The 144,179-nt window shown below is 44.8% G+C and overlaps 2 protein-coding genes across 7 annotated transcripts in view; both read left to right on the top strand.

Moving 5' to 3' along the window:
* Positions 1-28,295, top strand: part of GFM1 (G elongation factor mitochondrial 1) — a 94,766-nt gene extending 66,471 nt beyond the window's left edge. Inside the window, exons 10-18 of the mRNA XM_068131542.2 lie at positions 14,312-14,413; positions 14,638-14,694; positions 14,781-14,918; positions 15,146-15,228; positions 15,453-15,615; positions 16,775-16,919; positions 25,644-25,804; positions 25,889-25,942; positions 27,770-28,295. Coding sequence (XP_067987643.1) covers positions 14,312-14,413; positions 14,638-14,694; positions 14,781-14,918; positions 15,146-15,228; positions 15,453-15,615; positions 16,775-16,919; positions 25,644-25,804; positions 25,889-25,942; positions 27,770-27,898 — 1,032 coding nt within the window. The 3' untranslated portion in view covers positions 27,899-28,295. The remainder of the gene's footprint in view (positions 1-14,311; positions 14,414-14,637; positions 14,695-14,780; positions 14,919-15,145; positions 15,229-15,452; positions 15,616-16,774; positions 16,920-25,643; positions 25,805-25,888; positions 25,943-27,769) is intronic.
* A 3,749-nt stretch (positions 28,296-32,044) lies between these two features.
* Positions 32,045-140,909, top strand: LOC137437116 (YEATS domain-containing protein 2). 6 transcript variants are annotated; one of them, XM_068131515.2, is made up of 31 exons: positions 32,045-32,085; positions 33,846-33,926; positions 40,479-40,584; positions 57,849-57,946; positions 59,761-59,838; positions 60,459-60,677; positions 61,423-61,535; positions 62,185-62,346; positions 62,608-62,719; positions 71,230-71,274; positions 77,758-78,076; positions 78,242-78,631; positions 83,616-83,738; positions 83,848-83,909; positions 90,380-90,451; positions 95,155-95,373; positions 95,462-95,654; positions 96,662-96,948; positions 97,145-97,255; positions 97,465-97,545; positions 101,557-101,656; positions 104,877-104,966; positions 105,122-105,181; positions 115,550-115,685; positions 116,694-116,758; positions 117,923-118,011; positions 120,398-120,608; positions 128,874-129,124; positions 129,225-129,299; positions 140,487-140,560; positions 140,683-140,909. In XM_068131515.2, exons 3-31 carry the CDS (start codon positions 40,485-40,487, stop codon positions 140,795-140,797), a joined length of 4,050 nt encoding a protein of 1,349 aa, XP_067987616.2. In that variant the 5' UTR covers positions 32,045-32,085; positions 33,846-33,926; positions 40,479-40,484; the 3' UTR covers positions 140,798-140,909. The 6 variants fall into 6 exon arrangements, 5 of the variants coding, with proteins under 5 accessions (XP_067987616.2, XP_067987625.2, XP_067987632.2 ...); XR_013624984.1 differs by lacking the exon at positions 32,045-32,085 and adding an exon at positions 121,964-122,093 and having other exon boundaries at positions 33,789-33,926; XM_068131524.2 differs by lacking the exon at positions 32,045-32,085 and having other exon boundaries at positions 33,789-33,926; positions 83,851-83,909.
* The last annotated feature ends 3,270 nt before the right edge of the window (positions 140,910-144,179 follow it).

Raw genomic sequence — 144,179 nt, 5'->3', positions numbered from 1 at the left:
AGATGCGGCAGCTTCCACTTGCGCGTTACCCACGTAATGGGTAACTGTAATGCTCTTTCTGGCTGTGCAGTACATTCATCATCGTCATCACCTTCATCGTCATCAGTACTGCACAGCTAATTCATCATCATCTTCATCACGCAAGTTGTAGTATTGAAGAGCCGGGGCTCTTGCTTGATACGGACGAAATGACGGGCAAGACACAAACTCGTCTGAGAAGATATTTATTCTCAAAACCAACTCGGGAACACTGAAGTCTGAAAAGCCCGTTTATCGGGCTGCATTATAAAGCACAACCAGAAACCGAAAGCCACGCCTCTCAAGCGTGGCGTGCTTCGGTGGTCACGTGATCAACAGGTGTAGCTGATTATACCCGCACGCGCGGCGCATTGGCGGTCACGTGACCAGCCACTCTGGCGCCGGGGATCCCCGCCGGTGACGTCACCGGCTGGAGCAAGGAGATTCTAATGCTGGTCTTGCTTGGGGAACCCATGGGTCGCTACAGTATCTTCAATGGTGAGTACCCATTAGAATTTTATATGTTGTTAAAATTACGTATGTTTAAGAGTGTAAAAAGTGTTTAAGAGTATAGGAAGTGTTTATAAGAGTATGGGAAAGGTTAATAAGAGTGTGAGAAAGGTTAATAAGAGTGTGGGAAAGGTTAATAAGAGTGTGGGGAGGGTCATAAAGCTTTAAAATATATATAAATAATAAAATAAAAATATGGTCGCTACTTCGCGGATTTTCGTCTATCGCGGGGGGTTCTGGAACGTAACCCCCGCGATAAACGAGGGATCACTGTATATATATATATATATATATATATATATATATATATATATATATATTAGGGTGCATCAAACGCCCAACTATTTTTAAAAAGATGTTGGATTGATCTGTCCCAAATTTTATTTTGTTCCAATCATAAAATAAAGTTGCTATGCAAAATTTGGTAATATGGTTTGGACATCATCTTCTGGGTCCACCTCACCATTTCATATTTTGAGTTGGTGGTATCAGAGTTGGAAATTTGACACGCAGCTGTTTTGAGGCCCATAAATAAAAATGAAAGGATTGACTGATTGCTACATATAATAACTCTTTGTAAAGGTATTATTGTGCTCTGTAGCAATATATCATCATCATAGGGATAGGGATACAATTCATTTATATACAAATAGTCAAAATAATGATTTTTTTCAAAATATGGATATAAAGCTAAATGAAGAGTATTTTTAAAATATAATATATAAATTAAAGAATATCCTGAATGTTGTAGTCATCTTGTCTTTACAGAGATCTTTTAACTAGACAAGATGATTAAAACAATTATTAGGCTATACTCTAATAAAATTGGATAATTGATTTATTTGTTGTACATAATTATGAAATGACATTATTGTTACTAATACTACCTTTTTCTTTCAGATAAAACAATGGATGGCACAGTAAAGAAAGCATCTGTTGCAACAAGAGAGTCCACCAAGGTGTTTGGTCTTGGAAGTGCCATAACTGAACAAGATTCCCAGATCAATGGCACCAGACTTCCAACTTGTTTACAAGTACTACGTTGTTTCATGTGGCACACGGAAGATGGCAAACTTGAACGACGCTCTCGGTGGGAATCAGCAAAGCTTGTACTGCAGAAAGTGACACCATTTTATGGCAAGGCTAATATTCCTATCATCTCTGAACGCAAGGCTATTGAGAAAATTATCAAACTTGCAGATGATAATTCCAAGCTTAGATCAATCCCTATCAACTGAAGAACAACTCCAGCAAGCATCACAAAGGTGAATCAAATGGAGATGAAATTTATGGAGACATTTCCCTTGTGGCCCAATGATGCTAGTTCTCACATCAAGAATCCTGAAGACTTAGCATTCCTGGAATCTATGAAGACAGATCGCTGTGCAACATTTGGCTGCCAAGATAAACTGTTGGCAGATAAGATGCAGCGTAAAGTGAACCGCGAGGAAAAAGAATCAGAGAGGCGAGCAAGTATGGAGCTGGAGTTCAACATAAATACTACAACCACTGTGTATAATATTAGCGACAGTGATGAAAAAGTAACTCTTGGACCTTCAACAAGCACACCAACAACCTCAAGAAGTCATCATCGTTTAGTTAGACCTGGCACATCAGTTTTCATTCCACATGACATCCTGAAGAGGCCCAGTCTTGTTTCACTGGCAACAAGGATGAAGATGACACCAACCCAACAGGCTGCTTTCACAGAAGCTCTTATTGAAGAAACAGGAGGGGATGTAGCGAAGGTGTCAACATCATATGCTACAGCAGATAAATCAAGACGCAAAATTGGACAGCATATTGCTACTACCTGTAAGGACAAATGGATACCTCCGAAGCTTGCTACGTTGCACTGGGACTCAAAGCTGCTTCCTTGCTTAACTAACCAAAACATTTTTGAAGAACGCCTGGCTGTGCTTTTGGGTTCTCAAACTGATATGAAGCTGCTGGGTGTTCCATCCTACAAGCCTGGAACAGACCGTAAATCTGGAGATATAATTACTCAGCTGACTAATAACCTACTTGAATCATGGAACTGCCAAGAGAATGTTGTCAACTTGACATTTGACACAACTGCATCTGACACCGGCCACATCAGTGCAGCTTGTGTAACAATTCAACAACGGCTTAACAAAGCTCTTCTGTGGTCAGGCTGCAGACACCACATTGGTGAAGTCATTCTTACACACATTTTTACTGATCTTAAAGTTGAAGCATCTAAGTCACCAGATATCTTCCTCTTCTTAAGGTTTCGCAAGAACTTTGAAATGTTTCCACACACATTCAATGAACCACTTTCATGATTTGATCCATCTCAACTAAATGAAGCAGCAACAAGTTTGACAAGTGACTGGCAAAATAATGTTCTCAGACTCTGTCACACCGAGCAATCTCTAAGACGTGATGATTATTTGGAATTTGTTGATCTGTGTACTGTATTCCTTGATGGTGAAGTAGCTGAACATCAAATAACCTTCAGGCGTCCTGGTGCACTGCATAAAGCCAGATAGATGGCGAAGCTCCTCTACTCAATCAAATTATGTCTCTTCGAAAAACAAATCGCTGATCTTCCAGCAGGTACAATTACCACAGAAAAACAAGTGCCAAAGATCAGAGAATTTGTCACGTTTGTCACTCTAGTATACAGCTCCTGGTGGATGACATGTACCTCTGTCACCGATGCCCCATGGAATGACCTGCAGCTCATCTCCAAACTGAAACAGTATGAAGCTGTCAATGCTGGAATCTCAAGAAGTGCCCTGAAAGCCTTCAAACGACATCTCTGGTACCTCACAGAAGAGATGGTTCCACTTGCCCTCTTCAGCTCAGTTGTTCCTCATGACCATCGCCGTGCTCTGGCAGACAGACTTCTGGAGGTTCAGCCAGATTTTCCAGTAACCAACCCACAAGGACGGTTTGGTACTGGGTTTGGAAAGCCCAGATTTCCTGATGACTTGACTGAGAAGACCACTCTGGCTGATTTTGTTGGACCAGATTCATGGTACCTATTTCATCATCTGAAGCTTGACTGGGCATTTCTAGTTACCGATGTTCAAGAATGGACTAACTCTGCAGCCTACCAGACATCATGGACTAATGTTGAAGCCTTGAATGTGGTGAATGACTCTGCAGAAAGGGGAGTTAAGCTTAGCTCTGACTTCCTTTCAGCAGCCAGAAGTGAAGACCACTACCAAAATGTGCTACAAGTTGTTGAGCACAACCGCAAGGAGAAACCGAATCTTCAAAAGCGAGCAGCTCAAGACTAAACTGTCAGAAATATCCATGAAAACTACAGTATCTTTGTTTTGTTTCTATTTTCATGTTCATCCATAGTCAGATGTACTCGTATTAAGATGATAAATGCTAAGATTGTGTATATATGATTCTACTGTAATAAAAATTATATCATTCTGGTATCTATAATACATATGATTATACCAATAAAATCATGATTTTGACTATTTGTGTATAAGTGAATTATATCCCTATCCCTATGATGATTATATATTGCTACAGAGCACAATAATACCTTTCCAAAGAGCTATTGTATGTAGCAATCGGTCAATCCTTTCATTTTTATTTATGGGCCTCAAAACAGCTGCGTGTCAAATTTCTGACTCTGATACTACCGACTCAAAATCTAATTTGCTGAGGTGGACCCAGAAGATGATATCAAAACCTTACCAAATTTTGCATAGGAACTTTATTTTATGACTGGAACAAAATAAAATTGGGGACAGATTGTTTTCTTGACATAGGGGCGTTTGATGCACCCTAATATATATATATATATATATATATATATATATATATATATATATATATATATATATATATATATATATATATATATATATATATATATATATATATATATTTCTGTCAGTTGATTGTTTGTTTGACATTTGTATTACAGTGTTCAAGAAGGTATAAATAAATGAATGACATGTTTATCTTTATCAGCTTTCGATAGTTTATCAGCTTTCGGCTTGATGAAAACTTGCCCGGAAAGTGGATCGGCCGGCGCGGTCCGATCGAGTGGCCGGCACGCTCCCCAAACCTTACACCTCCAGATTTCTTTCTTTGGGGACTCATGGAAGACCTTGTTTATCGTGAAAAGCCTCATACCATTCAGGAATTGAAGGCTCAAATCACTGCAAAGTTTGAGGAAATTGATATTGAACTTTGCAAGGGTGTGTGCCACTCTGTGCCTGCTCGGCTGCAATTGTGCATCAATCACGAGGGAGTGCACTTTAAAAATTGCAAGTAAAACAGCTTGGTACACTTCCTTAATAATTTTCCAAAGAATAAATGGTTAGATAAACGTGTCATTCATTTATTTATACCTTCTTGTACACTGTAATACAAATGTCAAACAAACAATCAACTGACAGAAATATATATATATTGTTGTGGATCCCCCGAAGCCCGTTCCCGTTACGAAGGGGGGATTAAACCCCTTTTTCCCCCTGGGACTTCGGGTCTGTGAGACCGAGCCGCCACTTCCGGGCAAGTGTGAAAAAGGGTTTCGGGACAAATTCACACGTACCTTTGGTACCCACTACCCACGCTGCCACAGAAGCGGGGATCGAGCCTCGCATGAGGCACGCTTAATCGAGTACGCCCAAGCGGAATGCGTATCACGTGACTCGTGCTGTTACTTTTATTGGAACCTGATTAGAGCGGTTTTATTCGTACCATGCGAAGCCAATGATGGAAGAGACAGGACGGTCAAATCAGAAGGAAGAACATAATTTATTTACACTGTACAAGGATTTGTAGAAGGAAAGGGACACAGAGCAGAGCTTAGTCGGTCTTACTTATTCCCAGACAAATGGGCCCACTCACATACACGGGGAGATGGAGGTAGAGAAGTTCGCGCGCCCAGCGCGCTTCGCCGTCAGTCGCCCCAGGGCAGCTCGCCCGGCGTGGCTCTCCAATGTTCACGGCACATATCAGGCAGGCGAAGGCAGGCAGGAGGAAATCGCGCGTCTGTGGCCCGGCGCGGGTCGTTCTTTACAGCGCGCAATTAATACTGCGCAGAGCGCGGGGAACAGGGCACGGGGCAAGTTCGTGTACAACGGCAATTCAATTCCTTCTGCGTTCTTGTGCCGTCCATTCTCGTGCGATCCCCGTTCTGGTCTGCCGCGTTCTCTTATGTTCTGCCGTCACCCTCCAAATTGAACTCTCAGAACTCTCAACTCAGGACTCTCCACTCGACTGAACTGAACTGGGGAGCTCGGAGCAGGGTTATATGGCCCCGCCCGGCCCGACTCGAATGTTCCTAACCCCGCCTCCTGCCGCAGTGGTAAGCCACTCCCCTCGAGCCCTGATTGGCGGCTCATGCTTACCGGCCACTCCCTCTGCCCCGCCTTCCTTCGGCCTCGGTCGACTTGTTCAGACCTGCGGCGTGGTATTTCAGCGCTAAACCAAAACCAAAGCGCCAAAAGAACACCTAATCTCACTGGCCTACTCAACGCAAAACTAAACACAGGAAAGGACTATGCTTACATTTACTAAGAAATAACTGAACTATCGCGAGGCTACATGTTGTAGTGCAACTAACTAAGAGGGGAAATTAACCGTTATTTCAAAACCGCAACACCACACCCCTCCCTCGTCAGACTCGTCCCCGAGTTGAAACCATCAGTGGAACAACCGGTAGAGCCTGACATGCAAAATTAACCTTACTTTTAAATGTGACACATAGCTGTGGTTCCCCCTAGCATTTACTCTGAGCCGTGTGTGCGACAGTTTTAGCACTAGATATGTCCCTCCTATTGCGTTGAGCAGCTATCTAACAGTTCCACGCCCACAACTACCCGAGTATTTCCGGAATTTCAAACTAAACACATAGCCAGTGGGCAGCATTCTTATATTTACAAGCACGTATATTTACAATTCTATGACCCAGCACCTGTTCTTTTTGGAATAGAAGATTGGAGGGGAGAGAGAAAACAGCAAAAACACACTAAAAAAAAATGGCACTTGCTGCTTGCTTCTTGCTTCTTGCTTCTTCTGTGTGCATATATCAAACCGGCTGGCCCCCTGACTGGCATACAAGCCATTTGAAACTTCAAGGCCATCTAAACTTGCACATCTTCTTATGCCGAGCACACAATAATAAAATGCACAAAAATGCTTTTATTATTATTTTTTTCATTGGCCAGCAGGGCCGTTCTCACGTGGTCCGACTGCGTGGCATTAACGCCACTCAAACAAGTGGTCCGAAGTGCAAGATGATTTTGCAGCAAAATGCTGCACAGCAGAGATGCAAGGCCACAAGGCTTGTGGTCCATTGGTGTGATGAGGTGCAGCAAAGTGGGTTGGCAGCAAAGTGCTGCACATCTCGACTGCACAGGTGCAACAAAGGTGCAGCAAAAGGGTATGGCAGCAAGGTGCTGCACAGGTCAGCTGCACTGATGTAGCAAAGACAGGGCAGCAAGGTGCAGAAGGGATGCTGCACAGGTCGATGGTGCTGCACAGTTCGGCCTCCAAAATGGTCCTGGGGTGGGGGGAGAGACAAGGCACAACAAGTAAAGTGGAAAGCACACAGTGGCACATAGAAAAACAAGGCAACGCGGTGCGAGGGACGCGGAAGAGCGAGCAGAGCAAGCTCGTCCCTAACCGTCCATACCCCCCACCGTTGGCTACACTACCCTAGCCCCCCTTGTATTTAGAATCCGTCACTACGTCTTGTCTCCCATATCCCCCTGTATACCAAATTCGTCTCCCAATCCCTCCCAGGAAGGAAGAGATGGAACAAACACAATGTCTCCTTACGTCGTGATGCGTCTCACGCCCAAACAGTTCACAGAGCCCTGGTGTGGAGCTCTTCCTCCTCGGTGATTGGCTGTGGATGGTGCGAAGGGATTTCTCATCCTAACTACTCTAATAACATTAACCTTTTACACTACCCGGGGTCGTACCCTGCCAATCGGCCTCTTTAAACTATGTGGTTCTAAAAGCCCGAATTCCCATTGCCCACTCTGTGGTGTCCTCTGAATTTGGGTCTCACTCCCGCAAATTTTCACTCTGTGCCCTCGCACAATTTCGGGACTGGGTCGTGTGGCCCGACCAGCAGATCTATCTACCTACCTGCACACCTCCGCCACTGAAGCCACCACCCGAGCTTACCTGCTCCCGCGACTACCTAACTGGGGAAGGCCCTCCCTGGCGCTTACCCCCTGATGCCCACCTTGGCATCGGGCAACCCGGGTCCTCTCCTGGGATCCTCAGGCCCCACTCACAACTACCCTAACCGGCTCCCAGAGCCTACCTGCGGCCTCACCTTGCCGACAAACTACCAGTGGCGGAGTGCCCCAATAACCATAAGCACCAATTAAGCCACACGCCCAGCCATTCCACATACTACTGCACCCAACAAAACACTTTGTTCCACTACCTGCACCACAGGTGTCAATATCCATACAATTTACCTATGCCCGCTACCTGGCTTTACACTACCCCCCCCAAACCCCCGGGCTTTCGCGAATGGGTTCCACCTCCCCCCCATTCACTCCTTCGCACCATGCATTCCACACCTTTTATTCCCACACCAAGCATTTCACAGCTTTTATCTCGCACACCATCCATCTTCCACACTTTTTGTGCTCACACACCTCAAACACAATTCCACTTATCTCAACAACCCAATTCCTCAAACACACAGCATCATCTATCTATCTACTTCCCCTCAAACTCGTGCTTCCTTGTCGTCCCTTTACACTTTGCACTCCCTTTTCTTTATCAACCACCTAAGCTGCCTACGTCCCCTCTATAGTCCAGGTGTCACTACTTAAATCTTGTCCCTAAGGTCTTCTCATTCCCTAACAATTATCCTAGCCCTCCCTCGGCTGGCTTCGGTGCCCCATGGAGGCAACCATTGTTGGCACCCCCATGTGCCTATCACTGCCATCCCCCTAAACTAATGATCATGGGCCCCGTCCGTGTGAGGAATGGTGACACTACCATTCCCCCACGTGGGGGAAACTACTCTCACAGTCCGCTTCAGTAGGAGCCCCCATCTATGGAGGTGCATTGTCACGGCTCGGCCTCATAGGGCCGAGCGATACATTCGGGCGGTTGGTTGCCTGTATGTGGTGTCCGTCCGGCATTTATGATCCAAGGGGTGAGGTATGGATGGGCCGAGGTGCAGGGCTCCATCCCTTCGTGGTGCCTCGCGGTCCCACGCGCGATGACCCAACCGGCCACGGCCGGAGCACCGCGCCCGACAAGGTGCGCGGCTCCGAAAACTCCTACCTCCCCTTGAACCTCGCCGATTGCCTTTGCCGCCACGGCATGGCACCAACCATACAGTGCGGGGGCTGGTACGAATCGTGCATGCCGGTCCTTGTGAGACCGACACGGCACGGATTCTCTCTGGTGCCTGCTGCACACAACTCATCGGGGGATCCCGTCTGCTACCCGTCCCGCTAGGCGCTACCCCCCCCCCCCCCCCCGTCGGTGTTGATGCTCGAGCCGCGTCCTCACCACTCGCGACCCACTCCGCACTCACACACCCAGGTGCACACGCGCCTCCCATACACTCCGTTAATACACACTCTCCTTCCACATTCTCTGGTGTGCATTCTCCCTCACACTCCGTACTCGTACCTGCACACCTAGGCGCACTCACGCCTTTCACACACATCAGTACACACTTTTCTTCTACGCACTCGGCCCTCGCACACTCTTTTTCCACACCCCCAGGTGCGCAAACTGCTCATACTCCGGTGTGCATTCTCGCCCACACTCCGTAACACACTCTTTTCCTGCACACTCCGGCGCACACTTTTCCGGTACACACTCCGTAACACACTCTTTTGCTGCACACTCTGGTGCACACTTTTCTCTCACACACTCTTCTCGTACACATTCCGTAACACACTCGCGCTCCACGCACCTGGGTACGGACTCTCTCTCACACTCCGTACCAGTCGCCCTCGTACACCGCACAATGGGCCCTTCGCAAATTGTGCCACCCTCACTCGTACACCACACAATGGCCCAACCGCGAATGCCCGGGTCTCGCTTTTGTCCCAAGCACGCCGAAAACCCGTTCGCGCCAAACACATTCGCGCCATTTTTTCCACTCACCTCGGGGTCCTCCTTCCCCGGCAACACCTGTTAACTTTTATTGGAGTCGGCAAGCATGGCATCACGGTGTAAATACAGACTTTGTTCAGGCTCCATAACCTCCCGTGATTTATTTTCTGTTTCTTCCGTCTCTTCAATTTCAATTATTTATTTTTCTAGCTCGACGCTCGTCGGCGCCCTTAAAATTTTCTCGTCCAACTCAGCCTTCGCTGGTGCCCTCAAAATTTTATTTTCCAATGCGACGACCATCGGCTTTCCTACACCTCATGTCGCAACTTCCATAGCCCCGGTCAATTTGGCTGTCCTTTGCCCTAGCTCGCTCGCCACGCGTTCCTCACACCGTGTCACCTCGTTGTGTACCACCGCGACCTCCTCGCTCAACCTGCGTCCAATGTCCTCCCCCATTTTTTATATATCCCTCTTTGATGCTGCTTTCATTTTTTCCATATCACATCTGGATTCCTTTATTTCGTTTTCCAATTTTTCCATGTTACACCTTGCTTCGTCTCTCATTTCTTTCATGTCCCTGGTGTATTTGTCCCCCTGGGTACCCATTTTGTTTTCCAACCCATTCTTGTTACACCTTGCTTCTTCCCTCAGTCCTTTCATGTCTTCACCCGTCTGGACCATAAAGGCCCTCATTTGTGCCATAAATAATTGCATGTACCCTGGCATCGTGGGCTCGGCTTCCGCCGCCACGTGCGAGGCGCTGCCATTTTCTTCGCCAGCTGCCGCACCCTCATCAATTTTCCCTTCGTCTACCAACTCCTCCTGTGGGTCCTGGGTCATCAATTCTACCTCTACTTCATCTTCCATTACCCCCACCGGTATTTGACCGCCTTGGCCAGCCATGGTACGAATATAATTTGGATTTTAAAAGAACTAAATTTCGTCCACTCGTAATTTCGAGCCCGTGAAGCGCACTCTAAGTCCAATTATCTCACACTCCCAAACACCAATTTGCTGTGGCCAATTTGTCCAAAAAAAAATTTTAGGGTTCAAATCCCACTCCACTGACACCAAATTGTTGCGGATCCCCCGAATCCCGTTCCCGTTATGAAGGGGGGATGAAACCCCTTTTTCCCCCTGGGACTTCGGGTCCGCGTGACCGAGTCGCCACCTCCGGGCAAACGTGAAAAAGGGTTTCGGGACAAATTCACACGTACCTTTGGTACCCACGCTGCCACAGAAGCGGGGATCGAGCCTCGCACGAGCCACGCTTAATTGAGTACGCCCGAGCGGAATGCGTATCACGTGACTCATGCTGTTACTTTTATTGGAACCAGATTAGAGCGGTTTTATTCGTACCATGCGAAGCCAATGATGGAAGAGACAGGACGGTCAAATCAGAAGGAAGAACAGAATTTATTTACACTGTACAAGGATTTGTAGAAGGAAAGGGACACAGAGCAGAGCTTAGTCGGTCTTACTTATTCCCAGACAAATGGGCCCACTCACATACAAGGTGTGTTCAAAAAGTATGCGACCTTAATTTGTCGTGCGTAAACAAATGAAGCTAGGGAGGCGTTGATTGGTGCACGTATGTAGGCGATCCTAATGCGCACGCGTGAATTTTTTCCCACCTGCAGAAGCTGTCATTCGACGGCAGACCGCCGATGAGTGAGGAAGTGTAAGTGAGCGCCGTCGGATTTTCGTTTTTGACAAAATGACGGAAAAACCTGAACAACGCTACTGCATCAAATTTTGTGTAAAGCTTGGCGATTCCCAAGTGGAAACGATCCGCAAGATTCAACAGGCCTTCGGGGACGAAGCAATGAGCACCACACAGATAAAGGAGTGGTACAACCGCTTCAAAGATGGCCGCACATCAGTGGAGAGTGAAGCACGTTCGGGTAGGCCCTCAACATCCCAAAATGAGATCGTCATTGACCAATTGAGGACCCTGGTGATGCAGGATCGTCGAATCACAATCAGAGAACTTGCAGATGAGGTGGGCGTCAGCATTGGATCCGTTCATTCCATTATGAAGGAGGATTTGGGCTTCAGGAGAATCTCAGCGAAGTTCGTACCAAAGCTGCTAACGATTGAGCAGAAGCAACTCCGTTTGGAGATCGCACAGGACATGCTGGAGACTGTGAACAGCGATCCCAGCTTCCTCAACACAGTGATCACTGGCGATGAGTCCTGGGTTTATGGGTACGACCCAGAAACCAAGTTGCAGTCATCACAATGGAAGCATCCAACATCCCCGAGGCCAAAAAACAACGCTCAAGCTGCGGCGGTCAAAGCTGCGATGGTTCAAAGCTGCTGTGGTTCAAGCTGCTGTGGTTCAAGCTCCTGTGGTTCAAGCTCCTGTGGTTCAAACTGCTGCCGTGGGGACGTCGTGTGCTTTCTCAGGACTCCTTTTTTAATCAGTCTGGACTCTTCTGCCATCTCTGGCGCAACTCTCTGGGGGACTCAGAAACTCATCTCTCTCGCGCACTTCCCTCTTGGCCTCCTTCTCATCACTCCTATCAAAGGCTTCCGCGTGCGCTTTTTATAACGCCGCGGGCAAATCAAGCCGCGGGCCTCCACGACACGCCCATCGGTGAGCTCGCCTCGGCCCTGATTGGTCGGCACGGGCCCTCTGGCTCCACCCTTGATGACGATGGGCGGGCACGCCCAGGATTCGGCAGCTCCTCCCCCTTCCTCTCCGAGCCTACCTCGTGGCTAATGGAGTCGCGGTGAAAACAGCAACCCACAGCTGCAGCAAATGCGGTTGGTAGGAAAGGCTTTGGAAATGGGAATGAAAGGGGATCTATTTATTTGAATTCGGTGCAATGGAGTGTCAATTAATGGAAAACAAATCCTTAGCCTACTACACAGAATAAGGAAATAACTGTCAACAAGGAGGAAATCTATTATTGGCTACGTGGGTGCTTATGAAATAACTACGGAACGACCTTTGACCTTTATACACAACTGGAGGCAGGAGGGTCCACAATAAAGCAATAAAAAAACACAATCCTCATATCCACAACAATATATATATTGTTGCGGATCTCAACGTCGGCCTTTCCCCTTACAAAGGGGGGATTAGTCCCCTTGTCTTTTTTCTAGCCGACGCGATCCGGGGCTATGACGTTCCTTCCGGTCAGCGTTGGGTAGGGTCGTAGGCCGAATTCCTAATACCTAATTACCAACGCCTCCCAGGAAGCAAGGAAATAACCCAACCCGAATCACGGTTGTAGTGGAAACGCCGAGCAACAGCGAGCCGTGATCCGAGCTGTTAACAGGAACTAAACCCGATCTGAGCGGTTCCGAATCGTGCCACGCTTACCCAATGGAGGAAATGACTGATACGGTTGAATTAGGAAGAAACAAGGAATAACAATTGGTTTATTACAATTTGTACAGGAAGGAGAAGAAGAACACACAGTGAAGCTTATACAGTCTTATACTTATCCCCTGGACACGGGCCCGTTTCACTCTCAGACACACTCACACGGGGATGTAGAAGGTCAGGGTGATGGTCCAGGGATGTTGGCGTCCAGGCAGTCGCTCCTGTCCCCGACTCGTACAGTGAAGCAGATGGTCAGGGCAGCACAAGCTCCCCGCGGGTCGTTTACGCGGAGCGGACAATTACAGGGCGAAAGGCAAGTTTGGCTGGCGGTTACTTCGCGGCTCAGCCGTGTACGCAATAAATGCACTGGCGCTATACGCGCTCCCAATACCACTCAATAGGTGCTCCCCAATGCAAGTTCAATAGCATACGTGCTCTTTCAATCAAAGCGCGTATCCGCTGCAGTTCTCTTCCAATGCGCTTTCCTCACGAGGCCTTTATCATGCGCGCTGTGGCGTCAATCCTGGACAGTCCTTTACAAAGCCAACCTTCCCCAGCGAGTCCTTCTGGTAAAGCGCAATTCCTTCAAGTCCTCGTCGCATAAGTCCTCGTCGCATAAGTCCTCGTCGCATAAGTCCTCTCGAGGGCTTTGTGCACGCGTTTGTATAGCGCCGCCCAGCGAACCCTCTGTAATTTGCCAGCCGCGCCCTTACCACGCCATTTCACCCGAGCCCTGGTTGGTTGTTGGCTCTTACCGTCTCGCTGCCGCTCCCCGACCTCAACGCCGGCTCCACCCTCTCTCAGGCCTACCTCGTGTCCCTCGACTAGTGAGCATCCTAAGGTGAGGTGCCATAGCCAAAATGGGGCGCGGGATGGATGCTGCCCAACGAGGTAGATTTGGAGGGTGGAGGCAAAATGAACGGGACCTAAGCTTATTTATTTTACACAACGCAGGTATCACCAATGGAAATGGCCTTATCCTCACACATACGATGACATAACTAATGTTCTAAGGTGGCCTACGTGTTGCATGTGGACTAACTATGGGGGCAAACCTTTAACCTTTAATGATGGTATATGTACATTCTCAGAACCGCAACTATATATATATATATATATATACATATATATATATATATATATATATATATATATATATATATATATATATATATATATATATATATATATATATATATATATATATATATATACTGTATATATTGTTTGGTTCACAACTTTATATTGTACCAGTTTTGCCTGAAACATTGCAGTGAACTCTACATGTGATGTACCAAATTAACAAATTCAGGAAAATCACCTCGGTCCTTTTGTATTGGGAAGAAGAGCGATTAAAAATTTGTTTCTTTTCTTTATGTGAGACCCATTATTTGGTAGGATGTCAATGACGTGTTTGCTGGAGACATCTGTGCTGTCTTTGGCATTGACTGTGCCAGTGGGGATACCTTCTCCTCTGCAGATAACAAGCAACTGTCAATGGTATGAACCCTGTGTCAACACTTTTCCTTGTCTTTTTCACTGAGAAATATTTTCACTGAGCAAGAAGTATCTTGCAGGTGTTCTTTGGAATGACGACACGTATGTTCAGACCACCATATTTTTTTATGTGCAGCAAATGTGTGGTTCAAACATTGTTTCTACTGTACATGATGTCAACAAGAGTCTGGTAGTAATACTGATGGGATGAAAATTTGTTTTTGCAGGAATCCATCCATATCCCTGAACCAGTCATCTCTCTTTCAATGCGACCTGCAGATAAGGTATGTGTCACTATGTAGTTTGCACGATGGTCAACATAAGGATCTTGATTTGCTGATTACATCGTTTTCCCATTCTGGTGGTACAGGCAGATGTGGACAAATTTGCAAAGGGCATTGCACGATTCACACGCGAAGACCCTACATTCAAAGTGAATTTTGACACAGATAATCGAGAAACAATTGTATCTGGCATGGGTGAACTTCATCTTGAGATCTATGCACAGGTAACAGAGCAAGGTTTAATTGAGAAAGTTACATGTTGATGTGTGCTGTGTGATTTGGAGTATTGGCATTAGGTTCTGCACAGGAAATGTTGTGGTGTGGTTGGAAGTTAGATATAAAACAAATATGAGGATTGAGAGCTCTTCCAAGATTTCTACAATGCTGGGTCCTGTATGTGATCATCAAGTCCTGAATATTTCTCACTTTATCCTTTTTTTCGTTCCCTTAGCGCATGGAGCGTGAATATAATTGCAAGTGTATTCAAGGAAAACCAAAAGTTGCTTTCCGTGAGACTATTGCCGAGCCCATTCAGTAAGGAATTTTCTATCAGCACACACACACTGCGACCTAGTATTCTACACTTCTATCTGCCACATATTCTTCCAAAGCAGTCTGTCTCCTCAGCCTCTAAACTCACCATTAGCTCCAACACTACAATCCCCCAAATCATTGCCTTTTCTTCTCTAGTGCACCTCTTGCCCACCTTCTGACTTTCTCTATAACTATTTGACTGACTTGCCTCGTTTCTTTGTCAGCTTCTCATACACACACAAAAGGCAGAGCGGTGGAGCGGGGCAGTATGGGAAAGTTATTGGGGTGCTTGAACCTCTGCCTCCTGAAAAATACTTGAATGTTGAGTTCATAAACAACTCCTATGGTATGAACATCGCACGTCAGTTCCTGCCCGCAATTGAGAAGGTAACAACAAACACCAGTTCACCAATAAGGATCCTATTTTTCAGGACATGTATACAAAGGAGAGGATGCAGAGCAGTGAAGCATAGGAAAATTGAGAAAATTGAATTGAAAAGAGGTGGAAACTCTAATGAAATAATAAAGAAAAGGGAGAGAAGGGAAATTAAAGAAGAGAGGGTATAAAATGGAAAAGAGCTTTGGAGAAGATTGGAGCATGGGAACAGAATGGGGAAATTGGGCCGTAAAGGAGAATGGGGAAGTCAAAATACCACAATTTTACCGTTTTACATATTATATAATATCATATCGACATAACCGTGAATGGCGTGAAGCTGGAAGGTGTGAAAACATTGGTTACCTAGGAGACGTGCTGAATGGAGAAGGTGGATCAGACTTGGCAACGGTTGCTAGAGGGAGATGTGCATGGAAGAAGTTTCGGGAACTGAGTGGCGTGCTGACGAGGAGGGGAGTGTCGTTGAAGCTGAAGGGAAAGGTGTATGCTGCATGTGTGAGAAGTGTTATGATTTATGGGAGCGACACATGGGTAATGAACGTAGAGCAGCAACAAAGGCTGGAAAGGGTGGAAATGCGAATGGTTCGATGGATGTGTGGAGTATCGTTGAGAGAGAGGAAGACAAATGATGAATTGCGAAAGATGATGGGAATAGAGCCTGTGATGGATGCTGTGAAGAGAAACAGTTTGAGATGGTTTGGTCATGTGTTGAGGAAGGATGAAAGTGACTGGTTGAGAAGAGTGATGGAAATGAATGTAGAAGGAAGTAGAGGACGGGGAAGACCGAGAAAGACTTGGCTAAAGATGGTGGAAGAAGAAATGCGGGCAAGGGGGATAACAAGGGGAGATGCAGAAAATAGGGCAAAATGGAGAATATTGTCATGGGGACTGCAAGGCTAACCCCCACTCTTGCAGGGAAAATGGCCTTAAAATGCCTGTTGTTGTTGTTGTATATCTACATGACCCCTTATTAAAATTTCTCCTGAAAGCAAAACGTTTTCAAATTCCTGATTGTGTTAGCTTCAACATCTCTTGCTAATTTCTTCTCCATAAGTAGTTCTTCATCTATAGGCTCTTTTTAAATCACATCTCTCTTTAGCCAGTTATTTTTTTATTCACTTTTTCTTGTTCATTTGTTTATTTACTTAGGGCTTTCTGGCAGCTATTGAGTACGGTCCACTGGCAGGCTTACGTCTCTCCGGTGTACGCTTTGCATTGGAAGATGGTGCCAGCCACTCGGTCGACTCCAATGAACTGGCCTTTTTTCATGCTGGTGAAGGAGCAACACGCCAAGGTCTGAGTTCCATTTGGCTCCCACTACAGTAACAAAGAGTGCCATATTTTATAGGAAAATAAGTTATATTTGGCCCATGGCACCTATTAACATCCTGTTTTTAAAAATCTAACAAAACATCCACACATACATCACAGTTGAAACTGGGGAGACAGCAGTGTCTAGTGCAACAATGGATAGTACAACTTTTCTCCCCAGCACAGGCAACTCTTATCATTCAGTCCTAATTGTCTTCACTAACTTGTGATCGATCAATTTGCGTTTAAGTGTTTACATGTGTGGTAACTTTTACAAGTGACCATCTATTTATTACATTATTTATTGCTACTTATAAAAAGCCCGTCAAAAATGACGAGTTGGAACAGTTTCTTTGACGGTGCAGCCTCGTGAGTATGCCAAAGTCTGAAGCCTCGGCCTGGTGCTCGGTATAATTGTATCTTCTTTATTGATTAGATCAGACATAAATGTCATTCTACGGACATAAATGAACACTCGTTTTACTCTGCGCGCGTTTCACATCATGTGCAGCAAATTTCACCTCTTGCGCTTTGTATTTATTGTTATTTAAAAAAAACAACCTTTCTGTACACCACCCTTGAGGCTCAGTTTGCAAGCCACCATCTACAATTCCGATAGAAGAGACATAATTATTCTTTTATGGAAAATGTTTTTCGAGTTTGTTTTATCCTCAAAAATAGACCGTAGTGAACACACATTCATGTTAAAAGATTGGCCTCTAAAACCTACCCTTATGAAGGGGGACAGACATCTGTACAAATACACAAAGTGACATTGTGTATTATATGGTAGATGTACACAAGTATAGTGGAATTTTTGATCTCCCCCCTGCACTCCTCCCACACCCCTCAATAGGAACCAGTTCAAATCCTCACCCCAAACTTTTGAATGCACTCTTCTTTTTCTTCGTTGTTATGCAGCACTTGGCTGTGGGTATCATCATTTGCTGGGGGCATGGCTGTTCTGCTAATGCAATGACCCCTTTCGATAGGAGAATGAATTTGTAATTTGTCCATGTTGCCTCATTTTTTAAATTTGCTCGCCTATAGGCTCCGGGCCAGGTATGGTCCATCTGCACCCCCCCCCCCCCCCCCCACAACTCTCCGACCCTGGGTTTTTCTGAACCATTGGGGTGTCCTGGGGTGGAAATCAACTGGTAACAGTAAATAAACTTGGACTCACTACCCATTTGGTACCTATATTGGATGGTACCCTCAAAACAGCATATTTTTAAATCCGCGTTGCGCCATATTCGACACACGTGTTCTTTTGGTATTTGTGCCTGCTAATATTAACTCAGAATAAAAAGTTATATACCAAAAGAAAGCTGTTCATCTACTGATCATCATAGAATATTGACACATCTATCTATAATTCCAGTAATCTCTGTCTGTCTGTCTGTACGTCTGTACGTTTGTTTGTTTGTCTGTGACCGCTGTTTCTCGACAACTACCGGTCCGATATACTTGAAACTTGCCAGGTATATTGCTGGGGACCCGAGGATGTGCCTTTTCAAGGTTTCATATTAATCGGACAATTACTTACCGAGCTATGTCCAAAAAACGATTCAACCAATCAGAGAGCAGCGAACGATCGCGTGTGCCGAACGTGGCGGGCACACTCTGCCTCGGATGGCACATTTGAGAGCGTATTCATTTATTTCACGTTTGCAAACTATGTTGGCGTTAAACTATGTTTTACAACTAATAAAAACGAATTTGCGATTCATTCGCTTTCCTGCGCGTTTGTGCACGCGATGGCGATTTCTTTACCAAACTCCGGAAGCCGTTCGCTTTGGACCAAACCATTGCATGTAAATAGAGGGGGGGGTTCTGTGGTCGTTGCGAATGGACCAAACCATTCATGTAAATAGAGGGGGGGGATTGTCACTGTACTCGCAAGCCGTTCGCCGTTCGCTTTGGCGTTGCGAATGGACCAAACCATTTCATGTAAATAGAGGGGGGGGATATAATTTTAGATAGATATATAGTACGGGCATATATATAGTACGGGCATGCCCTAGTTACTTATAATGGTACCTTAATGGTCATAACTAGTGCTGAATAGCAGTACCCCACTTTAACGTAACATAATTCGGTATCGACCGTACTATTTCATCTTACACACATAATATGAACACATTACACCTGATATGCTTACATATATATTTTATTGGCTTTCTCCTGTATATCAGCTTTAATTTGATACCAGATACATCCCCATAGCTTCAATTCTCTTTTTTATACAGCGTGTCAAAGATACTACCTGTTTCGCGGGAACCATGAATCATATAATCTCGGTAACAGTCTTTGTCTATATTCAAAAGAACTGCCTATTACACTTATAAATGTCATTCATAATCGAATATCATAATCATACTGCCATCTTATTAACATATTAAACAAGAAAAACTTGTTTATTAATCACAGTAGTTTTTAATATCATCATATTAATATTCATACACTGGGTCAAACACCTTCCACAGAACAGTAACAATGTAATGCTCGAATATTTACTGTAAAAGTAAAAATATTTCTTATTTGAAACTAAATTTTAACATCCCATTGAAAAAAATTTTAGTATCGAATATTTTGATGATAAACCAAACATTATTGCTCAACAACAGATATCATAATAATATTAACAGTCAGTTTTATCCCTACAATTACATATGTATGTCGTACACTCAGTTAACCACATTATATCATATAATACAAGTATCCACTCTCAAAAGAACACAAACAAACAATTGCATTTTGTTAATTATCAACAAAAGTCAAACACTGCATGAGTGCAGTCAAGTTGGCTTGCTTGCACGAATGGCATATGTCCATCATGATCAGTCATCGTCACTGTCACTTTCATCGGTATCACTGTACAAAACACGATCCATATCATCAGGTGTTTCATCACCTGATTCATCATCACTCTCATCGTCGTCTGACATGACCTGAGCTATATCAGCCAGCTCACGCGGAAGCATGTCTCCATCATACCAGAGAGGATCCAGGCAGCCTTTCTCCTCTTCCCAGCCATGGCCTGGACTTGCTTTGGGAATCCTTGGTCGAGGAACGTGAGCTCTCTTCCAAATTCCCACTTGGTGGTTGACCCTTCGGATGTGCTGTGTGAGGCTCCTCATACATGGTGGAATATTGGCCATGTCTACATTGCCTGAGGGTAGGTGACGATTCTCCTTGGCACATAGCTCATTTATTCTCAGGAGTCGCAGATCATCAACGTGTGATACCTTTCCTCTTCCATACATGGCACATGTGAAGCTGTCTAGTTGATTGTTCAGCTCTTCTGGCACATCCCACGTATCTCCAAGCTTGTTGAGAATAGGGATGTATTGCGGCAGACGAAGCAGCGTTTTAACAGGTTTGATTTTTCCAATCCCTCGGAAAGCGCTAGTGCTGTCACAACCGCTGTAGGCGTGAAGTGCCATAAGAGCAGTACTCTTCTCTTGGCCGAAGTCTGCTGCGAGTTTACTGACGTTTATTAGCCTCTGCTTGTTTCCTGTGCCTGTGTCAAACAGTATCTTTATGTCGTTTATCGATGCGGCGTAGTGCAGTAAGATGAAGAATACATCCGAGTCTGGGCTCTTCACTCGAACAAACTCATATTTCTGGCTCCTGGCGTAGTTTACGTATAATATCACGCGCGAGTCTGTTTCTTCTTGAGACGATTCCAGCTGAGGCAACTCTTTGGCATTTGTTGTCTGACCATCTGTGGATGTGAGTTGGTATGCCTTCCCTTCACATATCAAGATCACTTTTCGACCATGGCACCGAGAAGCATACTGGTCACTGTTCCAGAGCCTGAGTAGCAGTCGGATGAACTGGATTTTATTCTCGTCGTTCGAGAGAAACATTTTCCAATCTTGCGGTTTCTTTGTAGCTTCTCCTTTTAGAATCAACTTTTCTCCACAGCCGCGACGTCGCCTCTCCATCGACTTCACTGATCCAGGTAGGTATTGATCTGTGCTGAACACCACATCTCCTGTCTTACTGATGATGTCAAAGACCTTGGAACAGATCTGGCTGAAGTTGTTAGGAATGTCTTTTAGATAGTAGAAGGTGGCATTTCCGTCATACACTGTCAGGGTGACCCTTGCCTGTGGTACAGTGATGTCAGTACAGTCCTTGGTCAGGAGCTGGAATGCCTTTGCCTTGTCTGTCTTTGCTAGGTACCCATCTCCGGTCGCCAAGCTGTATGGTACTGGAGTTAATGGGTATGACATCAGTTCCTTTAGGTCAAGTTGTAGCCCTTGATTTTGCGATTTCAGCAAAAGCTGAAATGCAACGTTTCCCTGGTGCTTGAACTGGGTGACTTTGTTCTTTGATGTCTTGGTCTTGGAACTTTTGTTCATGTTGTTCAGAGTTTTGAGATTGAGTCGTTTTACTGGTTCAAAAAAATCTTCGCCAGTTTTCAGTCGGACCTCAACAAATTTATCATGAGCTTGTTGACCGATGGCTTCAGCCTTCAGAACATCTGCAGCAACATCATCAGAGGCTGCACCGCCTGACGATAGAATCAACAGCTGGTCCTTTGTGTCTACCGTGAATGGATTCAGGAAACTGCATACCGCATCCATGGTCTTCTTCACCAACCTCTCTCCTTTTCTCACCTCTCTGGGACGTACATCACGATGCTTAGTGTCCTGTCCGCTGTCTGTCATGTGAGCCATACCAAGACATGCATCAACGTAGAGAGACCTTTCGTGAAGGGTGCGGACCCACCTCTGATATGCCTGGTAATTGGTGAGTAGTCCAGATATACCCGCACCAGCACCACCATGAGACTTTGCATGTCTCATGAAGGTTTCCTCCATTGTCTTGTCAACAGCACAGCGATTCCCAGGGATAAAGGAGCGAGCAACACTGATTGCTCCTCGTCGAATGAGGGTCAAAGCTCCCGGGTGCGAGCTATCTACGTTGGCTAAGAAGATGGAGAAATACGACAAATACCTGGCGTAGTTTTGGCCACCGAAGCTGAAGAAGAGGGGAGTCATACCGTTGATGGACGCAACATACAACATACAACTCCATATTAGCGTTGTTACTTCACCTGCAAAACACATCAAAATATTGGTAAGTACCAAGCTGAATAATTATTATAAATTGCATCTTAATTATAAAAAATATCTTATATTGCATACTTAACTATGTAAAAAAAGGTGTTTAACTTAACTAATTGACTCGTTCTGTCGCTGTAAGAGACACTTAAATAACATAATTGTACAATCTGATGATCTCAATTTACGCAGGATACAAACATGGAAGGATCTGCATGCCATTTTCGTCAAAATTCCTGCAATAAACTACAGTGATACATCAATACAACAATATATTAAGTAACACATATTAACAATACATAGATTTTGTCATGTGTCCAACATATATGTACATGATATACGTGGCAGCATTTGTAAATTGACAAATGCAGCATCGCCTACAATATCACCCCATACCGGTAGTATCTTTGACACGCTGTATAAAAAAGAGAATTGAAGCTATGGGGATGTATCTGGTATCAAATTAAAGCTGATATACAGGAGAAAGCCAATAAAATATATATGTAAGCATATCAGGTGTAATGTGTTCATATTATGTGTGTAAGATGAAATAGTACGGTCGATACCGAATTATGTTACGTTAAAGTGGGGTACTGCTATTCAGCACTAGTTATGACCATTAAGGTACCATTATAAGTAATGTGTCAATATTATATGATGATCAGTAGATGAACAGCTTTCTTTTGGTATATAACTTTTTATTCTGAGTTAATATTAGCAGGCACAAATACCAAAAGAACACGTGTGTCGAATATGGCGCAACGCGGATTTAAAAATATGCTGTTTTGAGGGTACCATCCAATATAGGTACCAAATGGGTAGTGAGTCCAAGTTTATTTACTGTTACCAGTTGATTTCCACCCCAGGACACCCCAATGGTTCAGAAAAACCCAGGGTCGGAGAGTTGTGGGGGGGGTGCAGATGGACCATACCTGGCCCGGAGCCTACTACTGTTTGTGAAGGACACAGTGAGATCTTTTACGCCCCCCAACTAATGCTGGCAGACTGGACTCCCAGTTTAACACCCATTCCAGGGATGGTACACACAATGATTCCTCAATATGCCTGTGAAACACCAGGATGACAATTTATAGCTCGCACAATATTCAAAGCCAGACGAGACAGCTCATTGGTATGTGCATACGTGTGGACTATCCTGCCAGCCTTGAATGTTATTCACATTTATATTTCTTCTAGGGAAGACAAAAAGTGTGATTCAGCTTCCCATTTTACAAGAATTCTGGATTATTGAAGATAAACTTTAAAAAGAGAATTTTTTAAAACAATATATGCTAATTTTGCATAACGATTGGGATTTGTGAATTCACTGCACCTGACTTCCCCGCCCACCACTTTTTCCTCATAAACCTGCAATAAAAAAATATTCCGCAAGCATTGAGAATCTGATTTTCCTGGATAAACTAAAAGGTTAGCTTCAATGCGTTCATGTATTTCGAATGTCACGACAATTTCAATGAGGATACTCATTTTACATTATTGTGCAAAAAAGGGTATGTTTCAATGACCAACAGATGGTATTTTTACCTCTGCCACCAAAGGTAAACGAAGGTTATGTTTTCACCCCTGTTTGTTTATATATCTGTCTGTCTGTGAGCAGGATATCTTAAAAGGTTATGGACGAATTGGGACGACAATTGGTGGACAGGTTGGGTGTTTGACGAGGACAAATTGATTCGATTTTGGTGACGATCTGGATATGAGAATTTTTTAAAAGTGATTCTTCATTGATAGATGGGCCCAAAAACGATATTTCAAATAGTTGTGGACAGGTTATGACAAAATGTTGTGGATGAGTTGGGTAGGTGACAAGAACATGCCGATTAGATTTTGGTTCAGGTCCAAATCCAAATCTGGCCGATCAGTGGGATATAAAACATAAACTGTTCAGCCTGGTGGAGGTATATGCTCTGCCGAGTGCCGTTCTCGTTCCAATTGCACTGGTCCATTGGCTGACACCAGAGGCCTAGGCCTGAAGCCTGATGCCCATGCGTATGTCGCCTTCCCAAAGCCCATGATGCCTATCGACTCCAATCTTTTGATATCTGATGATCTTTTCAACAATTGCTTTGGTTGTTTCACACTGAACAGAAAGGTTATTAGTGTAGCAGCATAGCAAACCTGTTGTGCATTTTGTGATACAAGCACCAAATTTGGCACAAATGTACATTAATATGTTGCGAACATTTTCAGATATTGGGCCACTTGAAATTCCGGAATTTTTTTTTTCAAATTTTTTCAAATTTCGTAATTTCAAATTTTTCGGGTGACACCGTCACAATTTCGGTCTTCGAGGCCGGCCGATATAGTGGGGCGGCTTAGCTCAAATATTCAAAAGAATTGTGCATTTTGTGATACAAGCACCAAATTTGGCACAAATGTACATTAATATGTTGCGAACATTGTGTGGTCAGCAATGAAGACGAGAGTCTGAATTACATGTATGCAAAAGACCTTGTGAACCAGTGAAGCAAATACACGGGTAAGCATGAATTAAATCTAGGGCATGATATAATTTCCATGATGTTTACCTCTACACTCAATGGTGGAAGGAGGTAATGTTTTGATCCCAGCTTGTCTGTATGTCTGTTTGTCTGTTAGTCCACAAAATTCCAGACAAAGCTTGTAGTAGTGGTAGTTGTAGTGGTAGTGGTGATAACAGAAATTGTTATATAGAACTGAACTTATATTATTATTATATGCAGAAAATAACTTCATTTCTATATGCCCTGCAGTGGACAGGTTAATTGGTTTATGCACTGAAGGGGTCACCCTGGTGTGCACTGCTGTGTTCTGCCTCACTGAGTTGTTCAGGTATGATGTACTCAGCACAAGCTTCCGGTCGGCCCGGAGGTGGGGGTGCGGGGCCTGTCACGGAACGTCAAAACAAACGGCCTGCCGGGGCCGCCCAAAAGTCGGGCGTGAGGGGCGCGTCCACTAATGGAACACCTCTCGCTTCCCAGATCGAGGGCCACGTGGTCAGGAGAACCTCGTCCCTTCCGGTCACACTTTGCCTATCAGCCGGCCTCGAAGACCGAAATTGTGACGGTGTCACCCGAAAAATTTGAAATTACGAAATTTGAAAAAATTTGAAAAAAAAAATTACGGAATTTCAAGTGGCCCAATATCTGAAAATGTTCGCAACATATTAATGTACATTTGTGCCAAATTTGGTGCTTGTTTCACAAAATGCACAATTCTTTTGAATATTTGGGCTAAGCCACCCCACTATATAGTGAGGAGGGGATGGCGATTGTCAATATGACTCTTCCGAAGACGTCTAAGATTTAGCATGGCACAAAAATGGTAGACTGTTTTTTCAGGTTACAATTGTGGGTGGAGTCAGACCAGCTTACATACACACGTGCATACACAGTTACACACACACATACATACATCCACACATACATACATACATACATACATACATACATACATACATACATACATACACACACACATGCATACATATACACACACACACACACACACACACATACACATACACATACATACATGCATGCACATTTTAATACAAATCAGTTGTTCTTTATCTTGATTACTAAACCTCTTGCTAATACATCCTGAAATGTTGTTAACTCTCCTCCCACCAGCTCTTGCTGAAGCCCAGTCTTTTGTTCTGGAGCCAGTTATGGCCGTTGAAGTTACAATGCCATTGGAATTCCAGGGGACTGTTACTGGTGGACTTCAGCGCCGCCATGGAATAATAACAGGACAGGAGGGATCGCTCGATATAGTCACCATCTTGGCTGAGGTAGTATGTCACTGTTCTGCCATTCCTTACATTCAGATGATTTCTTACTTTGTTTATAACAACATGCTACTGTCTTTTATTCAGGTTCCTCTCAACTGCATGTTTGGCTACTCGACAGAACTACGATCTTCTACAGAGGTATCCATATATTTTGCTTGCATTTTCACGTTTTATCACCGTATAGCTTATGTACTGTATTTATTGATCATAGTAAAATGCTCATTATACTGCTGAGTAGTACACTACTGGTCAAAAGTTTTAGAACACCTCAATCTTTCCAGTTTTTATTGAAATTTACGCAGTTTAATGTCCAGTGAATAACCTGAAATGGTACAAAGGTAAGCAGTAAACTGCTCGAGGTTTAAAAAAAAAAGTTTAGGTTAGCAAAAACGGGGAAATAATGTAAATTGCACAGTTATATTGTAAAACAAGGCCTTCTTCAGGGAACAAGTAATGGGTTAACAACTTACAGCTGTTCTGCAGCAATGTAAGTAAATTAAGCCTTGAAAGTTGATGCAAACAATTCATACAGGTGTCCCAACCTCTGCTGATTACTTGATTACAAACCCACAGTCTGTATAAAAGCAGTATTGGAACAAAGTGTTATTACACCCTCTGAAGCATTATTTGGACAATATTGCACTGCAGGAAGTAGTATATTGGAAAGTGGAGGAAACTCTGACAGGAAGAGGTCTGGCAGACTCAAAGCCACAACAGAATCAGAAGACAAGTTTCTGAGAGTCAACAGCTTGCGTGATAGGCGGCTCACAGGACAACAGCTTCAAGCACAGCTTAACACTGGTCGAAGTAAGCAAGTCTCCGTTTCAACTGTGAAGAGAAGACTTCGAGCTGCAGGTTTGACAGGTCGAGTGGCAGTAAGAAAGCCATTGCTAAGATGGCAAAATAAGAAAAAGAGGCTTGCCTGGGCCATGAAGCACCACCAGTGGACTAATGAAGACTGGAAGAAGGTCTTATGACCGATGAATCAAAATTTGAAATCTTTGGTTCATCACGCAGGGTTTTTGTACGCCGTCGAGTAGGGGAAAGGATGGTTCCTCAGTGTGTGACACCAACTGTCAAACATGGAGGAGGATGCGTGATGGTCTGGGGCTCTTTTGCTGGATCCAGAGTCGGTGACTTGCACAGAGTGACTGGCACCCTGAACCAAAAGGGCTACGACAGCATTTTGCAGCGCCATGCAATACCCTCTGGTGTATGCCTTGTTGGTCAGGGGTTCATCCTACAGCAAGATAATGACCCTAAACACACCTCCAGGCTATGTCAAAACTACCTTCGAGGAAAAGAGCAACAAGACGGTAGGCTCCAAATCATGGAATGACCAGCACAGTCTCTAGACTTAAACCCCATCGAGCTGGTTTGGGATGAACTGGACAGAAGGGTGAAAGCAAAGCAACCTACAAGTGCAACACATTTGTGGGAACTTCTGCAACAGTGTTGGGTAGAACTTCCCGAACAATATTTGATTTCCATTGTAGAAAGAATGCCACGAGTGTGTTCGGCGGTTATATCTGCAGAAGGTGACTACTTTGCTGAGTCAAAAATTTTAATTAAATTTTGTTAAACAAAATGATTCTATGATTTCTTTTTTTTATCTCCAATTGTTTATTTGTTCTATGCTTAATTTCAGAATACATTGAGACATTAAACTGCATACATTTCAATAAAAACTGGAAAATTGAGGTGTTCTAAAACTTTTAACCGGTAGTGTATGTAAAATGCACATTGTACTACCGACTATGATTGTTGGTTTGTGGTACTGCCCAGTGGAGGTCTCTCACTTAGTGCCGACTTACTCTTCCTTGAGCACTTTCTCACGTCAATTTTATGTATGGTTGATCAGTGAATATTTACCACAACATCAAGTGGTATAATTACAGCATTTGCCATTGAAAAATCAAACGAAGACCTCATCCCGTAACTGGAATCCCAAACCCAACCCCGTAGGGAAAAGGAGAATTCACGATGGAGTTGTATCGATATGCGCAATGCTCAACGGCCACTCAAGAGGAGCTGGTGGCCAAATACGAAAGTGCTACCACACAAGGTGGCCGCAAGACCAAAGCCAAGGCATAATGCGTAGCTTTACCCACACCTCTCTTTTTTTTTTTTCTTCCCCTTCATCTCCCTGTTTGCTCACATTCCCACTCCCTAACACTATTGAGTGAGAGTGATGAGTTGGCTTTGGCATGATGCAAAGTGTTTTACATGAGAAATACAGAAAACAATTTCACACATCCAACACTGTTTTTCTTTTCTTTAACGAAAACAGTTTAAGACTGAAATTTCAACATCCCTTATGACATGTATACCTGAGATTTGGTGAATAAGATTAATATTTTTTATGCAAATAAAAACAATAATCTGCTCTTCCATGAGCAGATTATTGATATCTGTTTATAAAAGAACCATTGCTCTATTGCGATTCTTTTCACTCCTTATGTAACTATTAAATCTCTCCAAGTGATGTGAACTGATTGTGTGGAAAGCATTTCTTGCATATAAAGCGTTTCGTGATGTTTGTCAGTCTTTTATGTTTACGTTTTGCCATAAAAAATATACATTTCCATGTTGTTTTCATCTAGTTGACAACGTTGAAGGTTTGAAAGGAAACTCTTTAAAGTCATCTTGTACCTCCATTACAGATATATATGCTGATGGTTTGCTCATTTATAAAAACCATTTGGAGTACTTCTCAGCAGTCAACTTTGGGTTGAGAGTTGGGATATGCCTGATATACTCTGGAGGAGTTTAAATGATTAGATCCATCTGTGGGTGGAGGCAGTACATTACATACTCTTCACCCATTGAGTAAAACACAAAAAGTTGGAGTAGTTCTTTTTCAATGTAGTGTTACGGTTGTGGAAAAGGACCCCGGGGTGCAACACTCAACACATAAAGGAACCCGTAGTTAGATATCTCATTCGTAATTGTGCTTAGCCAGGTAGCTTCCCCTCATATCAGGGATGGGGGAAAAGGCGTTGAGTGTTAGCAGTTTCCATCCCCGTTGTGATTCCCCACTTTCCATCCTTCCCCCATTTATCCATTAATTTCTCCCTCTCACCAAATCCATATCATTCCCTCACCCTCCCTCCTCTGGAATCTCTCACAAACCCTGTATAACCCCCTTTTCATTTATTTCATTCAGTCCTCGATCCCTTTGAATCATTTTTTCCATTTTTCCACCCTGCACCATCCCAGAGCGCAAACCACACTGACATTACTGCCACACAGATGCCACAATTATACCAGCACACATTCGGAGCCAGTTCTGTGCTGCCAGTAAGGGAAAGCTGCAGGGCCACGTGCAAGCCACATGGCAGACGCACGCTACCAGTGAGAGAAAACTGCAGGGCCATGTCAAAAACCTCGTTGCGGACGCCGCACGGTGGGTGGGGCTGCCCAGTCCACGACGTCACACTTTGACAAAGGAGGGCCAATGGGAGACGACACAGCAGGGTTCAAAACACGTTACGGTGACCTTTTCTCCCTGAAAGTTGTGCCCTGTCTGAGCACTGATATAAGTTGGTACTGCTGGAGTTCTGCGCCTGTCTAGCGCATTCATGGACCTGCAAGGAACGAGACTCCGAACCTGTCTTGCTGCCTGCCATTACAAGTTACTGCCAGACAAGTCTATGAGTCATTGCCCGGGACAAGCCACTGCCTGTTCGAGTTGCACACCCAAAAGGGTTTACGGGGTGTGCAGTGGGTGGCTTAGTTCCTGGGTGCACAACAGCACCAAACTTCCATACACAATCTTTTCTTTCTATCTCTAAATCCCCCTAATTCGTCTGCTTGAGACGCACGAAAAGATCATCAACAATAAACACCTTGACCCATCTGGGCAAGGTACTGACACGCACCTCACACCTTTTCCTCTCGAGGTTACTTTGCATACGCTGCACCTCTGCTAACATCACACCGACACATGCACTGCATTCCCTTCCTTCTCTTCCCTCCACTTTGGATCAAGGAAGCTTGCGTGGGGTGAGCGAGAGGCCACGCCCAGGCCTCAAACTGCTTTCTTTCTTTCTCTTTCTCTCTACTTTTCCCAGAGTGTGTGAGGCACGCCTCTCCTGTCTTTAGATAAGTAAGATTGTTTAAAGGGATCTTTCCGTGCTTATGGGATAATTACTTTTCTTTCTGATAATGTGCATGTAAATAATTGCCTGTAAATACCTACCTTTCTGTAATACCTACCTGTAAATACCTTGTAAATGCCTGTAAGTGTGTTGAAACCTGCTCGGTTGTCTTTTCCCTTCATTTCTTCGATATAGCGTATGAAATAATTAGACAGGAAGTTGTGCCCCATTCATTCGCTATACTAGATAGCAAACGCCCTCATTTACGTTTTCACTCAGCCGTACCTAATAAGTAGATGAAGTGGGATGTTGAGAGCACGGTTCCCCAATTGAGACAGCTAGGTCACCAGGTAAGGTAACGCAACGCTGGGTGCGAGGTCCCTGCTAAATCTAGCTGTCCCAACTGGCGTCCCGGTTGCTTAGCAACCGGTCTGGCAATGGAGTTATCCGTGGCTTGTGATTTCAGGGTCGGCGGTGAAGTAGCAGGTCCGAGCAACACTCTTGTGAACCCCGTGCTTACCCCGAAACCCGTAACAATATATTGTATTACGTGTATATGTAGCATACACATATGTATATCTCTCTCTTGCTCTTGGAAGTCCAAAGACGAAGATGACGGTGAACAACATAACAACATCGCAAATGAAAGCTTAATGAGTGTCACTGCCTGGGAGATCATAGGTGACTCTGAAGACCAATCCAGGCATTGCACAGTCTTCCACAGATGTTTACATATGAAGAGGTCATTGTCCATGGGTTGCAGGGCTCTTTCATGGCATGCTCTTCGTCATTCATCCCAGGCTTCACGACGATTCTCTTCTAACTGTTGGACTCGATGATGACGTATGGTGGTGAGCCGGCCGGAATTTTCAGCAGCGTACTCTTCCAGTTGTCCAGGATTGAGCTGCATTTTTTTTTTCCCAAAATGGTTTGACGTGGTCCTTGTCGCATTTACGTTGGCCTCCACCAGTGATTTTTCCCCTACTTAAGCTGTCCGTATATTGGGTGTGATCAGGTATGGTGCATGTACCATGTGCCTGATGTCTAAGGGCACATCTCTCCTGCTTGGCAATAAAAGTAGGCCGTTGCAGACTCGGTATGCTCACTGCAGTTCATGTGATCCAAGGTAATATTAATAGAGCTTACACGTGAACTGGTTGCTAGGCAACGCTAACATGAGCTTCTTCTGCCTCGTATTTTATAACTTTCGCCATATTTACATTTGAAATTACTGTAGTGTGTAAAGTTTAAAATAAAGAGCTCAGTCTAATCACTGTTTTGTTGATTTGCTTGAGTTATTTAGCTGCTTATACAGAATGCAACCAACAACGGACTTTTAAAAGAGTCGGAGACCGGACTTTATGCATTAGAAAGGAAGCAATCACAAGTGCTTCCTATGTCTATGGTGTGCTTATAATTATAAGTATCAATAATTATAAGTATTGAATTAGTAAATATTACTAATTACCGAGTAATTTTAGTAATTATTGCAATTTGTTAATTACTAAGTACCGTAATCATAGTAATGAAAGCGCACTACAAGTTTAAGTATTGCATATTTAATTATTTATTGCATTTTGGGTCACATGACTTCCCATGCTTTTGGTCATTGGTTGATTTATAAGTTAATTATGAATATACAACATTTTTAGTTTGTCCTTTGGCTTCTATATTATTGTAGCCACGTGCTCTTGAATATAAATCTCTTTCACGAACTTCTTCATCAAATATATATGGCTTACATCTATTTATTATGTATGCACCCTCTGGAATAACAATATAGTTATATACCATCTTATATTACCGGTGAATACATACACACCTGCAGACCTTGCTTTAGATAATTTGCTGAAGTATGACTACACGAGAACTGCACTAGTCACTCTTCCTTCGTTAACTGCTCCGTTATCTGCACATCCCGACACCACCGGTGCAGCCGAGACGGACCGACGCTAACACAAGAGGTGTGTCGTGCTACTTACATTCATGAGGCTGGTCTCCCATTGATTGAACCTCAATTGTATTGTTAACTCGCACAACCTGATCTAAAGGGAAAATTCAAATACATTGCAAATTTAAAAGGAACTTTACCGGCAATTAATATCTGCGTTTAATTACAATACATGCACGAAAGTACTGTACATGCATTTATATGATATCGAGCGTTGTTCGGAGGATCAGGTGGGTGGGAAGCAGTCTAGTTGGGGCCTTGTGGGTATTTACCATCATTTTCTTGTGGTGCGATCCTTCATAAACCGTCATTGTCATACATACACTATACAGCATCGTTTGTTATTTGTATTTGTAGAGAAATAACTTCATTTTGTCAATACTGATATCATTTTACCTCCATTCAAGCTGATGTTCGGAACGAACGTGCTCTGTTGGTACCTGAGCTACGTTTGTGAGAAAGACCAAAGACATCCTACGTAGTGTACAGGTGCACACGGTCACGGAGTAACGTTTAAGAGGATTTCGGAGGGGCGGGGGGAGGGAGCGACACGACCTCGGTTGGGCTTGCTTGCCCCGCCCCCTATTCCAGAGATTGCTATCGCTTGTACATCTGTCATGTTTTCCGACGTGACATGTGCGGCATAGGAACGGTGCAGGGTTACCGTGCGGACAGCTACCTCGTATGATGAGGATAACGATAAATTAATTGCTGTGTTTACTTGTACTGTGTAGATTAATTAATTTTTCATCTCCTGAATTCCACGAAGCGAAGTCCATTTATATCGGACTAGCAAAGGTACACGGCGTTGCCGAGGCAACGCAGGATTCCTTCTCCAACCACTTCCACAGTTCCGCTCCTTCACCCACACTCTCCCTGCAAACTCCAAACCCTTCCCCCTCCCTCCTTCCCCACACTCTCTGAACTCACTCCACGCCCTCCCCTCCTTCCACCCACCACATTCCATCCCCTCCTTCTGGACTCCTACCCCACTCATTCCCTTCCCTCCTCCCACCCCTTCCCCTCACACTCCTACCATCTCTCCAGACTCCCACTCCCACCCCCTACAGCCCCACACCCCTTCCCCTCCCTCCTCCCACTCCACCCCTTCCTCTCCCTCATCCTCCCACCCCTCTCCCTCCATCATCCCACCCCTCCCTCCACCTCCCTCCAGACTCTCACACCACAGACCTCAACTTCCCACACCTCCCATTCCCTCCACCCACCCCTTACTCCCCTCTCCCCCCACCCACCCCTTACTCCCCTTCTCCCTCCAGGCTCCCACCGTTTCCTCTCCCTCTTCTCCTCCTTCCTCCCTCTGGACTGACGGGAATACTAAGGGAGCGCATGGAGAGAGGGGGGAGGATTCAGTTTGGGTCTATACTCTATAGGGAGGGAGAGGAGAGAAAGAGAGAACGAGAACGAGAGAACGAGAGAAAGACATAAAGGAGAATAAAAGAAAGGAAAAAAAAGGAGAGAAAGAGTGCAGGAGAGCAGGGAAGGGTGGGAGAGCGATGCTTCAACACACATCACTATACTGTACACTCCAGAAAGTATGAGGTGAGAAAGAGAAAGAGAGAAGAGGAGGGGAATGGGAGAGAGGAGAGAGGGCGAGATAATGTGGTGAGAGAGTGTGTGAGGGTGTGTGGAGGGATGGGAATGGGGAAGGGGAGGAGTGGAGGGTGAGGGGAGAAATTCCGGCAGATGAGACACCCGGTTCAATGTCTATCTGAGGGATGGCATGCATATTGATGAATCGTACTGCCTGTGAAACATTGGGATGACAGTTTATAGTGGGTTAGGATTTGAACCCAGGCTAGATGGCTTAGAGCGATTGTGCATACCTCTCGGCCATCCTGTAGTGGTGTAGGGATTCATTGTTTTGTAACCACTGAAAACATTTTCCAATTCTCACTTGAACTTGCAGTTCACTTGTCTTGTTGCTTTACTAATTCTAATTCTCTAATTTATTTTGCCTTCCGAACTCCAGGGATGTCCCCACAGAGGACTGAGCCACGGTATCGCCATGGAAGCTTGTAGATGTCCAAGCTTGTAGAGCGCTCACCAAGTGGTAAGCGAGCACTCCAACAAAACAGTCCACCCATCGCTTCGCTGAATATGGAAGAGCGAACTTCTTCCTCTTCTTCTTCTTTTTATGTTTTTATTGCACTTTCAGAGCCACGAGGCTCTATATATGCCACGCGCCCAGACCTAATAGAGGTAAACGAAGGAGCCCTTATGTAATCCATATTACTTTATGGATTTCCCGCTCTCTTTTTAAAATCTCAAAACCATCTTGCAGAGTTGGGAATGCTTCTGGTTCAAATTGCTGAAAATGTTCGGCAGATCCGACACGCCAATCTCCACCTATTTAATACTTCAAAATAGATGCAATGTGGATCCGTCATATTGAGGGAATTTTAAAAACAGATTTTTTTTTTTTTTTTTTTTTTTTTTTTTTTTTTTTTTTTGTATACAATATCGAGGCTCGTGAAAGAGCGAACATTAATCACACAGAAAGACAAACCGACACATAAAACATATAACATAGGGAGCGGTAGACAAGATGGGGAGAGAGGGGGAAGGACACAAACATGACATTTGAGAGCAGGGACCGAGAGACATGGAGACATCGAGAGATCTGAGAGAGGGCGAGGGCTTTGGGGGGGGGGGGGCGTGGGAAGGGGGCAGTGGGAGAGGTATAAAACATATGGACACTGCCAGGACTTCCAGGAAAGAAGTTGGAATTTCAAACAAGGTGGATCTGGGGTGAATTAGCGGGGGTAGAAAAGATCAAGGTTTTGGATGGGGGAAGATAAGAGATGGTGGTGAACAGCTGTTTTAAAGACCTGGAGGGAGGAGTGGGATTGAAGGGAGTGAGGGAGTTTGTTCCAGAGGCGGGAGAAAAGAGGAATGAAAGAGTGAAGGTGAGCGGAGAGCCGAGATTTCGGCAGTTTAACCATCAGAGGGTTGCTGGCAGATCTTGTGCGACCTGTAGGAATATTTGGGGGACAGAGCACAGAGAGAGCTGGGGGTGCAAGGCCGGAGAGGAGTCGGTAGAAGACAGAAAGACCACCTACCTGCCTGCGGTGAGTGAGTGAAAGGCCCTCAGAGATAGCTTCATCACGGGAGATTTCAATAATTCTGAAAGCTTTGGTTTCAACAGCGTGAAGCCGAGCTAGGTGTGAGGCAGGAGCACCGGCCCATAGGGGAGAACAGTATTCCATTGAGCTGCGGATGAAAGCCTTGTATGTGGTGAGGAGCTCAGGTGTGCCGAGGAAGGACTTCGCACGACGGAGGATGCCCAGTCGGCGACTGGCTTTGGAGGCCAGCTTGGAAATGTGGTTTTCCCAAGAAAGATCATGGCAGATAGTGAGACCCAAAATCTTGAGCGACAGAACTTCTTGGAGAGGATTGTTGAGAAAGTAGATGGGAGGGTTGTCCAGTCGATCTTTTCGGAGAGACATAGTAAGAGTGTGAGATTTGTCAGGATTGAAAGACATGTTCCACTTGTTTGACCAGTCTGTGATTTTGTCCAGGTCTTCAGAGAGTGAGGAGGCAGCAGACTGCCGATCTGAGGGAAGAGGAATGGAGCGGCAGAGAGTGGAGTCATCAGCAAAGAGATAGAGAGGATTTTCGAGAGAGTCAGAGAGATCATTGATGAAGACCAGAAAAAGCACGGGGCCCAGAACACTGCCTTGGGGAACTCCAGCCTGAACAGGAAGAGGAGATGAGAGAAACCAAGTATCACAGGTACCAGTAGAGCAGTGGCCCTTAGCCTTCTTGGTTCTCAATGAACCTCTTCGGTTCTCAATATTTTCTCGCACCCCTTCTCAAAAATTGATGACTTGACACAGGTCTTAGAATTAAAGACCTATAATTCGATTCTTTGCACTCCTTTATTGTCCCCCGTCGCACCGCGGAGCGAAAGGGGGACTATGGTTTTCCCCTCCGTCTGTGTGTGCGTGCGTGCGGACGTGCGTGTGTGTGAGTATGTGAGTGCGTGTGTGCGTAAGCGAAGGACCGAATTATAATTTGGTGTGTGGGTGCAACCCACGTCAAAATCCAAGATGGCCACCGCCATGTATGTCCTAACCTTGTGAGTGAAATATCTTGAAAAATAAACGAACTACTAACTTCTAATCTGGTGTGTGGGTGTATCTATGCATAAGGAAGAACGCTATTGAAAATTGGGTCACCACGTCAAAATCCAAGATGGCCGCCGCCATTTATGTCCTAACCTTGTGAGTGAAATATCTTGAAAAATAAACGAAGTACCAACTTCTAATCTGGGGTGTGGGTGTATCTACGCATAAGGAAGAACGCTATTGAAAATGTGGTCGCCACGTCAAAATCCAAGATGGCCGCCTTGCGTCTTCCACTTTGTCAACTCACATCACTTCACCGACGGGGGACCAAGGCGTAACGCTTGTTTTTGCTACAAAACCACGAATACAGCCGAAATGGCACAACAGAAATTACATTTTGCACCCCCATGGGGTGCGTCTACCCCAGGTTACAAACCACTGCAGTGGAGTGACACCCTATCCTATGCAGGTATGAATTAAGCTGACAGAGCAAGAAGGATGACACACTTTCTTAAAGGGACACAATCATTAATTTTTTTGAAGAGATAACTTTTAAAGGATTATATCCCTGACCCATTAACACAAAAATAAAAAAAATGGAGAATAATAAACCGGATAATCGTGTTTTAAAATCGGCTTGTTTTCACTTATGTTATTCAAATGAGCTACTTCCGTTGTTTTGGATGACGTCACAGGTGCACAGCTCATTGATGGACGTGTACATCTGCATTTCATCACAAGTTATCCTGGCATTCAAGATGCCAATTTGCCAAGCTTTTAACTGTTCAAATCATCGAGAAATTTGCCCTCATAACTCAGAAGTCGCTTTTTTTGCATGTCTGGCCCATGAAAAGATTGTCAACGATTGTGTGCTTTGTGATTTAAAAACCTAGGAACAACCAAATTCAACATCAAAATGTATGTTCATTCAAAATATCGTGTTGTTTGCGAAGACCACTTTGAGCCATCAGTGTTCGTATTTGATCAACAGGCTCACTACCTGGGAAACAAGCCTTGGAAATAGCTGAAACACGACGCTGTACTGACACTTACGGGCCGATAGTTATGTGTTGATTTGAAGCCACGACCAAGCCAGGCCCTTGTGATCTAAGCTCAGAGCTAGTCCTTAAGTAGTTATCGATATTACTAGAATACTAGCAGAGCCTACTTGTCGCTTCGCTGACAGACCACTTTGCCCAAAATTCCTATATTGGTTCACTACATCTGTATTGAGTCCGTACATCACGATAAACTCGATCAGCATATGGGAATATTTTATCAGTTTATGAAGTGCCCTCAGGTCTATTAATTGTTTGTGGCTCATTGGGGCTTCATTTGTCATATTCCCCGAGGGCAGTTTGCATTCTCGTAAGATTGCCGATCGATCCCCCAGGAATGAGCCAGAGATTCTTCACTGCAGTCTTCCATATAAATGTTATTGTTCTACACAAACTGGCCCGCATCACGGAAACAGCCAACGAGTCGTGCTCATTGCTTCGCTGACGGGTTTAATTAAAAAGCCTAAAACACAATTCCATACATCCACTAAGGATTGGGTTGGAGATCATTTAATATAACCTTTCACATAGCTACAAAGGCTTCGGCACTATAGAGCGATTTAGAAAATTAATATAAAAAAATCCAACTTTTTTAAACATGAATTCTCAAGAACCACTCTCCGGCACCCACTGATTGATTAGCCCCTGAGAGTTTGATGAAGATCCGCTTAGCCATCTCTGAGAAAAACGGCGATGCAGACAAACAGACAAATATTCATTTTGTAGTCTAGATAGTAGGATACATCTATTCCTGAATATGGAATAACCTGTTATCAAAAAAGATGTCGTGCGTATAGCTGGTGAGCAAGGGGGAAAAGGATTGGGCAAATCAGACAGATAAGTGACGACATATTTTTGGATTTTGGATGTTGGATCAAGTATAAGCCCACAACGGCCGACACTTTTAGAGAAGTGCCCTGGTAATTTTAAACACCAAACGTGAATACTACCAGATAAGACAGCGAGCTGCGCATCACCTCCAAAGAACAGCCTGATTATTGATGAAAAACATTGCTTGCAAAGCATCAGGATGACATTTTATAGTGGGGCTATGCATGAGACCTGGACTGAACAGTATGCTGCCTCTGTGCTATTCTGTCAACCCTTACCGTATTAACAGTCAGGTTTCCCTCACAGTTAGCCTGGTGTTGTCTTAACGGTTAAGGTAGGATCTTAGGGTCTTGAGTTTGAGCTTAAGATGGCTTAAGATCTTAGGGTCTTGAGTTTTAGCCCCTGTCGTGACATTGAAATAACACCAGGTGGATTGACTCAGCCTGTCATCCTTCTCAGGTCGGCAAAATGAGTACCAGCTTACTTGGGGTAATAAGCCATTCGAGTATCCTGCATTGGAGTGGTGACCTGTCTAGTATTGTACTCCTTAGCCAATGAAATTGCCTGAGCAGCCTGTTTCTTACCCTCACCAGAGGAGATCCGTTGCATTTGAGTCCGTTTGTTACTTGCAAAATCGAAGATTTTTCAAGTATATTGGTCGGTTGAGTTTGTGGTTCTGTCTGTCTGTTTGTTTGTTTGTCTGTTTGTCACTGGACTACAGGTCACAATTCTAAACTGATCATCACGAAACTTCACCAAGTTGTATAGGTCGTCCCAATTGAGAAGCCTATTGATTTTGAGGTCAAAGGTCATCCAGAGGTCAAATTTCTAAAATCGCCATTTTAAATCTGAATGACTTGAAAATTGAACAGCATTTGCATATTGCCTCAATGAATTCGGAAACCAACTATTTTTGAGGTCAAAAGGTCAAAGGCCAACCGAAAGGTCAAACTTCCAAAATCATAAATTTTCATCTGAAAAACCATCAATTTTCATCCGATTTACTTGGAAATTAAAAAGCATTTGCATATTGAGTCACTAAATTGGGAAACATACTATTTTTGAGGTCAAAAGGTCAAAGGTCAACTCAAGGTCAAACTTCCAAAATCATCAATTTTCATCTGAAAAACCATCAATTTTCATCCGATTTACTTGGAAATTGAACAGCATTTGCACATTGTGTCAATAAATAGGAAAACTAACAATTTTTGAGGTCAAAAAGTCAAAGGTCAACTCTCGGTCAAACTTCCAAAATCATCAATTTTCATCTGAAAAATCGTCACTTTTCTTCCTGTTGACCCGAGCTTTGATCAAGATTGTCAATTTTAATCTTGATGAAATGGACAATTTGCTGTATCAATGGAATTGTTTTTCTTGTGGGTGGGAGGCAGATTTTGCAAGTATCGTGCTCCACATGACGTCTTCTTGTTTGTTTTTCTGTTTGTCCGCACAGAATAAATATGATTTTCTCTGCAACCGTTGGTCCGATTGACAGGAAATTTTCACCATCGGTGCAACTCCACCTGTATAATTTTTTAATGATAATTATGACATCAAAGGTGAACCGCCATCATGGTCATCTGTGGTTTGGTCGCCATCATGGAAAAACCGAAAAACTTTGCATCTCTATATTTCCGAAAGCGCTGAATAGAAAAAATTGAGACATGGCTCATTGTAAAGAACTCTCCATGGGGAATACAATATGTTAATGATGATGTCATAGGTGCCTCCATTATGACGTCATAATTCGACAAGTACAAAACTTCATCCTATCAAGATGAAATTTCTTGAGCGTCATGTAGGCATAAATTGGTTGGGGGAAAAAATGATGATGACGTCATCGGTCACGTGGTTCGGCCGCCATCTTGGAAAAACCGAAAAACGTTGCACCTCTATATCTCCGAAAGTGCTGAATATAAAAAATTGAGACATGGCTCATTGTAAAGAACTCTCCATGGGGAATAAAATGTGTTAATGATGATGTCATACGTGCCTCCATTATGATGTCATAATTCGACAAGTACAAAATTTCATCGATCAAGATCATATTTCTTGAGCATAATCTAGGAATAAATTAGTTTTGAAAAAACAAAATGATGGCGTCATCGGTCACGTGGTTTGGCCGCCATATTTGTTTTAACACAATAGCCTTAAAAACCACTGAAATTACATCCTGGCGAGGGTTTGCAATCTCTGATTGCTCTTTTTCTTGTTTCTCTGGTGGTATGCACCTCACAGCCTGAAAGCAACGTTGTTGATTATTATTTCCCTCACAATGAGCAATACTGTCAGCTCAGTAGCTATGACAAAAGTTTACCAAAATGATCTTGTAAAGGCAACTATATTTTTATTTGTTTAATCCTCTCTAATGAATTCTTCTTTACTGAGTATTCATGTTGAGCTATAATACTCGCACGACATCATTCTCCATGAGCCTTTTTGAGCATGATTTCATGTTGAAATAGAATCTTAAACACAATACTTTTCAACATGACTCCTTTGGAAATAAAAACAATAGTGTGATACAAATGAACATTTAAAAGTTGCTTGTTATGTAGCGTATGACCGTTAATACTTCCTGCTGTTGGCCTTCTGTGTATTCCCAATGACTAATTATTTTCTGAACCTCTTCACTTTATATACAAGGGTGTTATGTCAGGATTGAAACGCAGTGTGGAGGAAAGAGACCCGGACTACGAGGATGTTACCATCAGTATCAAAAGCAAGAAACAAAAATATTTGGAAAATTCAGGTAAGAGTTTCTGTCCTCTTGTTTTAAATGTTTTGACAGTTGTGGTCGTTGTTGTTGTTGTTGTTGTTGTTGTTGATTAGCCCTGACCAGTTCTGCCCAAACAGGCCCGCTGCATGGAGACAGCCAATCGATCTCCTAGGGGCGACCCAAATATCCCTTACATCGAAGATTTTGTGCTCTTTCCTTTGTTAGCCAGGATTGCGCAGTCTTCTGTAATGTTTTATTTTGTGCGGGGCAGCTTGGCAGAGATTGCAGGTGGCGTCAGTCGTGCCGGCGAGTCTATGTTTGAACTGTAAAAGCTGTGGGTACTGGGTAGTATTGACAGATGAGGCATAAAAGGTGAACATGATTAGCTGTCGATGGGTGGGGTTTAGTGCCCAGGATACTGTTTGGGCCCAAGTTATTGATTGTTTTTATGGTGATATGCTTATGGGTGTGTTTTTTGTAGTTGTTGATCAGTGGAGGATATTTTGAAGGATGGTGTTGTGGTGTCTTTGTGGTGTAATCTTAATGTGTTTAGGGGTCTGTGGGTGGTTGAACATGTCGAAGTGGCACAGGTGATTAGGGTTGGCACTTGCAGCTGCAAGGAACTGCGCACCTTTCATGTCCACGTGGTCTTTGATTTTTAACATTTTTGCCTTTGTGTTTTAGGTGCTCGATGGGTGTTGTTAATGTGCTACCTGCGATGATGTAATGGGCTTTTTTGTGTCGTCTGTAGGGCGTCAAAATGTGTGTTTGATAGGCTGGACTCCCATGATGAGCTGGTGTAGACTGATCTGATATATTGGTTGTATATTAGTGATGTTTCTTTCTGGTGGCCGAATGTTGCCTGTGAGTGACGTACGTGTGTTCAGCCTGACCGTGCATGTTTTTAATGTTTGTGATGTCATCTGAGAATGGCATGGATCTGTTAAGAGTGGCATGTAGTATTTTTGTTTGGTGTGTGTGTGTGGAATAGGGATGTCGTACAGTGTGATGTGTGACACAGCATTATGTTCCTTGGTGTCATTTGTTAAAAGAGTGTCCGTTGATTTTCAGGGGGCTATTTTTAGTCTGATGGTGAGCCGGGTTTGTAGGGTGATGAGGAAGAGTTGAAGTTGTGCTCTGGTTGTGTTGATATTGCTATGGGTGGAGGTAATGTTAATGTCATCCGCACATGTGGCTATTTGTATGTTTATTGAGGGGGGGAGGTGGTGTTGGTGAATGTTTTGCATGAAAATATTAAAGAGTGTGTAGGAGAGGATTGAGCGTTGAAAGACTCCATTAGGAAAGTATCATGTGTGCGATGACTTGCCATTCAAAGTTACATATGACTGTCTGCATGATAGGAATTTGGAAAGTCATCGTTTAGTGTTGTGCATGTTTGTGTTGAGTATTTTGTTTGTGAGTAAGAGTTTGGGGAGGGCGTCAAATGCTTTGCTGATGTCTACTGTGGTGAGAATCGTGTGTTTTGGAGGTTTTCGACTGTTGAAGCCATTAAAGGTGTTTTGTGTGAGGGTTTGTGAGGACAATGGGAGTGAAGTGGGTTGATATGAATCCTTATTACCCTCGCCAGAGGAGAGGGTATTGCATTTGAGTCAGTTTGTCTGTTTATTTGTTTGTCCGCACAGAATAAATATGATTTTCTCTGCAACCGTTGGTCTGATTGACAGGAAACTTTCACCATAGGTGTAACTCCACCTGTAGAATTTTTTTAATGATAATTATGATGTCATAGGTCACGTGGTTCGGCCGCCATCTTGGAAAAAACGAAAAACTTTGCACCTCTATATCTTCGAAAGTGCTGAATAGAAAAAATTGAGACATGGCTCATTGTAAAGAACTCTCCATGGGGAATAAACTATGTTAACGATGATGTCATAGGTGCCTCCATTATGACGTCATATTTCGACAAGTACAAAACTTCATCCGTTCAAGATGAAATTTTATGTGCATAATCTAGGAATAAATTAGTTTTGAAAAAAAATTAATGATGACGTCATCTGTCACGTGGTTCGGCCGCCATATTTGTTTTAACACAAAAGCCTTAAAAACCACTGAAAATACATCCTGGCGAGGGTTTGCAATCTCTGATTGCTCTTTTTCTTGTTGGGTATGCGAAAGTGGGATGTGAGGGTTTGCGAGTGTAAGTATTAGAATTAGAGGGTGTGCAATGTATTGTTATAGTTCTGTAGGAGGCTACCTTGGTGGGTTCTTTATTTGGTTTAAAGAGGGTAGTGATTTGGCCTATTTTCAAAAATTTGGGGAATTACTCGGTGTTGGTAGGAGAAGGTTCTTGTATTTGTAAGGGCTGATATGCTGTGTGGTCCAAGATGTTTTGAATGTAAATTGGAGATATTGTCTTGGCTGGTAGCTGGCAAACTTTTGATGTTTTTCTTAATTTTTATCCCCACGGTTAAAAAAATAACGGGGGATATTATAATTGGCTCTGTCTGTCTGTCTGTTTGTCCATATATCCGTACACCACACTATCTCCTAAACAGTTGGGCACAAATTCACCAAAATTGGGAGTTATGATCATCACATGGCAAGAAGGTGCAAGAGCAGTATTATTTTTGGCTCCACCCCCTGGGTTGATGTCAAAAGAACAAATAGCAAATCAAATAGCAATTACAGACACATTTAAAAATATTTTTAAATGAAACTGTATATGCAATCAACATTAGGGGATGCATTAAATATGTAATGATTTTTGGGATTTAAACCCTGTTTCATGCCCCAAGGACTGGAGGTGTGGGGGGTCAAAACAGGGAAAGTTTAACTCAAAAATTGATATTAGGTCAATCCTGCTGGAACTTTTTGCCATCTTTCAACTTTACTTTAGGTGGGAAGCATGGGGATTTGCGCGAAGTTGGCGCGCCATCAACTTCGCTCTAGCTGTTTGTGTGGGAGTGAATGACATGATGGTTGTTGTAAAAATCAGATCTACAACATTGTCCCAATATATAAAAAATAACCACCTTTAGAGGCCATTTTTCCCCGCAAAGCGGGGGTTGGCCTTTTTCGGGGACCGTGGTTGTTGTTGTTTTTCGGTCCCCTTTTTGAAGCAATGTTTTACGGCCGGATGCCCTTCCTGACGCCAACCCTTTTTGCCGCCTTTAACGACAAGCAGGGAATTACCAGTGTACTGGTACTCAAGCAACACCTGTAGGTTTAATTCAGAATCGATCTCTAGCAACACCTGTAAGAAATCAACAAGAATAATATCAGTATACCGTAATCATAGAAGTAATAATGAATTAGCAATTGGTACAAGCAAGCCTGGAACATCTAGCAATACGCACCATTCAAATATGCACTACCACACAGCATAAATGTCACAGGAATGAATCGGAGCGATGTCCGTCCGAGTTCTTATGGAAGCCCCTCAGTGGTCGGAGACAGCATAGCACCTGGATTCAACTTAGACACAATTTCATTACATTCTCCCCTCCGTTGAAACTACACTACCGCTGGGGCTGAAATCAAGCTAGCAAAGCATAGTAGCAGAGTAATCAGTTAGCAACAGTCCATGTCAGTCCGTCCAACCATAGCGGTCGGGGCGCCGAATTTCTCTCCTGGCGCGGGTCCGGTAAACACCGGATACCACATCCCCAAGGCCGGAATCCCCCGCATCGGAATGTCCGCCTAAATCGGGTGACGGCGGTGGCCCCACAAAGCCATCCGGATCGGGTGCATGTGGCGATGGGGAAGCCGGTAGATTCTCCATTGTCGGATCAACTGTGCCGTAAGCCGGCTCGTCAATATCCCCGCATGGAGCCAGATGGCGCATCGAGACCGTAGACTCCCGTCCATTGGGCAACAGCACACGAGCGTGCTCGGGATTGGCTTGGAGAATGCGCACCTTGTCTACGAGCGGGTCATATTTACTCGTGCGAACCGCACCTTTGAGAAAAGCCATTCTGGGCTCAGCAAGCCAGCCTGGCAGAGGACGGGTACTGCCCGAATGCCGTGGGTAACGAAACATACGGTCGTGGGGAGTTTGATTTGTAGCGGTGCACAATAAATTCCTGATCGAGCTTAACGCCCCAGGTAGCGACCAAGCCCATCGGTCCAGTCCTAGTCCGTGGGACTTAAGGCTCAGAGTAACGGCTCTCCATATAATGCCATTAAAGCGTTCTACCTGCCCATTCGCCTGTGGCCTATACGGAGTAGTATAGCTAGAAGCGATGTTATGCTGGAGCAAGAAGTTCCTCACATCCTGGGACAAGAACACCGAGCCTCGATTGGTGTGCACATAGGCCGGATTCCCAAACATAGAAAACAAGTTCTGCAGACACCGGATAACCGTAGCAGCAGACATATCGCCACACGGGAAAGCAAAAGGGAATCTGGAGAACTCATCGACTATCGTGAGTAGATAACGAGAATTACTCGAAGCCGGTGAAGCCGGCAGGGGTCCTTTGAAGTCCATTGCTAATCTCTTCCACGGCCGAGTGGCCTGGACCAGCGTACCCATCGGAGGGTTGTAGAAGCGAGATTTGAGTTCAGCGCAAACGGAACAAGTGCGACAGAGCCGACGAACATCCTCAACGGAATAGGGCAAGTTATGACTGCGCACATAATGAGTGAAACGCGTCATGCCGGGATGGCACAAGGTGTCATGAAGAACGCGCAGATCCTCAAAGGAGGTGAGACCCGCACACACCGCAGGCCGTGATAAAGCATCGGCAACGAGGTTATCCCGCCCTGGGCGATGTTTGATTTTGTAACAGAAATCGGCCCGCTCAATCCGCCAGCGCGTGATTTTCTCATTCTTAATGCGTTGAGCATGTTACGTGTAGTACATAAAGGCAACACTCTGTTGATCTGTGATGATTTGAAAACATCGACCGAGCAAATATGGACGCCAACGTCTGATCGACTCGATGATGGCATACGCCTCCTTTTCGACAGATGAGTGGCTTCGTTCCGCGGAGGAGAGAGTCCTTGAAAAGAAGGCCACAGGTCGCCCCCTTGAGAGAGTGTAGTAGCTATCGCGTGGTCCGACGCATCGCTTTCCAAAACAAAGGACTTGTTTACGTCAATCGTCGACACAGCGGCGCCAGTGATGTCGGACTTCAGGTCATGGAAAGCGGTCTTAGCAGCGTGACTCATGGGGAACGCATCGCAATCCACAAGTGGACTAAGCTTCTCGGAAAAAATTTGAACCCACATAGAATAATGAGCAAACAGCCAGAGAGCGCGCTTCAAAGAAGCACGATCGTGGGGCGGGGCCATGTCGAGCAAGGGTCGCAGACGCTCCTTATCCGGAGTGAGAGAGCTGTTGGTCACGGTGTACCCCAGGAGATCTATCGTTCGAGCAGAATAGCGACATTTAGCCTCGTTCATAGTCAGTCGATACTTGTGCGCAACCTCTAGGCAGCGCTTCAGATTAGCATCATGATGTTCTTTGTCGTACCCGCAAACCGTGAGATTATCCAGATAAACAAAGACATCGGTTAAATTCTCCTTAGCAATGAGGTCGTCCATAGCCCTTTGGAAGCATGGAACCCCATTCGTGACCCCGAAAGGTAGCCAGGTGAACTGGTACAACCTCTGTCTGTATTCAAATCCAGTGTAGATGCGATCTGCCTCGGAGATGGGAATCTGATGATACGCGCTACGTAGATCGAGAGTGCTATATACCGAATACTGTGCCACCTGTCGTACCAGAGAATCCATTCCCGGGAGTGGGTAGGTGTCCAATTGGGTAAACCGATTAATCGTCTGCAAATAGTCGATTACCATGCGTTTGCGGTGCGATTCGGTTCGTACCACCAAAACTTGGGCCCGCCAAGGCGACCAACTAGGTTCTATAATACCTTCCTTTAAAAGCTGCACAGTCTCTTCAGCAATGAATTGCGTGTCAGCCCGAGAGTAGCGTCGCGATTTAACAGGAACCGGTGTACAGTCAGTAGTCATATTGGGAAACAGCGACAATGGCTCAATTTCCATCCCTGCAAGAGCACACACGGCAAGAGTATCAGCACCACCAAATTCCATTTCCAAACGGCCATGTCACTGGAGAAAATCGTGTCCTTGCAAAACTTCTGCACATAATGCTGGTAAGACCATTAAATGCACATCCGGAAATATTCGACCCTTAATCACAAGCTTTAGTCGACATTCCCCCCGAGTGCTGAGCCATAGCCCTTGAGAAGCCATGAAGATTCTGCGTTTTGTCCCGAGAATCGGCCAGCCATGCTTCTGAACATGTCGTAAATCGACATAACTATCAGTGGAGCAAATTTTCCTTCAATCATGAGTGGAATGGCAGCACTGGACAGGCCCGGTGGCCCTGCAGTAGTCGAGTCGTCGAGAGGTGGCGCTCGAGCCTCGCGTGTGGATCCGACGCCCGCTAATGTCTTCCGTGTAGTCAAAGTAGATCGTAGGTCAATCGTGCTGCCGCTAGAGGGCGCTCGTGCCACGCGCGGAGATTCGACGCCGGCGTACGCCGATCGGGAAGCCAAACCCGGAAGTGTGCTGGGCATCGAAAGAATTCCTGTCAAGGACGGTCGAGCCACGTACCGTTGTGATTGCACGACTTGTTTAGTCGGCGCAGTAAGCCTCATCAAGGTCGAGCACTCAGCGTGGGGCCCACAGCGAGGGGCGATTCCAATCAAGGCCGCGCGAGGCGCCTATTGTTTAGCGGGCGAAGAGAGAAGCACATTCAGTGTCGAGCGATTTCGCTGGCCCGAGACGATCGACAAACTTTTGCAAAGTGATCTTTCTTTGAACACAAATGACACGTCGCCTCCTTAGCCGGACAAACTGACCTGAGATGGTTCCGATTCCCGCAGAAATAGCACTTAGCGATACTTCCTGGCCTGGGTCCAGCAGCGACGGCCGCTGTCACGCTCGGGTCGAGATCCTCGAGCACATCGGGTGTCTCCGATTCCGGCGAAGATGCAGCATCCGCTTGCTCGGCGGTAGCTCTCTCTGGTCGTGTCGGGCGGGTAAATCCTGCAGTGATGTATGGACGGTCATACGCATCGGCTTGTTCCTGCGCTTCGTTGTATAGAAGAGATAGCCGAAGAGCCTTTTCCAGTGTCAGATCTTCTTCTTCAAGTAATCTTTGTCTGATGACCGGTGACCGGATGCCAGAAACAAAAGAATCCCGCACAAGATCATCACAAACTTGTGCATGAGTGCGTGTCTCGGTAGTACAGTCCTTCAGTAACCGGCGGAGGTCTTGAGCGAACTGGTTGATGATGTCCGTGGGTTCTTGTCGACGAGTCGCAAGCAGATATCGGGTGTAGACCACACTCCTAGTTTTGATGTAAATACGTTTCATTTCTTCCACAGCAGTATCGTACATTGCGCACTGAGAAATGGACGTGTACACACAGTATGATTAACTTTGGAGTGCAACACCGCCAGCTTCGTGACATCGCTGAGTGTGTCCTGCGCGTCCAGGTGACTCGTCAGTAGCTTTAACCAGTGTCGCAGTTGTGCAGACGCGTCCAGAGCTTGGGGGTCCGCGCCAAAGATTGGAACTTGTATCAGCTTATGAGCCATGTTGTTCTCGTTCAAGATGAAGAGAAGATTCTGAATTAATTGTGAAAATCAGATCAACAACATTGTCCCAATAGTAGGTTTAATTCAGAATCGATCTCAAGCAACACCTGTAAGAAATCAACAAGAATAATATCAGTATACCGTAATCATAGAAGTAATAATGAATTGGCAATTGGTACAAGCAAGCCTGGAACATCTAGAAATACGCACCATTCGAATATGCACTACCACACAGAATAAATGTCACAGGAATGAATCGGAGCGATGTCCGTCCGAGTTCTTATGGAAGCCCCTCAGTGGTCGGAGACAGCATAGCACCTGGGTTCAACTTAGACACAATTTCATTACAATGGTGTTGTCGAGTTAGTAGCTGAGTTTTTGTCTTGTAATACCGGTACTTCTTTCCTCTTTTCTGGGTCCTATGTGACATATGGTCAGGGTGGTCTCGGTGGTCCTTTTGTCCATCCACATACCTCACCAACGGCTCCCAACAGACTATCTTTCATTGACATCCAACCACTTTCAAGCTCAACCACATCATCCTCCACCATACTCAGCCTCTATTTTAATGCCTCCCTCTCTGTCACCTCTTTCAACCTCCACACCTTCATTCTCGGTTGGTACTTCACCCGCCGAGCTCTCCTCGCACCTTTCACCCTTATGTCGCAGACAACCAAGTGGTGCTGTGAAACAGCCTCCTCCCCCGGGATCACCTTTGTGTCCCGGAGGTGCCCCCTATCTCGCCTACGCACCATCAGGTAGTCAACGGTTGTCGTCGACCCACCTGACGTGTATGTAACAAGCTTATTATCCTCTTTCTGGAACTGAGTGTTACAAATCAACAAATCAGCTCCATCAGCAAACTCCAAAATCCTTTCACCTTCTCCATTTCTCACACCATATCCGTAACCCCCATGAACTCCCTCAAAACCGTCCATACTCCTTCCTACATGTCCATTTAGGTCTCCTCCTACCACTACACAACAACTTCCTCATCTTTCACGTTTTCCATCAGCTTCTCTATAGCACACCAGAACTTGTCCTTCTCTTCATCGCTCCGACCAACCTGCGGAGCATATCCCGAGATGATGTTCACCAAGAGCTTTCCAATCATCATTTTCACCATCATCAACCTTTCACTCACTCTAGTCACACTCACCACACTGTCTACAAACTCCTCAGAAAACAGGACACCAACACCATTCACGCCCTATGGGCACCCTTGCCACACAAACTTCTATTTCTGTCCCTACCCTTCACCATTCTCACACCACTTCCCTTCAATCTCGTCTCCTGCACACAACATATGTCCACTCTTCTTCTGACCAATACTTCCACCACTTCTCCTGATCTCCCTGTCATTGTCCCTACATTCCATGTCCCAAATCTCAGAAACCGATCTCCACGTCGGGCATCAGACGTTTCGTCGTCATAAATGGAATGATTTCCACCCTTGCTTCGATCCGGTTCCCCACCTTGAGTTTTGACGAGAGGGAGTGGGGTCCCCCACGGGGTACTTCGGGCTGTACCCTGCCCATATGTAGTCGTAATTGTCATGGTTCTGTTTTTGAGGCAATGTTTTTTTTTATGGCCGGATGCCCTTCCTGACGCCAACCCTTTTAGTCGCCTCTTACGACACGCAGGGATACGGTGTACCTATTCTAAACCGGGGTACCAAACAATGGAAATTGTTATTAACTTTTTTTGAATGCTAATTTACTTCAGACAACCTGGTGCCAGTCAGACAACCTGGTGCCAAATGAATTATTCTTTGCCTTGAAAACAATATCTTTCAAATTAATATCTTTCTAAAACCTATTTATTGAACTAGGTTGTAGAAAGATATTAATTTGAAAGATATTGTTTTCAAGGCAAAGAATAATTCATCTGGCACCAGGTTGAACTCTATGTTATTATACTCACATTATTATTACTAGGGCATGCCCGTACTATATATATATCTAAAATTATATCCCCCCCCTCTATTTACATGAAATGGTTTGGTCCAAAGCGAACGGCTTGCGAGTACGGTGACAATCCCCCCCCCTCTATTTACATGAAATGGTTTGGTCCAAAGCGAACGGCTTGCGAGTACGGTGACAATCCCCCCCCTCTATTTACATGAAATGGTTTGGTCCAAAGCGAACGGCTTGCGGAGTTTGATAAAGAAATCGCCATAGCGTGCACAAACGCGCAGGAAAGCGAAAGAATCGCAAATTAGTTTTAATTAGTTTTAAAACATAGTTTAACGCCAACATAGTTTGCCAACGTGAAATAAATGAATACGCTCTCAAATGTGCCGTCCGAGGCAGAGTCTGTTCGCCACGTTCGGCACACGTGATAGCTCGCTGCTCTCTGATTGGTTGAATCGTTTTTTGGACATAGCTCGCTAACTACTTGTCCGATTAATATGAAACCTTGAAAAGGCACATCCTCGGGTCCCCAGCAATATACCTGGCAAGTTTCAAGTATATCGGACCCGTGGTTGTCGAGAAACAGCGGTCACAGACAGACACACAGAGATTACTGGCATTATAGATAGATTATTATTATTATTATTATTATTATTATTACATTATTATTACTCACATTATTACTCTATTGTTACTCTATAATAACTCTATGTTATTATACAGTCCTCACAAGGAGGGAGTTGACTTGACTCAACTTCTCCACGTCTGGCACAGAACAGTTGGTATCGAAGCTTGTTGATTTCAGATGTGTGGCTAGAAGGCATGTACATATGGCAGGTGATCTCCTGTAGCTTCTGGAACAGTTCTGCAGATACTTCCCATGAACGACCAAGTTCCATGAAAGCTTCCTGGTCGGTCTTGTCAGACTTCACCTGCTTCAAGGTCGTCATCTTCCCACGGCCAGCGAATGCACTGACTGTATCACAGCCCGTGAAGGCATGCATACCAAACAAGGCATCACAGACAGTACCTCCCAGTGCATGGCTTAGCTTGGTGATGTCCAGGAACCTTGTCCGGTTCTTTGTTCCACATTTCTGGTACATGGGACATGGGATGTTGCTGCTGACCCCCAGGCAGATAACCAAGACGTCTGTATCCTCAGCAGTGATGACAACAGACTTGTAGCCAGATTCTGCTGCATGAAGAGCATGGAGTAGTAGGCGAGTATCAGCTTCTTCCTGTGAGGATTTTAGCTCTGTGGCCTCTTCCCATTGTTCTTTGGTGATCTTGAAGCAAAGCTGCTCACAGGTAACATAGAGTTCAACCTAGAGTTCAACATTCAACCTATTTATTGAACTAGCCCTGGTGTTGGGCTAGCGGCTAGGGTGCCAGCTTAGGATCCAAGGATCCTGGGTTCGAATCCCGGTCGATCGCTGAATTAACGCCAGGGGGGTTGACTCAGCCTGTCATCCTTCCGAGGTCGGCAAATTGAGTACCAGTTCACTGGTAATTCCCTGTGTGTCGTAAAAAGGCGACAAACAGGGTTGGCGGCAGGAAGGGCATCCGGCCGTAAAACATTGCTTCAAAAAGGGGACCAAAAAAACAACAACAACCACGGTCCCCGAAAAATGCCGACCCCCGCTTTGCGGGGAAAAATGGCCTCTAAACGGTGGGTTTTTTTTTTAACCTATTTATTGAACTCAGTACAAAAAAACATTTAAAAAATATATATTTGAGTATATTTTAAAGACATAATGTAATGAGATTTCCTGAATCATTATTCGACATTGTACAGAATAAATTTATCATGTGGGGAAGACCTAATCCATTACTATATTTCAGAGCACCATATATCACGCTTAGTCATAAAGAAATAATTAGAGCACCTTATTAAAACTATACAAAAAACTATTTACCATTCTGTACTTTTCTACAAAACTATGACAAGAAGTGGTCTAACATTGCCTCTGTTAAGAGTTATACTTTCCCCAGCAAATAAATTTGGTCAGGGTGCCAGTGATAATTTGCCTACTGGAGACAAATTTTAACTTCTTGATGGAAGTCATAAAAACTTGCACACGAGGTGAGTAGGTTCTAAACACATGATTTTGACAGGTTGTGGCTCATATAAATCACTCGGTTCAGAGATAAATTTACACTTCCACAGCACCCAGTCCCAGAGGCACCACAGCAACCCCCAAAAAAATCACTGGACCTCCTCCATGTTTGACTGTAGGGAAGGTGTTCTTTTCTCTGAAGGCTTCATTTTGTTTTCTGTAAACATAGAGATGATGTGCTTCACCAAACAGCTCTAATTTGGTGTTATCTGAACACAGGACATTCTCCCAGAAGGATTTTGGCTTGTTCAGGTGTGTTTTGGCAAACTCCTGTCAGGATTTCTTATGTCTCTCTCTCAGCAGTGGGGTCCTCCTGGGTATCCTACCTTAGAACCACTTTTCATTGAGATGGCGACGGATGGTGCGAGTTGAAACTGTCGTAACTTGTGTCTGAAGGTCAGCTTGAATCTGTTTGGCAGTTGATTGAGTTGCTTTCTCCACCATTCGAACAATCCTTTGCTGCAATCTATGATCAAGTTTTCTATTGTGGCCACGTCCAGGGAGGTTGGCTACAGTGCCACGAGCCTCAAACTTCCCGATAACATTGCATACGGTGGACACAGGAACATCAAGGTCTCTGGCGATGGACTTGTAGCCTTGAGATTGTCCATGCTTGGCTACAATCTTGTGTCTGACCTCCTCAGACAATTCTATGGTTTTTTTCCTTTTGTCCATGCTCATTGCGGTACACACAGTGACACAAAACAGCAGAATGACTCATTTTCTCTATTCAAACTGGTTGAATGAGTGATTGTTATATTGCAGGAACCTGCAACTCACCACAGGTGAGTTCAATTCCAAAGTAAAGGAGAATCACCTGCTTGAAATCAAATGATTTCTAACAACTTCTAAAAGGTGCCAATAATATTGTCCGGGCCATTTTTAGGATTTCTGTGTGGAATAAGGTAATACTTAGTATTTTTTTCAGCTTTTTTTGTTTTGTTCCACTGCAAACAAAATAAATACATATATGTGGATACCAAAATATTTTTTAATTTTAACAATTTTCTGAAAGAAATGGTGCATTATTTGAAAAAAGTGCAAGGGTGCCAATATTTTTGGCCATGACTGTCAGACCAAAAACGATATATAGCATGATATTTAAAAAAAGTTGTGGACGAATTATGACAAAAGTAGGTGGATGGATGAGTTGGTTTGATGACAAGAACAAGGTGATTCAATTTTGCTTCAGGTCCGAATCCAGATCCGGCCTGTCAGTGGGATACAAAACATGAACTGTTCAGCCCGGCAGAGGTATGCACTCTACCGAGTGCCATTCTAGTTGACTAGTAGATAAGACTGTTGCTTCTCTGATGGGAATAGCAATGTTATAGATAGAGATATATTTACCGACACTACCGGTCAAAAGTTTTAGAACACCTCAATTTTTCCAGTTTTTATTGAAATTTAAACAATTCAAGACCAGTGAATAACCTGAAATGGTACAAAGGTAAGCAGTAAACTGCTCGAGGTTAAAAATAAAAGTGTGTGTTAAAGTGTGTTAGCAAAAGTGTGTTAGCAAAAACGGGAAAATAATGTAAATTGTAAATTTAAAACAATGTTATATTGTAAAAAGCAGACCTTCTTCAGGGAACAAGTAATGGGTTAACAACTTACAGCTGTTCTGCAGCAATCTTACTATAATTCACCAAATGTCCATCCGTCCGTCTTGTCTGTCCGTTCGAGGGTACCGCAAAAATAGCTGAACCGATCACAATGATATTTTGGGTGGGTAATCCTAGGACTTTGCAAAGAAATTGCAAAGAAAGCCAAGGTGTCAGTGAGTACAGTTTCCTACACCATCAAAAGGCACTTGGAAACTGGAGGAAACTCTGACAGGAAGAGGTCTGGCAGACCCAAAGCCACAACAGAATGGTCATCACGTAGGGTTTTTGTGCGCTGTCGAGTAGGCGAAAGGATGATTCCTCAGTGTGTGACACCAACTGTCAAACATGGAGGAGGAAGCGTGATGGTCTGGGGCTCTTTTGCTGGATCCAGAGACGGCGACTTGCACAGTGTGACTGGCACCCTGAACCAAAAGGGCTACCACAGCATTTTACATCGCCATGCAATACCCTCTGGTATACGCCTAGTTGGTCAGGGGTTCATCCTACGGCAAGATAATGGCCCTAAACACACCTCCAGGCTATGTCAAAACTACCTTCGAGGAAAAGAACAAGACGGTTGGCTTCAAATCATGGAATGGCCAGCACAGTCTCCAGACTTAAACCCCATCGAGCTGGTTTGGGATGAACTGGATAGAAGGGTGAAAGCAAAGCAACCTACAAGTGCAACACATTTGTGGAAACTTCTGCAACAGTGTTGGGTAGAACTTCCCGAGCAATATTTGATTTCCATTGTAGAAAGAATGCCACGAGTGTGTTCAGCGGTTATATCTGCAAAAGGTGGCTGCTTAGCTGAGTCAAAAATTTAAATTAAATTTTGTTAAACAAAATGATTCTATGATTTCTTTTTTTATCTCCAATTGTTTATTTGTTCTATGCTTAATTTCAGAGTATATTGAGACATTAAACTGTGTAAATTTCAATAAAAACTGGAAAGATTGAGGTGTTCTAAAACTTTTGACCGGTAGTGTATGCTTCAAAGGTGATGTATACGGATCCGGATATCAAACAGTATCAGAAATACTGTTTGATAGGGTGATATATTACTGTTTATATATGAATGAAATGGAAATGTCGAAAGAAAAAGTATTGAATATAGCAAGCGTTTTAGTCTAATTGATATGAGAAATGGGATTGAATGAGACTCACCACTATTATAAGTGAAGACGAAGATGAAGGAAGAGTTTTTGTTTTAAACTGTAAATTGAAACTAACCCATCTATCTTAAGCTTACTCAACTATGTCATACTGTTTGCAGATTACCTAGCATCTGATTGTTAATGCTGCCGATTTTGTAGGGGGTACCGTTATTGCTTGATTCGGACAATTGTTGACGCACGGACACACGCTGAGACCGATCTCCTTTTATATTATGGATTTCTTTGTTTAGTTAGGCCTTGTGTTTGAATCCTTTCAACTATGTCTGGTGCTTTGGGTTTGGGTGTTGGTGTGTTATGTGTTAGGTTGTATCGTTGTCTGATGAGGTGTGCAGTTTATGCATGTACTTGGTGTTGTATTTTTTAATGAATGTTCTTTGGAATACATTTTGCAGCTGTGGTTGTGATGATTATATTGAACTTGCATCTGTGTGGGCTCCATCATACAGATACAATGACTGATTAATTAATTGTAAACACAGCACAATAAAACCTGTATATTGAAAGAGTTTGAGAATGAAGGCTTTACTGGGGAGGGGTAAATCAAATTTAGGCCGCCCTGCTATTGCAAATGTATACTGTAGTGGGCCCCGGGTTAGTTCCTATGTCTCCGGCTAGAAGGAGGAGAAAGTGGCAGACTGACAGAAGGAAGTCACTCAAAAAAGAGGAAAAAAAAGTTTGTTCTGGATATGAGATATATGTGAGTGTGTGACATGTGGTGATTCGAGTGTTTGTGTGTGAGTGGTCCGTGCGGATGATGAGAGGGAGTGGGTCGGTTCATGGGGACTGATCTGTGCTCTGCCCGTGACTGAGCTACCCTGACAAATCCGGGCAGCAGAGAAGATTAGGGAGGATTTGGTCCCTACTTGTGTTGGGGGATTGAAGAAAGAGGAGGAGAGGCATCCTTGCTATTTTCCGTTTTTTTACGGTTTCTCCATGCTGTGGGATTTTCTAAACACCGAAAACATATTCATGTCCTTGTGACTGGGTTGTGGGAGCTATTGTTGTCACAATTTAAAGATAATTGCTAACATGATTAATCTCCCTTCATGGTAAGTCTCAAGGTAGATGGGGGCTGTGACTGTGGAATGGATGTACCGATGCAGTGAATTTGATGGGATGCATCTTGTTGGGTTATTCAAAAACAAGAATAATACTCTGCTCATCGAGGAAGATGAATGACCAAGGTGTGGTGGTGTTGTTTTGAAAGAGTTGTTGTCTTCATGTAATATATTATACTGAAAGGAGAAGTCATGAGCGTGTGTGCACTGTGCATGTGTGTTCGTGTGTGTGGTTTGCAGCTCCTCCATAAGCTTTCAAAAAACAGCAATCCCCCTCTATCAAAAGGGCGTTTAATTCTAAAGGTTCCTGCTGTTGTGGAATTTAAAAAAATGGTACCACTGGAAAGCTAATAATTGATTTACTTGGAACAAAAATCAGTTTAATCAAAGGAATGCCTGTTTTAAAAACTCTTATTTCTGGAATTGAAGAAGAGGTGGAAATGGGAGCTTAACTTAGGGGTAACTATTTATATTCGTTTTGTTTGTGAACCTTGCATAACAGACCAGATGATAGCCATACGAAACGGCTGGGTCAAACGGAAGAGGTCCAGAGCTGATAACGTTCCACTGAGATGCGTTTTTCGGCACCATTGAGGTTTATCCATGCAGTTGTGCAATTACAAACCGTATGCCAACTCCTTTTGGAGAAAATTATAATTTTAGAACAATCTGCACTAAACAAAAAATTTGCACTCAATAAACAGTGCTTGGCGCCACCATATTTGTCTGAATGCAGAATCTCACACAGTTACTCTGCCATCAGTACATGGGACGACGTGAATATTTTTTCCAAGTACTGCTAAATGGAAGGTTTTTGAAAGTGCCAGAAAGGCAATTTGTGTTCTACAGTGTTCAAGTGTATAATTCAATTAAAATAAAATGAAGATTTTAAGGGTTATAGAAAAAAAGCTTTGTTGGACGTTTACTGCTGTTGATGTAGCGTCTTTTCCACCTCCTTATTTAACACATTACATTAGTTCTTCATGCCTGTTATTTGTGTCATTTATGACGTCCTTAAAAACTGTAAGTTTCATGTTTGGAATTATTTTCAATTTTGTTTGACTGCCAGACAGGTGGACAGACTACAGAAATTGCCTTACTCCTCTGTGCACATGCACGATTGGGATGAGGTTCCGTACAATTTGCCAAATTCAGAGTCAAAGTACTGCTAAACTGCAGGTTTTTGTTCCGATTCGTGTACCAGATATAACATTCAATTGAAATTAAGTTGTTCCTCGATCATGAACTGGCATTTGTAGACAGACAGACAGACATACAAAGTGAACCAATTTCTTGGCCCCTGCTTTACGCTTTGCGCATGCGGCGTAACAACAACCACGGCCACCACGACATCAGCCACAACAACAACTAGGTGTTGTAAATGATTCTTTTTTCACGTGTTTCACTTCATGTTACATCTTCATTGAGATTCACAGATAGACATGAAATATGTTTGTGAAGTACAACATCCTGTCTTTTGATTAAACTCGTCAGCGAAGCGATGGGAAGGCATGACTAGTGTACGTATGTAAAAATGTTACAGCTTTTGACCTCTGAACTACTTTCCCTTTATTTTGTATGTGCCTTGAATCTTTTTGCATACCCCATTGTCTTCCCAAACTTTTTTCCCCTGGTTCTTCATTGCAAACCCTCCTTTCCTTCCTTCTTTCTTATTTTAAAAAATCTTTATACCCCTAGCCACCTCCCCTGTGCACCACCATTCATACATTAAATGTCGATTGCTCAGTCATTTGGTTTCTCAGAATCGTCTGTTAATTTTGATAAGATTTGAAGAAGTGAAAGTTGCAGTTTGATTCACTTATTTGGTATTGTTTGAGTAAAGTGTTGCAAATAGTCCTTCAATAGAGTCTTACTGGCAGTGCTTCCACAGCTCGTGATGCCACAGTGCAACGCATTGAAATGATCATCCAGGAACAGTTCTCCTTGGAGATAAAGAACAAGGAGCATGAAGCCATGATCATCAACGAGGTGACGTGTTCGACAAAACCTGAGCCATACAGCCATATGAGATTTGATAGGGTATAGGGACAATCTAAGAAGTGGGCAACACGATCACATTATTCATTGTAATAATGTCCATAGAAATTCATCATGGATTTTGTTAATGGCTTCAGCTGGCTCACCAGTGATGTACGGTATCAGAAGGGTGTTTAATTATCATCAATGGTAATCAAGTTATCATGGGAAATGAAACTTTACCCTCTCACAAAGTGTAGGTGGCATAATGGGGAAATACAACTGAATCACAATTGTTGGAGCTTGGGAATACTGGTTTACCAGCTTGAATCTGAGAGGTTGGTATGGTGTCCATCATCTTGAGTATTGTGCCCTTGATCTTGAACATTTATTTATCCAAATCCGCTCTGAGTCTGGGAGGTCGACAGTAAAGTTACGATACTGGCCAAGTCATACCAAATGCTCTAAAATTGGTATGTGCTGCTTCCTTGCTTGCCACTTAGCATTTAAAGGTAGATCATTAACGAACCCCATTCATTGACATCTGTGGGTAGGTGGGAAGTTCTCCTAAATTGCTCACTAAGTGGGAGAGAAAAGTGGTTATAAAGATAGCGGTTCCGGTAGTGCCTGGGAAGTTGCATCCCTTCCCCCAAGCTCAGTGGTTTGTCTGAAGTCGAGTCTTGTGTTGTCGTGTGTGTGTGTTGTTGTGATTTGTTAACTCACCTGATCCGAAGAGAAAGGGCAGTGGACAGATAGCTCACAGAAGATAAAACATTTCTTCATCTCAATATTGCAGAAACTGTTTACCTCTGAAATATAAACCAATAACATGTCGATCAAGAACACTGGCAACATGCTAGATCTTACCATGAATCATTGCAGAAGAGTTGTACCACCACTTAACGGTATAAAAATGAAGCAAGAAAAACTGTTACAGCTTTTGACCTCTGAACTGAAAATATTTCATATTTGCGTATTTTTCCATTCGGTGCTCTCAGTCCACATATAAATAAACTGAAGTAACTAGAACGACACTTGGTAGAGTGCATACCACCCACCGCCAGGATGAACAGTTTATGGTTTCCATCCCACTGATAGGCCGGATCTGGATTCAGACCTGAACCGAAATCTAATCGGCTTGTTCTTGTCACCTGACCAACTCATCCACCAAGTTTAGTCATAACTCGTCCACAACTTTTTAAATATCATGTTAGATATCGCTTTATGCCCGATCTCTCAATGGTAAAGAATCACTTTAAAAAATTCTCTGATCTGGATTCAAATCTTTGCCATAATTGAATCAATTCTTCCTTGTCACACACCCAACATGTCCACTACGTTTTATCATAATCCATCCATAACATTTTGAGATATCCTGTTCACAGACAAACAAACAGTGGTGAAAACAGCAGAACACAAATACACAAAGGCATGATAATGTATGCAAAGTAATGCACTGGCACATTTGCAAAAACATCCAATTTCCCAGTTTCGAAAAAATCATAGAAGCACAACCAAGGGCAGTAATGTAAAACGAGGACATAGTGCTCACATATGAAAAGGAAAGTACGGCATTGTGAATTGTTGTGTCTGGCGTTGGCCTGAATAACACAGGAATTCAAAAACGGACCAAGTACCAGGATTTGAAAAATGAAGTTGAGAGAATTATTGTTATTATTGTCATCTAGTTACAATTACTTAAAATCTAAGCAGTTTTTTCATACAGAGGTGGAGGCTCATTGGTCAAAGGTATTTATGTGGTAGATTGTCATTGCTAAACAAATGTAATCCAAGTTGTATTCATGTCATTTTGATTGTTGTTTCAGAGGTTGGCAGAAGCGAGGCAGATGTTGGACAAGTTGCGGGCTTGCATCGTAGCTTCATACTATGCCAGTGCAGGACAGGTCTGGGCCAAACCTGACACCATAAATCACAGTCACACTGAATCTTGAACTGCATTCTTGACTATCTGTGTTCCTAACAGTTTTTGGATGGATACTCATCAGCCCTGGTGTTGGGCTAGCGGCTAGGGTGCCGGCTTAGGATCCTAGGATCCTGGGTTTGAATCCCGGTCGATCGCTGAATTAACGCCAGGGGGGTTGACTCAGCCTGTCATCCTTCCGAGGTCGGCTAATTGAGTACCAATTCACTGGTAATTCCCTGTTTGTCGTTAAAAGGCGGCAAAAAGGGTTGGCGTCAGGAAGGGCATCCGGCCGTAAAACATTGCTTCAAAAAGGGGACCAAAAAACAACAACAACCATGGTTCCCGAAAAAGGCCAACCCCCACTTTGCGGGGAAAAATGGCCTCTAAAGGTGGTTATTTACTCATCAGCCAGTGTTAAACCAGCTGACGTATTAGAGCAAGGCACAGATATATTTAGCACCAGACGCTGATAAGTTATAAAAATGTTAATCTGAACGTCAGCTTTTTCATTTAAATCCTTTATCTTGGTCAGGATATACTGCGTCAAGCTCAATTTACGATGTTAGGCTTCACTTCATCTCCTTCACCTTCTTCCCTTAGAATTCTGATCCATCGAAACGAAAACCAGACCCTGCTGCCCTTAATCATCCAGCTGTCCGCAAGTACCTGAAGCCTCCATCTTGTCCCAGCTCACGCCCAGCCTCACCCACTGTGGAGGCCGGACCAGAGAGGACAAAGGAGAAACATGCCAAGATAAGCAAGGGTGAAGAGAAGGATGAAGATGAAATGCAACCTTCTTCTGCGGAAAAGCTGTGCCTGGTGATTTTGTGTGCACCAGCCCATTAAAATAGATGATTGTCATAACTGGAAAATGGATATAAATTTCAACTATTTCGTGGAGTTACACCCGTTAAGGTAAGATATAAATGGAGAGAGCATCACTGGTGTATCTGTTGCACCAAGCTGAAATAGTGGAAGGCTCGGAAAAAGCAGTTCCTGGGCAAAGGTAATGCTAGGTGGTTTGCCATTGCCTTCCCAACGGGCATTCAGGGCAGAAATTTGGAACTTGGCCAATGAACCAGCAATAACTCGCTTATTCTTTGCGAAAGACACCGTGGAATCTTTAATGTCCACTAACGACAAGTACTGGTAAATGTATCCTTCACCTTAACGTCCCTCCGATGGACGGTGCACACATTGATGTATAACCCTACGTGCGAAACACCAGGTTCACCGTTTATAGCGGGGTCGTGATTCATGTACATTTACGGCTACAAGATCTGAAAGTAGTTTTACCAAAAAATTGCTACTTAGGATGTATTAATAAACTAAATGGAGTCAAAAACATGCTTTTCATTAACTTTACACTTATTTATGTGCAACCACAGAGGGTTTTGAAAGTGAAGATCTCATGTTGATCGATGAGACATAACAAGTCCACTGGAGGATGTGAGAACCTGAAGAGAAGCAAAGTGTCTTTGTGGTCGTGTGATCAAACGGGGTGGTTAGTTTCATTTAGTTACTTTAGTATTTCTGAGTCTGTGAAACTGGTTTTGTCCTGCAGGTCAATGTCACTGAACCCACTGGATCTGGTGTGGTTCCAGCTCCATTGCCCCCACCTGGGGAACCCAGCCGCCTTCACGTAAAGAAAACAATAGTCGTCGGCAACGTGTCCAAGTAGGTTATTTTCCCCTTGTTATAACTGTATTATACAAAGACCTTAGTTTGCTTAATGTCCCTTTTTTAGCTCACCTGGACTTTAGTCCGGCGAGCTTATGCGATCGAGCGGTGTCCGTAGGTAAGTTAGTGAGTAAGTGAGTGAGTGAGTCCATAAACACTTCAGTCATTATCGCTTGAACCAAACACGTGGTTTTGATGAAACTTGGCCACAAGCTTCATATCTGATGCCTAACGAAGGTTTATTGTCCGCATCAAAATCTGCGCTCAATAAGGGGGTATACGGTGGGGGGAGAAGGGTTGTCCCCCCAAAATAGGTATTTGCTCTCTTCTCAGAAACTGCACGCACAATTTCAATGAAACCTGACCACAACCATCATCACCCATGATGTACCAAAGTTTGTTCACGGCATGAAGAAAAACCGGGTCTCAAGGGATTCTGTGGGGGTGGAGGGAAGGGTGTTTGAGTCACTGTTGCTCCTGGTACAGGTGGGCTTCAGGACTCACCTTCCTATTTTTATTTTTATTTCCTGTTACTTTAATGTAGCCCAATTATTTTTGGTTTCATGAACTGAAACCTTTCTTTCTATCTCTTTGGCCTTTCGTTACTTGTACTTTCTCAACCACCACATAACTTGCATTTTCTCAGGTACTTGAACCTTCAGTATCATGAGCCTGGAGATGCCGCGACACACAAGTGGATGGTCTATGTCCGAGGCCCTCGTTCAGCTCCAAGCCTCGCTCCATTTGTGCGTTGTGTTTGGTTTTTCCTGCACCCCAGTTACCGACCTCATGACCTCGTAGAAATCAGGTGTGCTGCTAAATGAATCTGTTTTCCTGTTCTTATCATTATTATTCTGTAATTACAGGTTTTAATCCCATTCACCAGTTCCTCATTCGCCTTAGAAATGTTAAATACAATCACCCATTTTTGCACCCTCCCATGTATCTTCCTACCTTCCCATCACCTGCCATTATACGAATGACTGATCTTGCATCCCCTCTCCTACACACATTTTTTTTCCTTGTTTGTTTCCTTTCTTGATTATGTTTGTACATTTTTCCATGCCAGTGAGCCCCCATTCCACTTGACTCGTCGTGGCTGGGGTGAATTTCCCGTAAGAGTGCAGCTGCACTTCAAGGACCCTCGCAACAAACGTCTGGACATCATCCATCACTTAAAGGTGCCTTAACCAGCCTTTCCCAGCAATGCTTAAGGATTGATAAACTTGATGGGGCTGTTGTTGGATATCATTAGTCGGGATGTGACATGTCAGCAGAAACACGAAAAACCGCATTCCTTATTCATTTCATCGTATCCTTGTTATGTCCACATATGAAAGTTAGTTTCCTCAATTTAAGTACAGTATATCGTTACGTGTTTAATAATGGGAATCTCTTGTCAAGAGTTCATTCATACAGCGATAAGTGTTTTTGTGTCATGACATTTGTTGTCCAAGACGAGGGGTTTTAATTACGTGCCAATTGCTGTTAATAGTAAGCATTACAAAAATGGAACGGTGAGCACTGAAAACCGTCAAGATTTCCCTTTTCCCTACCTTTTGCTCCATTCCTCTTCCCCACTATAACCTTGGGGGTTTTCTTGCGTTCATGTAATTAAACTGCTTTACATGAACGCAAGAAATTGGCCCTGCTAATCGGATGGGCCGGTACGCATGCGCACTCAAGTCCTGGGTGTGGGTGCTGCGACAGGAGAAGATCTGCCAGGTCCTCAGCAAAATAGATAAGAACAATTGGAATGACGGCCGTGCCGGCAGTGGTATTTGGCAGCGGTAGCGGGAGAGTCAACCTTGTTGACAAAAATACCATATCAAGAAAGTTGACATGGAGATTAACAATAATCCATGGTGGTGGAAATGGCTTAACAAACAAAGAGACGAGACATATTTGGGTGGTGCGATCAACGAACTTCATTATCTTGCTTGGTTATTCCAAAGTTTGAATGAATGAATGAATGAATGAATGATCGTTTTAAGGCCAGTTATTCCAAAGTTTGTTCTAAATAAATAAACTACAGGAAGCATTTGAAGACCATGTGGTTTCAGCATAACGAGGAACTCTTGAGGATCAGGAAAACAGATTATGCACTGTCAGGTTGGCAATTACAGCTTTGTATAAACACTAATTTGGGAAGTTGTATGATCGAACCATTTATTCATTGAAAAAAACCCGACGATAAATTGTGAAACATTTCACAACTATTTGTATTGGGATTTCAGCTGTCGTAGCTTTAGGATATATTGTTGTGTTAGAGAGGTCCGTCCGTTAACACAGACCGCACTGAGCTGGAGGTCTAAGACCTCCATGGATGCTGAAACCATGCTAGCTAGCATTTACTGTGTTTTTCTATTTCCGATTCCCCAAGGATTGCCCAAATGAAAGCCAAAACTGGTGGTGTTCATGCGGAAAGGCAAAAAGCGGGAAGACACTTCTTATGATATTGGTCGTTTAAATTATATTAAATTATTATTAAATTATTATTGCTGGTGTTCGTCTTAAATGGGGTTTATTTACGATGAAATATGATATTCGGGTGATGAGGAAGAACAAGACAATTAATGAATAACAGAACAGATCTGACGGTCAACAGTCACAGATAGGAATGAAAGAAACATGATCTTGCAAAACAATGAGACTAAATACAGTGCATTCAGAAAGTATTCAGACCCCTACACTTTTTCACATTTTGTTATGTTGCAGCCTTATGCTGAAATCGTTTAAATTCATTTTTTCCCTCATCAATCTACACTTAATACCCCATAATGACAAAGAGAAAACAGGATTTTAGAAAGTTTTGCAAATTTATTAAAAAGAAAAAACTGAAATATCACATTGACATAAGTATTCAGACCCTTAACTCAGTACTTAGTTGAAGCACCTTTGGCAGCGATTACAGCCTCGAGTCTTCTTGGGTATGACGCGACAAGCTTTGCACACCTGGATTTGGGGATTTTCTGCCATTCTTCTCTGCAGATCCTCTCAAGCTCTGTCAGGTTGGATGGGGACCGTCGGTGGACAGCCATTTTCAGGTCTCTCCAGAGATGTTCGATTGGGTTCAAGTCAGATGAACCAGGCTCTGGCTGGGCCACTCAAGGACCTTCAGAGTTGTCCCTAAGCCACTCCTGCGTTGTCTTGGCTGTGTGCTTAGGGTCATTGTCCTGTTGGAAGGTGAACCTTTGGCCCAGTCTGAGGTCCTGAGCACTCTGTTTCAGGTTTTCATTGAGGATATCTCTGTACTTTGGTCCGTTCATTGTTCCCTCAACCCTGACCAGTCCCCCAGTTCCTGCTGCTGAAAAACACCCCCACAGCATTATGCTGCCACCACCATGCTTCACCTTTGGGATGGTATTGGGCAGTTGATGAGCGGTGCCTGGTTTCCTCCAGACATGACACTTAGAATTGAGGCCAAACAGTTCAATCTTGGTTTCATCAGACCACAGAATCTTGTTTCTCACAGTCTGAGAGTCCTTTAGGTGCTTTTTTGCAAACTCCAAGCAGGCTTTCATGTGTCTTTCACTGAGGAGAGGCTTCTGTCTGGCCACTCTGCCATAAAGCCCAGATCGCTGGAGTGTTGCAGTGATGGTTGTCCTTCGGGAGGTTTCTCCCATCTCCACACAGGATCTCTGGACCTCAGCCAGAGTGACCATCGGGTTCTTGGTCACCTCTCTTACCAAGGCCCTTCTCCCCCGATTGCTCAGATTGGCCGGGCGGCCAGCTCTCGGAAGAGTCCTGGTTGTTCCAAACTTCTTCCATTTACGAATTATGGAGGCCACTGTACTCTTGGGAACCTTCAATGCAGCAGAATTTTTTTTGTAGGCTTCCCCAGATCTGTGCCTCGACACAATCCTGTCTCTGAGCTCTGCAGGCAGTTCCTTCGACCTCATGGCTTGGTTTTTGCTCCGATATGCATTGTCAGCTGTGAGACCTTATATAGACAGGTGTGTGCCTTTCCAAGTCATGTCCAATCAATTGAATTTACCACAGGTGGACTCCAATCAAAGTGTAGAAACATCTCAAAGATGATCAAGAGAAATGGGAGGCACCTGAGCTAAATTTCAAGTGTTATAGCAAAGGGTCTCAATACTTATGTCAATGTGATATTTCAGTTTTTTCTTTTTAATAAACTTGCAAAACTTTCTAAAATCCTGTTTTCTCTCTGTCATTATGGGGTATTGAGTGTAGATTGATGAGGGAAAAAATGAATTTCAACGATTTCAGCATAAGGCTGCAACATAACAAAATGTGAAAAAGAGAAGGGGTCTGAATACTTTCTGAATGCACTGTATATCCCACTATGGCACCAAAATACGAGACTCAAACGACAAAGGGGAACAGAACAGGCGAGGACCCGTGCAGGCAAGAGCTAATTGTGGCTGCAGGATGATGATGGTACCAGGCTAGCGTGGGACGATGGTGATGTGTGGCTTGGGGCACGTTGCTGAAGACGAGGAATGGCGATGGCAAGCGAGGCGGCCAAGCTGGGAGAGAGATGCTGATGTCTGTCTCAAATGCCCAATTCCAACTGCTCTGGTAGTTTTCCACAGAGGCCCCGACCTTCTGCACGGCAGGTCCTTTCACCCTCCCTCAGTACACAGCTGGCCATTATTGGCTGCCACTTCTAGTGGGTGGTGCTATGTGCTCTCATGTCCCGGTCCTTTCCACGGCTTCACATTCGACTATACCGCCATGGCTTGCAGCTCGCGGGCCAAACAGTTTGTGATGGTGTCCATTATAAGCGTGAAGTGTTTTCTTTGTGCCTTTTTGCCCAAATCCTCCACCTGGCCTCGCATGTTACAGGAGGTTTTACACAGCAATGTTACCCAATTCAACTCGATAAAGGACAGTCACTGCCACGTTCGGTGCACGTTTTGCAATACTATTTACCTCTGGCAAATATCTAATACAAGGGTAAGTCTAACTTACTTGAACACACCTCGGCCAAGCTGAAGTCATAACCACTATCTATATGTGGATCAACACCCACCCCCCCCCCCCCCCTCGCCCCAAGCCCAACCCCCCTCACCCATCCCTACCCTTCGTCCATAAAACAATATATTAATTTCAATATACTCATTGATAGGAGAATATGAATTCTTAACCCCCTCAGTAGTTGGTATACCTGAGGTGCCTCACATCCAGTCATATTGTCAAGCCTACCCTATAACAACAAGACCAAAAGTCTAACAGCGGCGTAGCCGGGCTTGTAAAATATTATAAACCACAAACACATATTATTAGCTTTTCAAACAGTCGCTAATGCTGCTTATAACATTAAACAAAGAAATTTGGAGGAATCTTGACATCCATGAGGTAAGTCTTACTTACATAACTAAGCAAAGATCTACTGTAATCTATATACCCCACAAGGGTTGGAGGTGTGCTCATTTACCAAGCAACAGGCCAGTGCTTGCCAAGCCAGCCGTTCCTTAACGGTTTTGAATGGAGTGCTTGCTCGAATACTTAAACCAAATGGCGATCTCTCCACAAGAAACTTGGTCTCTTGATCTCTCCACAAAATTAACACACCCAATGTTCTTGAGAACCGACCATAGAATGAATGAATGAATGATCGTTTTAAGGCCATTTTCCCCGCTAGAGCGGGGGTTAGCCTTGCGGGCCCCATGACAATCATGGTTCCCTGTTTGAGGCAATGTTTTTTTTATGGCCGGATGCCCTTCCTGATGCCAACCCTTAGTCACTTCTTACGATGTGCAGGGATACAGTGTACCTATTCTAAACCGGGGTACACACCGGGATCATTCACCCCAGCAAGCTGGTACTCAAATTTGCCGACCTCGGAAGGATGACAGGCTGAGTCAACCCCCCTGGCGTTAATTCAGCGATCGGCCGGGATTCGAACCCAAGATCCTAGGATCCCAAGCCGGCACCCTAACCACTAAGCCAAACACCAGGGCAATGTTCTTGAGACCTGACCATAGATCGACTGTAATCTATATACATTATACCCCAAAGAGGAATGACCCTTTCTGCAGCTCCCGTAGTAAGCGGGTGTTGGCCAACTTGTAAATTCAAATGTCGGTCGGTGGAGCAGCCGTCGTAATGACATCATAAACGTAATGACGTAACAGACACAAAACTGCCGCTTCTTTAATATGTAAAACATGATATATTTTAACTTCCAGTACGTTTGCAGTCACTACGAAGGGATTAGTGTTATGATTAGTGTTACGGATTCGTCACTTCCGCCTTTGCTGTTGATTATTTACTTGTAGGAGTTTCAGGTAATATTGTTGAAAAGATTTTTGTGTGATATGAAGATGACTTTAGTAAAAGGTAAAAATAAATATTTATGGAGGAAAAGGAAAAACGCGGAAAAGAACTGGAAGGAGGAGGTGGAGTGGGTGAAGGAGGAGAAGGCAGAGGAGGAGGTGGAGGAGGTGGCCAGGAGAGAGATACAGCCGTGAATCACGTCGAGGCTGTGAGCGGACTTTTTTGATATTGGTTCGCGAATGAGTTGAGGTTTCCCATGAAAGGGATTGTCCGCGACATCATCATATTGTCGCGCGAATCCCTTGGTTAATACCAGGGCTTGCGGGTGACCGAACGGGCTTTAATGGAGGTGACGAACAATTCGGATTCGACTATAAAAGCACGGGAGGAAGAATGGAAGAGGAAGAAGCGGCAAGCGCGTACCTATAGATCCGACGGCAGCTCTTGATCCTGCAGGGAATTAACTCAAACGAACATAGGATTTTGGAATGGCAAATAAAATAATACAAGGGTTTATTTAAAATAAAGATCGGGACAGGGAAACGCGATGATAAATAAATGTCCTAAATCGGGACATCCTCACAACTCACTTCAGAAACGAGACAAAGGGAGAGTGAATAAAATAATAATTGTCCCGTCGTGTATTTGATATGGATGCGAGCTTATCTGGCTGTAGTGTCGGGTCAGTCAAGCTCAAAGCGCGTCATCTGACGCAGCTCCAGTGCTGGCGGGAACCGCCTTGTCCTCGGCGCGAACAACCTTCGCTCCGCGCTGCTAGGCCAGCGTACGCTGTCAGGTAGGCCACGCTCGCACGATCGCCCTCCACCGTCCTTCCAATGCCCAGCAAGCGAGAACAGGTTCAAAACGAAGGGACAGTCAAACGCACGATGCCAAGGGAAGAGAACGGGAAGTGAGAGAGAGCCAGGAACTAAAAGGGCCAGGGAAGCACGAGAAGGAGAAGGAGAAGGAGGGAAGAGAGAGAAAATGCCGCCAAGCTAGCAGTTTTATCACTCGTGGTGTGACGTCAGCTCTTTCTCTCTCCAACCAGCGCGGTGACCCTCGTCTTCCAGAATGTTCTCACCGCGCTGGTGTCCTCCCATTGGCCGAGTGCTTCCCGCCCCCCTTGTCATGCCATCCTCGTGGCCAACCACAAGTCCTTCTTTTCCCTCCAATCACGGGGCAGTTCTCTGTCCCTCCTATGGACCAATCACTCTTCCTCCCCTGCTCTGCCAATCGGCGCCCTGTGGTGTTGCTCGCCCCTATCCCTGGCCAATCAACAGTCCTCCTGGGCATGGCTCCCAGCCTTGCTCGATGTTCGTCGCCCATGGTGGTGTACTGCGCAGCCGCTTCCTGCTTGTCTTCCAAAGTCATTGTTGTAAGGGAGGGAATTTAATTACTGTTGTGCACTAAGGACCTATCTAAGTGTCTATGTGAGTGTGTTGCCATAATGGACACTGGGTTGGTGACAGAGGGAATGACAAACAAAGGAATTTTACCCATAATCCCTGCACTACTTAGCACACCCCGTCCCCTCATGGCAGGGACACCAATACAGCTTATACCGACATCCGGGCTAAACATAGAACTTATTACAGGTAGATTCCCTATCACGACAGTCGAGTACCTACCAATGCAGATCTATCTGGCTCTAGATATTCCTCTACCCAAATTCATAACAATATATTGCGAGTGCAATTACACCTGCATCAGGTTTTATCACCAAGTGTGAGTTATTGTTGGATGGAGCAAGCGCCTCCATTACAGGCCGATACGCCATTTTGTCCTCAAAGAAGAAGAGGCTGTCTGATTGGAGCATCTTGTTTTGTCGTTGGGATTTCTATATTGACCTCATCGTGTTGATTGCCGTTGGATTTTCTATAGGCTCAATTCCCATATCAACCTCTCACCTCATAACTCCTCATCCATAGTCGCGCCAATACCTGCCTATTGATTTGCCGTTCTGCATGACCTTAATCTACAACCAGCATGAGGATCCGTGCACAGACTTTGGGGAATGTTACATTCAACTCACGTTTGGCGTATCGTGAGTTCATTGCTTTGAGAGCATTGGGGAATGATGGTACCATCATATATATTGTTCATTTGATACAAGTGACATTTTCATTGTACCTTCTTTCATAGTGTTATTATTGTGTATGTGAGAGTTCTTTATACAATTACTTGTTTTGTTCTACAATTGCATTGGTGTGGTTTTACCATGGTTTATTAGAACACACAAAATAACAAATCTCTCTGCTGTGTTCCCGCTCCAGACTCTGAGGTGCACCGGAACCGGGGTTTGGGGAGATAATACGTAACAATTAGATTTACTATAATATTAACGTTACGTTATCATTATTTCGAAAATGATATTACTATAAAAAAAGCCGAGGCGAATTCCTTACTTCCTCGGTTATTAATATTAGTGCCGAACACCGCTCATTATTGATCATGATCCATACACCGCTTCAATCCATTAACTTTCCATTCACGACACTGGGATTAAAGTATTATGGTTATATTTACTATATTATTATTATTATTGTTACGAAAACGATACGACTGAAACGATACACTACTGTATTAAGAAACCTGGGCTTAATTTGCCCAAAGCGGTCCGAAGGTGAAGCATAACGCCGAAGGCCTATACGTACCGTACCTTATTGTTGGAAGAGACGTAATGACGATGCCTTCGATATTTCATGGTCATTTTAACAATTGGTTTATTTGTGTTTCACACTGAATGAAATACGTAAAGGTAGAGCATGGTGATTGTGATAAACGACAGGTTTGACGATATGTTCAGCCTGAACGGCATATAAATCAAAATGGCGGTGCGTGGAGAGTCAGCTGCAGCACCTCCGTAATGACATCAGACGTAATCACATCACCCTGTCATGTGACCAGATTCTCAGCTCTGATTGGTATACGTTTGAGGGGACATACATACTTACGGACAGACGGACAAACACTATTATAGATGCTCTGCCCAATGGGCTACGCCGTAAAAAGGGTATACTACTCCAGGGTTAAAAACATTGGAACCATAATTTCTGCCAAACACTTAATTGCACTATGAAGGTGCTGTGGTAAGGTTAGTTCATTATTGAATTGTCATGGTGGTAGGCTGTACTTGTATTTACTGTCAAAACAAAGGAGAATGAAGCAAAGGCAGCATAGATTCCAAACATTTTCCCAGGAGAGTATGCTCCTCTCCCCTCCATCCCCCAACACTTGTAACAGAGGTTAACCACCCTGTAGTTTGTGTTCTGGTACTTTCTGCATCGAATTATTTTCCTCGTTTTTCACAAAACCTCACTGACATCCTTGCATTCGGTAGACTTACAGGGTATTGTATTGTATTGTATTGTAGGTATTGTATAGTCTTTTGTGTGTACCAACAGAATTCCTTAATCCTTATATTTCACTCCCTGCCTCACAGCTGGATCGGACTTACACTGGTCTGCAGACACTGGGTGCAGAAACGGTATTCTCACATGTACACCTGCTGTGTTATCTGCCATGTTTGAATACCTTGCTTCAGATAATCCTTGTGTACTGTATCTGTTGAATGAAGTATGGGATTCTGTCCATCAGCCTTTGGATCGAGTTATTCTCTGATGTAATTATGTTTGCAAACTATCCCTGATATTACAACTTTAAAGTGGGATAAACATGCTTATAACTGGAGAAAATGAAATGCATCACAGATAAAAAATGTATTAGCTGAAAACCAAACTTTTAAAACTGTAATAAAGTGAAGCTTAATGTCTTGTCCATCTTCGAATGACAAGTACCAGGGATTGATGTTCAGCTGGCCGTACATTGATCTCTGCCAAACTTGAGTGATTCTCATTATTACGTTGGCGTTACACCTATAAGCCACCAATGGTTTGTCTCACAATTGAGTGTATGCTGTTTGAGATTTTGCCAATGACTAACTTATTTTTTTGGGTTATGACTCCATAATGGGCACTGAAAATAGCATGCTTCACTTATTGAGCAAATCATCTCCAATTTACGAAGAGTTGTTGACATCACAGCCATGGTTGTCATGATACAAACGTGGAATCTCTCTTTAAAATAATAGTGCCTCAAGTTATGGTGGGTCATATACAGTCACGTGAAAAAGTAAGTACACCCCATGTAAAGTTTTGACTTTTTCAACATATTTCAACATACAGCTATTTGATCTTCATTTCAACAATATTGATAGATAATGGTGATATAATATAACAAATATCATGAAACATTTACATTTTGTAGTCCATTGTATAATTTAAATAAACATAAATGCAAATTTCGCATGTGGAAAAAGTAAGTACACCCCGACATTTATCACAACTTCAAATACCTAAAATTAGAATCAGGTGCACCAGCTCACGTGCAAATGATTAGAACATCGTTGGAGAGGCTCTTGGAGGAACCTGTCTTATTTAAACCTCAGACATTTCGTTTGGTTTGCTCTTTGTTGTTGAAGTGTGCGGCGTCACCATGCCTAGATCAAAAGAGCTCTCTGAGGCCTTCAGAAAGAAGGTTATAGATGCCTACGAGTTTGGGAAGGGATTTCAAAAGATCTCCAAACAATTTGAAATCAATCATTTGACTGTCCGGAAGATCATCTACAAGTGGAGAAGATTCCAAACAACTGCCAACTTGTTCAGGCCAGGCCGCCCATGCAAGTTCAACCTGAGAGCAGACCGCAAGATGCTGAAAGAAGTCTCTAAGAACCCCAGAATGTCATCACGGGACCTACAGGTAGCTCTTGCCACTGTTGATGTCAAAGTGCATGAGTCTACCATTAGAAAGAGGCTGCACGAATTTGATCTACATGGGAGGTGTGCCAGGAGGAAACCTTTGCTGTCCAGAAAGAGCATCAGCGCAAGACTAAAGTTTGCCAATGAACACATAGGCAAAGACCAGCACTTCTGGAACAATGTGCTCTGGACAGAAGAGTCAAAGGTAGAGCTATTTGGCCACAGTACCAGAAGACATGTTTGGCGAAAACCAAAGACAGCATTTGACCACAAGAACCTGATACCAACTGTAAAGCATGGTGGTGGAAATATTATGGTTTGGGGCAGCTTTGCTGCATCAGGGCCTGGGCAGCTCACCATCATATAATCCACTATGAATTCTTCATTGTACCAGAGGGTGCTTGAGGATAATGTGAGGCCATCTGTCGGAGAGTTGAAGCTCAACCGAAGGTGGACCTTGCAACATGACAATGACCCTAAACATACCAGTAAATCCACCAAGGAATGGCTGAAAAGAAAGAAATGGAGGGTTCTGGAATGGACAAGTCAAAGCCCGGATCTAAATCCCATCGAGATATTGTGGGGGGATTTGAAACGAGCTGTGCATGTAAGAAACTCCTCAAACATCGCACAGCTGAAAGAATTCTGCATGGAGGAGTGGGCAAAAATTTCTCCCAGTCGATGTCAGAGACTGGTAGACAGTTATAAGAAACGCCTACTTGAGGTTGTTTCTGCCAAAGGGGGCAATACCACCTACTAGAGCCAAGGGTGGACTTACTTTTTCCACATGCGAAATTTGCATTTATGTTTATTTAAATTATACAATGGACTACAAAATGTAAATGTTTCATGATATTTGTTGTATTATATCACCTTTATCTATCAATATTGTTTAAATGAAGATCAAATAGCTGTATGTTGAAATATGTTGAAAAAGTCAAAACTTTACATGGGGTGTACTTACTTTTTCACGTGACTGTATATATATAGTGCATTCAGAAAGTATTCAGACCCTTTCACTTTTTTCACATTTTGTTATGTTGCAGCCTTATGCTGAAATCGTTTAAATTCATTTTTTCCCTCATCAATTTACACTCAATATCCCATAATGACAAAGAGAAAACAGGATTTTAGAAAGTTTTGCAAATTTATTAAAAAGAAAAAACTGAAATATCACATTTACATAAGTATTCAGACCCTTTGCTATGACACATGAAATTTAGCTCAGGTGCCTCCCATTTCTCTTGATCATCTTTGAGATGTTTCTACACCTTGATTGGAGTCCACCTGTGGTAAATTCAATTGATTGGACATGATTTGGAAAGGCACACACCTGTCTATATAAGGTCTCACAGATGACAATGCATATCAGAGCAAAAACCAAGCCATGAGGTCGAAGGATCTGCCTGCAGAGCTCAGAGACAGGATTGTGTCGAGGCACAGATCTGGGGAAGCCCACAAAAAAATCTCTGCTGCATTGAAGGTTCCCAATAGTGGGGCGGCTTAGCCCAAATATTCAAAAGAATTGTGCATTTTGTGATACAAGCACCAAATTTGGCACAAATGTACATTAATATGTTGCGAACATTTTCAGATATTGGGCCACTTGAAATTCCGTAATTTTTTTTTTCAAATTTCGTAATTTCAAATTTTTCGGGTGACACCGTCACAATTTCGGTCTTCGAGGCCGGCCGATAGGCAAAGTGTGACCGGAAGGGACGAGGTTCTCCTGACCACGTGGCCCTCGATCTGGGAAGCGAGAGGCGTTCCATTAGTGGACGCGCCCCTCACGCCCGACTTTTGGGCGGCCCCGGCAGGCCGTTTGTTTTGACGTTCCGTGACAGGCCCCGCACCCCCACCTCCGGGCCGACCGGAAGCTTGTGCTGAGTACATCATACCTGAACAACTCAGTGAGGCAGAACACAGCAGTGCACACCAGGGTGACCCCTTCAGTGCATAAACCAATTAACCTGTCCACTGCAGGGCATATAGAAATGAAGTTATTTTCTGCATATAATAATAATATAAGTTCAGTTCTATATAACAATTTCTGTTATCACCACTACCACTACAACTACCACTACTACAAGCTTTGTCTGGAATTTTGTGGACTAACAGACAAACAGACATACAGACAAGCTGGGATCAAAACATTACCTCCTTCCACCATTGAGTGTAGAGGTAAACATCATGGAAATTATATCATGCCCTAGATTTAATTCATGCTTACCCGTGTATTTGCTTCACTGGTTCACAAGGTCTTTTGCATACATGTAATTCAGACTCTCGTCTTCATTGCTGACCACACAATGTTCGCAACATATTAATGTACATTTGTGCCAAATTTGGTGCTTGTATCACAAAATGCACAATTCTTTTGAATATTTGGGCTAAGCCGCCCCACTATATCGGCCGGCCTCGAAGACCGAAATTGTGACGGTGTCACCCGAAAAATTTGAAATTACGAAATTTGAAAAAATTTGAAAAAAAAAATTACGGAATTTCAAGTGGCCCAATATCTGAAAATGTTCGCAACATATTAATGTACATTTGTGCCAAATTTGGTGCTTGTATCACAAAATGCACAACAGGTTTGCTATGCTGCTACACTACAAGAGCACAGTGGCCTCCATAATTCTTAAATGGAAGAAGTTTGGAACAACCAGGACTCTTCCGAGAGCTGGCCGCCCGCCCAAACTGAGCAATCGGGGGAGAAGGGCCTTGGTAATAGAGGTGACCAAGAACCCGATGGTCACTCTGGCTGAGCTCCAGAGATCCTGTGTGGAGATGGGAGAAACTCCCAGAAGGACAACCATCACTGCAACACTTCACCGATCTGGGCTTTAAGGCAGAGTGGCCAGACGGAAGCCTCTCCTTCGTGAAAGACACATGAAAGCCCGCTTGGAGTTTGCAAAAAAGCACCTAAAGGACTCTCAGACTGTGAGAAACAAGATTCTGTGGATTTTTTTTACAAATCTTTTTTAGAAATCTTTATAAAATAATTAAAAATGAACAGCTGAAATGTCCCAACCAAACCTGGCAAAAATATGAATTGTGATATAAAGATGAACTGCTTCGATTTTAGATTCAAAAGGTCAAATCACATCGAGTCAGAAATAATAACAGATTTTCAACCATGGTCATATGACTTTAGTTGAAAATCTTTGTTACCAATATAACTTGTGAAACACAGATAGGATTTCAACCAAACTGGGCAGAAGTGTGGACTGCGATGCAAAGATGAACTGATTTATTTTTGAGTTCAACAGGTCAACAAAGGGCATGTGCCCTTTGAAAATCATTTTTCAGATCATAACTTGAGTTATAAGCATCTGATGTGTTCTCTTCTACTTATCTCCCATCTCCCTTCTCTCTCTCTCTCTCTCTCTCTCTCTCTCTCTCTCTCCCTCCCTCTCTCCCTCTCTCCCTCTCTCCCTCTCTCCCTCTCTCCTTCTCTCCCTCTCTCCCTCTCTCCCTCTCTCCCTCTCTCCCTCTCCCGTGATATTGAATTTTTCATGTGACCTTTAATTGAGTTCAAACTAGGAGTGACTTGACGTCTATCGCAGGCAGAGGCATATATGTACTTTTTGAAGTGAGGAGGAGGAGTAAGATGCAGTTCAGGAAGCTGAAAAGCCAACAGTTGGGAGAAAAAAAGTGGAACATTACAGCATAGACAGAATTTGCATACTGACTAGCTGAGGCCCGAACGAGTGAGCATGACTCTCATAAGGACAGATATTTGATAATACACCGTAATAAAGTTCGGTTATGTATGGAAAATTGGATGAAAACACAAACAGCAATACAGGGACAACGAGAACGCCACTCAGTAGAGTGCATACTCCCGGCGTGGGTCTAGTTGGAATAGTACGATTTCACAAAAGTTTGAGGGAGTAGTTTAGTGGCAACACAAGACAAGACAACACGAGACAGACACTGCACAGATATATATTTAGAATATATAGAAGATAATGTTAAAAAAAAAACAAGGCAATTTCACTTACATTTTCGGATTCAGCGTTCAATTCTATATAAGTGAGTGTATTTTGAGGCATGTGTGACTTCAAATAAAATTGCAAGCCAGGAAAAACGTTTGTTTCATTCTTTAGGGATACAACATGTAAAACTGGCCCAAACGTCAAAACAAAACTCACTCATTTTAAGACGTACAAGCTAATGCGACCACTCATTCTTCTGGGAAGAATCCCGTGCACATGTTGGTCACACTTATAAGTCACCTAAGTCTTTATAAGTTCATCAAATACTGACACCGCGATTGACATTCGCTGAGGTAAATGTTGATATCTCTTCTGAGGTAAAAATAAATAAATAAATAAAACAGTTTTAAAGCATTATACGTATCAAACGATACATGTTATGAAACGGTGAAACCTAATACACACTTTGGTGGTTTTAAAATGACAGAATATGTCTTTATTAGAAAAAAAAATGAACATTGAAGACAACGCTGCTAAAAAATACACCGCTCTAACGCATAACCACGAGTTTAAACTAAATTTACAACAAATATGAAAACTATTTTCATATCACAATGTTAAATATAGAATATATAGAAGATAATGTTAAAAACAAATGAGCCCTATCTTCCAATGGTAAAAAATCCTTCAAAAAATTCCTGGATCCGGAATAATATCCTGAGCTTCACCAAAAACTAATCAATTCTTCCTTATCCCAAGGGCAATCATCCCACCAACTTTCATCCAAATCCGTTCAGAACTTTTCCAGATATCTTGTTCACAAACACACACACACGGACGGACACAATCGAATGCATTACTCCCTGGTGGGAGTAAAAATATATAACAAAAACACACAACGGATGTGGTCCAGAAAAAATAGCTTAACCGGAACCCTCCTCGGGGAAAAAAAAATCCTTCTTTATAACCAGAACCCTCCTCGGAAAATAATTTCTCTTTATAACCGGAACGCACCTCTTTATCTTAATCTTCCTCTTGCTCCTCCTCTGCTCACTCTTATTCCTTTTACCTTTGCTCCCCTGCCTTTCCCCTTTATTCCTCTGCCTCCTTCATCTACCTCTTTCATTCGTCTTCTACATCGAATTGCATTGTGTGCACTCCAGTCTCAATTAGGTCAGCTGGAGTCACTCCCATCACTTTTGATGAAGTGGTTGTTTTTTTAAATTAACAGCTGCATTGCTTGTGATTGTTTTTATTGTTGTTGTGCGTGCATAGGTGGTGGAAGTGGAGTTAGATTGTCGGTCCCTTTCAGATGATCCACAGACTGCCAATCATCCGCTGCCTATCTTGAATACCTCTTGTCCAGCCAGCCCCCCAAGTTTGCCCCCACCTCCGCCTCCCCGTCCTCCAGTACTCCAGCCTTCTGGCTCACTATCCTCCAGTAATACAGGGACGCCTCAGCCTCCTGGCAACCCTGCAACCCCGAAAGCCACGGAGACCCCTCAGCCCCCTGGCACTCCACAACCATCCCGCTCAGACACACCAAGTTATAGCAGCCTGTCTGGGTCGCTGGAAAGTGCAAGTTTTGACTTTGGTGTGCCGTACATTATCAGCATGACTATATGCCCTTCATTTCTATATTTGTTTGCATTCAGCAAATTATCTATAAATGTAGATTTTTGCTGAAGCAGGTTTTTTTTTTTTAATTTAGGTTCTCTGTGTTGTTGTTATTTCCTCCCTCATATTTTTCTTCCCAAAGACAAGCCAGACATTAAGGATGAGGAGGTCACTGGAATGCATGGAAGTGGACTATCGCCCCATTTTGTCTCCGAGTCCCCACCACCCCCACAGACACCTCCTCTCCAATACCCAGTGCCAAGCAACCCCACTGGCCCACAACCACCGACTGCCCCTCGTGCCTTTGCCCCTCATTTCAATTCAGCCTTTCAACCTCTCACTGTCAGCTGCAAGATACTACCATCAGGGGGTGCTGGGATTAGCGGTGTTGGATCTGGGGGGTCCGCATTGCCCACAACAGGAACTGCCACATCAGGAGTGAGAATTATCGGACGCTCAACTCCACAGCCACCACCGGAGTCCCCAAGTCGTTCTTTTACTCCTCTCACTGTCAGCTGCAAAATAGTATCAGGTATGGTATTTTGTTTAGGTCTTGCCTCGTCTTTGTTGTACCACAATGTCCATAATTTTTCCATGATGTCGGTGTAGATATAGCCCTACAGAGCTTCTGGTCAATGATGACCCCAAGGGTGTTTTATAGACGAGTCGTGGATGATGAGACCTCTCTTCCAGCTAGGATCTCCCATTGTACAGAAGATTATTAAACACAAATATAATCGTAGATTGTCTGACTAACCATGAATGTTATGAATGTCTTCCAACTGGCCACGTGTTGTTTCACTGTCATTTAAATCAGAGTTGCAAATAGTTATAAGCACTGACATCATCGATGCAAGCCTAGTTCCTAATGTTGTGGTAAAGGAAAAGTGCTTTGTCAAAGGACAATGAACACGGAAGGTTCATAGCGAATCTCATGTCTGTGCATCATACTGATCGTCCCTTAAAAACAACATCAGATATTTACAGTGCATTCAGAAAGTATTCGGACCCCTCACTTTTTTCACCTTTTGTTATGTTGCAGCCTTATGCTGAAATCGTTCAAATTCATTTTTTCCCTCATCAATCTACACTCAATACCCCATAATGACAAAGAGAAAACAGGATTTTAGAAAGTTTTGCAAATTTATTAAAAAGAAAAAACTGAAATATCACATTTACATAAGTATTGAGACCCTTTGCTATGACACTTGAAATTTAGCTCAGGTGCCTTCCCATTTCTCTTGATCATCTTTGAGATGTTTCTACACCTTGATTGGAGTCCACCTGTGGTAAATTCAATTGATTGGACATGATTTGGAAAGGCACACACCTGTCTATATAAGGTCTCTCAGGTGACAATGCATATCAGAGCAAAAACCAAGCCATGAGGTCGAAGGAACTGCCTGCAGACACATAAAAGCCCACAGAATCTTGTTTCTCACAGTCTGAGAGTCCTTTAGGTGTTTTTTTGCAAACTCCAAGCGGGCTTTCATGTGTCTTTCACCGAGGAGAGGCGTCCGTCTGGCCACTCTGCCATAAAGCCCAGATCGGTGGAGTGTTGCAGTGATGGTTGTCCTTCTGGAGGTTTCTCCCATCTCCACACAGGATCTCTGGAGCTCAGCCAGAGTGACCATCGGGTTCTTGGCCACATCTCTTACCAAGGCCCTTCTCCCCCGATTGCTCAGTTTGGCCGGACGGCCAGCTCTAGGAAGAGTCCTGGTTGTTCCAAACTTCTTCCATTTAAGAATTATGGAGGCCCTTGTGCTCTTGGGAACCTTCAATGCAGTAGAGAATTTTTTTGTAGCTTTCTCCAGATCTGTGCCTCGACACAATCCTGTCTCTGAGCTCTGCAGGCTCAGACCTGCCTCTGAGCTCTGCAGGTGGCGGAGGTAAATCTTCGACCAAATGGCTTGGTTTTTGCTCTGATATGCATTGTCACCTATAGTCCGCTTCCGGTCCCTCGAGCGACGGGGCTTGCTTTGATCTCTCCACGGCATCAAAGTTTGAGTGTTTTCCCGTTCGTTTCTTTGTCAAATTTCCGCTGCGTATTTTGTTGTGTATGTGTTATTGTGTGTTTCTATTTGGTTTTGGTTTTGTAGTTGTTGCAAATTTGTGTGTAATTAGTCGTTTCTTTGTCCGCGCCTCGTGCGGCCTGGTGTCTCGTGCGGCCTCCTCGTCTCGACTTGTGCCCCGCCCCCTATATTCTCGTTTGTTCTTTCACCTCTGCTCCTGCTTTCTCAAATCCACGTTCTCACTTAGAGACTTTTCCCAGATTGTTTTCATGGTTTTGTTTAAATATTTATTTAAATATGTTTAAACCGCATCATGTGGATGGACAAAAGGACCACCAAGGCACTCGGAAACATGGTGGTGGGATGATGAAGTTGGAAAGAGGATTGACGAGAAGAGGAAGAAGTTCAAGGAGTGGCAGAAGGCGAAGGGTACGGGAGCAGAAACAGCAGAGCATGAAAGTTATAAGGCAGCCAGGAAGGCTGCAAAGAAAGAGGTAGCAAAGGCGCAGGAGACATGGAGGAAAATGTTCGGAGAACGCTTGGATTCGGAAGAGGGTCAGAGAGCGGTATTCAGGATTGCAAAGCAGATAGCGAAAGAGAGATGTGATGTGATGGGGGTGAGCTGCTTGAAGGATGAAGTGGGACAAATCGTTGTCGACCCAGATGGAATTAAAGGAAGATGGAAAAGATATATGGAAATGCTGTTGAATACAGAGAATGAATGGGATGGCAACATAGAGAGTAACCCAGTTTTAGGACCGGCAGAGAAGATAACTGAGAAGGAAGTTGAGGAAGCGATAAAAGCAATGAAGGGTAGAAAAGCGGGAGGGCCGACGGGAGTTGTGGGAGATATGTTGAAGGCAGCAGGAAGTTGGGGTGTGAAGAGAATGACAGAGATCTGTAATCTGGTGGTGAAAGAAGGCCGCATTCCAGTGGATTGGGAACTGAGTACCGTCGTCCCTCTATACAAGGGGAAAGGTGACCCTCTGGAGTGTGGCTCGTACCGAGCGATAAAGTTATTGGAGCATGGAATGAAGGTATTGGAAAGGTTGTTGGAGAGGAGGATAAGGAAGAAAGTGAAGATCGACGAAATGCAGTTTGGATTTATGCCAGGAAGAGGCACGACAGACGCGCTTTTCATTGTGAGGCAGTTGCAGGAGAAGTACATGGAGAAGAGGAAGAAGTTGTTTCTTGGGTTTGTTGATCTGGAGAAAGCATTCGATCGGGTTCCACGCAAAGTATTGACATGGGCATTGAGGAAGTTAGGAGTGGAGGAATGGTTGATCAGAGTAGTGATGGCAATGTACAAAAGAGCGCGCACAGCTGTAAGGACGAAGGACGGGAACAGTGGTGAGTTTGATGTGAAGGTGGGAGTGCATCAGGGGTCGGTACTAAGTCCACTACTATTTGTAGCTGTGATGGAGGTGCTGGCTCAGAACGTAAAGGAGGGTTTACCGTGGGAGTTGTTGTATGCAGATGATCTGGTGTTGATTGCGGAAAGTATGGATGGACTGAAGGAAAAGATGAACACGTGGAAGGAATGTATGGAGACAAAAGGTCTGAAGGTGAATATCGGAAAGACGAAGGTGATGGCAAGTGGTAAAGCATGTGGTGAGGTGGAAAGAACTGGGAAGTGGCCCTGTGCTGTGTGTAGGAAGGGTGTCGGAGTGAACTCCATTCAGTGTACAATGTGCGCTGAGTGGGTTCATCAAAAATGTAGTGGTCTGAGAGGGTCATTAACCAGTGTGGCAGCTACATTCAAATGTAAGGTGTGCACAGAGGGAGCTGCAGATGGAGGAAATGTTGAGTTGGATCTTGGAGACGGTGTGAAGCTGGAAGGTGTGAAAACATTTTGCTACCTCGGAGACATGCTGAATGGAGAAGGTGGATCAGACTCGGCAACGGTTGCTCGAGTGAGATGTGCATGGAAGAAGTTTCGGGAATTGAGTGGCGTGCTGATGATGAGGGGAGTGTCGTTGAAGCTGAAGGGAAAGGTGTATGCTGCATGTGTGAGAAGTGTTATGATTTATGGGAGCGAGACATGGGTAATGAACGTAGAGCAACAACGAAGGTTGGAAAGGGTGGAAATGCGAATGGTTCGACGGATGTGCGGAGTATCGTTGAGAGAGAGGAAGACAAATGATGAATTGCGAAAGATGATGGGAATAGAGCCTGTGATTGATGCTGTGAGAGGAACAGGTTGAGATGGTTTGGTCATGTGTTGAGGAAGGGTGAAAGTGACTGGTTGAGAAGAGTGATGGAAATGAATATAGAAGGAAGTAGAAGACGGGGAAGACCGAGAAAGACTTGGCTAAAGATGGTGGAAGAAGAAATGCGGGCAAGGGGGTTAACAAGGAGAGATGCAGAAAATAGGGCAAAATGGAGAAGATTGTCATGGGGACCGCAAGGCTAACCCCCGCTCTCGCAGGGAAAATGGCCTTTTAAAATGCATGTTGTTTGTTTTGTTTGTATGCATTGTCACCTGTGAGACCTTATATAGACAGGTGTGTGCCTTTCCAAATCATGTCCAATCAATTGAATTTACCACAGGTGGACTCCATTCAAGGTGTAGAAACATCTCAAAGATGATCAAGAGAAATGGGAGGCACCTGAGATAAATTTCAAGTGTCATAGCAAAGGGTATGAATACTTATGTAAATGTGATATTTCAGTTTTTTCTTTTTAATAAATTCGCAAAACTTTCTAAAATCCTGTTTTCTCTTTGTCATTATGGGGTATTGAGTGTAGATTGATGAGGGAAAAAATGAATTTGAACGATTTCAGCATAAGGCTGCAACATAACAAAATGTGAAAAAAGTGGAGGGGGCTGAATACTTTCTGAATGCACTGTATCTGCATCAGGTTTGAATCAATCCCAGCCAGTGGAAGCTTTGCTCCTTGACTTTGTTTTTCTCTGCAGTGTGTAAGTCACATGAATAAGCTGCAGCTTGTTGATGTATATTATAGAACCTCTTCATGCATTGCACGCAGGAAAATACATCAATTGAGTTACAAGGACATAAATTAAATAGACATTGGACAAATCAACATCGTAGATAGGATTTGAATCTGGCTCTGGGATCCCAACACCATGAGCCATATGTTCAGACGGTAGCAATAAACAGGCCATGCAAAATCTCTTTACTTTTACTCTTCCAGGATTTCTTAGAGTCATGCCATTGACCTGTCGACTCTTCGAATCTGCATCATTTTTGAGGCTATCTTATTCCATGTACTACCAAGATGGTGGAAAATTTAATTTCTCCTTCTTTCATAGGTTCCATGAATGAATCCTCCCAGACTCCTTTTCACATTCTCACCCAGCTCACCTATCCTCCAGATTTACTTCTGCTTCCACCACTCTCACAGCTACTCACAGTTCCACATTTTTACACTTTGCTGATATCCCTACAAAATTATTAAAATTTCAGTAAGTATATAATAGTACCTGAAACTGTTATTTTGAATGTTCTATTTATTTATCATTGGTCTGATATTTTCCAGGATCTCCTGTGTCCACTCCAAGGGCATCCCCCTTGCCACGAACCCCCAGCCAGTCACCCATCGCTGGAAAGATGAGTCCCGGGCTCATGTCTGTGGGCTCTTCTTATGTTATGGGTTCCTCTGGTGAGTGAAATCAATGTGATTTATACATGAGAAACTATAGGCAAAGATAAATTGCCCGAAGTTAAAGGAAGCAACTTCATTTACTTTATTGCTATCTTATCTTCCACAGCAGGAAGCCCCAAAATCAAGATTACAGAAAAAGTTTCCAAGGTTTCGCAGCCCATTGCAAAGGTTATTGTCATTATTGATTTATTTGCAACACATCTCCTTTCATTTAGGTTGGCGTTTTCATATCTGTCTGTGCATTTTTTGTCCCCCGTCGCACCGCGGAGCGAAAGGGGGACTATGGTTTTCCCCTCCGTCCGTGTGTGCGTGCGTGCGGACGTGCGTCCGTACGTGCGTGCGTAAGCGAATGACCAAATTCTAATTTGGTGTGTGGGTGCAACTAGGCATAAGGAAGAACGCTGTTGAAAATTGGGTCGCCACGTCAAAATCCAAGATGGCCGCCGCCATGTATGTCTGAACCTTGTGAGCGGAATATCTTGAAACATAAGCGAAGTACCAACTTCTAATCTGGTGTGTGGGTGTATCTAGGCATAAGGAAGAAAGCTATTAAAAATTGGGTCGCCACGTCAAAATCCAAGATGGCCGCCTTGCGTCTTCCACTTTGTCAACTCGCATCACTTCACCGACGGGGGGCCTAGGCGTAACGCTTGTATGCCTTTGCTTGAAGCATTTCTCGAGGCAAGTTAGGACAGTAATAATTCAGGGGTCCTTTAGTCAAAGGATAGTTAATGCATGGAATGGTCTCAGGATGGTTCCATATACAGGGTGTTCAAAAATGGATATACCAAAAAGAACGTTGAATAGTTTTATTGTGATTTGAGATACAGACATAAATTTGATATGAATACATGAATTAGACTTGAAAGTTTTAGTTTAATTTATTAGCCCGTCCCCTGCACAGCGGGAATTTAATTTACTATTTGAGCTTTGTCATCAGAATTTCAACAAAGCTTTATTATGAGAATATGGTCAAAAGGTCGACAAATTAATAATCCGGTTAAAAGGTCAACGTCACATAAATTGGTCAAATTTTATCCAATCGACCTGAAATTTTAAGAACCTGCATATTGGGTCACTGAGTTGGTTCACCAATAGAACGTTAGAAGCCGATTGTTTTGAGGTCAAATGGTCAAGGTCACAAAATCGTCAATTTTCATCGTAATCCACTGGCTGAGGGGGTCCCCGTGTGCATGAGATGTGCCCTATGTTACTCTTCATAATATTGAAGTAGACCATGAGACATATCAAAAAAGTTTGGGTAGACTTTTGGTAACCCGGCAGTAACCGAGGAAATGACGTCATTAGCCACGCCCTTTGCCGCTCTATTGATACCAAAATTTAGGGGTAGGGGAAACATAAATCGCAATAACTTTGGAAGTATAAATCACAGAACTACAAAATACCCATTAAAATGTTTGTATTTAAGTACTCTATTCATTACAATAATCATTATGCAAATTAATATGTTAATGAGGTCACCAGAGGTCAAAAGGTCACAAAACTCTCCCCCCCCCCCCCCCCCCCCTTCCCACACCTCCTGCCCCCAAGCCCTCTCCCTCCCACACTTCTCCCTGCTCTCAAATGTTGTGGTTGTGTGCTTCCCCTTCTCTCCCCATCTTGTCTTCCACTCCCTCTTTTTGTATATTTTGTTTGTCTGGTTGATTTGTTTGTGAAATAAATGTTAGCTCTTTCACAAGCCTCGATTCAGTATACAAAAAAAAAAAAAAAAAAAAAAACCCGGGTACAAGTGAAAATTTCACACTGCTCCAAAAAAATATCCACCAAGTTATGGATTTACTCACTTTTACATTTATGATTCATGAAACTTTTAGAATAGATGCTACCTATTATTTTGATATGCATTTGGGGCCTTTTAATGCCTAAGTTTATTACATAATATCAATTGAAAAATGTCATTAATTTAAAAGGTGGAATTTTTTCAAGTCCTTAGGCATACAAAGTATGCTGTCATGCTGGGACCATTTGTTAGCAATATGAAGGTGCATATGAACAGTTTTTGTTATCAAGAATTCTCCTATGCTCTTTAGCTTTAACCCTTATTGCTCTGTAAGTAGGAGGCCCAAGGTCAAAGGTCAACTTTAATCGAATTCCGTTGCCAGCGCATGTCAAGCGGCATGCATCCTTTGAGAAAGATCACATTGTTTAATCTTGAAGTTTTTGTTTTAATCAAGGCAAGTGACTTTGTCTTTGCAGCTTTTGATTCCACAAATTACCTGAAATGGTGGTCATTGTATTTGGAGGACATGCACAACCTACCTGACACGGCACCAGAAGTCTATGAGGCATTCCGGGCAGGTAAATTTGTGGTGAAGCGAACCCCTGGAAAATTCAATGCGGTCGGCGCTGATATGGCATTGGAACAGACGATTAATAGATCACAAAAGAGTGCCTCTTGTATCATCGGCAACACAAGAAAGAAGAAATTTGTGGCAATGTGGGAGCTTATCTATCATGAAATGCTGGCCATAACCAACCTACACAGGGAATTAAGTGGGGTGAATACCAGTCTATCAGAGGAAGGTACGATCAGCAAAGCTGAAATAGCTACAGGTGAACAGAAAGTCCAAGCAATCCTTGCGACAATAGAAAGGAATGAAAACCCATTTCAGCTGGTTCCTGATCAAGTAGAACTTCACAATATTCTCACCCAGGAAGTTATGTCTCATGATATTAGAAGCCAGTTACTTTCAGTAATGGAAATTGGGACCAGAGCATATGAAACACTGAGAACAGAGCGATTTGTAGAACAATCAGTTAGGTTCTCCTCAGCTATTCATCGAACAAACTTGAAGACATTTCTCAGCATACATAAGCCAGAAAAAGATATCAAAGGAAAATCCGCTGGAAAACAGAAGGAAGAAGCCCAAATGAAACGATCAATTGAGGTTACCCGTGCCCGTGGAAGGACAATGGAAGAGTTATTGCAGTATGATGTCTCCCCTACATCATATTTGTTTGATAAGGAAGGACAGATGACCAAACCACTAAAAAGTGCACTTGTCCAGGAACTGGAGACCAAACTCACCAAAGATGATGAGAGAACTCCAGTCAAGGACAGTGCATTACAGTCCACATGTTTAGTTGATGTGATGGCCAACATCAGAAAGATAAAAATAAAAGATCTGCAGACATTTGGAGATTTCTGTGATAATTTTCTGAACTATGTCGCTGCAGTTGGTCAGGGGGATGACAGGTTGGATTTGGTCTTTGATTCCTACGTCGAGGGGTCCATAAAAGATTCCGAGAGAAGGCGCCGTTCAGTTAAAGCGGCAATTGAAATGAACATTATCAATTACGACACACCATTACCTGTAGAAATGGACAGATTTTGGGCATCAAGCAATAATAAATTTAAACTCCAGATGCTTCTTCACTCACAAGCCATAAAGCGCGGAAAAGAAAGACCTTCCACAGTCAACGTTGTGGCAAGTTCTTTTTCAGGTGTATCTGGTGCAGCTACATGCCAGTCTGTCAAAGATGGCTGTTCAACAGAAATGCCAGACCTCAGTCCCGATGTAGAAGAGGCAGATGCTCGTATCATTCCACATGCGATGCATGCAGTCAAAAGTGGAACTGAACGTATTATCGTATTGTCTGGTGATACAGAGGTGTTTGTACTGCTTATGCACTACTGGAATATTCTTCATTACAATGGCCTAAGCGAACTTTGGCTAAGGGCTGGTGTTGGAGATTCAACGAGATACATTCCAGTTCACACATTAGCACCAAAGGGTGGAGAAGAACTTTGCTATGCGCTACCACTTGTTCATACCCTGACTGGCTGTGACTACACAAGCAAGGTGGGAACAAAACATGCAGCCTTGAATAATGCTAGTCCATCTGAGTATCTGAAAGACTTTGATTCTGGAACAAGTTGTACCGACAGTTTCATGGCGTCCTGTGAGGCATACCTGGTACAAGTTATAAAAAAGAACACCAAGTGCACAACAATGGATCAATTAAGAGACCACATGTACCATCACAGTAAAGGTGTATCCTTGGAGCAACTTCCGCCAACTAGCCATGCAATACAGCAACACATCCATAGAGCGTTTTATGCAACCTATCAGATGGTGACTTTGTTACACCCTCATAAGCCCACATCACTGGATCCAACTGCCTTTGGCTTCAGGGAAGCAGATGAACTTTTGATGCCAACTAAAGGCATGAGACCAATTCCTGAAGAATACACAGTTTTGTGCAATTGCAAAAAATGCAGCAATGACAGATGTGCCTGTCGCAAAAATGGACTTCCCTGCATTCGTTTCTGCAAGTGTCAAAGTCTCCAAGGTGATGAACAAATTGTGCAATGCAAAAACCCCTCTGGTTCAACTCAGTATTAGCATAAAGGAAATTCCTTTATGGTATTAGGTATGTAGCAGTAATTTACTCTGTATAAGCATCGCTGGGTCATCTGCATCCCTTTGACAAACATGCGAGTAAGCAACGGTAAATTACTAAACTTGTGGACAATAGAAACTATTGTGTTAAAACATGTACTTGTCTATCATTGCTTGAGATATGTCTCTTTCATTTGACTAGCAGATCAGGCATAGATAACATTTTATGGAACCATGGTCATCATTCCCATGGGTATTTTTAAAGGCTTCTTGGCTTCAAATAAGATTTCAATTAAATCTAACCTTATGATGTGTCCGCCTACTTGACAAAACACTGAGGGTTAATACAATGGACTGAAGAGCATAAGGGAACTCTTCACAAAACATAACTCAGAATACATTCTCAAATTGCTAAAGAAGGTACTAGTATGCAGAACATTCTATTATACTTATGGACTGCAAAAAAATCTGCCTTTTTAATTTACGGCAATTTTCAGTTGATGTTATGTAATACAATTAGGCATTAAAAGGCCCCAAATGCATATCAAAGTAATCAGTAGCATCTATTCTAAACGTTCCATGCATCATAAATGTAAAAGTGAGTAAATCCATAACTTGGTGGGTATTTTTTTGGAGCAGTGTGAAATTTTCACTTGTACTCGGGTTTTGTGACCTTTTGACCTCTGGTGACCTCATTAACATATTAATTTGCATAATGATTATTGTAATGAATAGAGTACTTAAATACAAACATTTTAATGGGTATTTTGTAGTTCTGTTATTTATACTTCCAAAGTTATTGCGATTTATGTTTCCCCTCCCCCTAAATTTTGGTATCAATAGAGCGGCAAAGGGCGTGGCTAATGACGTCATTTCCTCTGTTACTGCCGGGTTACCAAAAGTCTACCCAAACTTTTTTGATATGTCTCATGGTCTACTTCAATATTATGAAGAGTAACTTAGGGCACATCTCATGCACACGGGGACCCCCTCAGCCAATGGACTATCTGATTGACTTGAAATTTGAGCATGGTTTGCATATTGGGTCACTGAAGCCTATTGTCTTTGAGGTCAAAAGGTCAAGGTAATCCATTTTTTGTATTTTGTTTGCTGTTTTTGTCATGTATAGCATATGGAAGAATAAGTCCGAATACAGAGTGGACGCGGATATGCTTTGCATTTTCAGATGCTTTCCAGTTAGGAATTTGCGTTTGCTCACTGTGATTGATTGCTGGTATTGTATTTGGTGAAGCGTATTTCTGGTATTGCATTAGTGTGTCAGGTTATCCTCAATTAAAAAATCATCACAAGTTTTGAAAACTCAGAATCAGAAAATTTCACTGAGGTTGTAATTGCTGCTCAAAGATAGATTTCTCCTGCATATAAGAATGTAAAGTTAAAAATAGGAAAGCCCCCATAATGATCAGATCGATTATTTTTGAGTTTTAGAAACTTTATCTGTATTTCACTGTACAAACTGTGATGGTGTATTTGCTGTCAATGAAGCACTTCACAGTTTTTTTTGCATTCCCAATTTGTTTTTCTTTCCTTTTTAATTTTCACAGTGCTCTTTACTCTCTTTATAATCCCTGTCTTTTTAACTTAAGTGAATGAATGAATATGAATGATCGTTTTAAGGCCATTTTCCCCGCTAGAGCGGGGGTTAGCCTTGCGGGCCCCATGACAATCATGGTTCCCTGTTTGAGGCAATGGTTTTATGGCCGGATGCCCTTCCTGACGCCAACCCTTGGTCGCGCTCTTCGATGCGCAGGGATACGGTGTACCTATTCTAAATCGGGGTACACATGATCATTCATCCCAGCAAGCTGGTACTCAATTTGCTGACCTCAGAAGGATGACAGGCTGAGTCAACCCCCCTGGCGTTAATGCAGCGATCGACCGGGATTCGAACCCAGGATCCTAGGATCCCAAGCCGGCACCCTAACCGCTAAGCCAACACTAGGGATAACTTAAGTATTGCTCATAAATTAGCACTACCACAATAACTATAAGTGACCATCTGAACATTACCTATGCTGGGGGATGGGAAGCATAAATTGAGAAAGGAAAGGCATTGGAGGTAAGTGATGGGGTAAGGTAGATGGTAGCAGGCTCGTATGAGGGGTAAGATAGAGTAGGGTGAAGAAGTGGGGAGTGTATGGGGGGATACCAGCGGGACGTCAAACATTCTGGTGTTTTAGCACGTGTTGCTGGTTTCTCACAGTATAAAGAAAGTAAGAATTGTGCTGTCATCATGACCACCCTCCCCATCAGGAAGAACTTGCCTTTGCTGCTATGCCACCCCTTGGTCCCATTGGAAGGCAAACTCCACCCCAAATCCTCGCGGTGAGACAATGAAGCTATGTACTCCTTCACTTTGTTTATCCTCAGCTCTCCTTTATATTTTTCATTTCCTGTTCAATTTTCCTTTATGAGGGTCATCCCAAAAGTTTTGTGACCCCACTTGTAACATTACAAGTGAAAATTGACGTGCTCCATGGTATCACAAGATTGCATGGATGCTGTCTAATTATTTACTGACGTATCTGGTAAATATCAGGTTTCTCACAATTTGTTTTTTCCAGGAATCAAAATAATTGCATCGAGCACCAAGGATGTGGCCATGGCATAAATATTCAGAAATTCTTAAATTCAACATAATGCAGAATAAAATGCATATGAAATGCACCAATAATTATTTGTTCAATTATTCATTACACTTGTCCACACTTGAGAACTGTCAGCGATAGGTATCATCTTTACTGAGAGGAAAATCTGCACGACAGACTGTGCTCAGGTAGGCTGTTCACCAGCGATCGTGAGGACTATGTCACTGTTATGAACTAATTAATAACTCCAAGAACCTCTCACATTTTAAGAAGTTCTAACTGAGCCAGGATTTCCTATGTCAACAGTGCACTGCATTGCCACTGAGAATCTGGGGGAAAAGAAAGGCGAGATGGCAAAATTGGCACTACACCATCACAGAAGAGCAGAAACTGAACCATTGTCAACGGAATCTTTGACATTTTCATCAGGAAGATGGCAGACTCTTTGGAACACATCATTTCTGTTACCTGAGACCTGGTGCCACAACTCTGTCAGAACTGTGGACTCCCTAATCAGAGTGAAAAGGGGGCAAACCTCTCCACTTATGAAAAAGGCCAAATGCCAGTAAGGGAATATCAATGTGCTTTTCAGTATTTTTTACACGCACATTGGAATTTTGCAAAATCGGGAAGTTCCACAAGGTATAACAGTGAAGGGAGGCTACTACCTTATGGTTTTGCATGATTAGCTGAGACCTACAGTATGCAGAAAGCATTTAGCTCTTCTGAATGAAATCAAACAGGAGATTAAATACTGCATTGGAGTCATCAGAAGGAACCTGAATAAGTAAAGAGCAAAGATTGAGTCATCAGGAGGAACCTGAATAAGTAAAGAGCAAAGATTGAGTCATCAGGAGGAACCTGGATAGATTCGGGTTTCAGCCGCTACTCCTCTACCCTCAAACCAGTCCAGGCGCAGCCCAGTGAGTCTCACAGAAAGCTTTCTGCAATAATTAACTTTTCCTTAGATAAATAGATAAAGTAAGGGAGAAATAAATACAAATCAAGAATTAGAATGAATAAAGAGAAATGTGAAAAAGTAAGAAAGAAGTGTGAAAGGAACAAAGAACAAAGATGTAGGGAAGAACCCAGAAAGATCGATTTCAGCAGTTACTCCACAGACTCAAACACAGCAACAGGTACGAGCTACAAGAGGTCTGTCAGTGGGGAAGCACAGGCCACACAGCATCAGGATATGGTACAAACATAATCAAATGGAAGACCAAATACCACTGTCAACCTTTATTAGAGTGCTGTGCTATATGCAAAACACAATGTCAGCTCAACCTGTTAGTTTCCTGGGAGTGGAAAATTTTGCCTCACCCGCCTTAATTGCTGCATATCAGTCCATACAGTTTCCGAACGAGCTTTGTGGAACACAGTTTATATCTGCTGAAGAAGTTAATACAGCCATACCCACTGTGCCAAGGGCACTTCAGAAGGAAGGCTTCTTAGCATTACATTTATATCATTACATTTTCATTACATCGTAGCATTACATGTTCACACCCAGCTCGTCTTCACGCTGTTGAAACCAAAGCGTTCAGAATCATTGGAATCTCCCGCGATGAAGCTATCTCCGAGGGCCTTTCACTTACTCACCGCAGGCAGCTTGGTGGTCTTTCCGTCTTCTATCGACTCCTCTCTGGCCTTGCTCCCCCAGCTCTCTCTGGGCTCTGTCCCCCAAATATTCCTACAGGTCGCACAAGATCTGCCAGCAACCCTCTTCTAGTGAAACTGCCAAAATCAAGACTTTCTGCTCACCTTCACTCCTTCATTCCTCTTTTCTCCCGCCTCTGGAACAAACTCCCTCACTCTCCAATCCCACTCCACCCTCCAGGTCTTTAAAACAGCTGTTCACCACCATCTCTTATCTTCCCCCATCCAAAACCTTGATCTTTTTTACCCCCGCTAATTTCACCCCAAATCCACTTTTTTGAAATATCAACTTCTTTCCTGGAAGTCCTTGGTGTCCTTGTGTTTTATACTTCTCCCACCCCACCCCTTCCCACGCCTCCTCCCCCCAAGCCCTCTCCCTCCCACACATCTCCCGATGTCCCTGCTCTCAAATGTTGTGTTTGTGTGCTTCCCCTTCTCTCCCCATCTTGTCTACCGCTCCCTCTTTTTATATATTTTGTTTGTCTGTTTGATTTTTTTTTGTGATAAATGTTAGCTCTTTCACGAGCCTCGATTCTGTATACAAAAAAAAGAAGGAAAAAAAAGGCTTCTGTGCTCGTATCAAAAAGTTGAATTCAGTGCTGGTGGAAGTGCAATGAAGAAGATTAGGTTTATGTGGAATACTATGACGTGAATAAAGCTTGTCCATAATACGATGTTTTGTCGGTAAGGTGACATAACTTCTGGAATAGCCCTTATCATGCTTATGTGCAATTCCATGGTTAGTAGCATTACATTTTAAACAAGGTAGCAGAGCTATTTGTACTCTAATATCAAGATTAAAGCTTTTCAATTCTCCAATATGGTACAATCAACCCATCTTATGGAGACCTATTACACAGTAAGAATTAAAAACAGTGAGACCTGCATGTGTGAGTTGTGATAGGAACTTTATTGTTCGTTAACGTTACGAAAAGGACATGGATAAAATTTACATGTCTTTGCATAAAAAGTTTCCTCAAACAGGATACAGTAGAAACAAAGTGTAATATTTCCATCATTGCTAGTTTACTGGGTCGTATTTTGTCATATAAGTGATCACAACTATTCTCATCATTTTTAAGTATGAGCCAAAAATGTGTGTTAGTCACGTTACTGTTAGTGACGTTACCATTCATCCATCCCAGGAAAATTTGTGAAATATCCTATTTTACTCACAATTTCTAAGGAGATAGGTCTTTTCTGCTGAGGATATAAGTGCACTGTGTCTTGAGCATCAAATTCAGGCTCTGTCTTTCCTTATATTAGAACAGAAAATTTGAAGCGTCCATGATTGTTGCAACTTCTAGCAAATCGAACTTGGAAATAATTTTGTCCTTCATGTATCAGTTGATGTGAACAGGGAACAAGCAAAGCTCGCCAGAGGAAATGAGCTAGGTAGAAACATCACATGGCCATGGAATGATGTCAAGGATGATTCATCATCATCCTCCTCCTTCATCCCTCCCACTCCGCAATCTTGATGAGGACTTAATCATAATGGAATGCTGATGGGGTATTTAGGCAATAAAACAATGGTGAAAAAAATCCGCAGTCTCCAAGAAATGGAAAGGAAAGGGAGTCGTTTGGATGTGTGATTCATTCCCTGCATGCTTTCAAGACTGGTATTATCATCAGATGATCATGCATACCCGCAGCATTTAAACTTGAATGTGCTGGTGGTATTTACATTAATGGTGCATTAACAGAAGCGTTCAGTGAAACACAATAACCAAGAACAGGAAACATCAAGTTATACCAAGAACAATATTTACATAGATTGTGCAGGTTATAATATATGTGAGTCAGACATGATTAAGGAAGGCCAACGTTCGGTTTTGTTTCCTTGCGAATTCACCTGAATTAAAATTAATTAATTAATGCTTCTACAAATGTGGACTTTTGTAATTGGGGGGGCCGGGGGGGTGGAGGGGTGTGGACCCACCCAAAAGCCTGGTAGAAAACATGACATTAAATTTGTGGCATAAATGCCGATACCGACCTTTTTTTAAAAAAAAGCCAAATATCGAACTGTCGTGTTCTAATCGAACTTACCCATAAACAAATTTCAGCAGATGAAAGTTGGTATGACAATGATAGTACTGACTTGTTACACATGGATGGAGTACATGTGAAAAATGTGCTTATAGTTGCATTATGGGTAAATGATTGTCTCATACTGCCCTCTTTTGTCTTTAATTATCCGTGTTTAGTAACATTACAGATTTGTTAATAACGTTACGTTGTTAGTAACATTACAGGTTTTGACAGCTGTTACAATGTTCATGATTCTAATTTCCTTTTTTGAACTATGGTTTGTACAGAGAAGGAAAAGTGAAGAAATCAAAATTCTAAACAAATGCTTTGTCTTCAGGCAAACACAAGTTGTTGTTTTTGTTAGTCACGTTACATTGGTGAAGAAGGGGTCTACGTTTCACTAAATCTGTGGTTTAAATCCATCAGAATCACAAGTTTTGACTCGTGTAGCTGAGAGAGAGGGCTTGCACCAATGCATACATCTGATTTAATTGACTTGATTATTTGAATCTTCCAAATTCAGTGATGAATTCAAGATTGAAACATCAATGATACAAAATTTGATTTTTGGCATATTTTATCCAAAGACATGCCAAGCCGAGCTTCTTTTTCAGAAGCCTTTATGTATATGCTATCATGTAAAGCCAATTTCTACTCAAATACACAATTCTACATTTTGAGGTCATGTCTACCTCTTCATGGAATTGTTCTTATAATGATTCTTTTCTTTTATTTCCCTTCGGGCAGGTAAAGCAAGAGCCACTGGAACTTCCTATATCCTCACAGAGTGTCCCAATTTCAACATCCCAGCAGGCTTTCCAGCAGTTTGTAGCCATTAGGGGAGGCCATGTGATAAACGTTTCAGCCCCTAATACTGCAACAACCCCTGCAACGCCAATCCATGTAGCAACCACTTGTGCCACTCCAGTTTTTACTCCAACCACGATCACTGCACCAACTGCAAAGGTTTGTCCATCCTACCATGGAGGCACTCAATTGCTTCGTCAACTGTGATGTGATTTCACTTTTCATTTGCCTCCCTTTGCCTCCACAGCTTCTCAGCTTGCCTGTGGCAGCCCCTCTCCCCACGGTGGCCACCCGGCCCACCCTCACTCTGGCTGCTGGGAGGCCTGTCTTATTAGCCCAACCTCTGGTTCCAGCCCCTGTAACTTCTGTTCCAGCAAAACAGTCTTTGGTGGTTGGACCAGCCCCTGCAGCCACAGTCCAGAAGACGGTTACAGTGCAGGGTAAGAAAACTGTTACTCATAAGTGGTAATCATTCCTTGCCTTTTCCATATTTCTGTAGTTAAATTCACACCTTTGTTTCTTGTTGTGTAGTATTTTTTTCCTAACAGCTAGCAACCTAGTTTCCCAAGAGATCAGATATTATTTGTGCCCAGTCCACGGAGTATTAAGACATGACTTCCATCTTGAAGGGACCATCATCACTTTTCTGATTAGAGAGTTCATAGAACACCTTAACCCACACATTATTGAGAAAAAGGACATAGGAGGGGTCTTTTAAACCCTTGTCTTGTGTTTCCGAGCACAATCTATATTTTCTACGAGCAGCAATTTAGTCTGAATGCCGATATTCCCCAACGCAGAGAGCGAGTGGCTTATTTGATTGGTCGAGATGACATAAAATAGCGTAATATTTTGTCCAAGTACTACTAAACAGAAGGTTCTTGAAACGGTCAACAAGGCGATTTGCGTTCTACGTTGTTCAAGTATTGTATATAATTTAATTTTAAAAAAATAAGGATTTTAAAGGTTTGAATTTTTTTTTTTTTTGGAAGTTTACCGCCATTGATGCACCGCATTTTACACCATCTTGCTTAACACATTGCATTAGTTATTTGTGCCTGTTGTTTGTGTCCTTTATGATGTCCTTAAAAACAGTAAGTTTCCTGTTTGGAATGATTTTCTATTTTGTTTGACTGTCAGATAGGCAGACATACTAAAAAAATTACATCTGTGCGTGCGCACTCGGGACGAGATTCTGTACAATTTGCCAAATTCAGAGCTAAAGTGCTGCTAAACTGCAGGTTTGTCTTCCGATCCATGTTCCGATTGGTGTTCTACAGTGTTCAAAATATAAAGTTCAATTGAAATGAAGTAGTTCCTCGATCATAGACTGAAGTCTGTTAACCGACAGACAGACAAAGTGAACCAATTGCTTAACCAGGCTTTTTGCTCCGCTCTCATGGGGTAATTACCAATCATGGTTTCCTTGTCCATTTTTCATTTCCAGGGCATCCCAACCTCCAACTGCCTGGATCCAGCTTGGCCGGTCTTTCTTCCCTTCCCCCAGGAACCAAATTATACTTGACTACACAAGGTGGACGGGGTGGTGGTGGCCGTGGTAAACAGGTCTTACTCATACCACAGTCAGCTGTGCTAAGAGGAAATGTGGCTGGTGCTGGCGTAGCATCTTCTGTGCCTCTTGGTGGTGGTTCAGCCATGGCCGATACGGTACAAACACCAAGCCATCCGGTTCAAGCCAGTTGCACCTCATATGTTCTGAAACAAACACCACAGGTAAAAAATTATACACCTATTCCTTCACTCCCTCCTTATCGGCACGCTTAAAACTTCCATCTCTTTTTTTTTGTGTATCTTTTATTTCTTCATTGTGCCCACCCATACCACCATATTGAAATTTGCTGTTTGATCTCTCTCTTTTTATTTATTCCTGACATGATCACTAAACATCTTTTATTTCCCCCAATCTCAGGGAACCTTTCTAGTGGCTCAGTCTGCCATTGGGAGGTCAGCTCCTCCCAGTCCCACTTTGCCTGGGTTACGAGTTCCAGCAATTAGTCAGACAAGCAGTATCCTTACCCAGGTCATACTTCATCTTTGCTTCCTTTTACTTTCACTGCACCCATCGTATTCTTCACCACACCTCCCATTATCCTCATCATGGTCCTTTCTCTTTCTTACTGTGTCTATCTCCATCCCCTCTCCTCTCAAGTAATCAACTTGAAAACAAACTCACCAAATATACTTAGATGGGACAATGCTGAGTGTCACTCTCATACCATTGTTTTGCAGGTTCTCCAATCTGTGGCTGCACCTGCACCATCTACTCCAATCACTCCATTGTGCAGCCCAAGCAAGAACATCACACAAAGTGCAAGTTTTAAGAGCTATTGTTAAACATTGAAGTCTCTTTCTATACTGCAGGACTTTCGCTAGATTTGCGCATCACACGATAGCAGAAGCCTATGGTAAAAGTTTTCGCTTGTCTCCCGTTTACAGCAACCACTTTCTGCACTTTTAAAAGCTGATGATTGGTTATTTTGTGTTTTCATATCACTTTTCTTGATGCAATATAGTCAGTCACTTTATTGTCCCTCCCAGTAATCTTTAAAATCAATATGAACATCTGGATTAAAGTAGATTTAATACAGATCACAGAATTTAAATGAGCTAGATTTGCCCTCTTTTTAGACAAATCTAACCTCTGCCGCACCATCATTCCGTGTTTATCTTTCTAGGTAGCTTAGAGCTTTCACTATGAGTAAAACCAACAATGTAACACAATTAAGCTTTTTAGAGTCCATAAAATAATTTGAATTGATAGATTAACTTGAATTGATAGATTAACTTAAACATTTCACTTCACTGAGGACAGATAGTTTTGCTTGCTTTTCCCAGCACTGGGGACCGGTACCTTTGCTAGATAATGTTGGGATGTTGAATAATGGGATATGTATTTATATATGGGATATGTATTTTGTTATCTATCTATAATTCCAGTAATCTCTGTCTGTACGTTTGTACGTTTGTACGTTTGTCTGTGACCGCTGTTTCTCGACAACCACGGGTCCGATATACTTTTAACTTGCCAGGTATATTGCTGGGGACCCGAGGATGTGCCTTTTCAAGGTTTCATATTAATCGGACAATTACTTACCGAGCTATGTCCAAAAAACGATTCAACCAATCAGAGAGCAGCGAACGATCGCGTGTGCCGAACGTGGCGGGCACACTCTGCCTCGGATGGCACATTTGAGAGCGTATTCATTTATTTCACGTTTGCAAACTATGTTGGCGTTAAACTATGTTTTACAACTAATAAAAACGAATTTGCGATTCATTCGCTTTCCTGCGCGTTTGTGCACGCGATGGCGATTTCTTTACCAAACTCCGGAAGCCGTTCGCTTTGGACCAAACCATTGCATGTAAATAGAGGGGGGGGATTGTCACCACTCGCAAGCCGTTCGCTTTGGACCAAACCATTTCATGTAAATAGAGGGGGGGGATATAATTTTAGATATAGATATAGTACGGGCATGCCCTAGTAATAATAATAATAATAATAATACATTTATTTTATATAGCGCTTTTCAAGAAGCCCAAAGACGCTTTGACAGAGTACAAAAAAAACAAGTGCAAAAAGACAAAAATCAACAGGTAAATAATCAAAGCAAAAGGAACGAGAAGGAGAAGAGATAGTCAGGGGTTAAATGCTGTGGGTTAAATGTTGAATGCAGTGTTGAATATGTGGGTCTTGAGTGATGTTTTGAATGTGGTGAGTGAGGAGGAGTCTCTGATGGTGTGAGGTAGTGAGTTCCAGAGGGTAGGAGCAGCGATGGAGAAGGCCCTGTCCCCCCAGGATCTGAATTTGGTCTGCATGGGGGGTCAGGAGGTTGGTACCAGCAGAGCGGAGGTTGCGGGTGGGAGAGTGTCTGGAGAGGAGGTCAGTCAGGTAGGATGGGGCCAGGTTATGGAGGGCTTTGTAGGTCAAGAGGAGGATTTTGTACTGGATTCTCTGGGGGATGGGGAGCCAGTGAAGCTTGTAAAGGACGGGGGTGATGTGGTCACGGGTCCGGGAATGGGTGAGTAGACGGGCAGCGGAGTTCTGAATGTATTGGAGTTTATTGATGATTGTTGAGGGTGAACCAAAGAGGAGGCTGTTGCAGTAGTCCAGACGGGAGGTGATGAAGGCGTGGATGAGGGTTTCTGCAGCCGTGGAGGAGAGGGATGGACGGAGACGGGCGATGTTGTTCAGGTGAAAGAAGGCTGTCTTTGTGATCTGTTTAGTGTATTTGTCGAAGGAGAGGGTTTGGTCAAAGATGATGCCAAGATTCCGGATGTGAGGGGAGGTGGATACTGGGAAACCGTCGATGTTGAGGGCAAAGTTATGGGTGGATTTGGTGAGCGTTTTTGGGCCAATGATGATTATTTCAGATTTATCATAGTTAAGTTTGAGGAAGTTGATTTGAAGCCAGGATTTTATTTCAGTGATGCAGTTTGTCAGGATAGAGTGGGTGGCGGTGGAGATGGACTTGGTGGAGATGAAAAGCTGGATGTCATCGGCGAAGCAGTGGAATTGGAGACCATGATGGCGGATTAAGTGACCAAGGGGGGACAGGTACAGGATGAAGAGGAGGGGGCCAAGAACTGAACCTTGGGGGACACCTTGGGGGAGGGGAGCAGTGGGGGATTTGCAGTTATTGATGGAGATGAACTGGCGTCTGTCGGAGAGGTATGATTTGATCCAAGAGAGGGCAATGCCGGTAATGTTAAAGGTGGTTTCAAGTCGGGTGAGGAGGATGGTGTGATTGATGGTGTCAAAGGCGGCGCTGAGGTCGAGGAGGATGAGAATGTTGAGGTTGCCAGCGTCAGAGGAGAGGAGAAGGACGTTGGTGATTTTGAGGAGAGCAGTTTCAGTACTGTGGTTGGAGCGGAATCCGGATTGGAATGTTTCATACAGGTTATTGGCAGAGAGGTGATGTTTAAGTTGAGTGGCTACAGCGCCTTCCAAAACTTTTGACAGAAAGGGTAGGTTGGAGATGGGTCTGAAGTTGTTTAGGGTGTCAGGGTTGAGTCCAGGTTTTTTCAGAATGGGGGTAACTAACAGCAGCAATTTTGAGGGATGGTGGGACGATGCCTGTAGACAGGGAGGAGTTTATTGTTGCAGTGATAAGTGGAGAGAGAGCAGGAAGGGAGGCCTTGACAAAGCTGGAGGGGATGGGGTCAAGAGTGCAGGTGGCAGTTTTCATTCCTATGAGGAGTTCAGAGAGGTCAGTAGGGGAGACTGGGGAGAACTGAGACAGGGGTTGGCAGGATAAGGGGGGTGTCAGGTGGTTTGAGGGGGAGCAGGTGCAGTGGTGGTTAAGCTGCTGTAGATGTTGTCAATTTTGCTTTGGAAGAATGAAAGGAAGGAGATGCAGTTGTCTACTGTGAATGACTGGGTGGTGGTGTCCAGGGGGCTTATATATATATATATATATATATCCCATTATTCCTTAGCCACAAAACTTATGACCTCTGCCTGAAGTTGTGGAGAGCAATTAGGCAAATCAGAATGTCAATTAGAATGCTTGAACCAAACATTTCTTTTTTCAAAAAAGTGAATCAGGAAATCAATTGTAATGTTGTGCTTTAAGCAAAGCATTTCTAGCATTGTGAAAAGAAAGTATTAGTGGGCTGACAGGATGGCCTCAAGGTACACAGGCTTCACCTCTAAGCTGTCTGGCGTGGGATTGAATCCTGATCCAGCTGTAAACTGTCATCCAACAGGCAGAGTGATTCATCAATTTGTGTGCTGTCGCTCAGATGGACGTTAAATAGGCGTCCCGTCTGGCAGCATGTGTTACCGTTGGTGGATGTTAAAGATCCCACTGTGTCCTTCACAAAAAATAGGCAAGCTATCGCTAGCACAATGGCCAAATTACAAATTTCCTGCCCTAACCAGCAGAGGGCATTGCATCAGCGGCACAGCCACGCCCGCAGCCAATGATGCTACCCCACAGCCTTGTGCTGCATTAAAACTATGAAGATTAGTATTTGTCATTTTCGTCAGTCGCTAGATTGCTATCTTTGGGTCATGCTTACTGATTCTTTTTCTATAATTGACAATTTTAAAGTCCATATAGTTCATATTTCAATCACTAATAACATCTACTCCCTTCGGGAGTGAAATATGGTGTCAGTAAATCACTTGCACTGTACCGTCTGTTGTTGTTTCCCCCACATCCCTCCGCTAGGGGTCACCAGTTAAACCACTTGCACTATGCCACAACTTCACAAATGTGTGATTATTCTGATGATAGATGTTTTATTTTGTTGGGAAAATGCAGGGAAAAATAACTTTTCACAACCTCCCACTCCCCTACCCTCTACCACATATTATAGTTTTCCAGCCATGGGATGTCTTCAGGAATTGTACTGGGAGGTGCAAAACCCATTACAATAGCAACATCATCCATCAAGCCTGTGGCAACGATGGTAACAGGTGGGGAGAAAAATAGTTTGATGGAATTGTATACACAAGTGCTGCTTATTTTAAAACTGAAGGCACCACCAACTACCATCTCCTATCAGCAGGGCAAGGCTCAGGTCTGACATTTTAACTACCAAGTAGTCCACATCATAAACTATGTAGGCATCAGGCACCAACGTTTACCGCCGTTGATGGTTGTCCGCCCATTTTCCAAAGTTTACCGCCGTTGATGGTTTCCCGCCGATTTTCCAAAGTTTACCGCCGTTGATGGTTTACCGCCGTTTTTCCACAGATTACCACCGTTGATGGTTTACCGCTGTTTTTCCAAAGTTTAAAGCCGTTGATGGTTTACCGCCGTTTTTCCAAAGTTTATCGCCGTTGATGGTTTACCGCCGTTTTTCTAAAGTTTACCGCCGTTGATGGTTTACCGCCGATTTTCCAAAGTTTACCGCCGTTGATGGTTTACCGCCGATTTTCCAAAGTTTACCACCGTAGATGGTTTACCGCCGATTTTCCAAAGTTTACCACCGTTGATGGTTTACCGCCGTTTTTCTAAAGTTTACAGCCGTTGATGGTTTACCGCCGATTTTCCAAAGTTTACCGCCGTTGATGGTTTACCGCCGATTTTCCAAAGTTTACCGCCGTTGATGGTTTACCGCCGATTTACCAAAGTTTACCGCCGTTGATGGTTTACCGCCGTTTTTCTAAAGTTTACAGCCGTTGATGGTTTACCGCCGTTTTTCTAAAGTTTACAGCCATTGATGGTTTACCGCCGATTTTCCAAAGTTTACCGCCGTTGATGGTTTACCGCCGATTTACCAAAGTTTACTGCCGTTTTTCTAAAGTTTACCGCCGTTGATGGTTTACCGCCGTTTTTCCAAAGTTTACCGCCATTGATGGTTTACCGCCATTTTCCCAAAGTTTACCGCCGTTGATGGTTTACCGCCGTTGATGGTTTACCGCCGTTTTTCCAAAGTTTACCGCCATTGATGGTTTACCGCCGTTTTCCCAAAGTTTACCGCCGTTGATGGCTTACCGCCGTTTTTCCAAAGTTTACCGCCATTGATGGTTTACCGCCGTTTTCCCAAAGTTTACCGCCGTTTTCCCAAAGTTTACCGCCGTTGATGGTTTACCGCCGTTTTCCCAAAGTTTACCGCCATTGATGGTTTACCGCCGTTTTCCCAAAGTTTACCGCCGTTTTCCCAAAGTTTACCGCCATTGATGGTTTACCGCCGTTTTCCCAAAGTTTACCGCCGTTGATGGCTTACCGCCGTTTTCCCAAAGCTTACCGCCGTTGATGGTTTACCGCCGTTTTTCCAAAGTTTACCGCCATTGATGGTTTACCGCCGTTTTCCCAAAGTTTACCGCCGTTGATGGCTTACCGCCGTTTTCCCAAAGTTTACCGCCGTTGATGGCTTACCGCCGTTTTCCCAAAGCTTACCGCCGTTGATGGTTTACCGCCGTTTTCCCAAAGCTTACCGCCGTTGATGGTTTACCGCCGTTTTTCCAAAGTTTACCGCCATTGATGGTTTACCGCCGTTTTCCCAAAGTTTACCGCCATTGATGGTTTACCGCCGTTTTCCCAAAGTTTACCGCCGTTGATGGCTTACCGCCGTTTTCCCAAAGTTTACCGCCGTTGATGGTTTACCGCCGTTTTCCCAAAGTTTACCGCCGTTGATGGTTTACCGCCGTTTTCCCAAAGTTTACCGCCATTGATGGTTTACCGCCGTTTTCCCAAAGTTTACCGCCGTTTTTCCAAAGTTTACCGCCGTTGATGGTTTACCGCTGTTTTTCCGAAGTTTACCGCCGTTTATGTTAATTAACTTTGAAAGGTAGATGGTGAAGGAGACGTTATGTGACAGCAATATGCAGATGATCCTGTATGAAGACCGCTCGGTCGTCCAAACTTTGGACCTGTGCATTGCCTACTGAGCAACCTTTTTATGCCTCCATTGGCGAAGTCGCCGGAGGCATTACGTTTTTGGGTTGTCCATCCAGCTGTCCGCCCGTCTGTCCGTGCGTTCGTCATAGGTTTTCGTTATCTTGATAAGCTGAGAATGGCTGAAGGGATTTAAATCCAACTTTGTACAAGTATGTACTGTATAATGATGTAACAAGTTGGGTGAAGGCATATCGGTCGATGTCGCTGCGTCAAGGAGTCCCCGTTCTAGTTGTATGCATCGTCTCGGCTTGTGGAAGAGCTAATACTAGTGCACTGAATGGATCACGATGGAACAGGCCAAAAGGAACAGCAGAGAGGTCGGGGGGATATGGGAGGAACAGTAGAGAAGTGGAGGGGGGGGGGGGGGGGGAGGACACCAAACAGCAGAGCTGAAGGTCAAGATAGAGGGAGACTTGGACAAACAATGGGTGTGGGGAGGAATGGGGGTCAGGAGAGGAGGAATGGGGGTTAGGAGAGGATGCATAGGGTGTACAAAATAGATACATAAGGAAACTCTTGGGAGGTAAAAGTGGAAATTTGGAAGGAGCAGGGATTGGTTTGTGTGGGGGTGGGAGGAAGAGGAGTGTTAACTAGGGTAGGAAGCCTCGTAAAAAAAGGATGCTATTTAGGGTCTCAATATCAATTTCCATTTTGATACCAGCAATTAGTTTGTGTAAGCTTTGCATTTCTTACTAGCAGGGGTACCTGGCATAAAAACGATAGGGCCAAAACCGATACATAGCAGGAAATCTCAAAACGTTGTGGACGGATGAATTTGATTAAATGTGATTCTGCATTGTGATTTTCTGGTCTACTCTAGGATACAAAACTTATACTGTTCACCTGGCCGAGGTATGCTCTCTACGAGTGCCATTCTAGTATTCTCATGAATTTGGATGCAGCTTTGTATGAAATGAAATGCCTCCTGTTCTGTTGTTTCCGATATACAATTGATTAATTCACCAATTTGTCGTCAGGATATGTATGACAGTCTCGCACCATTTTTATTTGCCTCTTTATAACAACACCCATACATTGACATTCGTTCATTTTCATTCTCATTATCATGGAACAATTTTAGCAAAAAGTCGTCTGTACAGAAAAACAAACTTACATTCAACCGGACCTAATGTCTGATCTTAAATAAATATATCCAAAGCAATGGGTGTAAGAAACCCATGATTTGTCATGAATGAAAGATTGTGTTTAACCATTCTGAGGATTCCAAGAATTTAACTGGGAAACAGCTCCGGTTTTCGATTTAACCACAAAACGTTGGGTCATCACCAGGAAATGTGCGAATCCAAGCCCTGGTGAAGTCTAGGGCACAGACTAAGGTCACGCCACCAGCCACTCCTCTCCTCTTGCCCATAAACCCAGGTGTGCCTGCTTCATATCATTTCACACTCAAGCTTTTCCCTTCACCTTCATTTGGTTTTTTTTTTTCATCTACCTTTTCTGCTTGCTTTGGTCTTCCCTTTTACCTTTACTCCCCTGGTTATACTATCACCGGTATTTATATGTTTGGGTTCCAGCTCCAAAGACACCTCCAGCCTACAGTATCTCGACATCCAGCTCAATCCTCCATGCCGAAGGTGAGATATAAATGTGCCTGCAGACAGTCACAGCAACTTTAATGCAAGTCGTTCGTTTTTTAAAGAAAATTAATTGGTTTGCAGGTTTTCATTTAATTTTTTTAAAATAGTAACTGCATGTTTGGTTGCTGATTCTAGATCGAATCAAAACTCTGTTAGTTTAAATCTCGTTGAATTTAATTACCACGATATAATAATTTATTTTCTTTTTTTTTTACTTGTGAAGTTTCTCCCTTTGTTTTGCCCCAGAAAAGTCATGTTGTCACTAAATAAGTCCCTCAGCCAATGATGCTACCCCACAAACTTGTGTTGCATACGAAAGAAGAAGTCACTAAATCCAACAACAACAAAAAATTGGATAAAGGCATTCTTAAGGCATTATTTATTTCATTTCATTCATTCATTTTTTTTTTTTTCATTTCATATTTCATTCATTCATACATTTCATATTTCATTTCATTCATTCATATCATATTTCATTCATTCATTCATTTCATTCATTCATTTCATTCAATTTTCATTCATTCATTTCATTCACATATTCATTCGTATTCATTATTCAAAGGCATTCATTATACCTTTACAAAGTTTAAAATACAGTATACAATTCCACAGTATACCTTTCCAAAGTATAAAATACAGTATACAATTCCACAGTATACCTTTCCAAAGTATAAAATACAGTATACAATTCCACAGTATACCTTTCCAAAGTATAAAATACAGTATACCTTTCCAAAGTATAAAATACAGTATACAATTCCACAGTATACCTTTCCAAAGTATAAAATACAGTATACCTTTCCAAAGTATAAAATACAGTATACAATTCCACAGTATACCTTTCCAAAGTATAAAATACAGTATACAATTCCACAGTATACCTTTCCAAAGTATAAAATACAGTATACAATTCCACAGTATACCTTTCCAAAGTATAAAATACAGTATACAATTCCACAGTATATCTTTCCAAAGTATAAAATACAGTATACAATTCCACAATGGCATGCAGGATCAATAAATAATGTGCTGACATAAGTGTGACTTGATTTAAGAAGTGTTATCGAGTGAAGAAGAAGAAGCCATTTAAATTATATCAAAAGGCCACTTTGATTAATTTATTAATATCAGTGCACATGTGAGTGAAATGTTTTTTTTATGCCTCCGCTGACAAGACATTATGTTTTTTGGGTTATCCGTCCATGAGTCCGTCTATCCATGATGGGGTTTCATTACCACAATAACTTAAGAATGGCTGAAGGGAACGAAGTCAAACTTGGTACAAGTATGTATCATGATTTAAAGATAAACGGATTCGATTATGGGGTCAACAGGTCAGAGGTCCTGTTAGGTAAAAAAATTATATTACTGTGCTAACTTGTGAACCAGTGATGGGATTTTAACCAAACTTGGTATAAGTATAATATATTGTTACGGACGCGGTTAAAGATGTTATATTTGCCGAGTGGAGGCTCCGCGACCGAACAGTTATTCCCCGACTCTTAACACCCGATTTACCCCAAACTTTGGCCGGATCGCGCCACCTCTATTCAATCGGGAAAACTCTAAAGCGACCGAATGCAAAGAGGAAAAGGAATAAGACGACAAAAGGGTTGAAAATACTACTAAATTTATTTACTATTTACAGGCTCAAAATAACCAAGGAAGAAGGAAGGATGAGAAAATAATTTACAGAAGATATTAGATACACAGTGCAACGCTAGCTCACCTACAGTCTTAATTAACCCTGGGACAGAACAAACAAGGACAGACTCACGCGGGGAATGATGATAGGACTGGCAGGAGGTGAATGGCTGGAGGGAGAGGAAGGTCCACGGGTACTGCCGCACGATCGGCTCGTTGGGCAGCCGCCGTTCCTTTGCGGCCCTGCTCCAAACTGCCGTCCAGGCCCACGCTGCTGTGGCTGCAGTTTCGGTGGCTCGAGCTGCTGTAAACGCAGTTTCGGTGGCTCGAGCTGCTGTAAACGCAGTTTCGGTGGCTCGAGCTGCTGTAAACGCAGTTTCGGTGGCTCGAGCTGCTGTAAACGCCGTTTCGGTGGCTTGAGCTGCAGCTCAACTCTGGACTTCTCTCGGACTCAACTCAATGCGCCTCTCTTGGACTCAACTCAAAGCGCATCTCTTGGACCCAACTCAAAGCGCATCTCTTGGACCCAACTGCTTGGACTCCCTCTCGTCTCCCTGTAAAAGCTCATCTCCTTCGGGAAACGCCCTGCCGTGGGTTATATAGGCCCCGCCCCTCAACCTTTGCGAACCTCCCCGATCGCTCTTCCTCCGCCCTCTCTAGCCAAACCCCTGGCTCATGGTTGGTCGAGTGGGGCTGGCTCACTCCTCCCCTCTATGACGAGGTGGAGACACGCCTTTCTTCTCCGACCCTGCCTCGTGGTCAATGGCGGTTATTGGAGGGGAGGTAATTTCCAATCGACGAAAGGGGGAATGGAGGTTTTGGGAATGGGAATGAAGGGAATCTATCTCTTTCACTGGTGCAATGGAGTATTTCAATTAATGGGAGACACAGCCTTACCCTAAAACACATAATAAGATATAACTATCGAACAGGGCTATTCTATGATTGGCTGACGTGCATGCTTTTGGACTAATTATGGGACGCCCTTTGACCTTTACACAGCTCCGGAGGCAGGAGGGGCCAGACTCAAGCAATAATAATAATACACACAATAAAAAAAAATACAGTCCTCATATCCGCAACACTGTATCCTCCTCCTCTTAGGCACGTCCCGGGCCTACAACTTTTATTTAGTGTGACAGTAGGTGTAGTTCCCTCTACTCTTAACCTGACCCTGAGTGCGACAGTTTTTAAACATAAATAAATGTGTCCCGCTGCTCCATTGCACCCTGCCTAACAGACTTACGCCCACAGTTAACCGAATTGCGGAATGGTCTTCAAACTACACACTGACGGTGGGGAGCATTATTTACAATGACTCTGCTTTTATTTACAAAACTAACCCAGGACCTGTAATTGTTCTTTCTGGGGGGGGGGGGGGGGAGACAGTCTGCTCTGCATCGACGCACCATGAAAGCACCCAAAAACGCACCAATACCCCCAAGCACCAATCGGTGCAGTCATCACTGTTCATCAATGTTCAATAATAAAAATAAACCAACAACCCCTAACCCTGCAGGTGGTCTCTTGCTCTTCGGCTCCCTCTGCTGGCTATTATTATCTCTTCCAGTTGTCATTTTTCTTTGCTTTCTTACTGGCGGCCTATTCAAACTGAAAAATGCACCCAATGTGTCCTTTTTATTTTCTTTATTTATGGCCCACAGGGCCGACTATGTGTGGTTCACCTGTGGGGCATCGGTGCCCTGTGGCCAAGGTCCGCCAGCAAGATTTCGGGCCCTCATGGCCGGTTCCAGCAGAGGGGCCAGGCCCCAACCCATGGGGTCCATAAGTGGTGCTCGGCCACTGACATGTGGTCCATAATGTGGTGCATCGATGCAGACAGGTGGTTCTGGGGATTTCGGGCGCACAATGGCCGACTCACGCATGCTCCCCTCAGCGCCCAATGGCGCACAGGTCATGTGGGAGACAAAAGGGGGAAGACAAATGAGCGAGGGGTAAGGTCACAAGGGTACACATCAACAAGGCAATGCAAGGCGAAATGCGTACGGAGAGCGAAAGTGAGAAAAGCTCGTCCCTACCGTACGTCACGCCCCCTGTCACCTACACTACCCTTGCCCTTACCCCATATTTACAAAATCTACACATTTACAAATTCGTCACTACTGTCCCGTCTTCCCCATATTTCCCATACCCAATTCGTCACCACAATCCCTCTACTTCAAAATTTGCCATCACCCAATTCATCATCAATCCTCATAAGGAGGAAGAGATGGAACATCAAAGCACAATGTCACACCCACGTCATGATGCGTCTCACAATCCAAAACATTTGCATCATAAAATAATTAAACGTGGCATGGTGTGGAGTACCTGTCACCTCAGGTGAGTGGATGCAGATGGTGCGAGGAGACTCCAATCCTAACTATCCTCTAAATGACTTTACCACACTTTACACTACCCGGGGTCTCTCCCTGCCAATCCATTGGCCAACTTACACTATGGGTTCTAAAAACCAATGCCCATTGACCAAACTGTGGTGCTTCTCAATTTGGGGTCTCACTCCCCCGATTCATCTCCCGGTGCCCTTGCACAATTTCTGGGCTGGGGCGTGTAGCTCTCCCAGCAGGTCTACCCACCTGCACACCTCCACCACTGTAGTTGCCACCCGAGCTTACCTAGCTCCTCACCCTAACCTAACTAACTGGGGAAGGCCCCTCCTGGCTCTGTCACCCCACTCGGTGCCCTCTGGCACTGGGCTACCCGGGTCCGTCCTCCGGATCCTCGGGCCCCATCCACAACAACTCTAACGGCTCCCAGAGCCCACCTGCGGCCTCACCTGGCCGACATCCTCACAGTGGTGGAGTGCCCAAACCAACTACACACACTAACAGGCTACACGCCCAGCCATTTCCACAACACTAATGCACCCATCCAAACATCATTCTTCCACCCGCACCACAGATGCCAATATCCAACCACAATTTACCTATACCCTCTACCTAACACTTACACTACCCGCCCCGGGTATTCGTGATGGGGGTCCACTCTTCCCCCATTCACACCTCTGCACCATCCACTCCACTCCACAGTTTCCATCCTACTCACTCCACGACCATCCATTCCAATACTCCATATACTCCACACTACCATTTATTCCATACACCTGTTGGTGCACACCTGTGCACTCACACCTGGTACCACTTGCACCCTCCTCCTCTTCCTGGACCATTTGGTCAGCACGACTCATCACTATCACTCCCTCATACACTGCTCCATCCACCTGTTCAGTTGCACACCTGTGCAATCACACCTGTTCAGTCACACTCATTTACTCATACCCTGCTCAATACACTTGAATACACCTCCAACACTCACACGGCATCATCTGAACTACCTGTTGCCCTGCTAACTTAGTGCTCCCCGTCTTCCCTTTAAACTAACACATACCACGTCATTATCATCCACACTAATCTACCTGCGTCCCCACTACAGGTATCCTTGTCACTAACTAATCTTAACGTTACCTAATGTCATCTTCGCTAGATCCCTACACACAATATCCTAACCCACCCGGGCTAGTTTTCACTGCCATACACCCCATAACTCTAGTGCTCCTTTGCCCCCCGCTGTGAGGGATGACAGAGTTGCCATCCCTCCACATCGGGGAGGTCCCACTACCAATTTTGCTCGTCCAAATCCAACAATCAAAAATTTTCTATCCCAAAATTTCGAATCCAAAAACACTATCAGTATCATCATCATCACAGTCCGCTATATCCTAGCCTCGGTGCGTCATGACATCATTAAAACCCGGCTTCGTAAAGCCGAGCAATGAATTCGGGTGGTTTGGTCGCCTGCAGGTTGAATCCGTCCGGCTTTCGGTTCGAGGGAGGTGGTTTGGTCGGGCCGAGATTCCACGCACCATCTCGGCGCGGTACCTTGCGGTCCCGGGTCTGATGGCTCAATCTCCCCCAGTCGGAACCCCGTCCCCACGAGGGGGCACCGTGCCGCTTCCTCCCACTCGCCCTTGAACCGGGCCGGTCGCCTCGCCCGACAAGGCCTGGACTCGACCATGCGGGGCGGGGCCAAGCCCGAATCGGCAACGACGCTTCAAAGAGAAACGACGCAGCTTCGATCCGCGCCGGGCCCTGCATCCAACAAAGCACACCGCGCCCCGAGTGCTCGCATCGGCTATCCGTCGCCCTAAACGCTAACCCGGTTACCGTCGATGCTTCACCGGCATGCTCACACGCCTACGCTACCCCTTTCACCCTCACAAAACCCGGCGTTCCAACGCCGTCCGTCCATTCCACCAACGCTCTCCCTGTTACACACCACACCTCTCGCGCACACTCTTGCGCACACCTCGGTCCACACCTCTCCTCCGTTACGTCCTCCGTAACACTCACCATGGGCGTGCACTCTGGCATCCACCCACTAACGCGCTCACATGGACTCTCCCACACTCGCGCCATGACCAACTCAGGTGTGCTTCCTCGCACACCCTCGACCATTCCAAGCGTGCATTCTCGCACCCGCTCCACCACCAACTCACTCTCCGGGTCACTCTCACCCTCGCACGTACACTCCGTACACCCCGACGTGCATTCTCGCTCGCACTCGGTTTCACTCCCACACTTTATAACACACCCACTCGCCGATGCACACTTTTTCCTCACACGCGTGCCATTTCCACTCACACGGGACCCTTTACCAATGCCCGGGTGCCATATCGATCCCAATCGCGCGACAATTCTTTTGTCGCTAAACATCCTTTTACAAAATCTACCCGCACAATACACAGCACGACTCACCTGGGGGATTCCCTTCTCCACACGCACCTGCAAACTCTTTATTTGGTTAGTGCGTACATCATCATGATTTGAGCAGGGACTTTGTACATATTCCATTTCTCCCTGCAATTCCCGGGCTACCTCCGTCATCTCTTCAATTTTAATTCCCAGCACTGCTTTTTCTTTATTCACCTCGACGACCGCTGGCTTTAATAAAACACCCTCCTCTACCTCAGCGGTCGCCGGTTGCCCTTTACCCCGGGTCGCGATTTCTACGCCGGTCCAGTTACCCGTGCTTTTCTCCACTTCGCTCAACCAGTGCTTCTCGACCCACGTTACCTCGTCGTGCACCCCTGGGACCCTTTCGCCCACCATGCGATCCATGGTCTCCCCACATTTTTGCATGCGGTCACCCATTCTGTTGGTTATTGCTTCAATTTGGTTTCCCAATCGCTCACTGTTAGCCCTCCTTTCATCCCTCATTGCCCCCATTTGCTCACTCTGAGCATCCATCCGGTTCCCCATTTGTCCCATACTGCTTTTCAAACCTCTAATTTGGTCTCCCAATTGCTCACTATTCTTTTCCATAAGGGCCTTCATTTGCATCATAAAAAGGTTCAAATCCACCGGTGGCGCTGCTACGGTCGCGGGCGCGGCTAGATTTGGTGCCGCTGTAACCGCGTGCGCAAAGGCGCCATTTTGCGCGCCTGAAACCTCGTGCGCGAGAGCGCCATTTTGTGCACCTGATACCCCCTCAACCACATTGCCAATGTTCTCCTCCTCTCTTTCATCCACATACATTTCCCCGAGGTCCTGGGTAGATTCCACCCCGTCTATCTCTATCTCTCCCACCGGCATCCCGTTGCCTTGACCAGCCATGGCGCGATTTCAAAATTAGGGTTTTGCTTTAAAACACAAATTTCCAACAGCTTGTAATTTTGAGCGCGTTAAGCGCGCTTCGGGCCTCGTATCTCACTCCCTGACACCAATTGTTACGGACGCGGTTAAAGATGTTATATTTGCCGAGCGGAGGCTCCGCGACCGAACAGTTATTCCCCGACTCTAACACCCGATTTACCCCAAACTTTGGCCGGATCGCGCCACCGCTATTCAATCGGGAAAACTCTAAAGCGACCGAATGCAAAGAGGAAAAGGAATAAGACGAGAAAAGGGTTGAAAATACTACTAAATTTATTTACTATTTACAGGCTCAAAATAACCAAGGAAGAAGGAAGGATAAGAAAATAATTTACAGAAGATATTAGATACACAGTGCAACGCTAGCTTACCTACAGTCTTAATTAACCCTGGGACAGAACCAACAAGGACAGACTCACGCGGGGAATGATGATAGGACTGGCAGGAGGTGAATGGCTGGAGGGAGAGGAAGGTCCACGGGTACTGCCGTACGATCGGCTCGTTGGGCAGCCGCCGTTCCTTTGCGGCCCTGCTCCAAACTGCCGTCCAGGCCCACGCTGCTGTGGCTGCAGTTTCGGTGGCTCGAGCTGCTGTAAACGCAGTTTCGGTGGCTCGAGCTGCTGTAAACGCAGTTTCGGTGGCTCGAGCTGCTGTAAACGCAGTTTCGGTGGCTCGAGCTGCTGTAAACGCAGTTTCGGTGGCTCGAGCTGCAGCTCAACTCTGGACTTCTCTCGGACTCAACTCAAAGCGCCTCTCTTGGACTCAACTCAAAGCGCATCTCTTGGACCCAACTCAAAGCGCATCTCTTGGACCCAACTGCTTGGACTCCCTCTCGTCTCCCTCTAAAAGCTCATCTCCTTCGGGAAACGCCCTGCCGTGGGTTATATAGGCCCCGCCCCTCAACCTTTGCGAACCTCCCCGATCGCTCTTCCTCCGCCCTCTGTAGCCAAACCCCTGGCTCATGGTTGGTCGAGTGGGGCTGGCTCACTCCTCCCCTCTATGACGAGGTGGAGACACGCCTTTCTTCTCCGACCCTGCCTCGTGGTCAATGGCGGTTATTGGAGGGGAGGTAATTTTCAATCGACGAAAGGGGGAATGGAGGTTTTGGGAATGGGAATGAAGGGAATCTATCTCTTTCACTGGTGCAATGGAGTATTTCAATTAATGGGAGACACAGCCTTACCCTAAAACACATAATAAGATATAACTATCGAACAGGGGTATTCTATGATTGGCTGACGTGCATGCTTTTGGACTAATTATGGGACGCCCTTTGACCTTTACACAGCTCCGGAGGCAGGAGGGGCCAGACTCAAGCAATCTATCTATAATTCCAGCAATCTCTGTGTGTCTGTCTGTGTGTCTGTGACCGCTGTTTCTCGACAACCACGGGTCCGATATACTTGAAACTTGCCAGGTATATTGCTGGGGACCCGAGGATGTGCCTTTTCAAGGTTTGTAATTAATCGGACAAGTACCTACCGAGCTATGTCCAAAAAACGCTTCGACCAATCAGAGAGCAGCGAGCTATCACGTGTGCCGAACCGTTAATGCAATGCAAGCGTTAATGCGTTAATGCAAGGCTTTTCTTTTTTTCCCTCTTCTCTTTCTACTTTTCCTTGCGATTAAATTGCAAACAGCCAAAATACGTTGGCGCTAATTGAATAATTGGCCATTAACACTAAAATAATCGTAACTGCGATATGCCAACTTCCGGACAGTGCAGCCTTCCATGTTGTTGTTGTTTGCAGCAGCTGTTTGCAGCAAGGCAAGGCTTTTCTTTTTTTCCCTCTTCTCTTTCTACTTTTCCTTGCGATTAAATTGCAAAAAGCCAAAATACGTTGGCGATAATTGAATAAATGGGCATTAATAGATAGATAGATAGATATGCGATATGCGAACTTCCGGACAGTGTGCGCGTTACGAGCTGACCGCCATTACGGTACGTAATTCGATTTCTTATGCGCATTATTTCTCCCAATTCAGTCAGAGCGAAGGGCGGAAGCGAAGAGCGTTGTTATTTTTTGTTTACGGGCGTACGGGCGGGGTAGAGCGTACGGGTAGCGTTTTTTTTTTTTTTGGGCAAGGAACGGGCACCCACGTACGGGCAATGCCCTAGTAATAATAATACACGCAATAAAAAAAAATACAGTCCTCATATCCGCAACAATATTATGATGAAAATATGAACTGATTTGATTTCAGTGTCAGAGGTCATGTCAGGTAAAATGTGATACTTGGGAACAGCTAAAGGGATTTAAATCAAAATTGGTACAAGTATGTATAATGATGTAATAATGTGGGCGGAGGCATGTCTGTCTAGGTCGCGACGTCGAAGAGTGCCCTTCCATTTCAACGTTGTTTATAGCTCGTGAAAAAGCAGTCACACAAATGACGCACAAATATGCAGTCAGTACAGAGACATTAAACAACACTGATGTTAACATCAAACATCACACAAACACAGCTGATGAAAATGGCGGAAGTGACAACTTCCCGGAGCACACTGTGTGCCTGCTTCGCCATCTTGTGACGTGACCAACACACACATGGTTTTTCCATGGTCTAGCCTGCAAATGCTTTTATTTGCATCAAGTGAGGAAGCAGGACCTACAATTTTAACGTCTTTGGTATAAACGTACATCAAAATATATCGTTTTGTGATTAAACGTTTGTTGCAGTAAACCTAAACCAAGTTTACTGACCATCCACGAATATTTTTTGTTCCCAGCCCCTCCGACAAGGTCGGAGACTAGGGGCATTAAAGTGAGCTCTGACCGACCGACCAATGATCTGTCCGTGTACTTTGCCATATTTCAAAAACCGTTGGACATTTATTTTTCTTATTGCAGATATCTATTCCTCATACCACCCAAAAGGCAGGTGACCTAGAGTACCAACTCCTTGTTTTCTTGGTTACAGCAAGCAATGTTTTTATCCTGAGGGTTGGGCATGTGTATTGTGGTTATAAAGGGTGAGATGACTAAATCTGGTAGAGATTGTTTGTCTTAACCATAATATTTTCAAACTGCTCCTCATCCTTCTGTAGTAAAGTCAGAGCCAGGAGTGAAATGCACCCCCAGAGTGAGTTCACCGGGCCCACCGTGTCTCCCCTCGCCATCTTGGATCAAATCAGAGCCCATGAGTACAAGTTCTGCTCCCCCCGTTGAGCAAATGAACATCGAGTGAGGAGATCTTTATTTGCAACTCTTTTTAATTTGCAATTGGGATTACCATTCATTTTGAAATTTATCATTGGGAATTTAACAATAACTTGTAGTCACTTCCTTAATTTTAATAATTTGCATTTTCTTGTGTGATAGCATGAAATATACATATTACATGTACAAAAATTCATTCCTTTTCTCAAAAATGACCACCTGTTTCTTTTTCTGTGCAATATGCCCTTCAAGTACCATTCTTTGACAGGACAGTAGGTACTATTCGATTGACTTCCTGGGCAATGAATAACTTTATGGTTTTGGCATCAATTTTACATTTTTTGCCTGGTGTTGGCTTAGCGGTTAGGGTGCAGGCTTGGGATCCTGGGTTCGAATCCCGGTCGATCGCTGAATTAACGCCAGGGGGGTTGACTCAGCCTGTCATCCTTCCGAGGTCGGCAAATTGAGCACCAGCTCACTGGTAATTCCCTGTGTGTCGCAAGAGGCGACTAACAGGGTTGGCGGCAGGAAGGGCATCCGGCCATAAAACATTGCTTCAAAAAGGGGACCATGGTGCCCGAAAAAGGCCAACCGCTGCTCTGCGGGGAAAAATGGCCTCTAAAGATGGTTCATCAATTTTACATTTAACAAGGTTTCTGTGTTGTAGCCAGGAAATAAGATGTTCAAGTTAAAGTGAACTTGCGTAGTTGGAGTCTCTGAAAGACACTTCTGCGAGGCCTTGCAAATTCAGTGTCAGCTGCTATGTTGCTTCCCATAGTATCAGTCAACCTGAAGATCAAAAACAAACAAGCAGTAGGCCAATGCATGCTGATACCCTGGATTAGTTTTTGTTTGGGGGTTAGGTAAGTTGCAGATATGACATAGGTATGATGGGCCAAAGTTGCCTTGAATTGGCCCTTAATTATATTGTGCTTATAATATTTGCATTTCATCAATCCCTCGTCATATTTTCTTGTCTCATTTCTTAGAATGTGTATCTGTTTGCCTATTGATTGTGTCCCCTATCTGCAGCCCATCATTGTTTGAGACGCGTGATCAGTTACTTGCAGCCATCTTCAGGAAGAATCCCCTTTTTGGTACGGATGTGCAGTTGTGGGATAAAAAGGATAGAGGACGATGAATGATTGAAGGAGCCTCATGTTGCCAATTACACTCTTAATGTCAACAGCATCTATGTTTAAGGCCAAAGTCATTGCATGAATATTCGAGTCCCCGTCGTGCTGTTGAAATAGCACCAGGTTGACTCAGGCTGTCATCCTTCCAAGGTCGGCAAAATGAGTACCAGCTTACTGGTAACCGGGGCACTGCAACAGCGGCACAGCCACGTTTCCAGAAAATGATGCAACCAGCAGTCACAGGCTGCACACGAAGCACCGCCACCACCACTGAACACAAAGCTTTGTATATTAAGAAGTCACATTAAACAGGTCAATGGGCATGTCAGCCATGCCAGGTGGATATCCGTCTCTGGGGGCATGTTTCCTCAGATAAATCCCTGTATGAAGCCGTAGGTCCTCAACATTTTCACTGGACAGCTGTCATAGTGTCGGCAAGTAACTTTTATGCAAGTTGCCTCTATTTGCTTGGATGCTTGGAGGAAGAAAATTATTTCTTGGCTGTGCTGCCCCAATGGTCTTTAACACCAAGGCAGAAAAATCCTTCCTGGCAATCAGGCAGCCTCACTTTTGCTTGGATGCAGGTAGAAGGTTCCCATGAGCTGGGGAACTTGTGCTGCTTTGACAGCGGTGAAGAGTTAATGAAAAAATAATTTGTATTACATAGTCAAGGCTTGTGGAATGGCTTGTGGTCATGGGGCCCGCAAGGCTAACCCCCACTCTAGCAGGGAAAATGGCCTTAAAATGCCTGTTGTTGTTGTTGTTGTTGTTGTCAAGGCTTGTGGAAGAGCTCAAACACAGAAGTGATCAGAAATGTCAGGGTAACTTGGGTAATGGGTTATCTATATATTATATACACTCGAGGTGGGGGAGCGGATAGGTGAGGATGGGAGAGACCAATTCCTGTTTTTGTTGACATGAGTAATTAGGTTTTCATGACAGGAAGGAAATCCTTAAGATTGAATGAGAAGAAAGGACCAAGTCTTGTTTCACAACTTGCGATGAGTTTTGCAGTTTTTTTTGATCCACTGCCTACCTTACACCGACCGAGATAAGTGTATCATCATGTTTTAAACATCAGCCAATGAAAATATGTTGGGGGGTTTTTTTTTTTTACAACCTCAGGACGAGCTGCGAGTGAAAAGTCACCATTGGTTGCTCCCACTCTTGAGTATTTCCTAAGCTGGCCAATCGGAAAGCGCAGGGCTGCAGAGGTAAATCTTCATCTGCCTCCTCTTCACTAACTGCACCAATTTTGTAATTTAAGCATTAGGTGTCTGTCCAATGTGTGCATGCATAGTGCATACAGTGAGAATGTTTTCATTGAGAAACTGAATAATATTTTTACGTTACGTGTTGTGCTTTACGAATATGCTTATTGCCAGGTGGCCTTAACCTTGACAACACTTGTAATAATAATTTGTAATAATCTGTAAAAATTGTAATAATCCACACTTCAGTAACAATTCAGGCTTTGAAAGAATTAACATTAACTTTTAAGTTTTTCTTGGAAATCCCAATAAACCACCAATCCTGTTTGTTTTTACCTTAATTAGTCAATTTTCCTTGGAGCCTTGTTATTGATTAGTAAAAAGCCCATAAAAAATGACGGGTTGCAACAGTTTATTTGAGGCTGCAGCCTCGTGAGCATGCGAAAGTCTGAAGCCTCGGCCTAGTGTCAGGTGTGCTTATATCTTCTTTATTTATTAGACATCTTACAGACGTAAATGAACACTCGTTTTACTCTGCGTATGTTGTACATCATGTGCAGCGAATTTCACCTCCCTGCGCCGTGTATTTATATTTATTGTTTTTTTTTTTTAATGCTTCTGTACACCGCCCTTGAGGCTCGGTTTGCAAGCCACCATCTACAATTCCAATGGAAGAAACATAATTACTCTTTTATGGAAAATGTTTTTTTCCTGAAGTGAACATATAGTACCGTAGTGAACAAAAAATAGACCGTAGTGAACACATATTCATGTTAAAAGAATGGAATTTAAACCCTACCTTTATGAAGGGGGATAAACCCTTATGAAGTACAAACACACAAGCTGACAGCGTTTTATATGGTAAATGTTTCATGAGACCATAAATAAGGTTTTACTGTACACATTACTCTGTTGCATGGTTAATTTTTATCATTAACTTTTTGCACTTGGTGCAGAATCGTTTGTACTTTTTTATTCCTCCACAGCCGAAGGCCAGAGACATTCAAGTTGTCCTCCGTCCGACCGTGTATCCGTGTGCGTTCGTTATCGGTTCTTTGCTGCCACGATAGCTTGTGAACCAATGCAGATAATTCCACCAAACTTGGCACAAGTACGAACTGTAATACAAAGATGAACGTGATTGTATTTTGGGTTGAAAAAGTCAAATGTCTAAGGTCACATGCCCTGTCATTGAAAATATTTGTTACCACCGTAACTAGTGAAACACAAGATATTTCAAATAAACTTGGCACTGGTAACGACTGTAATACAAAGATGAACTGATTTAATTATGGGTTTAACAAGTCAAAGGTCATGTGCCCTTTGAGAATCATTTTGCAGACCATAACTCGAGTTGGACCACCTGATGCCTCTTCCACATGTCTCTCTTTTCTCTCTGTCATGACCTTCATTTTTCAATGTGACCTCGAATTGATATCAAACGAAAGTGGGTTGACATCTCACGTGGACAGAGGCATATCCATCGACGCATTCCCGTCAATTTCTATTTTTAGTTTGTCCTGTGTCTGAGCATCTGGAATATTTTCATTTTTGAAATATCTGCCTGCATTGAGTTATTGGGACCGAAAAACAACAACAACCACAGTTCCCGAAAAAGGCCAACCCCCGCTTGCGGGGAAAAATGGCCTCTAAAGGTGGTTTTTTTATTTTATTATTGAGTTATTGGGATAACAATGGCTTTCCATTGGTATTTCCTCAGTGCCAATCCCAGCTGCACAGTGTACACTGGCATCACATGTAGCAAGCAAATGACCCCATCCCTGAAGCTCATTAATGAATCAGCTGGGTTTTCAATTACAAACTGAGTCAGTGGCATGGTTGGTTAATCCTCCCAAACATGCTGGTTCCAGAAGCTAAGATTTGATTTGTTGCTACCGTTGACTTCAGCTGGATTTGAACCTGCACCCTTTGCTGTGCTAGTCCAGTGTCCTCAATGTCCGGCAATCTCTTTTTTACTTTATGCTACTGTCAATATTACAGCAGCTAAAACCAATTTGGTTGTCTCCTCTTCCTTCTTAAAGGCCTTTTGTAGAAAATTCCTTGAATTTTTTTGATGTGGTAGTTTTGTTGTTTGGCTTATTGAGCGTTTACTTTTATTAGTTTGTACAATTATCACATGTAGGACTAAAATATTAGGAGACATCAATGGACTATTCTATGAATCACAAGGACATAAGGAGACTATTAAGAAGTCAACACAATATGTGGGATTTCAATCTGGGATTTCAGCATCATGAGGCAAGTGCTTAGATATGAATCTCCAACAGATGTTTCCTTTATTCTCCTACTTGTCTTTGCCTTGCTATTTGTGCATATTTGCCATCCTCTAAGCTATAATCTCTGTACCAACAACCCGCTTCTATTCCAGTGGCAGAGAGTGCGCCGTGTTCGCCGGTTGCTAATAGCAATGGTTGCAGTCCAACCACACCTCGAAGTTCTCGTTGATATTCCCACCACCCGCATCCTTGCTACCTGGTGTCGTCGCCATGGCTTCACACCACCAGATCCACATACCACTTGCGGAAGCAAACTACATCATGGCCTCGAGGACCTCCTGTTGCAAGTTGACAGCGAACCAGGTGAGAAGCACCTCTGTGCCCATAAAGCTATGCGAAGGTGGTGTGTGCATGGAGAAAGCAAGTTATCTTTAGCTTATTTTCATTCTTCTTTGACATCAATGTTTGGCCAACAAGATGGTGCAGAGATATCTAGTCTGGGTTTGATTTTTGGTCCGACCTGTTGGACCTGTCTGGGTTTGATAAACTGTTGGATTGGTGCTTCAGTCAGTATTTCCTTATAAAGTACGCCGACTGGTGGATGGATGTTAAGCTGGGTGTCCCATCTGCTAGCATTAGCTTGACTTGTGGACGTCTTTCTTGAAAAGAATCAGCTGCAGCCATGCCAAATTACACATTACTGCCCTAGCCATCTCCAGTCGAATCTCAACTCTGCCCAGCGAGTTCGTAAAAGACTTGGGCCAAACGTCTTTGAAAGGCATCTTTCAAAGTCTTATGTAGAAATGAATAGGAATTGACAGTCATGGATGTTTGTAAATACGGTCAGATATGATTTTTAAACCACGACGTGCAATGCTCCCTTCATTCATCCTTTTCAAGAGATACAAGAGAAAAACTCAACATAATGCAGGATTTTCTCAAATTATAAATGCAATGAAAAACGATATAGCATCTGAAAATGCAAAGTCTATCCGCATCTGCTTTGTATTCAGACTTCTTCTTCTTCCTCTGTATGCTAAATATGACAAAAACAGTTAAAAATTTAAAACAAATTGACAACCTCAAAAGCAATCATGCCAGTGACCCAATAGTGAGTGACCCAATATGCTAATTCAGTGACCCAATATGCTAATCCTACTCAAATTTCAAGTAAATTAGATGAAAATGGACGATTCTATACAACCTTGACTTTTTGATCTGAAAAAAAAAAACAATCAGCTTCTAGCTTTTGATTAGTGAACAAATTTAGTGACTAAATATGCCAATTCTTAAAATTTCAGGTCAATTGGATGAAAATTGATGATTTTATGGGATGCTGACCTTTGACCTTTTGACCAAATTATTAATTTATCTTCTCCATATTCTCTTAATAAAGCCATGTCGCAAATGGATGCCAAAAGCTCAAATTGTAAAAAACTTATGGTTCGGACACACACGGACACACACACACACACACACACACACACACACACACACACACCAAAACCCCGTGGGGGGACGGGCTGACTAATATTTTAAATTTCTGATGAATTTGCCACGATCATCATTTGCCAATGATGAATTTGTCACCGAAATGTTTCATAAAGGTAGAGAAAGGCCGAAACAAGGTGGCATGTCATGGAAGCATATGAGTCTAGTTTGTCCTTAGTGTTAACACTCATTTCACTTTATGTGTGGCTTGCAATGTTCTTCACCAGTTACAACTGTCACTAAAGAAATAAACAGGAAGAACCAGCCTTGGTGGTGCAATGGTTAAGGTGTCCACTCTGAGCCTGGGATGTCGGTGGTTTGAACCCTGGCCGAGTCATATCAACGACATTATATGTGGTATGTGCTGCTTCTTTGCTTGACCCTCAGCAATTAAAAAGGATGGAGCACAGACAAATAACCACAGTGTTATGGGTTTGGGGTCTGCGTACCACGAATGGTGACTCGGACCCGCTTCACAACCTCCGACCCTGAAGCTGACAAGCCGTAGATAACTCCTTGGCATGACGGGTTGCTAATCAACCACGGACGCAGTCTGAGGTGACTAAATCTGGTGGGGCCCCACGCCCAAATCTCGCCTTACCTTCCCCGTTATTTAGTTATCTCATATGGGGAACCGTGCTCTCGACACCCAACCTTATCTATGAATTAATAGGTACAGCTGAGTGGAACCATAAGTGGGACGTCATCTAATCTAGCGTAGCGAATCAGGGGGCACAAACTCCCGTCTACTTACGACATACTATGTCTAATCAATGGAGGAAATAGACGATCGAATAGGTTTGGAAAGTTTATAACGATTTAACAAAGGCACATATTTACAAGCAAGTATTCACAAGATGCAGTGTCACAAGGAAACGTCTAAACCCTTATCACGGAAAGAACCCCTTATACATTTCACCTTATCACGACAACACAATACAGGCATGCTTCATTCAACTGGGAAATTAAACAAAACTGGATAGAGAAAGGAAGAAGAAGTAGGGGTGTATTATCAACCCCTTTCTCACCTGCACATGAGCTGGTGCGCCCACGTGGGTCCCAACATGAAGGGGAGTGAGGAAAGGGAGGAAGAAGAGGATAGTGCAGTGCAGCATGTCGAGGGAGGTGCAGGTGTTTGCAATGTGTGCACGAGAGGAAACTAAGGGCGAGTCAGTAACCCCGCCCGCACGGGTCAAGGGGTAATTGTTGAAACTCTGTGCCCTGCCGGGTCAAGGGGAAAATGTTGAGCTCTTTTAAACGTCTCAAGTAAACAAATTAGAAGTAGCGATAGAAGAGAAAGATCATGTTGAAGCACGCGGTGCTACGCGCGTGACTTGCTACCAAGGAGGAAGCGGACAACGCGGTAAGTTTATAGTTCTTTATTCCAAAGAGGTCACTGTAGCACTGGCGCGCTCCGGGCTGCGCGCCCGGTGTATATCCTGAGGCCACGCCTACCCCTTGGGCGTGGCCGCCGCCCACTTGGTGCGCAGAATGATGTCACCACGCCAGTGGGCTTTCGTGTCCGCCACACGCGCCCCCCCAGAATTCCCGCGCACCTGGAGAGCCAGTTTGCGGGGCAAACGGATGACCCGGCCGAAGCGCCCTCTGGCGACCGGCGGTGTCCGGGGTGCAGGGATGCCAGGTGGGATGCCCCCGGCTGTACCCGGGATGGGTGCCGGACCGGGGGGCGGCGTGCCTGCGGTGCTGGGCGGTGCTGGGGGTCCGCCCGCAGGGGGGCGGCCCCGACGCGGGGCCCGAGCTACCGGCGGTGGGTGGTCCACGTCGAGGTGGGCCGGCTTGAGGCGGTCTATGGAGACGGTCAGGAGTGCCGCCGATGTCCAGGGTGAAATGTTTCACCCCGGTCTCCAGCACGCGGAAAGGCCCGTCGTACGGGGGCCGCAGTGGTGTCCGGTGGGCGTCGTGCCGGACGAAGACGTACTCCGCGGTGCGAAGCTCCGGGGCGACGTGTGTAGGAGGGTGCCCGTGATGCGCCGTCGGCACCGGGGCAAACCTCTGGGCGGTCTCCTGCAGCGCAGAACGCTCCTGCGCCGCAGACCAAGGTGCCGTGGGGTCGGGGAGGAACTCGCCCGGCACCCGCAGCGGTTGTCCAAAGACCAACTCCGCCGCGGATGCACGCAGGTCCTCCTTGGGCGCCGTCCGGAGGCCCAGCAGGACCCAGGGGAGCCTGTCAACCCAGCCGCCGTCGCGGAGGGTGGCCCGGAGCGCGGCCTTCAACGAGCGGTGGAATCGCTCGCACAGGCCGTTGGCCTGGGGGTGGTAGGCCGTGGTTCGGTGCAGCTGGACTCCGAGCCCCCGCGCGACCGCGGCCCAGAGCTCTGAGGTGAACTGGGGGCCGCGGTCGGACGAGATGTCCGAGGGGGCGCCGAACCGGGCGACCCAGGTGGCGATGAACGCCTGCGCGACGTCTGCCGCCGTCATCGCCGCCAAAGGCACGGCCTCCGGCCACCGGGTGGTGCGGTCCACCATGGTGAGGACATGGGTGAAACCCCGCGAGGGGGGCAGAGGTCCCACCAGGTCCACGTGAATGTGGTCGAACCGACGTTCCGGCACCGTAAACGGGGCCAAGGGGGCCTGGGTGTGTCGGTGCACCTTTGCGCGCTGGCACGCGAGGCATGTCCTGGTCCAGACGCAGACGGCCTTCCGGAGGCCATGCCAGACAAACTTGTCGGCGACCAACCGCTGGGAGGCCCTCGTGCCCGGGTGGGACAGGCCGTGGATGGCGTCAAAAACCTGGCGCTGCCAGCCTGCGGGCACGATGGGGCGAGGCCGCCCGAGGGAGACGTCGCAAACGAGGGCCGTGCCCGTGCCGTCGAAGGGCACCTCGATGACGCGGAGGCCCGTGACGGCGGTCCGCAGGGCCTGGACCCAGGGGTCGGCGGCCTGGTCCGCTGCCATCCGGGCATAGTCGATGCCAAGGTGGACTGCGTGGGCGACGGCCCGGGACAGGCAATCGGCCACCGGGTTGTCCTTTCCCGCGACGTGCCGGATGTCCGTCGTGTACTCGGACACGGCCGCGAGGTGACGCTGTTGCCGGGCCGACCACGGCTCGTTGACCTTGCCCACCGCGAAAACCAGCGGCTTGAGGTCGACGAAGGCCGTGAACGCACGGCCCTCGAGCAGATGGCGGAAGTGCCTGACCGCCAGGTGAAGCCCAAGCAACTCGCGGTCAAAGGCGCTGTAACGGCGTTCGGGCGGGCGAAGCTGCCAGCTGAAGAACGCCAGCGGTTGCCAAGCTCCATGCACCCATTGCTCGTACACCACGCCCACCGCGTAGTCCGAGGCGTCGGAGGTGAGGGCGATCGGTGCATCGAGCGCCGGGTGCGCGAGCATGGTGGCGTTGGCCAAGGCGAGCTTCGCGCCCGAGAACGCCGCGTCCATCTGCTCGGTCCAGGTAACGTCACCTTTGCCCGGCTTCCCTCGGAGGGCCTCGTGTAAGGGGCGCAGGAGCTGGGCGATGCGGGGCAGGAACCGATGGTAAAAGTTTACCATGCCCAGGAACTCCTGGAGCCCCTTGATCGTGCGGGGGCACGGAAACCCCTTCACCGCCTCCACCTTGGCCGGTAGGGGGACGGCCCCGTGCCTGGTGACGCGGTGCCCCAAAAAGTCGATTTCAGCGACACCGAACCAGCACTTGGCGGGGTTCACGATCAGGCCGTGCTGGCCCAGTCGTTCGAAGAGCGTGCGGAGATGGTGAAGGTGTTCTTCGCGGGACGTGCTGGCGACGAGGATGTCGTCCAGGTAGACGTATAAAAAATCCAAGCCGCGCAAGACGCTGTCCATGAGGCGCTGGAACGCCTGAGCCGCATTTTTCAAACCGAAGGGCAGCCGAAGAAATTCGAAAAGCCCGAATGGCGTGATGACAGCCGTCTTCGGGATGTCCTCCGGCCTGACAGGGACCTGATGGTAGCCGCGCACGAGGTCCACCTTTGAAAAGAAGGACATATTCGCCAAGCGGGCGGAAAAGTCCTGAATGTGGGGGACGGGGTAGCGGTCGGGGGTGGTGGCGTCGTTTAGGCGCCGGTAGTCCCCGCACGGTCGCCATCCCCCGCCGGGCTTGGGCACGATGTGGAGCGGGGACGCCCACGCGCTCTCGGAGTGCCGCACGATGTCAAGCCGCTCCAACGTAGCGAACTCCGCTTTAGCTATGGCGAGCTTAGTCGGCTCGAGGCGGCGTGCCCGGGCGTAGACCGGTGGCCCGGCGGTGGGGATGTGGTGTTCCACCCCGTGCTTGACGGTCCCCGCCGAGAAGGTCGGCCGCGTGAGGGCCGGGAAACCCGCGAGGAGGCGGGCGAATTCGTCCACTGCCGGAAGCGTACAGATGAACCTGGCCGGAACGGAACCGCTCAGCAAGCCGCTCGATGAGCCGCTCTGTGAGCTGCTCAACGAGCCGGGCAGCGCACACGCGAGCGAGCTGAACGTCTCAGCCTGGACAAGCCTTCTGCGCTTTACATCCACCAGTAATCCATTCGCACATAAGAAGTCCGCGCCGAGCAGTGCCATGGGCACGTCGGCCAAAACGAACGACCAACGGAAAACCTGCCCTCCGAACCGCAGGGAGAGACAGCGTTTTCCGTACGTGCGTATAGACGTACCATTGGCCGCAAGCAGCGCGGGACCTCGGCCCGCGGTGTCCTTGTCGGACGTACCGGCAGGAACGACACTCACCTGCGCTCCCGTATCGCACAGGTAACGGCGCCCGGACAAGGTGTCCGTTATGTACAGCAGGCTGTTGCCGACGCTCACCGTTGCCACCGAGCGCCGGCTCGCCCGTTTCCCGACCTGCCGAATGAGCACGGCGGGCGACACTGCCGAGCCTCGTGGCCGAACTTGGTGTGGAAGGAACACCAGGCGGGCAGCTGCGGCGTCGGAGGCCGCGGTTTTCTTCGCGGCGGCGGTGGTGGTGGTGGTGGGCGGGGCGTGACGGCGGACACGAGGTGCGGTGCATCGGGGAAAGCTTCGGGAGCCTCGGGAGCGGCAACCGCGCCAAGACTCGCCTGCGTGGCCAAAGCCGAGTAGTATTTGTCGGCCTCAGCAGCGAGCGCACGGGGTTCCGTTAACGCGGAACCAGCCAAAGTGAGGCGGACTCGTGCTGGCAGCTGGCGTCGAAACAACGCCCGGAATAGAGCGTTCGGGGTTTCGTCACCCATGAGCGCGAGCATATGGTCCATACGGACCGACGGTCGCGTGTCCCCGATCTCGGGGAGGTCCAAGAGGCGATCGGCCCGTGCATCCACCGTAAGGCCGAACGTGGCGAGGAGGAGACTCTTGATCGCCTCGTACCTGTCGTTGGCCGGTGGGATCCTCAGGACCGACACGACGCGGGCGGCCGTGCTGGCCTACCCGAGGGAGGCGACCACGTGGCAGTAACGTGTCTCGTCCGCCGTGATGCCTCGAAGCCTGAACTGGACTTTGGCCTGCAGGAACCAGATCTCCGCCTGAGCTTCCCAGAACTCGGGGAGCTTCATTGCTACCGCGTTGGTTGCCATGTCGGGTGGTCAGCGACGGCTGACCAGAACGTCGGAGGGTCACCAATGAAGCACGCGGTGCTACGCGTGTGACTTGCTACCAAGGAGGAAGCGGACAACACGGTAAGTTTATAGTTCTTTATTCCAAAGAGGTCACTGTAGCACTGGCGCGCTCCGGGCTGCGCGCCCGGTGTATATCCTGAGGCCACGCCTACCCCTTGGGCGTGGCCGCCGCCCACTTGGTGCGTGGAATGATGTCACCACGCCAGTGGGCTTTCGTGTCCGCCACAATGTAAGTCAGTGTATTTTTCTGCTGTATCCAAGGAACCTGCACTGTTTGCCCACTCTCTGCCTTGTGGCACCAGCCTGCTCGTCTCTGCAGAGGCTCGCCCTTGTATACATTCGCTTTGTGGCGCAACTTGTCCTGTACCGTTCCCCAGACACAAAACAGCCACACCGATGCTCAAAATTCACCAGCTTTTATACCTCTCGGGCGAGGCGTCACTTCTGGGAACGAAGGTCACTGCAACACTCTTTGACCTTCGTGTGTCGCTTTCTCATTGGTGTGCGCATGGTCCTTTCTTTCTGTATAGCTGCTTAGATGGTCGGTCATGCAACCTCCGTGCCGCTTTTTCCTCTTCGATTTCGCTTGGGCGTTCAATGGCTTGCATGGCGATGACGGTAGCACTGAAATGGCGGTGAGGCCAGCTCAGATAGCAGTGTAGTAGTTTGCGCTGCGGCGACGGCAGCACTGGAATGGCTTTGGTCATCTAATCTGTGTGTCGTGTAATGTAATGTGCATGTTGCTCTGTGTACATGGTTGCATTGTAGGAAAGTGCGGGATAGGAGAGGGGTTAAGATGGATGGGGAGAGAGATTAGACGACATAAAGATTTTAGAAAGGGAAGAATTACAAAGGGAATTCAAACCTGCTATACACACAACACATTTCCCTGTCACTAATACAAGGGGAGGGTAAACTAACATCGCCAAATTGCTCTGGAAATATCTAAACTAGGGATCCCTTATGCATTTAGTGAAACTCCCCTGGGGTCTTTCCAAAACCGCAACACTAGGTTGGTAATCATAGCGCAGGCTTTGATGGGCTGAAGGGCCTCCTCCTGTGCCAAGTTTCTTGTAAGATAATATTTTTAAGACAATGGTATGGGTCTTTGTGGGAAAAAAGTACTGTTGTTCCAAACCACATAAAACCTGGTTAGACTGGCCTACTGATTCACTAAAGGGAGTTTAACTAAACTTTTGATTTAAACGTTGCTGTGGATTAAAGAAAGACAAAAAAGCAGCACAATTGTGTCCAGGAAGTGAGCAACTCTGCAGGGGCAAAACCCCAAACAATGTTTGTAATGGACAATCCCATCTAAACATGGTCTTCCCAACAGGGGGTTGCATTTATTCAAAGTGGATAATGTCTGTGACTAACACGGAAGCTTTATTTCAAGGCCAAACTGCATTCACATTTATGCTCCCCCAATCTCTTATTGACCAAAAAGGCTGAAATGATGAATTGGTTGACTATAACCTGTGGGGGAAAAATGAGCGAATTTGTGCAACATTTGATTTATATGCACATAGTTTCATTTTGTTTTTTTCATACGTCGGTAGGCTTACTGTCCAACTCTGTTCCTCTGCAGACAAATCTTCAACACTAAGCACTTCAAGTGTATTATTGGAAGAAGCCCTCTCACAGACAATGAAGCACGGGGCAGCTTTTGATGTTGATGAGGAAGAAGACGAAGAAGTGGATGTACTGGGCGAGGTTGAAAGTTGCAAAGTGAAGGAAGAGGTTGAAGAGATGAAGCACAAGGACCAGTGGGCCCCTCAAGCAGCAATGCTCGTCGCTTTGGATCCGGCCGAACAATTCATACAGGAAACGGCGAATGAGGTCGGTGGTTGGGTGTTTCAGGTGTGGGTGCTTCATTAATTTGCTTTGAGGTTAGGAAGACTGGCTTACTCACATTTTGTATAAAATCTACCTTTACCAGGTTGGAGTTAATCTAGAAAGCACCGAGGTTATACCTGGAGTGGACGACATGATCACTGCACGCATGATGCTTAAGGTTAGCATGCCTGTCTCTCTCTCATCACAACACGGCTGAACTTTCCCCTAATGTCACTTTAATATGACAGGGCGAGCAGGACAGCCGAGAGGTACATACACTCTCCTCTGAGCGAACTAGCCTGGGTTTGAATCTCGACCCATCAATCCAATCTCATCATTCTGATGTTTCACAGGCAGGGTGATTGAATTGATGTGTGCCGTCCCTCGGATGGACATTAAACTGGGCGTCCCATGTGCCGGCATGAGTTGGTGGAGCTTAAAGGTTCCATGGTATCCTTTGCGAAGAGTAGGCGAGCTATCGCCGGCACAATGGCCAAATTACAAATTCCTTCTTTAGCCTCCAGGGGGCACTGCATCAGCGGAACTGCCGCACCACACATGGAGCCATGTGCTGCATACAAACGATAATGACGACTGTATGATAAAAAGTAATCGGTAAGAGTAATGGAGGAAAAGGAAATTGTATAAAGGGGGAACTTACTTTTAGGTTGTAAATTGAAGTAGTATGCAAAATGATATTTTATTAGTTTTACCAGATTTGTTTCTCGTGAATATTCAAAATATTGAACTGAGTGGCGTGCTGACGAGGAGGGGAGTGTCGTTGAAGCTGAAAGGAAAGGTGTATGCTGCAAGTGTGAGAAGTGTTATGATTTATGGGAGCGAGACATGGGTAATTAACGTAGAGCAGCAACGAAGGCTGGAAAGGGTGGAAATGCGAATGGTTCGGTGGATGTGCGGAGTATCGCTGAGAGAGAGGAAGACAAATGATGAATTGCGAAAGATGATGGGAATAGAGCCTTTGATGGATGCTGTGAAGAGAAACAGGTTGAGATGGTTTGGTCATGAGTTGAGGAAGGATGAAAGTGACTGGGTGAGAAGAGTGATGGAAATGAATGTAGAAGGAAGTAGAGGATGGGGAAGACCGAGAAAAACTTGGCTGAAGATGGTGGAAGAAGAAATGCGGGCAAGGGGGTTAACAAGGAGAGATGCAGAAAATAGGGCAAAATGGAGAAGATTGTCATGGGGACCGCAAGGCTAACCCCCGCTCTAGCAGGGAAAATGGCCTTAAAATGCATGTTGTTGTGTTTGTATTCAAAATGTTTGTTTATTTTAAACAATTGAGGTTATTTGTTTGTTTGTTTTGTTTTTTGTATACAGGATCGAGGCTCGTGAAAGAGCTAACATTTATCACACAAAAAAAATCAAACAGGTACACAAAACATATAAGGGTAGTGGTAGATAAGATGGGGAGAGAAGGGGAAGCACACAAACATAACATTTGAGAGCAGGGACATCCGGAGATCTGTGGGAGGGCTTGGGGGGAGGAGGCGTGGGAAGGCGGGGAGGGGTGGGAGAAGGATAAAACAAGGACACTGCAAGGACTTCCAGGAAGGAAGTTGGTATTTCAAAAAAGTGAATCTGGGGTGAAATTAGCGGGGGTAGAAAAGATCAAGGTTTTAGATGAGGGAAGATAAGAGATGGTGGTGAACAGCTGTTTTAAAGACCTGGAGAGAGGAGTGCGATTGAAGAGAGTGAGGGGGTTTGTTCCAGAAGTGGGAGAAAAGAGGAATGAAGGAGTGAAGGTGAGCAGAGAGTCTTGATTTTGGCAGTTTAACCATAAGAGGGTTGCAGGCAGATCTTGTGCGACCTGTCGGAATATTTGGGGGACAGAGCCCAGAGAGAGCTGGGGGAGCAAGGCCGGAGAGGAGTCGGTAGAAGACAGAAAGACCACCAACCTGCCTGCGGTGAGTAAGTGAAAGACCCTCGGAGTTAGCTTCATTGCCGGAGATTCCAATGATTCTGAAAGCTTTGGTTTCAACAGCGTGAAGACGAGCTAGGTCTGAGGCAGGAGCACCGGCCCAGAGGGGAGAACAGTATTCCATTGAGCTGCGGATGAAAGCCTTGTATGTGGTGAGGAGCTCAGGTGTGTCAAGGAAGGACTTCGCACGACGGAGGATGCCCAGTCGGCGACTGGCTTTGGAGGCCAGATTTGAAATGTGGTTTTCCCAGGAAAGATCATGACAAATATTGAGACCCAAAAGCTTGAGTGACAGAACTTCTTGGAGAGGATTATTCAGAAAGTGGATGGGAGGGTTGTCCAGTCGGTCTTTTCGGAGAGACAGTAAGAGTGTGAGATTTGTCAGGATTGAAAGACATGGTCCACTTGTTTGACCAGTCTGTGATTTTGTCCAGGTCTGCAGAGAGTGAGGAGGCTGCAGATTGCCGATCTGAGGGATGAGGAATGGAGCGACAGAGAGTGGAGTCATCAGAAAAGAGATAGAGAGGATTTTCAAAGTCAGAGAGATCATTGATACAACAACAAATACAACAACAACATACAACATTTTCCCTGCTAGAGCGGGGGTTAGCCTTGCGGTCCCCATGACAATCTTCTCCATTTTGCCCTATTTTCTGCATCTCCCCTTGTTAACCACCTTGCCCGCATTTCTTCTTCGACCATCTTTAGCCAAGTCTTTCTCGGTCTTCCCCATCCTCTACTTCCTTCTACATTCATTTCCATCACTCTTCTCAACCAGTCACTTTCATCCTTCCTCAACACATGACCAAACCATCTCAAACTGTTTCTCTTCACAGCATCCATCACAAGCTCTATTCCCATCATCTTTCGCAATTCATCATTTGTCTTCTTCCCTCTAAACGAAACTCCACCGAACCTTTCGCATTTCCACCCTTTCCAGCCTCGGTTGCTGCTCTACGTTCATTACCCATGTCTCGCTCCCATAAATCATAACACTTCTCACACATGCAGCATACACCTTTCCCTTCAGCTACAACAACACTCCCCTCCTCGTCAGCACGCCACTCAGTTCCAGAAACTTCTTCCATGCACATCTCCCTCCAGCAACCGTTGCCGAGTCTGATCCACCTTCTCCATTCAGCATGTCTCCTAGGTAACAAAATGTTTTCACACCTTCCAGCTTCAAGCCGTCTCCAAGATCCAACTCAACATTCACTCCATCTGCAGCTCCCTCTGTGCACCTTACACTTGAATGTAGCTGCCACACTGTTTAATGACCCTCTCAAACCACTACATTTTTGATGAAACCACTCAGCGCACATTGTACATTGAATGGAATTCACTCCGACACCCTTCCTGCACACAGCACACGGCCACTTCCCAGTTCTTTCCACCTCACCACATGCTTTACCACTTGCCATCACCTTCGTTTTTTTGATATTCACCTTCAGACCTTTTGTCTCCATACATTCCTTCCACTTGTTCATCTTCTCCTTCAGTCCATCCATACTTTCTGCAATCAACACCAGATCATCTGCATACAACAACTCCCATGGTAAACCCTCCTTTACGTTCCGAGCCAGCACCTCCATCACAGCTTCAAATAGTAGTGGACTTTGTACCGACCCCTGATGCACTCCCACCTTCACCTCAAACTCAGCACTGTTCCCGTCCTTGCAGCTGTACGTGCTCTTTTGTACATTGCCATCACTAATCTGATCAACCATTCCTCCACTCCTAACTTCCTCATGCCCATGTCACTACTTCACGTGGAACCCTATCGAATGCTTTCTCCAGATCAACAAACCCAAGAAACAACTTCTTCCTCTTCTCCATGTACTTCTCCTGCAACTGCCTCACAATAAAAAGCACGTCTGTCGTTCCTCTTCCTGGCATAAATCCAAACTGCATTTCGTCAATCTTCACTTTCTTCCTTATCCTCCTCTCCAACACCCTTTCCAATACCTTCATTCCATGCTCCAATAACTTTATCGCTCGATACTAGCCACAGTCCAGAGGGTCACCTTTCCCCTTGTATAGAGGGACGAGGGTACTCAGTTCCCAATCCACTGGAATGCGGCCTTCTTTCACCACCAGATTGCAGATCTCTGTCATTCTCTTCACCCCCCATTTCCCGCTGCCTTCAACATATCTCCCACAACTCCCGTCGGCCCTCCCGCATTTCTACTCTTCATTGCTTTTATCGCTTCCTCAACTTCCTTCTCGGTTAGCTTCTCTGCTGGTCCTAAAAGTGGGTTACTCTCTGTTGCCATCCCATTCATTCTCTGCATTCAACAGTATTTCCATATATCTCTTCCATCTTCCTTTAATTCCATCTGGGTCCACAACGATTTGTCCCACTTCATCCTTCAAGCAACTCACCCCCATCACATCACACCTCTCTGCTTTGCTTTGCAATCCTGAATACCGCTCTTTGACCCTCTTCCAAATCCAAGCTTCCAAATCCAAATCCAAGCTTGGTCTTCCGTTTCCGGTCTTGCTGGCGAGGGTTCGTTTATTCTCAGCTCTCCATGCTATCCATCGAAATCGAAGTTAAGTAATTGTTCCCATTTGTATTTTCGTTATAACTATTTATTTTATGGTGTATATATTGTCTCCCGACGAAGATTTTCGGTGCAAATCTTTCATACCTGTATTGAAAATCGTGTTAATTCGGGTCGTGTTTTGAGGCCTTGTAGTTGTACAATGCACTGTACAACCTTGAGGCTTTGTTTTTCTCTCAGCGGTCCGTGTTTTTGTGATCCAATAACTTTCGTTCTCCGTTTTCCCAATCTTTTCACCCCATAGCCCTCTTCCTTGTGTCAATCACAACTTTTATCGCTTCCTCAACTTCCTTCTCGGTTATCTTCTCTGCTGGTCCTAAAAGTGGGTTACTCTCTGTTGCCATCCCATTCATTCTCTGCATTCAACAGTATTTCCATATATCTCTTCCATCTTCCTTTAATTCCATCTGGGTCCACAACGATTTGTCCCACTTCATCCTTCAAGCAACTCACCCCCATCACATCACACCTCTCTGCTTTGCTTTGCAATCCTGAATACCGCTCTTTGACCCTCTTCCAAATCCAAGCTTCCAAATCCAAATCCAAGCTTGGACTTCCGTTTCCGGTCTTGCTGGCGAGGGTTCGTTTATTCTCAGCTCTCCATGCTATCCATCGAAATCGAAGTTAAGTAATTGTTCCCATTTGTATTTTCGTTATAACTATTTATTTTATGGTGTATATATTGTCTCCCGACGAAGATTTTCGGTGCAAATCTTTCATACCTGTATTGAAAATCGTGTTAATTTGGGTCGTGTTTTGAGGCCTTGTAGTTGTACAGTGAACACTGTACAACCTTGAGGCTTTGTTTTTCTCTCAGCGGTCCGTGTTTTTGTGATCCAATAACTTTCGTTCTCCGTTTTCCCAATCTTTTCACCCCATAGCCCTCTTCCTTGTGTAAATCACAACTCAAAAAAATCCAAAAAAAAAACATTTCCTTCTCTGTTCTCATTCGTTTATTCATTCTTATTCGTTCGTTCGTTCGTTCTTCGACCACGTGTTTCTCCCCCATTTCCCCAGATAGATTGTCAAATTTCAACTCGTTATTTTATCGTCCATGCGTTATTGTTTTGATTATAGTTACTTTTGGTTTGAATTTCCTGTAACTTGTAATTATTTAATCGTGTTCTGCTCCTCGTGTGCAGCCTTGTAGTTGTACCCCCGTCGGTGTTTGTTATCTTAATCGTGTTTTGCTTGGCTCTTAGTTTTTTTCCCTTCTACCCCGAACATAATACTCTGTCTAACGTTCTAAATCCCCACCTCCCCCCCCCCCCCCACCCCCAAAAACCACACAAACAAACAAAAAAAAAAAAACATTTATTTTCCTTTCTCCACGTGTACTGTGTTCGCCCCGCCCCCATTAACTCCTTGCCATCCACCGTTTGCCCTTCACGTGACTCGTGGTGGTCCCTCTCGGCTCTCCCCCCGTTGGTATTTTTGTGCACATAAGATTGTTCACGGTTCTGTTTAAATATTATTTAAATATGTTTTACCTTTCCCCTTCAGTGTTTTACTCAGTGGTATTTTACAACACGCTGTTTTTCTTCCTATTTAAAAGGCTTTTCTCAATTTCCTCTCCAACTCATTCCACCTCAAAAAAAAGAAATTCAATATCTTATACGTCTCCCTCACTACATGGTCTAAATTCACATTCATTCCATCCCTCCTCCATCATTCTGAACCGGATTGCTAACTTGAAAATCACAACAAACCCAATTTGTTTTCAATGTTCGTCTTTCATTAATCATCCACTTTCTAAACTCCCCTCTTGCCCCTCCCATCCAAATCCCTCCCCTTGCACCTACACTCCTAAACTCCCCCCTTGCCCCGCCACTCTTAAACTCCCCCCCTGCCCCTCCACTCCTGAACTCCCCCCTTGCCCTTCCACTCCTGAACTCCCCCCTTGCCCTTCCCCTCCTAAACTCCCCCCTCACTCCTCCCCTTCAATACTCCCCCCCAACCCCTCCCATTCAAATCTCCCCCCATACCATTCCTCTCCAATTCTCCCTCCTCCCCCCTCCTCCTCAAAGCTGCCTGCTCCCCACTTCGTCTCCCTTCTATCTCATACATCCACCCCCCCCCCAACCTTCTTCTTTCCTCTGCCCCCCCTCAAACAACCCCTCACTGTGCCTCATCCCTTCACCTTCAAACCTTTCATCCTCCTCATCCTTCCCTTTCTTGGAACTCTTCTGCAATCGCTGACACACTAACAACTGCTCTCCCTACCTCCCCCTCTCATCCTTCATCTTACCCTACTCCTCCCCTCCCCTGTCCTGTACCCGATGCTCCCCCTCTCTCTTCATTAACGGTATGGACCTCAAACATCCGGGGCCTTCGCTCAAACCTGACTGATCTCTCCATACAGGTTGCTTCTGACAATCCAGACTTGATCTGCTTAACAGAGACTTTCCTCCTTCAAGATGTCTCTGATTCCTTAATATCTCTTCCTGGTTACTCCCTCCTCCGGTATGATAGACCTGAGCCTCGGCCTGGTGGTGGGGTGGCTATCTTTATCAAAAACTCTCTTCCTCACTCTCCTTGCACTGCCCTCTCTCCTCCTCACCCCCAGGAGTACCTCTGGCTACGGCTTCCTCTCCGCTCCCACCTTTTGTTCATATGTGTTCTGTACCGTCCCCCAAACAGTGATGACTCCATCTACATTTCACTGTCCGACAACATGGACCAACTTCTATCCACTCATCCCAACTCTCTCTTCCTCATATGTGGTGACTTCAATTGTCATCATGCCACCTGGTTGGGTGTGGGTTCCTCTCTCACCAGTCATGGCACCTCAGCAAAGGACTTCTGTGACTCACTGGGATTGACACAATCTGTCAATTTCCCGACCCGGATCTCAGCCAATGGAGTATCTTCTCTTCTAGACTTGGTTATGACTAACTTCCCTGCTAATGTCTGCTGCTCTTCTTCTGCTCCAATCGGTTCTTCCGATCATGTGCTTGTCAAAGTGGACATCTCTCTGGCCATTCTCAGAGAGCCTCCTCAGCGTCGACGAGTCTGGCATTTCACTCAGGCCGACTGGGACGGTCTTGAAGCAGCCATCAATCGTCTGGATTGGTCTCCCATCTCCACTGCCTCTGACATCAATTCTTCCTGGGAATTCTTCCAAAGCAAACTGATCTCTCTCTCATGCACAGATTTATCCCATCTCGCCTTCAGTTGTCTTACCCTTCCTCCCGTCCATGGTACACTGAATCTTGTGGTGAGGCAGTTGCCCTGAAAGAACTTGCCTTTGCCTCTTGGAAGGCTAATCCAACTGAAGGAAATCTCAGTTCCTTCCACCAAGCTCGGAACAAGTGTGTGTCTACCCTCAGGAGTGCCAGGAAGCACTATCTCTCCTCACTCAAGAATGAACTCTCAAACCTGTCTCCTTCCTCCAAATCCTGGTGGCGTCTGGTCAAATCCGTTTCTGGTGTTTGTTCCCCCTCCATCCCCTCCCTTACCTCAAATGGCCACACAGTTGACATCGCACGTGACAAAGCCGAATGCCTCAACTCTGTGTTTGCCTCAAAATCCTTAGTCCCAAACCCATCTCTCTCTGTTCCCACCTTTCCCAGTCGAACCAAACTGCTCCTGGACTCTGTGACCTTCTCTCCTGACAAGGTGGAGGAGTTTTTGTCAAACCTCGACTCTGATTCTGCAACTGGACCAGATGGCATCAGCCCACAGGTCCTAAAATCCTGCTCTGCCGCTCTATCTCACCCTCTCTCTGTTCTTTTCACCCTATCTTTTGCTCAAGGTCATCTGCCAGCATCCTGGAAATCAGCAAACATTACCGCTTTACACAAAAAAGGTGCAAAAACAGATCCTTGCAACTACAGACCAATCAGCCTGCTCCCAATTATCAGCAAAGTCATGGAATCCATCATTGCTTCGGATATGAAATCTTTCCTCTTCTCCAATGGCTTGATCTCTGATCATCAATTTGGTTTCAGACCAGGTCACTCTACTCTGGACATGCTGCTTCTGCTGTCTCAACAATGGATGGAGGTCCTCAATGCCAAACAGGAAATCAGAGCTGTCTCCCTTGACATATCACGTGCCTTCGATACGGTCTGGCACCCAGCTCTGCTCACCAAACTCTCCTCCTATGGTATCCATGGAAATCTCCATGCATGGCTTGCGGACTTCCTCTCTGGTCGTAGTCAACGTGTGGCCCTGAATGGATTTCTCTCATCTCCCCTTCCCGTTCAGGCTGGAGTTCCCCAAGGCAGTGTGCTGGGCCCTGTGCTTTTTCTGGTCTTTATCAATGATCTCTCCGACTCTCTGGAAAATCCTCTGTATCTCTTTGCTGATGACTCCACTCTCTGCCGCTCCATTCCTCGTCCCTCAGATCGGCAGTCTCCAGCCTCCTCACTCTCTGAAGACCTGGACAAAATCACAGACTGGTCAAACATGTGGAACATGTCTTTCAATCCTGACAAATCTCACACTCTTACTATGTCTCTCCGAAAAGATCGACTGGACAACCCTCCCATCTACTTTCTCAACAATCCTCTCCAAGAAGTTCTGTCGCTCAAGCTTTTGGGTCTCACCATCTGCCATGATCTTTCTTGGGAAAACCACATTTCCAAGCTGGCCTCCAAAGCCAGTCGCCGACTGGGCATCCTCCGTCGTGCGAAGTCCTTCCTAGGCACACCTGAGCTCCTCACCACATACAAGGCTTTCATCCGCAGCTCAATGGAATACTGTTCTCCCCTATGGGCTGGTGCTCCTGCCTCACACCTGGCTCGGCTTCACGCTGTTGAATCCAAAGCTTTCAGAATCATTGGAATCTCCCGCGATGAAGCTATCTCTGAGGGCCTTTCACTCACTCACCGCAGGCAGGTAGGTGGTCTTTCTGTCTTCTACCGACTCCTCTCCAGCCTTGCTCCCCCAGCTTTGTCTGTGCTCTGTCCCCCAAATATTCCTACAGGTCGCACAAGATCTGCCAGCCACCCTCTGATGGTTAAACTGCTGAAATCTCGGCTCTCTGCTCACCTTCACTCTTTCATTCCTCTTTTCTCCCGCCTCTGGAACAAACTCCCACACTCACTTCAATCACACTCCTCCCTCCAGGTCTTCAAAACAGCTGTTCACCACCATCTCTTATCTTCCCCCATCCAAAACCTTGATCTTTTCTACCCCCACTAATTCACCCCAGATCCACCTTGTTTGAAATTCCAACTTCTTTCCTGGAAGTCTTGGCAGTGTCCATATGTTTTATACCTCTCCCACCCCCCCCCCCGCCCTTTCCCATGCCTCCCCCCCAAAGCCCTCTCCCTCCCACAGTTCTCTCGATGTCTCCATGTCTCTCGGTCCCTGCTCTCAAATGTTGTGTTTGTGTCCTTCCCCCTCTCTCCCCATCTTGTCTACCGCTCCCGATGTTATTTGTTTTGTGTGTCTGTTTGTCTTTCTGTGTGATTAATGTTCGCTCTTTCACGAGCCTCGATCTTGTATACAAAAAAAAAAACAAAACAAAAAAACAAAGCGTTCTCCGAACATTTTCCTACATGCCTCCTGCGCCTTTGCTACCTCTTTCTTTGCAGCCTTATAACTTTCATGCTCTGCCTTTTCTGCCCCCATACCCTTCACCTTCTGCCACTCCTTGAACTTCTTCCTCTTCTCGTCAATCTTCTTTCCAACTTCATCATCCCACCACCGTTTCCGAGTGCCTCGGTGGTCCTTTTGTCCAACCACATACCTCACCAACGGCTCCCAACAGACTATCTTTCATTGACATCCAACCACTTGCAAGCTCAACCACATCATCCTCTACTATACTCAGCCTCTCTTTTAATGCCTCCCTCACTGTCACCTCTTTCAACCTCCAAACCTTCATTCTTGGTTGGTACTTCACCCGCCGAGCTCTCCTCGCACCTTTCACCCTTATGTCGCAGACAACCAAGTGGTGCTGTGAAACAGCCTCCCCCGGGATCACCTTTGTGTCCCGGAGGTGCCCCCTATCTCGCCTACGCACCAACAGGTAGTCCACGGTTATCGTCAACCCACCTGACGTGTATGTAACAAGCTTATTATCCTATTTCTGGAACTGAGTATTACAAATCAACAAATCAGCTCCATCAGCAAACTCCAAAATCCTTTCACCTTCTCCATTTCTCACACCATATACGTAACCCATGGACTCCCTCAAAACCGTCCATACTCCTTCCCACATGTCCATTTAGGTCTCCTCCTACCACAACAACTTCCTTATCTTTCACATTTTCCATCAGCTTCTCTGTTGCACACCAGAACTTGTCCTTCTCTTCATCGCTCCGACCAACCTGCGGAGCATATCCCGAGATGACGTTCACCAAGAGCTTTCCAATCATCATTATCATCAACCTTTCACTCACTCTAGTCACACTCACCACACTGTCTACAAACTCCTCAGAAAACAGGACACCAACACCATTAACGCCTTCTGGGCACCCTTGCCACACAAACTTTTATTTCTGTCCCTGCCTACCCTTCACCATTCTCACACCACTTCCTTTCCATCTTGTCTCTTGCACACAACATATGTCCACTCTTCTGCTGACCAATACTTCCACCACTTCTCCTGATCTCCCTGTCATTGTCCCTACATTACATGTCCCAAACCTCAGAAACCGATCACGTCGGGCATCAGACGTTTCGTCGTCATAAATGGAGTGATTTGGATCCTTGTATAAAATATATATTTCCTTATATAAAAATGACCCCTTATGACTAAATAAAATGTGAATGTTTCCTCACAAATCTCTACTCCACATGTAAATTTGCTTCTTTCACCAGTTTTGTATTGAAATTACCGACAAGTTAAGCATCATATTCCACCATCTATTGTTACCCATTTGTCCCTCCAACCATGCTTACTCATCAGGCAATGGAGCTCTTTGTGGAGGGGATTTTAAGAGAAGGACTAAACATAGCCCATGAACGTGCATTACACACCAGGTGAGTGCATAATTGATTTGGATTCATTAATGCCACTCCCTTTTGAACTCTGATAGTTGTTACGTGAAAAGTATTTGATTTGATGCACCTCAAAGCTGAGATTCTGCCCTTTTCACCTGCAGACCCCCACAGGAGCTGTGCCTCGTATGGGTGGCTGACGCGCTCAACCGTCTCCCTCATTGCGATTTCATCACCAACCAATACATGGGGGTTCAAAGAGATGCATTCCCACCTTAATTTTCTCACTGTGAACACTTTTTATTTAATGTGCAAGACAGTTTTACAGAGTGGATAGTTAGCATTTTGTACAAGCATCTCAAATAAATCACCCCGTTTCCTACCATACAAATGGAAGTCCACATACTCCTCACTTAACCCACCCTGCCCTCCCTCCATCTTATTTTCCCTTTTTACCTCCACCAACAAAGGTGAACAGAGGTTTTGTTTTCACCCCCGTCTGTTTGTTTGTCTGTGAACAGGATATTTCAAAACGTTGTGGATGGATTCGGACAAAACTTGGTGGACAGATTGGGTGTGTGACGAGAATTGATTAGATCTTGGTAAAGGTTCAAATCCAGACCCGCGAATTTTTCGTGATTCTTCACCATTGAGTGATCGGGTAAAAACTATATATATATTCTCCGTAGGCGATTCTGTCTGAGTTTTTGTGAGTCTGTCCGGAGGTGTGGCCTCCTCCGTTGAGGGAGTAGCTCCACCCAATCTGGAAGAGGCTTCAAAAACAAATATCCACCATTTTGTTTACTCGCATAGCTTTGAGGCCTCTTTTGTTTGGCCCGTGGAGTCATGCTCTCTCTGTTTTATTTCAACTCTAATTCGATATCTCATTTCATTTTTCACAGTCGCTAACATGGTTTTCGACTCGGTTGAAAAAAAACGGGAAGAAAATTCGATGAAAGTTGCTGTTTAGAAAACAAAATGAATTTTCAAAGGTCTGCAACATAAAGTTCATCGAGTCTCCCTCACAGCTTTATCTCCACTCTAATTCAACCTCTGATTTCATTTTTAATCGATGGTTTTGACTCGGTGTCAGCATTAATTAAGAAATTTCACGCACACACAGGAAAATGCCAAGATATATATATAAATAAATAATAATAAAAAAATCGCTTTTTCTTTTCCGTCAAGACATATTACTTTTCCATTTTGGTGACAGTTGTCACAAAAAAGTCAACAATGTGGGTAGAGGGGTAGAGCTTCATTCAAAATTGCCGACAGATATTTCTTCGTTCCAATTTCATTCATTTGAAGGTAATCCTCTTTGAACACTCCATTCATTCCATCAATGTAATTCACATGTGTAAAATAAATAAATAAACAGACGGGAGATTGCCAAGAGATATTTTTACAATCGGCAAAATGTATTCCAACAGCCGTTTTGAATGTGTTGACTGTTATGTCGGCACGGGGAAGGAGAGAGGAGAATGAAAGAGGGGAATGAGAGAGGGAAAGGAGAGAGGAGAAGGAGAGGAGAGAACATTCCCAGGACTTCGTATTTATATTATTACTTTGTAAAACTACAGCGACATACCGGTGTGTACCCCGGTTGAAAATAGGTACGCCATATCCCTGCGTGTCGTAAGAGGCGACGAAAAAGGTTGGCGTCAGGAAGGGCATCCAGCCATAAAAAAAACATTGCCTCAAAAAGAGAACCATGACAATTACAACTACATATGGGCAGGGTACAGCCCGAAGTACCCCGTGGGGGACCCCACTTCCTCTTGTCAAAACTCAAGGTGGGGAACCCAATCGAAGCAAGGGTGTAAATCACTCCATTTATGACGAAACATCTGATGCCCGACGTGGAGATCGGTTTCTGAGGTTTGGGACATGGAATGTAGGGACAATGACAGGGAGATCAGGAGAAGTGGTGGAAGTATTGGTCAGAAGAAGAGTGGACATATGTTGTGTGCAGGAGACGAGATGGAAGGGAAGTGGTGTGAGAATGGTGAAGGGTAGGCAGAGACAGAAATACAAGTTTGTGTGGCAAGGGTGCCCGGAGGGCGTGAATGGTGTTAGTGTCCTGTTTTCTTAGGAGTTTGTAGACAGTGTGGTGAGCGTGACTAGAGTGAGTGAAAGGTTGATGATGGTGAAAATGATGATTGGAAAGCTCTTGGTGAACGTCATCTCGGGATATGCTCCGCAGGTTGGACGGAGCGATGAAGAGAAGGACAAGTTCTGGTGTGCAATAGAGAAGCTGATGGAAAATGTGAAAGATGAGGAAGTTGTTGTGATAGGAGTAGACCTAAATGGACATGTGGGAAGGAGTATGGATGGTTTTGAGGGAGTTCATGGGGGTTACAGATATGGTGTGAGAAATGGAGAAGGTGAAAGGATTTTGGAGTTTGCTGATGGAGCTGATTTGTTGATTTATAATACTGAGTTCCAGAAAGAGGATAATAAGCTTGTTACATACACGTCAGGTGGGTCGACGACAACCGTTGACTACCTGCTGGTGCGTAGGCGAGATAGGGGGCACCTCCGGGACACAAAGGTGATCCCGGCCGGGGGAGGAGGCTGTTTCACAGCACCACTTGGTTGTCTGCGACATAAGGGTGAAAGGTGCGAGGAGAGCTCGGCGGGTGAAGTACCAACTGAGAATGAAGGTGTGGAGGTTGAAAGAGGTGACAATGAGGGAGGCATTAAAAGAGAGACTGAGTATGGTAGAGGATGATGTGGTTGAGCTTGAAAGTGGTTGGATGTCAATGAAAGATAGTCTGTTGGGAGCAGTTAGTGAGGTATGTGGATGGACAAAAGGACAACCGAGGCACTCGGAAACATGGTGGTGGGATGATGAAGTTGGAAAGAAGATTGACGAGAAGAGGAAGAAGTTCAAGGAGTGGCAGAAGGCAAAGGGTATGGGGGCAGAAAAGGCAGAGCATGAAAGTGAGAAGGCAGCCAAGAAAGAGGGAGCAAAAGCGCAGGAGGCATGTAGGAAAATGTTCGGAGAACGCTTGGATTTGGAAGAGGGTCAGAGAGCGGTATTCAGGATTGGAAAGCAGATCGCGAAAGAGGTGTGATGTGATGGGGGTGAGTTGCTTGAAGGATGAAGTGGGACAAATCATTGTGGACCAAGATGGAATTGAAGGAAGATGGAAGAGATATATGGAAATACTGTTGAATGCAGAGAATGAATGGGATGGCAACATAGAGAGTAACCCAGTTTTTGGACCGGCAGAGAAGATAACCGAGAAGGAAGTTGAGGAAGCGATAAAAGCAATGAAGAGTAGAAAAGCAGGAGGGCCGATGGGAGTTGTGGGAGATATGTTGAAGGCAGCGGGAAATTGTGGTGTGAAGAGAATGACAGAGATCTGCAATCTGGTGGTGAAAGAAGGCCGCATTCCAGTGGATTGGGAACCGAGTACCCTCGTCCCTCTACACAAGGGGAAAGGTGACCCTCTGGACTGTGGCTCGTATCGAGCGATAAAGTTATTGGAGCATGGAATGAAGGTATTGGAAAGGGTGTTGGAGAGGAGGATAAGGAAGAAAGTGAAGATTGACGAAAAGCAGTTTGGATTTATGCCAGGAAGAGGAACGACAGACACGCTTTTTATTGTGAGGCAGTTGCAGGAGAAGTACATGGAGAAGAGGTAGAAGTTGT

This window comes from Myxine glutinosa, chromosome 1 (assembly GCF_964187855.1).
Source record: "Myxine glutinosa chromosome 1, kmMyxGlut1.1, whole genome shotgun sequence".
Classification (NCBI taxonomy): domain Eukaryota; kingdom Metazoa; phylum Chordata; class Myxini; order Myxiniformes; family Myxinidae; genus Myxine; species Myxine glutinosa.
The sequence above is the reverse complement of the archived record's forward strand: the minus strand, read 5'-3'. Positions and strand labels throughout refer to the sequence as shown.

Coding starts and splice junctions, on each gene's coding strand:
- LOC137437116 (XM_068131515.2), top strand. CDS start 40,485: ATGTCAGGATTGAAACGCAGTGTGGAGGAAAGAGACCCGGACTACGAG. Junction 59,839..60,458: donor ACTATGCCAGTGCAGGACAG/GTCTGGGCCAAA, acceptor TTCTTCCCTTAG/AATTCTGATCCATCGAAACG. Junction 95,374..95,461: donor TCACTGCACCAACTGCAAAG/GTTTGTCCATCC, acceptor TTGCCTCCACAG/CTTCTCAGCTTGCCTGTGGC.